This window comes from Agelaius phoeniceus, chromosome 4 (genome assembly GCF_051311805.1).
Source record: "Agelaius phoeniceus isolate bAgePho1 chromosome 4, bAgePho1.hap1, whole genome shotgun sequence".
NCBI classification, from domain to species: domain Eukaryota; kingdom Metazoa; phylum Chordata; class Aves; order Passeriformes; family Icteridae; genus Agelaius; species Agelaius phoeniceus.
Window position 1 is genome coordinate 34827950 of NC_135268.1, and position 144179 is coordinate 34972128.

General features: G+C 36.8%; 1 protein-coding gene and 1 long non-coding RNA gene across 4 annotated transcripts; both read right to left on the minus strand.

The window, feature by feature from the left end:
• Positions 1-753: 753 nt before the first annotated feature.
• On the minus strand, positions 754-62467 carry LOC143693959 (uncharacterized). Its single transcript, XR_013182080.1, has 8 exons — positions 61375-62467; positions 53097-53169; positions 27021-27200; positions 26079-26224; positions 25644-25781; positions 24373-24489; positions 5531-6747; positions 754-3712 (listed from the first exon to the last, which is right to left on the minus strand). It is a non-coding gene; the product is annotated as an uncharacterized LOC143693959 (long non-coding RNA).
• Positions 62468-101832: 39365 nt separating this feature from the next.
• On the minus strand, positions 101833-126932 carry NAF1 (nuclear assembly factor 1 ribonucleoprotein). Of its 3 annotated transcripts, none has more exons than XM_077177261.1 (9): positions 126269-126932; positions 125586-126151; positions 123997-124141; positions 122045-122138; positions 118891-118973; positions 117794-117954; positions 114147-114198; positions 109662-109767; positions 101833-107162 (listed from the first exon to the last, which is right to left on the minus strand). In XM_077177261.1, exons 1-9 carry the CDS (start codon positions 126863-126865, stop codon positions 106738-106740), a joined length of 2229 nt encoding a protein of 742 aa, XP_077033376.1. In that variant the 5' UTR covers positions 126866-126932; the 3' UTR covers positions 101833-106737. The 3 variants fall into 3 exon arrangements, with proteins under 3 accessions (XP_077033376.1, XP_077033374.1, XP_054489428.2); XM_077177259.1 differs by having other exon boundaries at positions 125586-126070; positions 126122-126932; XM_054633453.2 differs by having other exon boundaries at positions 125586-126932.
• Between the last annotated feature and the right edge of the window lie 17247 nt (positions 126933-144179).

A 144179-nucleotide genomic window follows, 5' to 3' on the forward strand; every position in this document is an offset into this window, starting at 1 on the left:
AAAACCAGGATTGTTACAATTATCAGAAAAATGTAGTTTTCTGTTTTCTGCATATTCTCAAGCCCAGAGACTTTCCCAGCATAGCATTCCCATACTTTAGATGATCAGAACACTGTTGAACCTGTAACTGGTATCAATAAACCCACATGAAAAAGTCAGCCAGGATTGAATCCTTTACTGAGACCCATTTGTCTTATTTAATAGCCTTTATTTCCACAACTGCTACTGTATTTTGCTGCTATTTTCCCCTACAACACTAATTTTAAAAAGTGGTACCTAGGGGTGGAAAGATAAGAAAAGCAGATGGCTTTGAAAATGAAAGGGCAGCCTATAAAAAATAGTCAAGGCAAATACCACTGGGAAAAAAATATGACTGAGTTGAAAAGAGGAATCTATAACTGAAAGGAATCGAGAGAAAGGAACAGGGAATGATTACAAATAAGAACATAAGGGAACAGCTGAAATTAATCAGATAAACCTTTCTCATGGTCAGGATAATAATAGGATTTGCTATCAGTTTAGGTGTCTCAGCTGAGAATTTAATTTCATTAAAATTAATTTTTTATAAATTTTTCAGATTGGAAATCTAATAAACATCAATTAGTGCTTTTTTTAGAGCTCTCTTTATCAGTGCTTTTTATATGCACGTGTAAAATCAGAACCTAAGATTAATTCTTTTGGTGTGATTAAAAATTAAGGCATGATACTCAAAGTATCCTTTTTTCCCACCCCTCTACCTCCCCCCAACTCTAATATTTAGCTACCTGTAGGATAAAAATTATCAACAATCACTGCCTAGTATAGATTTTTGTTCTTCAAATGTAGCTGAATACCTCATTCTACCAACTAAATTGTCTGTTTAGCAGGAATAGCAATTTAGAGCTAGAATTTCCTAAGTATTTCCTGAATATCTTGCCTGATAAATCCATGATACATTGAAAACCAAACAATGAGAAGATACATAACTGACAATCATATTAAATCTTTTATTCCACTGCAGGTGTAACATATTGGCGTAGTCATTAAAATAGACTACTGCAGAATTTAACTAACTTTTTTAAAGGCATAAAAGAATCCCTCAACAAAAATACTCTCCCTGGTATGGGGTTTTTTCCTTCTGCAGAAAACAGTGGTTTACTTTTTCCTAGGTAAAGCAAATTAAAGTCTAAGGTTTTCAACAACTCAGATAAGGGTTAAGCTTGTTTTAGAAAAAGAGAGCTCCTAATTGACTTTCTAATGTAATTTACTTCACATTTATTCCAAGAGTACTGGAAGTTTGAGCAGTTTTAGTACAGGAGATAAGAAGGTCTTAAGGAAGGCTATGTATCGTGCAGAAGCAGTAAATGACAAATTATCCCTTCCCTTTTCATAGTACTGTTTTCAAACAATTCTTTTTTAGTGTTCAGTTGATCTGAAGGAAAGTTTTAAAATGCTGTGAGTATTCCTGCTGTCTAATCAGCTGTACTTGTGGCATGACTCACAGTCTGGCTGCTACTGAGGCGTTTGTCCTTCACCCATATCATTCACTAGATGACACTCTTGTATTACAGTACTCTTTGCTATGCAAGACATCAAACTGACTCCTTATAAATGAGAACATACATTTTAATGAAAATAACTGAGGAAAATGTTTTATATGTCCACAAAATGCTTTGTAGAGAACAATTCATATTTACAAGTAAAGATGAAAACCAAATTTTAAAAATATTTTAATACAGTAGGTACTAGTAGTCCTAAAGTACCTGTACTTTTCTCTGAAGCTGAGATTTTGTGCTCAAGACAAAATAAAGAAATGAAAATTTTTCTTCATTTTTTCCCATTATTGCATGTATTTCTTTGTAAATTCAAAGTATAGTAACAGAGTTTGCAAGATTGAGTCACTATTTTTGTATATGACCTGAAGTAAAAAGCAAAGAACAAATTAGAAATAACTTCTTTCAACAATGAACATTTCTTTCACCTAATTACATTGGAAGACTAAATTAATGAATCCTGTTACATTTTTTTTTCTCATTTCTACACTGATAGGTTGGGATTCAAAGGATTTGTCCAGTAACTTACAAGAACATCTTCAACAGAGATGTGCACTAAATGACTTTATCAATTCAGGTTTATTTCTCCAGCCACATTTCCAGTCTCCCTACGTGTTGCTAGATATGAAGATGTAGAACAGATCCATCATATTTCATTTCCTCACATGAAGAAGGATTATGAAATTAGGAACAGCCAGTGCTGTTCATGTTAGAACACACGAGAATATAGTGCCCCTCTAAATTTGCAGCATGTGTACAATCTACAAAAATGTTCCAGGTAAGATGTCTACTGTTCTCGACACAGACAGTGCTAGACAAGTGGTCTCTTGTAGAATCTACTGTGAAGATTAAGTTACCATATCTCAGCAAGGGCCAGCAGCAATTTTGTATCTGTAGGAATAGCATCAGTTGCATTTAGCGCTCTTAATCTTGGAGTTTAACAGAGAGCATTTTACTCCTTCAAATACATCTGCTCTAAAACTTCCTTTCTGCAGAGAAGATCATGCTAAACAAAGCTTAGACCTTTGTTTTCTTTGTACAATATATTTGTGAGTATACATGAGCATAATTTTTTGGTACTATAACTCTTTCTAACATATGTGTGCAATGCCACTGTTTTCTCATTTACTCAAGAGTTAGACCCAATGGTCCTTGTGGGTCCCTTGCAACTCAGAATATTCTGTGAATCTGTGGAGATATTTCAGAAAAGTAATTTACATGTATCCTTCCACAAAGACTAAAGTTCTTTTTTGCACTGCAATATATCCAGTTTTCTAACAGAAAAAATCTACTTGGTTTCCCTGGTTCCAGCGAAGACAGAGTGAGCTTTTTGTGCCAGCCATGAGAGGGCAGAACTGGAGCCATATGGGCATGGTCAGGTTGGTTTTTTTACCACCTCAGGTCATTCCAGGGCTGGGGGTAGGGGACACTTCTGAGAAGGCCATGGTGGGAGGGGGAAGCTGTTTGCTGTTGTTCATTGTCACCTGAGGTCTGCAGTGAGCATTTTTGCGTGTGAATCACCCTCTCTTTTTATATATTTCTGCCATTAATAATGTCACTGTTACTGTTGTAGCTCATTTCTGTTTCCAGTAAATTGTTCTTACCTGAACCCATGACCTCTGCCTTTTGTGCTTTCTGTCACAGGAGGGCAGGGACTCCTGGGTTTTGGGGGCTTTTTAGTGGTAGCACTAATTTGGGGAATACCATTTCTAAACCACAAAATTAGGGTAGAAATATTTTACGTGTTCAAGTTATAGACCAAGTTGCAAGAAGTTCATTTGAAGCATTTCCCAAGCTGTCTACTGAGATGTAAACATTTCCAGCTCACGATGTATCATGAGTTACATGACCTACTTAAAAAAAAGAAAAAAATCTTAATTCAATGATTGGATCCAATGTTTCAAAATATCTGTGATTTTCAAAACACTTATTAATATTTGAATTTTAAAAATTCATATTAGTGATTTTCAGTCAATGAAGCCCCAATTCAAATGCCTAATAAAGTTTGAAGTGATATTTGTCCTTCTAAATATTTCAGGGTTTTTTTTCCACTTCTAAGCACGTCATCCGCTCCATGCACTTCTGCAGATCTGTTGTCAACACCACTCTCAAACTCCTCAATCTATTTTCCTTCTGAAAGCTGGTCCTCTTATCCTTCATTCCTGGTGGACAATTACACACTGTCAAAAAAAAAAAATTGCAGGAAAACCTTCAGCAGAAAGATATTTGACACTTGTATTGGAAAACTGAAAACATTAAAGCCCATAAAAGGAGAGGCACAGATGGCAGGAGAAGCAGCTGGAAGCATGGTTCATTTCTCCTGCTTTGTTAGGTCAATTAGATTATGTGAGTATGTGCCAGGTAATGGCTTTTTCCCTGAGCCAGTGCAGCTTTCAATCAACCATCCTCCTCCAAGCTAGTTAATTATACATGTCAAGGATGTATGATTTTAATGACAGCTCTCAGGTTGACAGTGCAAGCAGCTGTCTTGGTGATTCAGAAACCAGCAAAAATGTCGCTGATAACTAGACATTAGAAATGGCCCGCACTAAATCTGCTATTAAAATTAAAGTCTGCAGCACCAAACTGTGGGAAAGAAAAGCTGATACACATCTACATTTATTCAGAAGAGGAGGACAAAAACAGGAATATTTTTAAGCTATAAAGAAGGAAAAGAAGCAGAGAAGATAACCCGGGTATCTAATCTTTGGATTTCATTGCCTGCAGTAAGAGTCAGCAGTTTGAGACAAAACCACTACTGACAGGTCTCACAATGAGTTTTGGGTTTCTATATTAAATTACTCTGCTCCATGAAGTGTTGATTATTAAGAAATATAGTTTGCTAACTAAGACTTAGTAATTTCCTAATTACACTTCTCCCACACTGGTGCACACTTAAGCAGCTAGAAAGCGAGCAGCCAAAGAGTCAGGAAAAATCATAGACATTTCTACAATTAAAAGATACATCGGTAATTTATTATGTGTACAAACATGAAATGTCACATCTTATAATTAGAGTTGTAGTCAGTGCTGTGAATTTTAAATGCTACATGATGAATACCATAAGAAAGATGGAGAAGGACTTTTCACAAGAGCAAGTAGTGACAGGAAAGGAGGAATGGCTTCAAACAGAAAGAGAGCAGGTTTAGATAAGATTTGAGGAAGAAATTTTTTATTGTAAGGTTGGCACAGGTTGCCCAGAGAAGTTCTGGATGCCCCATCCCTGCAAGTGTTTAAGACCTGGTTGGACAGAACTCTGAGCAACCCGGTCTAGTAAAGTTGTCCCTTGAAACTCGATGGTCTTTAAAGTCCCTTCAAACTCACTCTAATCCATGATCATATGACAATCTTCCTAGCAATATATTTCCTATTGGAATATGCTTTTCTGAGAATTTCCAACAGAAATTATACATAAATCAGTGTTCATTCCTTAGTTATATCATGTCAAAGCTAAAAATTTTCACACAGGTGGCTCCCTGAGTAGCTCTTCAGGCACTGGAAAATTGTCTCAGGAAAAAAACGAGATTATTAAATGAGTTAAAAATTTTATCACAGCTCAGTTTCTGTATTAAAAAAAAAAAAGCTGAATAATGGTATGGAATTCAATCCATAATGCTCAAATTCTACAAGGGCATGGTATAGGTAACTCTGCATGCACTCAGAACCAGCTTAATTTAATTTCTATGTTTGCATAGTCAACTAAGGGATACAAGAAGGAAAAAAAAGTGTACATAGTAATTTTTTGGAATGGTATACTGACCACTAATCTGCCAACCTTGAAGTCAGTAACATTTTATCAATCATAATGATAAATTCACCTCATGTATTCCTAGACCACTCTGAAATAGAAAAAGCTGGGTGGAGCTGCTGGTTGCATCGGGAGTGTTTTCACTTCACCTTTGCCTCCAATGTGTGCAGTTTTCTGCCACTGCCTTGTTCTAGCTCAGGAGGAAACAAGTAGTAGCAGGATGTTACAGAGCAAGATGGAGCTTACTGACCTTACAGGGAGGAGGAGATCACAGCACCAGAGCTGCAGTTCTCTCCCTTTTGCATTCCACTTCACAGCTTCCCAGAGGAGTTCTGCTGAATCCAGAACCAGGCACATAAAGTTGGTCTGGACTTTACCACAGTCTGCATCCAAATGATGTATTCATTTCAATTGCTGTTTAAAACAGAACACCACAACAAAACAACAACAAAAAGAAGAATCACAACATTTTCTTTTAGAAATCCAGTAACAAGTCAGATGCATGACTGGCCATCAGAGATGTTTTTCTGTATTATGTTTGTATAAGGTTTAATGAAAAAGAAAAAAAGTGAACTGCAAATATCAAGCACCAAGGCTCTGGAGAGGCAGGACTACCTGAGCCACCTCACAATTTTTTTCTGGACAGGAAGGTTGTAGAGAACCACTAGTGAATTACATTTTTACTGTCTCCCATGTTATGGCTCTTCCCAAGTTCTATGATGAACTTTTTCTTCTTTCTTCTAAGAACTATATGGTCTGAAAAAATAATGAGGTAGCCATAGGGCTTTTCTGCAGATGTGCTGCTCTTGAAAGGCCATTTGAGACCTTCCTATTGTTATCTGAGATGCCAGCAGGTGTCTGATCCCACTAAAATAGCTCACTTAGGAAAGCCTCTTAGCATAAGATCACTGCCCAGAAGCTCTTGGAATGACCAGCTGCTGTGAAACAACATGGTGAGCTTGGTAAACTTATTTAAACTTATTTAATTAGTCACCATATTGTTGTGACACTAAATTGAAGGTGAAACTTTTCAAAACCACGCAAGTGCACAATCCTATGGAATCAGCAATTACAATGTTAAAGAACTTCCAGTAATTTTGGCACTCTGAACCTGTTACCAGTTATAAACTTGAAAGGAAGATCACAAAACTTTTAGTCAAGTCACATCAGTACCTGGGAAATATTTACAACTCTTCCTTATCCCTAGCACTACCTGTCAGTGTGTACTTTGATGGCATTAATTAATGTTGAAAATTCAAATGAGGCAGAAATCCAGGATAGTATCTAAAACAGCATTAGTATCTTTCATTTCAAAAATACAATTTAATGGTATGTAATCTATCCCAACATCCCCAGCCAAACAATATCAGTAGCTTTTCTTCAGCCTTGAAAAATAGTGACTCTTTCTGCTATCTTCATTCCCAGATGATCAATAACATAATGAAAGCCATTTGAAATCTTGTTTCACTGAAATACAGACATTATAGCAAGTAAATTAATTACCATCTCCAAAAATAAAATCTTTACTGAAAGCAAATTTCAGTAATGTTGGTACAGCAAATCACAAAACCATGCCAATAGGTTCTATTAAAAATTGCAGCTTTTTGCAAAAACAGACGTTTCAGGCTTGAGAATTTTGAATTACAAAAGTCTCTTGATTAGGGAATACAATTTTTTTACAGAGGAACTTGCAGCTATTTAAAAAACAAAATACGAAACTTGTTTATTTGGGATATAAATAAAGAATTAAAATAATTCACCAGCACTTTTTTAAAAAGCATAGGCAAGGAGATCATAACTACGCAACTCACGTCTGAATATTTTCCTCACTTCAGAAAACATGGGTAATCAAGACTTTTCTGGCCCCTGCTCCTTTTGTATCACTCCTGAGTTGCTCAACCCTGAGATGAGCTCAGTTGGCCAGAGCAGAGTGCTAGGGATGCCAAGGTTGTGGTTTTGATCCCTGCATGGGCTGTTAGCTTAAGAGTTGGACTCAATAATCCTTGTGTGTCCCTTCCAACTCAGAATATTCTGTGATTCTGTAAGTCAGAAGAAAATAACATTAAGTGCTGTCTTGAAGACCACTGCTAATGAAAAAGCCTGCAGATGATAAAGGGAATAATTCAATCAAATACGTGGTCAGAGTTTGCTTCTGTCATATATGCATTCAAGAAACACAAGTCTGTTGCTTTGAAACAGGCCCTTACAGCTTACACCTGGCTGGATATAAGAGAGAGCTGAGGTGTAAATAATTATAAACTCATCGTGGGACTTTGTAAATCAACACACTTATGCAGTGGCCATCTTACCTCTTCTGTGTGATGGTGCAGAGCAGCCAGTCTAAATGGGGGCATTAAAATCTTTTCAGGTAACTCCAAATTCTGTCTGGAAAATACCAGAGGATGCCTTTTTCTCATTCCATCTTTCTCATTACTATACACAGCATGGAGAGCCCATCCCACTGTGATATGTACAACACAAACAGCACAGTGAAAGGTGATACTCTAAGAAACCTTCTGAATTATTTATTTGGTGAATGATGTGCATAAACTACTCCTTGGTCTGGGTGCACTCTATATAAGTTAAATATAGGATATCTGCTTTATATAGAGTTGAATATTAACTGACTTTGGACTGAGGTCTTGACATTACAAGGAGTACTCTCTTGTAAAATTAGATCCAAAATTAATACAAAAACTTTTCTTTATAAAAATATATATATTTGCATATGACCAAATATCTGGCTTGTGTTTCAGTGTTACAAAATATTACAAAGAAAGAAACACATCAGTTAAATCATATTTTCTGATTCACAAGGAATAAAAAGGTAGAACTACAGTGTGAAATGCTCCAAACGATTAGCCTGTGAAGTGCTCTGAGGCTTTCAATGCTTTTTCCCCTGAAGTACTAAAAGGTTGTTTTTCTTTTGTGAATGTGATTTCAGAGAGGAACAATGTACATTAATTAACATAAAAACAGGTTTTTCAGTGTTCACGGTTCTCCTAAAATCCGCTCTTTACATCTGGTGCTGAATATACCATTTAATGTAACATACTCTTTAATATTTAAAAGATTTGACATCCACTGGAGGCTTAACATTCATTTCATGAACACTACTTAGGATCTAAGCAGGTCGTATGAGACCTGGCATCCTAACAAGGTCTCATCTTGAAAATACTTATGATGAATGGTACTGAATAATTCTCCTCTGGAAAGGCTCTGATCACAGCATTTGTAAGTATTATCAGGCCTGACCTATCAGCTGGATTTCAAAGTAACTATTTCATTTTGTTTTCTTGATTGTGTTAACTTTAACCAGGATTCTTGGCCTAACTCATTTCCACACACAGCTGCACAAAAGCTTGTGCCAACAAAAGAAAAGTGGTGGCACAGAAGTATGGCTAAACTAAGTGCTTCTTTCAGCTGCAGTACATACTTAGGCTGCTTGAGAGGCTTCCTAGCTGACTTACCAAAATAACACCAACCTTTCTGAAGTGAGAATAGGCTAAAAACCTCTATTTTCTTCAACAGTAGTTCCATTATCTCAAAAAAAAAAAAAAAAAATAAGACAGAGCAGAAGGAGCACTGGGACAGCAAATGGCAGCTGCAGCTTGTTGCCTGCTCTCCAAACTGCTGGTCTGCATAGCAAGCCAGAGAGGGGACAGACAGAAGGCAGCAGAGCAGCTCTGCAGCAGGCACCCCTACCCCAGGGGGAGATGGCACCACTCTTGCAGGAACACACTCCCACGTTTGTAACTGTAGTGGAAGCACTAAGGTAAACTTGGAGTAAACTGTTTGAAACATAAATAAGCTTCAGGCTTTCAATCAGGGTCTGTGCAGTCTGAAGGTAAGGACAGCTGGATGACTACTGGAGTGCAAAAGGAAAGATTTCTTACTGTGTTTGCTACAGTTATTGTGAATATGTATTTGCTATATGCCTATAGCTTTCAAAAGTACTCTAACTGGGATAGTGAGAGAAGTGCTAATGAAGTAAAATAATTTAAGTAAATGTTTTAGATTAGATAAGAATAGCTCTCCAAAGTTGTTAGTAATTTCTAATAAACAAGACTTGATTAAGAAAAAAACACAAAACTGAATGTAGCACAGATCATATGAAGCCATAAATCATAGCTAAGCAGTGTTAGCAAAAGACCCCCACAACTGAACATCTATTTATTTTATATATTTTCATATTTATTTAAATATATTTTCATATATTTATTTTCTATATTAGCAAAAATTTTCCCAAACAGGAAAAGTTAAACATGCTAGCAGAATGACTTTCTATATATGTCCTGTTGTGGAAGTGTTGACGAAAATAAAATCTCAGGTATTTCTTGACATGTAATGTATAGAGCCCAGATGTATAGAGCCCATAAAATTTCACCAGCCCTATGATATAGATTATACTAAAAATTCAATGTACAACATGGTTTAAGATATTCTTCATAAATGAAAACATTGTGGAGTCTTAAGGGCTTCAGTCTCCTCTATAATTCAACTATTAAACTAGAACAATTATTATTGCTACTATGAGACAATCAAAGAGAGTCAGTAATTTTATACTCTTATGTTAGTGTTAGCTTATCTTTGAAAAAAGTGAATGTTCTGTTGGACACTTTTGTTGGAGCCGAAAGCTTAATTGGAAAAAAGACCACTGAGTATCAGTAAAGCAAAATGCCAACACCCGTGACACAGTATTTCCACTGAACTCTGATGACACAAAGTAGGAAGAATTCCTTTTTTTGTGCCATGATGGCTTACCATTTAGCAGGTGGAGAATAAGCTACTTCATCCAAAATAGTCAGCCAAATAGTTATTTGCATGATTACAGAGAATTGTCTCATTAAAGCGTCAGTGCCCAGATTATCAAGTCTCTTTTTCCCTCTTTTTTTATCTTTGGCAGAAAATACATGTGTGACTGGCATCATTAAAAGTCTAAAGAATGCTGTTTGGTACAGCTGATAGAAACTATTTTCTTTGAGACAAGCACAGTTGAAAAATATACTTTATCCAGTTACCCTTTTATTAAGATTTCAGAGTGTAGAGACAAGAGGACTTCCAAAAGAGCTCAGAGCAAAAGGACTGGTGGAGAGAACTCACTTAATAAAAGCCCATATCAAACTCATTCTGTCTATTGTTAGAGTTCAAATGTGAGTCACCAAGACATCCTTTTTGTACGGATTACAAAATATTTCAGACGACATAAATATGCTTTAAGCTAACAATCACCTCAGAAAAACAATGAGAAAAGCAAAAAAATAAACACATGCATCCATATTTCTGGTGCTTCAAGCAATTTTCTAGTCAAATCTATAGTTAGTTTTATCAACACCTTCCACATCTATAATTTCTATCAGAAGAAAGAACATCACTGGTTTTCACTGTAAAATTGCCTTCCATGGCTGTCTTGACTTGAAGATGGAATTATCTCCACTACAATGAATTCCTGGCTGCTCTTTAAATGAAAAAGATTTTTATTGTGCAACAGAGATGTTTATCAATGCAACATGCAATTCAAAAGTAGATTTTCCTAAAGTCAAGTGAAGCTCTCTGTGGATTCCTCCATACTTTGTTATGATGTTAGAGGTTCCCTCTAAAAGAAAATGACATGCCAGCCAAGTTATTTCTCCAGCTTTAATTCAGACAGAAGGAATCAATCACCTTCCTAAAATTTCTGTTCATTGTAAACAGATTCTTTAAAGACCTCAAACAACCTGTTTATGAAAAAATTTTGCTTAGTATTTAAAAATGCTTAAGTTCAATCATCAAGGTCCTAAATAAGAACAAGGTAACTCAAAGTGTAAATTTATGAATAATTGTCATTACCAATTCCAGTTCTTCTATTGACACATTTTCCAAACACTACAAAGGCTAATTAACATAAAGCATACCATTCATTACATATCAACTACCTGAAACAAACAGCTGGATTAAAGCTGTTTCATAAAATGCTTGCAGCTCATCCTAAGCCATTCTTAGGGGGAAAAGTGCAGTAAAGAGAAATGCTTACCTTGACCTTGGAATTCCAATCAAAACCCACTCACTATTTCCCTCCAGAGCTTTTGGAAAAAAAAAAAAAAACTCTGTATGGTTTCCTAGCACAGATCACAGTAATAAACCTCATGCTAAGGATTTTAAAACCACCAAAACTTTAAAACCACGAACTGAAATTCTTCCTAACACATATTTTTCCTTGACCACCATCTGTATAAACCAGCATTGTCCTATGACCTGCATAATACAGTCAAGTGAAATCAATGTTCCATTTTGTCATCCATGAATGCATATTTTTAATATCTTCACAGATCATGCTTAGTAAAGAACACAATAAAAAGATTCAAAATTTTTGTGTTGTTAAAAATAGTAATTTTTATTAAACTTTTTTGTTTCATTGTTTAAAAAGAAAAAAAAACCCAAAACTTATACACCTTCAAAATTAGTGGTTCCATTCTGATTCCACTGAAAACAGAGTTGTTTGGCATTGTGTTACAGGAATAGCCATGAATACTGAATACAAGTATACTGAAAAAACATAATTCCTAGCTTTAAAGTCCAGTTTCACAGATTTTTCTACATAATTTATATCACTTAAAGTCAGCTCATGAATACTTTAAATGTGCAGAATGCACGTGAGGCTCTGATCCTTTTCACATGAGCATCAGAACGATGAGTCATACTGAATTTATGGGATTAGAAGTGAGTCTAGAAAAAGTCCTACTTACACAGCACTCCAAACAGAAGAACTACTCAGCATCAAGATTCTTATTGCAAAGCAAAAGAGCTGTTGAGGAATTAGCGGTGGGAAATGATAACTCTGTAAAATGTATCCTGTAAATTGATATGAGAAATGCAGCATGCCTTTGATATACTCTCAATAGCTATAATCTGGAAACATATTATTTAAAAGAACCTCTCTGCACTATTTGTACAGACTGTTATTTCTTAAGTACTCAAGTTGAATTTCAGTTCTTTCTTTCTTTAAAAAAATGAAAAAAGTGGAAACAAAATACTTGTCAAAGTTGGTGTTATTCATCAAGCTTTTAAAACAGGAAAAGGAGAATACTGTAAAATTCAGTATTTTCCACAGGGTGATCACTCCTAACTTCTAAATAAACTTCAATGTGCCAAAACATTGTTCCACTAAACTTTTAAATATCATGATCTTTCCAAAAAGTAATTATTTTTCATACACCAAAAATCCATTTTCTTTGTATGCTAACTGGTATATTATATTCAGTTATACTGATTTGTTGCCTGCAAAATGTATAGCACTATAGCACTATAGTTTTAGAACTATTTTCCTTACATTACCTATTTAAATAACTTAAAACTTATAAAAAATACATTTAAAAAACATAGAGAACAAAAAAGAGTTTGACCTGTATACTTTTTCCAAGATACAGAAGACTAAGCATAACACAAATTTTTAAAGCAATTCAGTTTAAAATGTCTATCTAGAATATGCATAAATTGCTGTTTCTCCATTTAACCCAGCAAATTTACTTACTTAGTTTTCCAATCAGTCTGAACATTAAATAAATGTAACAGACAATACTTCAATATGTATGCAGAACAAACTTAAATGTCTGAAGAACTTTAAATTGTACATTCTCCTACAATATATGTTCTTCACTGTAAAAAATTATTAGTACAAGTGTGGTTTGTGATAAATTGCTATTTAAATTTTAGATGAGAAACACATGAATATTAATGAAAATTCTTTACTTGTAGATTAATACTCACCGTTTAAAATGGTAATCCAGTTTTACTGCATAATATTTATTATTATATTTAGTCAATTTCTATAATTAGCTAAAAGATGGTTAGAGTTAATTTCACACTGTTGTGTTCAGAAAATATACACATTTTCAGCTTTGATCAGATACAATAGTCTTTACACAATTCGTATTTATCTTTCTAAACTATCAAGTGAATTACTTTCAACTTTTTAGAAAACAATCAAAACAGCTTTTATCTTCTCCATTTTATCATCTGTGAAAATATAAAATGAGTCTCTTCTGAATTAAGAAAAGTACTTCTTAAAAAATCTAATTGCAGATGGAAAGACAAATGTTTGGTAAGGAAAGATTCCAGAAACTTAAAATACTTAGTTCTGTAATGCTTTGGCAGATGGATAAGATGATTGAAAATTTTTGAACAAATTGTTGCTTCTTTGACACGCAAATTGCCTTATTAATTACTGAATGTGCTGTATACAGGAATTCTCCTTTCTTTTTATCTTATATTTATTTGTTGAGTCCCAAAAGATTAAGATTTTTTCATTACTCTCAAAGGATACATTATCAAAGATCAAACCATGTGAGTGGAGAATTATTTGTCTTAGTGCAATGTACTTGCATTTCTTGAAAATAAATCAAAAATTGGCTTTTTTTACATGTGGATAGGTCCCTGATGTGAAGTGAGTGGGCATATAGAAAGGCCTACTTTTTATGAGACCAGATTTTCAATTTTCTTTTTTTTCTGAAAAACAATCTATTATATTATCAGTGATAAGACAAGGCTTTTGCCAAACAAAGATACATCAACATATATATATTTTTTTTATTTATCTAGGATGAGACTTCCAGTCATAATCAAAACAAAGATGTTGTAAGTGTTATTTCCTTAGAAGATTTTCTAAGATTTTTCCTGAGTCAACACTATTTTTGCCACTAATGTAAAGCACAGCACCTTACAAGTAGCTATAAAGAAAGTTAAGCCCATCCTAGGAAATAGTTTTCTTAATTGAATTTTAACATCTTACTCTCACACTTGTGATCTATACAGAGCATAAAAAAAAAAACAAATGTTTTAAAAAAAATTCAGCTCAAGCACTCTTCATCAATCTTTTATGGTGCTAATAATATAAGCATAAGCTCTTTATTTTGTGTTTCTTGCTTTGATCCAGACAAGATCTTTTGTTTTCAAGGAGTGACCCTGATTTTGTAGCTGTGTGTGCAGTCCTTACCCTAGGCAAACAGAGAATCCACTCCTTGAGCGGGTTCTGCCACGGGTGCCCAAAGCCATCATTCTACACAACTTTCAGCAGCACTGAACACATCAGTACATACTGTCCCAAAACTACCAAAAAGTCATGTATTTAAAGTATGCTGAGCCTGCACAGACACTGCTAAGGAAAACTCCCTGTCCGACCATCCAGGATCACTCTGGCATGACCTGAGCTGGGATGGAAGCAGCTTCCCAGCTACACTCACACGCTCGCACCAAGTTTCCCCTAGCAGGCTCTCAAAAGTCTCTATCCCTAAAACAATTTAACTTTGGTGCAATAACAAAGCAACAGCTCAAGCTGGGTGCCTTCAAGTCCCCAAAGAGAGGAGCCCCGGGGATTTTACACCCTCTCAGTGCAAGCACAGGAGGGTCTGGGGGTCCCTGGCTCCTGCTGTCTCTGGGTGTCCGCACACTGGTCACAGGTCCCCGCGCCCTCTGTTGTGCAAAGGGACAGAGCTCCCACCAGCCAGGGCTCAAGCTGCACTGGTGCTGCAGCTGCACACTGAGCTACCTGCACTGCAGGGGTTCCTCAACACTTGCACAAGAGTTTGGGAAGGGCCCTTCTCCAGGTGCAGCCAAAATAATAGGACTTTATGCTGTCCTTCCTCTGAAAGCCAGCTTGAGTTATATGATAACAGATATACTCTGTGTTCCTTCACAGTGACCTTACTCAACCCCTTTCTCCTGCATTTCAGAAAAAAAAGGAAATAAGGATTATCCTTTAAAATTAAAAAAGGATTATCACGCTATTGAACTAAACAAAGAGCTGTTCTTTTAGATATTATGTGGGTGGTTAACCTAGTTATAATTCCTGAAAAGCCTGCATATGTGAATTTGTAACCTAAATTCCCTGAAAATTAGTCCATTTTCTGTGAAATAATTATTTCCATTAAGGAAATGACTGTCTTAAACATGGAAAGAGCCAATACCTCTAATGGGTATTAATTCATGAAAACATTTCTTTTTTGTTAAGGTCTTTTTTAAAAGTCTCTACAGAAAAAAAATATTTCCTGCAACATATCTTCCAGATTTATAGAGCAGGAATATATATCAATCAATACAACAAACACCTCTTTTTCTTCTAAAGTAATGGATTTGTTTAGGGAAAAACCATTTGCCGCCTTCTCATAAGACTGACACCTCAGGAAATTCTACTTGAATTTTTTTTTTTCTATTAAAAGAGGAAATAAATGGGATAATATCAAAAGTATTTATCATAACAATTTTCAGAGTTTAGCAAAGTGAATTCTATTTATTGTGTAAATAATCTGCACACCAGCCCACAGAGACATCACATACTCAGAATGGTGTGTGGTAAACACCCAGCTTAAGCCTAATATACTCATGCTATGACATCAACTAGAAAGACCACTGTATACCGGTGCAAAAAATAAAAGTATTGCTGAAATAGCTGAACAATTTCATTATTTCCTAAAAACGTCTGCTGTATATCAATTCACAGCATTCTTTCCTGACCCACCAACAAAATAAGTGTAAGAGATCAAAGACTGAAAACTGCAAAAACAAATAGTGAAACACTAGAGTTACAGTAAAATGAGGCAAAACTTCAAAGAGTACCAGTAGTAAAAGTTGTCATAAAACCATAAATGGTATTAAACTAATGCAATATATTACAAAGTCTACATTTAAAATATACATAAAAGAATGCAAGGACTATGAAAAGATGTTATGACTGCTGCTCTTCCAGGCTAGTTATACTTTAATATCACTGATAAATTTACTACCTGCAGTTTTGCTTTCAAAAGCACATTTCTTCTGATTTTAATGCATCACTTAAGTTTCATACTTTCAGGAATATTTGCAATAAGACATTACATCTGATTGAAAATAAATACTATCTGGCTTTTATTACATTTGCCTCCAATATTCATTATTTCACCTTAGTTAGGGTTGCTATTGCCCACTTTAATAAAGTTTGCTTGGATACCTCCTTGATATCAATTAGATTGAATATTCTGACACCTCAGATATATTCTATTATCTCAGCACTGGTAAAATACAGTAGCATTTTCCCTAATATTAATAAATTTAACAGAATCTAAAACCTCCAAAACACTCTGAGACAGTTTTGGACTCTGTTCCACTAGCCATTTCCTGCCCACATTCATAAATACTGTTTTATGTGCCTCTTGAATGTGAGGTAATGTTCAAAGTAAGTAATTAGTAGCTCAGTCTGGCCACACACTAACCTCTCTACAGGTATATAATCCTAAATAAAATTAATCGGTGAATCATGAGACCTATTTTGTAGCCAAGATTTTATGCTGTACTTAAGGGTCTATAAAATTAAAAAAAAAATTATTAAGATTTTTGACATCTTTTAGGCTCTAGTATTTGCTAACATTGTTGTTTCTATTGATCTCCCACTGAGGATGAGATAATGAAAAACAGCCCCAGCAGTGACTACCAAGCCCTTTGATGAAGTACATGTTGGACCAGGGCATAATTTGTCTGGATGGCAGCAGAGCTTATCTTGTTGCCAATTTGTAAAATGCACCAGAAGCTTTGGCACCTGTTCAGACCTGTAGTTATGCAAACAGCACAGGGAGTCTGCAGAGTGCTGTGGGACGCCAAGGAAAAGAGCCTGTAAAGAGAATTGTCTGCTTGTCTCCCCACCATTTTGTCAGTAGGAGTTTCTGAGCAGGGCCATATGCTATGGGGGTCTGCCAACAATTTTTCTAACCCAAGGACCAAAGGTTCAACTTGGACGTGCTTGACTCCCACTGGGATAAGGGGGAGTCAAGATAACTGACTGGGGATAGAACTGCTCAGTACAATGGAACTATCTGAGCCAATATCTGCTTTACAGATCTAGCTCCAAAAGTTGACCAAGACCATTTCCATATGATGATATCTTGCTAAAATAAACATTAAAAAGTCCTACAGGAGGTCCTAATTCCCACATGTGAGTTTAACAAACAGCCCTTTTTCTATGAAGACACAAACCCCTCTGGAGACTCTCAGAAACACATCGGTCTTCCAATTATCCAGTAGATCAAGTACTAAATTAATATATTTAACATTCACCAGAATACAAACAGGAAAATCCTATTCTTCTTTTCTAGGTGAATATCCCAATTACTAGGTGTGGGTTTCTTGCTAATTCTTGAATTTACTTGATCTGTGCAGAAAGAAGCAGTTTCCTCATGAAGAACAGAGGAATATCCAGCCTTGTCCCAGAATGTCATTTGTCTGAGTATTAATGTTCATTCCTATAAATAGGAGAAGTGGGTTCAAAGTCCAGGAAAGTAAGGCTGTGTGTTTCAAAAATGGTTAAATAATAAGGCAACACTACAGGGAGTTTTAGGGGGTTTGCTTTTTTAATCAACCAATTGTTTTGATGCTGAACTAGTAATTGTGTTCTGGGGATATAGGTCACAGGACTACTTGGAATTTGGCAATCCATTCCCCATTGAGAATTGGGAACTTTTTGTTCTTAATTATTTTGTGAGGCTTAGCTAGTTTACCAATTTTAAATGTAGCCATGTATTCTCCTCACTTGTAATACCTGTTTCTTTACCTATCCCTTCTTAATCCTTTTCCTTTCCTGTTTCCCTGTTATTAAGACCTTTACCTTTACATATAAGAATTCCTGCTATGAGATTTCAGACTTATTTTGTATTTTTTGAAACAATAGCACCAAATTAGTCTTGGCTTAAAGAGACAGGAGGGACAGGGACTCTATGTGTACCAGAATTCTTTTTCCTCCAAATTCAAGAAATCCCTTTGCATTTAGTTTTTACCTCTTTATAAAGTAGAAAAAGAATTAATTTCTAAAACACAAAAAAAGGTAAAACAGCTTTAAAATGTATCAAAATACAACAAACAAACCCCCCTGCCTTTATTACTTCAGGTCCACCTTGCAGAAAAGGGTGTAAGTATTCAATTTTCATTTAATTTCTTATTTCCATTCAGTACAGCACCATCATCTGTGAAAGCCGTGAGACTGTCAAAAAGATATAAATTAGATCTGAATCTCCTTTTTTTTCAACAGTAAATGCCCTGAATATGTCATTAACCACTGTGCATCATCAACCATACCAGCAATTTGTAACTATTCCCTCATATGAGGTAAGAAGCACGAGGGTACTTTATATCATTGATGTCAATGACTAACACAGTCTCCTCTGTAATTCTGTCAGCTATGTCATGTCAGCTTTTGAATAAAGCCTCAGCTATAATTAACTGGCTTCCTAGGGTGAAATCATAGTTTTAGTCAATATTGCTTAAGTTTAAACAATAGCTCTTGAATTCTGTATAGCACCTGTCACTGTTCCGTCTTTGAAATGCTTAACAGAGGTGCTCAGTCTTTTTCAACAGCCATTAGGAAGAAAAGCCAGCGTAGGTGGCAGCCTGTATTATCATATTCCAGATAATTGCCTTTCTGTATGCAATTTTCCTTCTAGCTGTTTTGCATGCAGTTATTATGAATCCATTGCATTCTGATAGCACCCAGATGCTCAAATTGAAATCACAAGCCCTTTTGTTAAGAGACTGTACAAAATATTCCTAAACTAATTTCTGTCCTCAAGAGTTTGGATTCTAAACACACAAAGCAGAATAACAAACTCATATAAATGGAAAAATATTCTCACACTGAAGAGAAGGATAATTTCAAATGTTGCACTTGCTAATAATCACAATGCTCAGCAGTAACTCATTTCAGTTTTGGCTCCTACTTCCTGACCTTACTAATGGGAATATTTTAATGATAGTTAATGAGAATTTTGCAACTGACTTCAGAGAAATTAGGATTTTAGCTTATGAATCCAGATTCTGTAGAAATCCGATATGTGTGGTGATAACATTTTAACGCTGACTAATGTCCTAAAGCACTGTTTCATAAAATGCTCCCAGTAGGTGGCTATAACCTGCATTCTTCATTTCTTGGTTTTTACTTCACATCTTTTGTTCTGTGGTAGGGCATGAAATGAAATCTAACACTAAGTCATTTAGGAATTATCTGTAAAAGCAGAACAGGTTATTGATTATATCATCATGCCTCACACATACTAAAAAATCTTACCTGATGACTGTAAAAAAGTTATATCTGATGATAGGTTACATTCACTGTCTATAGGAAAAGAACTCTGTATCTTCCAAGACTGATACCAGTTGATGGCTCACCCATGCACAGAAGCAAAGAAAAAAAAAAGGTAGATCTACATTATTAACCACTGAAAATTTGGGGTTAAAAAAAAAGACAATTGTTACTATTTCTTTTCAAAAATGGGACCAGAGTATTTGGAAATTGATACGGAACTATCTCATACTCATTACTGACACCTAATTTACATTAAATATTACACAGTAATAAAGAATATGATTCTTTTCAATTCACTCAGTTAAAAACATATATCAAGTCCAGTAAGCATCTAGGGAAAAAAACCCAACTACCCCAACTGTTTAGTGCATCTGTGCTTTACAACTAATTGAGTGCATTTTACATGACAGATCTTGAACAAGAAATTTCTTAATAGTGGGTATGTTTTATATCTCAAACAAAAAAGAAAAACACTATACCCCAGTGCATCATCATGGAGAGAGACCATAAATTGCTTTTTGCCAGATCTATACAATTATGCTGATTTGTAGCACTAAGTACTCCAGGGACAGTTTCCCAAATATACAAGTCAATGAATGGTATGAAAAACAAATCAACTCTGTGAAACATAAGATTGTTATTTGGAGAACTGAAGAAGATTTTTTTTTTTACAAAGATACTTTTAATAAATTACAGTTGCTGCTTATTTCTCAATCCACTGACTAAAGTTAAAAAAGCTTCTTGTGATTAATCATGCCAAAGTACATCTCCTCAAATAAGTGTTCCTATCCATATTTTTATTTTCATTCACTGGACATTCCTTTTTTTATAGTTTTGCTATGCTATAGAACCTCAGTAAGGATTTAGCATTTGCATAACTGCTTTCCTGAACAGAGACTCATTTGGCATGATTTATTGACAGAGAAGTTTTAATAGAATCCACCATGAATTCATACAGGAGAAATACATGCAAAAGCAATTAAGCACTCATCAAAATGGACCATTTTCATATTTTATGCCCCAAAGGGCTGTGGGAAACAAATGAGAATCTGCTTCCCAAAACTATGCAGGGTGTCTTTTACTTGACAGAACCAAATTACCATAGCTGTTTTTCCATTTCAATGATCTCTCTTTTTATTTTAGTGTGAAATATGTGATAACACCTAGATTTCATATAAATTTATATTACTACTATCTCTTTGTATTTGAGGTAAACTAATAGAAAAACATATAAACTAATACATAAACTTAAACTTCCATTTCATTTCAATAGATCATCAAAGCATTTTATATTAAGAGGTCAAGAAGATTTGTTTAATTTGTCTTTGACATCCTACTTCAAGCACACTTATATAATACCTTATATTTAAAAAAAAATTCTATGTCTCATGACATGACATAAATCATATGCTTCTCACTGAAACAAAATATTTCAAAAGCTTAATTTCAAAATATCCTGTTTGGGATTTCTAAAGCAAGCCTTTTTCTGTCATTATGGAACGTTTTTTTTTAAATTTATCCTGATTTTTAACACACATTATATTTTTATTCATGGTATTGGACATGAGGGAATGTGCATTTATTTTCCATAGGTAGCAAGAAATCAGGTAGCAAGGTATTACAATGCAGAGCTATGATAATTCAAATTGCTGTGTTTATGACAGTTACAAAACCACACATTCTTGTTTGGAATACCACACTAATTTGATCTTTGTAAGTTAGGAATTGTCATCTTTGATTGATGGATTTTGTTTTGGAAGAATACACTGATTGATATGTCATGTAGCTACTCAAGAGCATGGGACATGGGAGATCTTAGATACATAAAACTGCTTTTGTGTGATGTTTACTCATCTTTTTCTATCCTGTATCATTTCACTAAGGCCTGCACACAGAACGAGTGCAGATTTCATGCCTTCTCCAATTCTGGTACTTGGGCTTCACTTTAAACAGATGAAAACCTTTACTGTAATAGTGGGAACGTTTATTTTCTAAAAGTTATATAAACATGACTGGGAATGAACACAGGCAGAGAAAATCAGGCTTGTTCAGCCTGGTGAACAAAAGGCTCCTGGGAGACCTTATAACAGCACTTCAGTACCTACAGGGGCCCTCCAAGGAAGATGGTGACAGATATTTTACCATGGCCAGTTGCAATAAGACAAGGGATAATGGCAATAAACTGAAGGAGGGTTAATTTTGATTATGTATAAGAAAGAAGTTTGATTGTTTGTTTTTTTTTTTTTTAACGAGGCTGGAAACACACTAGAACAAGTTGTCCCAAGAAGTGGTAGATACTCCATCCCTGGAAAAATTCAAGGTTAAGGTCTCTAAGAGTCTAGTTGGCAATGTCCCTGCTCATTGAAGGGGAGTTCAACTTGATGACATTTAAAAGGTCTCTTCCAACACAATCTATTTCACGATTCCATAACAACTACCGAAAACTATATTAAGATCTTATTATGCACCAAAAATTATGACAACCTTCCCACTCACAAATGCAATATGTGGGGGAAAAAATTCAACCCTAACTCAGAAACAGGCAGGTTATGAACAACATCAACTCAAATATTGTTTAAGGCAGGCAATTCACACAAAATGAGGAGGGAAAACAGGCCCACAGTCAGTAGAGTTACATTGCTACTCCAGACTGAAGAACTCTGCATGAAGTCTTCACATTTGCATATCAAAATACAAAAGCTCATTGATTTATTTTGTCGTGCTCCATATCACAGGTCATTAGATCTCAATCATGTATCCCTCTGTTCAACTGCACTAATTGGTGTTTAATTAAGGGAAAATTTTGAGAAAACAATCTAATTTGGCTTTGTCACATTTACTATAAGTAGTATATGAGGGAGACAGTAGCATCCTCCTCCTCCCCAGACCAGCAGGATTTCAGCTGGAAGACATGCAGAATATCCTACATTATTACTCCTTCCAGTCATGCTGAGGACTTTAAAGATGGTTAATTTAGCCCCCCTATAGTAATTTTTTCCATCATTTAATTATCATCATTGTTAAAAAGTGGTCCCAAATTTCTGATCAAGTATCTGTGGCTCAGCTAGCAGGCTCTAATTATGTCTTTCCCCGCTGAATTTAGGTGCTTTTTGTTAACCACTATATACTCATATGTTGCAATCAAGTGACATCCCAATTTTATTAAAGATAAAGTGTACGGATTGAGCTCAGTTCCTCACAGCAAGCTACTTTCTAATCTTAGGAATACGTCAATAGCTTTTTTTCTTCATCTGCCCCAATTTTTCAACATTCTTTAAAAATTATGGATTTCATGAGCAGTATCTCGCTGCTATATATGAAGATCTAAGACTTCTTAATTTTTTTACAGATTCAAAGATTTCATTAGTCCCTTTTTTCCTACTAGACTGAACTGTGGGCAAGAATTTGGAACGAGTTCTGCTCTGTTCCAAAAAAGAATATTCAGTGTAATAATAAGTGAAAAAAAAAATTCTGCAGATTCAGGAAGGTAATAACTAATTAGACAACTCAAGAGTCAGGCAATCTGCAGAATGAGCCAAAGAACCATCATTAAACATCATTCACCATCTTTCAACATCAACTTTTGACTGAAAACCATATCTTCCCAGAGTATATTTAAAAAAAAAAAAGGTGTTACAGAAGGAAGACTACAAGTTATTTCCAATGTTAGCACACAGTGTAACTTATGGAATCACAGAATATCCTGAGTTGGAAGGAAACCAGAGGAATTATCAAGTCCAGCTCTTAGCCCTGCACAGGACAGCCCCAAGAGTCACACCATGTGCCTGAGAGCCTTGTCCAAATGCTTACTGAGCTCTGTCAGCCTTGGTGCTGTGACCACTTCCCTGGGGAGCTGTTCCAGTGCCCAACACTCTCAAAGAACCTTTTTCTGATACCCAGCCTAAACCTCCCCAGACACAACTTCAGGCCATGCCCTTGGGTTCTGTCACTGGCCACCACAGAGAAGAGATCAGGGCATCTCCCTCCACTTCCCCTCCTTAGGAAGAATTTTAAGTCTTTAGACTGTTTTCTGAAGTATTTCTGATATTTTAAATAAAAGATTTTTGTAGCATCCACTTGATATTTTTTTCCATCTACTTTTAATTTTTCTTTACTAATTACTATGAAGTTTCAAATGTCAGTAGGCTGTTACTGTAATTTATAAATCACAAAGTTCAGCATCTGGAAAGGAACACAAGAGATAAACTAGTCAATAAGCCCTTCCAAAGGCAGGATCTATTGAAAACAATCTTTCAAAATCCTAGACAAAATATTTACTTAAGATACTTTATGGACTATCATAAAGATTGAGCAGATTTTCTGAAAAGTCTTACTTTTTCATCATATTAATTTTGACAATGCCTTGGCTCCTTTAGCATCATATACAAAGCACTGAGAGAAGTGTTTCTTCATTTTCTCTTCTCTGTAGCTTTCCTTTTTTACACATTCATTTCCCCTGCTTTTATGACATCCTACAATTTTAGAAGCTTGTTAGAATTATGCTCTGCTTATGCAGATCTGCCTATACCCAAAATGAAAATGCCTAGAACTGAGCTTTTACAACTAAATAGTTAGAGCTGGCAAGAGGCACTTCAGCATCCTTGTGAACTCAGCACTGCTGAGAGTTACAGAGCATTTAGCAGCCTTAATTTACCTGTCCATGAGATTTTCATCTGCATCAACCTTTCACTGACTTTTCCCTGAAGTAGGCTGCCAAAACCCTTTTTTTCCTGAGCAGATATATTATTTAATTTATATGTACCTCATAAAATAAGATTATGACTTAAAGCTTCCAAATGAAACTTATATAAGAAAAAATATCCTGACCAAGCAAAAGATTTTCAAAAGGAAAAATGGCATATACTTCTTGAAGACACAAAAGGTGAGATAATTTCATGGGGTTTGGTTGTCTTTCTGTGGTTTTTTTTTTTTGTTTGTTTTACATTTCCATTGTCAACCCAAACTGAAAAGCTGGTTCAGAAGTCATATGGGATATGAGATCAGTTTTAACTCACCACATGTCAGAGTGATTTGTCTCCCAAAGGCAGACTGCTGATATCATCAATATCAGTTCTAAGGTTTTGTTCCTTTTTCAAGGCAGATGTTTTATTCTGACCTTGCTTTGTCAGGCTCTGTGGGGGATGAATGTAACATGACCTTAGGATTTTAACTGGAAAATCAGATCTTATTAGGTTCTCTATTTTTGAAATTTGAAGACATACATATTCATATGGCTTATATGACCAGAGCATAGAAATACTTTGTAAATGAGTTCCAGTTCTGTATAAACTTGAATGCACAGGCTTAGGAGTCTCTGAACTTGAACAGAAGAGTTTAGCACAAAACCAATAGAGGTATGCATCTGTGTACATCTTGCTTGCAATGCTAACAGCAATAACACAAAATAAATAATATATCTACCCTAAAAAATATCTTCAAAGGCTTTTTCTGTGGTTTAGATGCATGCAAATGTGGAAGGGATCAGTTACCACTACTCGGCAACTGGCTTGGTTGCTGTTGATCACATCAGAATGTTAATTTCTGCACAGTGAAATGTTGTCTGGATTTTCTGCTAGGAAAACTTGAGTAACATAGCTTAGTATTTATGCATATCCACACACAAAACGACACGTAGCAGAAAATCTCTGGTTGTGCTTTCATCCTCAATTACTTTTACTGCAAAAGAGAGAAAAAAAGTAAACTCAAACTATTGTAAAGGAAGGAAGTAGAGAGGGAGCCTATGGAAAATATTGAAGATTATTCTAAATTCTATGAACTAGAAGGAAAAAATGATTGTTTGTATTTGAATTTCTTTACTTTAAAGGTACCTTGATATTCCTTTGGGAGTTTTACAGAATGCCTCACAGGCCAGAACGAATACCAAAATTCAGAGTATCTTGTGAAGACATTTCATTGTGACAATGTGTGTAATTTTCTTCTAACTCATTCTTTATAGTATGCCTTTCCTGGCTTTTGACAAGTACTAGTTTAACTGACATCTTTTTTCTTTGCATGAAAATATATATGATATTATTGCAGAATAGTGGAATAGATGAGTTTTCTCCATGATATTTTCTTCCTTATAGCCTTCTTAACCTAGAATAGCTGCTTCACTTAACAAGTCCCATTAAACGTACATTTCTGCTTTTGGTTTGAAAGCTATTGGCTTAACTAACTATTGCTAATAGTCTTCTTAATAGCAACACAAAAACATGAATAAATTGCCAACAAATGGAATTCTTCTTTGTATGGCAGATGAGACTATCTTTACCCTTCTTAAGCTCACCTGGGTTTGCATCAAAGGCAACTGGGCAGTGGGTGCTGAGTCAGGACCAATGATCCAAAGTGCTCCCCAAATTGGGACAGGATCAGGGTGATTGACAATCAGTCTCACAAGCACTTGTGATTGAATTGCCAGGTGCTCCTGAAATTAAGGTAATACTGTTAGCCACTAGTGAAATTAAGAGTCAGTAACAACAGAAGGAAAGGTCTGAGTAAACAAAATCTATGGCTGACACACATGAGCAAGAGAAACAGAGACATCTCTGAAATTATGGTGACATTCAGAGTAACTCTATGTCTCAGCAAACATACAAAATGAGGTTGCACACTACAGGGGAGTTGACTTTCACCAAGATCTCTGTGAGAACTTTTCTATAATTAACAAAATAAACTACAGCAAGTCAACCTCCAAGTAGCTTTACAAAGTCTTTCAACTTACTGCAGTTAAAAATACCAGCCAATCTTCAGTTAAGTTTGATTCAGTGACACTTTAATTCAAACAAGTTCTTTGAAGAATTTTCTTCTTGTTTTGATGCGTATTTGAAGTATTTCATCAAAAAACTCTCTGGGAGCTTGTCATGTTAGCTGCAAATAACAAGATGTTACTTGACAGTGCCCAATCAGACCATTTTTACTAGATTTTCTCTTAAACACCAGGGCAACAAAAGGAACAGACTAAAGCCAAAATCTAATCTTTAAAAGGTGTACAATTAAAATTGCCACAATATGGTTAATTTCCAGTGTTCCCCAATTTATTTACTGTGTGCTTTAAGTGTGGTGTACTTTCCCTATGTGCTCTGTTACATGTGTGGGAATATACATTATTTGAAACTGTTATTCTATATATATTAACCATATTTTTCTGATTTTCAGTTTTAGGATTTGCTACAGCATTCATCACAGTTGTATTACAGTGATGGATACTTCTCTAACCCAGTGGGGCAGTGAACCCTAAGAAGTGATTCATCTTACTTATTTCACTCATCATGTGTGCTGTGGTGGTGTTAGCGATCCTGAACACATTCAGGACTGAAATCTAGCCAACTAAGATGTCTAAAATTAAAAGTCCTATGATGGTTTACTTTCATAACTTGCTCATGTAAATTCTGCACACACTATAATGCCCTGTTTCACTCTCTGTTTCATCAGTTGATCAATCAGCTAATTGGTAAAGGCTTGTCAAACCCAATGCCTTTAAAGAGGCAATGAGACCTGCTGACCCCTGTAACAACCAGGAGTCTTTGAACATTTCTCTGGGACTCAGATTTAGCGAAGCAGTAACAGTGCATGAGAGGTTGGCACTAGTGTAAGTCACATCAACATTTTCAGCTGGGCTGAGTTGCATAAATGGAAAAAACAGGAAAACATAAAAATTTCTTACCTAGTTCCAGCTTCCCCAGCCCACAGACAAGAGAAACAACTTGACACAATTTCACACACTTTCTATTTGTCAGTCTTAACAGTAGATCAGACTTGGAGTACGTTGCTGAAGATTCCATGTTTCTGTGAGCATCTTCCTCAGCCTCCAGGCTTTGGGAGTGGTCTTTACTGGCATTTGCAGCTGCAAAGGTTTTGAAATGTTAATAAAAACCTCGTCTGATCTCAAAGAGTATCTGGAGTTCAGTAAATTCCCCAATCCCCGCTCCCATGTGGGCCTACAGCAAAGCAAAGCACACCTTTCTCAAAAAGTTACATTACTTGAAGTGTGAGGGAGAATTACCAGAGAGCCCTTAAGATTCAGGAACCAACAGGTGTATATATGAAAGAGAGAACAGAATCTTTAAATATCTCTTTAGTTTGACTAAATTAAGCTAAATGCCTTTTAGTTTACCAGCATGCTCTTCCTGGTAATTGCATTTTGTTTTCTTCTCCTCTAACAGCAATTTCTTCTAGGAAAAAAAAGTAGCCTCTCAGGAGCTGTGCCTGCTCTCATCTTGTCTTTTTCTAACTCCATGCCTATCCTTTTTCTCCAGTCCCTCAACACGCTGAATTTCTTAGAGACCATAAAAAGCAGTTTTACAAATAGGCAGGCATCCCAGCAGTGAAAATAAGCTGTGATTAGAGCATTTTTGACAGCAGGAATATGACAGAGGAGCGGGGCTAGCATACACTCACCCAAAACTCTGCAGGAATTGTATCTGAGGAAAAATGAAAAGTGATCCTGTGCCCCTTTCAATGTGATGATCATGTCAGAAACACCTGGGATATCAAGCTCCCTTAGAGAAATGTAGCTTTCAAGATCCAGCGTGTGGAGGTCACCCATCACTGCTACTAAGCCAGGTACCCCACTTGTTCAAATGTGACTGCAAAACATCTGTGATATCTGATACTGTTAAGACACAAAGAAGGGAGATTCTTCATACAAAGGATTCATACCCAATAAAAAGATTACATCTCTCACACTTCTCATGTTAAGCTAGATGTGTATTTTTACATTTGGGGAGAGTTACAAGATCTCATGGATATCAGAAGAATGCTTGTCCTATACAGGTTTTGTTTCCTTATTAGTGATTTGAATTTAGTGGGCAATTTTCTGCAAATGCCATAGAATATTAAACACCAAGCCTGTAAATTTCCCTATTAAAAAATAAAGAAAACTTTTCTCTAAAAATTTTTAAATGTAGAAATCTTGTCAATCAGTTCCCTTTCCTTTGAATAAATTTATGGTAAATCAAAATAGGATTATAAAATTATACTCTGTAAATCCATTAAGCTCCTAATTTACAAAACTATTTCTAAGCATTTTTTTCCCTGATACAATACCCCAGTTTTCATCTAGGAAAGAACTCATATTCTGCAAAAGCATCAAAGTTGCAAGTATCAGATTTTTCCTTTCCTCCTCTTTTTTTTTGCAAAAACATTTTAGTATTGCCTTTCTTGTCTCTGTTTTCAAACCTAACAAAGGCAACTAGTTTATATTCATTCTTTTGCTTATTATGGATTTGTTAATTTTTTAGCATATTAACACACTTTGTTCATACCATCAGACTCTGTCTGGAAAGGAAGAGACCACTAAAAATAAAGTAAAGCTATCAAGATAATCTTCTGGCAAAAGACAGGAAAGTTTCATCTTTCCTCATCATATAAGATGAACAAAAATATTGCAAACATGATGACGTATATCTTAACGAGTCATATTGAAAATGCTGTTCCTCTTGCAAAATTAATTTTTTTAAGCAGTTGAAGGTATTATTTTTAGTATCTCACAATCTACTCATCTAATTGATCCAACCAATGATAATCACAGCCCATCTGCTTCCTTCAAACTCCCTTTCAAGGGTATCAGCACACTTCAGCTGCACTATGCCACAGTTACTAAGGCAACCAGTGTGTGAAGCAGGCAAAGGCTGTGCTTATTCACATTAAAATATTCTCCTGCCAGAAAAACCCTACAAAAGGATGTATATCAAAAGCTACACATTTACATGCAAGAAATATATATGAAAGAACTTTGGAGGAGGGGGAAATACATGCCCTATTTTTATTTCTTTCTTTTCGTTCTTTTTGAAAATACTTTGTGGAATAAAGAAGTAGAGGTTTCATATGACACAAGATAAATAGGAAGCATTCAGGGCAAGTTATGAAGATTTCCAAGTGTGCAGTAGATATAGAAGTTGCTTCCTCAATGTACCTGCTATGTAAGGGAAGCAATGACACAGATTTATGTTCATACAGTTCCTCACATGCTCACTGGGTGATGCCAGCTTGGACTGCCCTCTGACTGTCAGGCCACTCTATATTGCGTGACCTAAAAGTCCTTTCCCAAATCCCAGGTCTGGATGTTTTTGAGCTTGGCGGGGAAAAAAAGCCCCATCCCTTTCCTTGTGCTCATTTTTTCTCAGAAAAGCATGACAGGTACTTTTTATCTAAATATTTTGCCATTTTTCTTATACTAAATTTATTCAGAAGTGAAATTCTTCTGAGGAGACAACAAATACACAGGTTTTGAAAGGCTTGAGAGGGTACCAGATAGAATCAGAAGATTTGCAGAACATGAAACCAATTCTATGTCTTTCAGCAATATTCGGAAAAAATTTCTGCCCTGATCTCTAATCCATTGCAACATAACAAATATAAAACCTCTCCCTCTCTTACTGCTTTCACCAAATGCAAAACTAATTAGAATCCTGTGGAGGAATAGAGCCTCTGAGGTTATTGCAGGTGAATAATATGTTTTGATGAATTAGCTGAAATATTAATGTAACAGAAATAATCACATTGCACACTGAAGGCTGAGACACTAATTGTGTCTTGCATCTTTATACACAGCTGACACTATTTAAAAAGGCAAATAGCACAGCTTTGAGGAGGCAAAATCCCTTACTGGGAAAATAGAAAACCTCTTCCAGTTTGAAGAAGGGCTGCCAGGAGAGCTCACCTTTGGAATGGTCCCTCCTATAGTGAAATGTTAGCAGTTTTGTTCAGAGCTAGACAGAAATTTTTCTGTGAAACAAAGTGCATCAGAAGTGGTAGATTATTGAGTTCCAGATTATTAGTCTGATTGTCTGTGTTTCTTCATCTGTGTCCCACTTGAAAGATTTATTCTGCTTTAAGCACTGAGGAGAGGATTTGCTTGCCTGGTTCCAAATTATTCATACAAGCATCCTCTTATAGTTGGTAGAGAAGTTGGAATTTATAGAAAACAATTTCTCTGCACAGTTTTATCCCTGTCAGAGAAGTGGAGTTACAGCCTACTCTTCCCTGTTTCTCTCCACTGATTGTAACAGAAGCACAGACACCTGGCTCAAGAGCAGACATCTACATTTCATCAGGCAAATCATCCTCCCCTTAAGATCATGATCTGCTGTCTTTCCTTAGTATATTCCTGTCCTCGGGAAATTATTAGTCTGGGCAATATCAAATTACCTCCTGCGTTATAGGGAACTTGTATAATTGAGTAATATACTTAAGAGAAGTCCTGCAGTGAAGGGCAAAAATACCACCAGTTCTGACCTTGTATCAATGAAGCAGAGAAAGATTCAAGACTGTATTTGCTACACTGAACCTTAGGAACCTGGCATCTGGTTGCAATTCTGATTTGCATCCCAAAATTTAGGAATGCTATGGTCAAATTAACACACCTAGTGTACACAGCCAGTTGTGCCCCAACTCATTTTTTCCTTGCAAAGCCAATCTAATCCAGACTTAAGAACAAGGATCAACATTATACAGGCCATCCAGAATCAGGAATTTTTTTAATGTAAAAGAAAGAGAAAAAATCACATTTTTCCCAATGATAACTAAGGAAACCCATGGATAAACATATTATATTAGGTGTTGTAGCATTTCCTAAGCATAGAGATGCAACGTGGTAAAAGAACAAACAATTTCTAATATCTAGTGTAACTTTTTCTCAATGTGTGATGTCAGATTCACTGAAAAGAAGTGCTTATTCTGTGCCATGTGAAAGATTTGCATGCTCCAAGCTTTCAGTGCCCACTTCTCATGTAAATTCTGCTCAGATCAATCAGATACCTCTGGAAACTCCTTGCATGGTCCACTCCTTAGCATTCCAGGCTTTTTTGAAGTGAGCAAGGATCAGATTACATGATTTTGTAAATGCTTTAAATTACAAAACTTAAGGTATAAATACATTTTTCTTAAATATTTTAGAGTGGCACGCAGTCCTGACTAGCACAGCCATAGGGAAACAAGGATATGGTTTATCTGCACTTTGATTACTCTCTCTGCAAAGACTCTTGGCTCGCCAGATTTCTGCCACCAACCAAACTAACTTTGTCATCCAATTAATGGCATTTAATACAGTTAGGTTAGCTCTGGGGGAGCTGTCCCAGCACTATTGTAGCTCAGGGTAGAGCAGATTAATCCAGACTAGTTGTCTTACCAGTCAAGCTCAGAATGATAGAAAGGCACCAGAAAGTTCTCTTTCTGTGCATCAAGCTGAATTCTGACACAGCAAAGTTTCTAGTCCACAATAATTGCTATATATCTGAGTTTTCACTTACAGAGGCTGAAGAGTTGAAAAGCAATGAACATTTTGTACCTTGCCTGTGTGAAGAAGCAGGATGAAAGCACTTAGAGCTCAAAAATTTAATACAGTGTCACCATACAGCTGCAAATGATAGAACTGGAGAAGCTGTACTGCAGCTACACATCATTTCTATCAATAGGTCTCATGGGCTTCTAGTAGTAGTAGATGGGTACATTGATTAAGATGACTCAGCTACCTCTTGCATCAGTGGTTCCAGTTGAGATGACTGCTTACATAAGCTGGATGAAAAAAGTTAATCTGCTGGGCAATGTGAGAGTACATCAACAGCAATCAAACAAGAGTAAAGAAACTACACTGAAAACAGTGCAAGCAAGAAGTGCATGAGAGCGTTTTTCTTCTAGGAGGGAATAATTTCCCACTGGATACATATTTTGGAGTGTAATTTGTATTTTTGTACAAGCATGATAATTACCATTATAGATTGCCCACAAACTTGGTGGACATCACATAATTATCTCCTTAAAATGTAAACAGATATCTGCTAAACTGCATCCATAGCCCTTTAGGTTTCTATAAATACTGTAATAACTGCAGAAGTTCATTTAAACAAATATAGCTGGCTATCTGCAGTTACTGTTGTTTCAAAGCTTTCACTGTGGAAACACAGTTCAAAACGTTGCACCCACATACACCCACTGAAAACACAGCCATTATATCCACCAACAGATTTGACTTTTGAATATTCTAAAGGAATATTCTCAAGCAAACAAACAAGGATTAAAATTACTTCATAAACCGGACTTTGAGCTTTACATGAGACTAGTTGCTATGTCCATACCCATCAAGAAATGGTTTTGACTCAGATAGCTGCTCATCTTCCACAAATCTCTCTTGTTTCTAGGGTAATACTCTTCCCCAGAGGCAAACCATTTTCCCTTTGACAGTGTAGTTCCACTGTACAGAGTATTGTATACGTGGATCCAAGTCTTTCTATTCCTTAGCGACTCTCTCTATTCCTGTTTTCTAAAACACTGTATCTGATGTTGGAGAGTTGCAAGCTTAAGATGTCATTGCAATAGTTCCCATTATTATTGGTCAGAAAGTGGGCACTGGAAAAGCCGGACTTACATCAGACTCCTTAGTCCAAGCAATTTGTGGGTAATACTGACACATTGTGAAGGGAGCACTATTGCAGTCATCTGAGATGTGCAACAGAAAATAAAATAAAATAAATGTAAGAAATTAGCAATCTTGTGATATTTTCAAAGAAAGAACAAGTTACTTCATATCATCTCAAGCTGATAACCAGTGGCTTTAGCTGCTTAACTAATCTCAGGGTGATTTTGATCCTGTGACTCCTGTGACTTCTGTGCATAGGGTTTGCTACCAGTGTTTCTGTATCTATTCAAATTGAAACATTACCTGCTCTTAATGGGGGGGAAAAAGCCCACAACTCAACAAATCTGTGTACCATCTTCCACACCTCTGTACTTTGTGTATAAATAAAATTAGGTGATGCTATAAAAGAAATTTAAAAGATAGTAAATTTGAACATTTATACATTTTTATGTCTTTTGTTTCTTTTACTGCATGTATGAAAACATGCATGCTTATTTGCTTTTTTGATTTATAGCTGTGAAGAGCTAGTTCAATGACTCACTGCTCCCACGCAGTAAAATCTACGTTCTTTATGTCTCTGTCTTAGCAGACATGCACACACCAGCTAACATGTACAGAGTCAATCATAGCTGCATCAATCTGTTTTCTTGCATATAAAACTGATCTCTGCGTATCAATTGGGTATATAGCCCAAGATGTCCAAGGTTTTATTTTACACCTCAGGAAATCTCAGCCAAATGGCTGCAGTTTTCCTTCCAGTATCAGAAAATATTCCATAGCCTATACTTATTTAAGAGATGCTTCTGTGAAAAATAGGACAGATAAAAAAATATTGCAGTCTTCTTTTGCATGTCTGGAACAATAATCGGAAGGAAATTTTGAAAAGAAAGAAAGAAGTAACAGCTTAGTTCAGAGCTACTATGTAGATTTCCAGATGAAAAAAATTGATATAAAACAGACAAAAAAGAGACCAAATATAAACTTGATGAAAATCAGACTTAGTGGAAAGAAATTGAGCAATAAAACAACCAAAATCAGAGAAAACACATGTTTCTGAAGTTCAACAATTTCCTGTGGGAAACAAGAACCAAAATATTGACACACAACAAATTCACTTAAAATTATTGTTTGGGTGCTTTAAAAGTATAATTTTAACAAATTAAATTCATTAAAGTTACATTTTTGTAAACTTACTATGTCATCATAAAATTACTGATGGAACCCAAAAAAAAAAATCTGTTCATTTTCAATTTGGAGAAAATCTGTATTGAAAATTATATTTCAGAGCAAAGAATAAAATTGAAATGGTATTTCATTTTCACTTAAAGGTTTCTAAAATATAAATTGGGCATGTGGGAAGGCTTTTATCTCTCTTCAGCCAAAACAACATCGCAATATTGATGTGAATTCACAAAATATTTTGCTTGACACCAATGTTTCCATCAACATAAACTGTACTTGTCTATCAAGAGAAAAGCATTTTGACCAAGGAAAAAGGCTTGACCTTCATGAGATGATATGTAACTTGTTGAAAACAAAACCATGACAATCTCCAGTTTTCTGCTAAGATGTCATTCTCATCTAATTCTTAGAAACTGCACATCTCAGACATAAGAGACATATTGACCTCAATACAGCAATCTCTCTCGGAATTGCTAACAACGTGTATTCAGACCTAGAACACATCCTAGAAGGTGCTTCAGGGTTGGCAATCAAGCCTCTTCCATAATCCAGCAATAAAAATGAGCTTCAATATTTTCAATCAAAACAGAATCACAAATTCTTATAAGGCACAATGCTAAAAATAAAAGCAGAGGTTCCATAAGTGAGTTTGGCTTTGGCTTAGCATCCAAAAATACCTAAAACGTGTCTAGGTACTCAAGAATGTTTTCAAAGTTTTCTATGAAAAGCTAGCTATAATTCATATACAAAATCATCAGGAAAATGACCATGCAAGTATAAAATGCAGATAAATGAATTGCAAAATTTATTAAGTTTTTTTAATAATAACTTATCCCCAGTGGAAGAAAGGGTAGATGACAGGAAAAAGAAAATAACTCACAAGATAGAAAGCTCTGAATATCCTAGTCTCAGCTGACAATTACTGCTTTGGTTCAGTAATGACTCTAAAAAATTACCTTTATCTCAAGGGCTAGAGATTTCTTTAACAATTATTTATAACTCTTTATAACAGATGTCTCTGAATAATTCTTTAATTCTTTATAACAGATGCCTCTGAATATTTTTCTGTCATTACTGCATGGCTAGACAATAAATTTGTGAGACTCTGCTGCCTTTTCACAGTTAGGGTCTATTATACTAAGAAATACATTATCTCCATTTGTACTAAACAACACTATCATTGCAAATTTTCAACTATAGCTCAGTACAACATATAATGATGAACAAGAGGCTCAAAGGAACTTTATAGATGTATATATCTCAACTGCTTCTATGATATTTTATGTCCTAGACAAATTGGAACATCATTAGCTTCCTAAGAAATGTATATTATTAGGTCAGAATATACTTCAGGCATGTCAGCAACTCTTCCTTATTAACCTAATTTCTAGTCCTGGAAGCATTGCATCTGACTCCAGGGTTTCTTTCAGAGTGGGAATTGAAAGCAAATTTCCAGACATAGCAAAGGGCAGATGGATTTGAAGATGTTTAAGAGTCATTGCTACAATTAATTTTTTTAATCTATCATTTAAATAAAAAAATATATTAGAAATAAAGTAATTTGATCATGAAATACATGTCCCTAATTCTTTCTGTAGTTCACTGTGTAACCGTGTGTATATATATATATATATGTGTGTGTGTGTGTGTGTATGTGTGTGTGTATCTATATAAAAAAATTATATATATAAAATATATCTAGCTTCCTGAGGAAAAAATAAAGTTTAAAAAGGAATAAGCTATAGCATCTTTTCTCATAACAGCCTGACTTCTATGGTTGATCTTCTTGCAAGTACTCATATCAGGCATAATTTTAAGAACAAATTTTTACGTGAACAGGATCAATTCTTACCTTCAGCTAAGTACAATTCAGAAGTTCATTAGCTTTAGAGATACAGATGATGAAAACATTCATTATCACTTTTGAATACAGGTTGTCATAGCCTAAGATCTTGTCTATACATGAATTAGTAAAAGTGAATGCTCAGTAAAAGGCTATTAAATAATTTTCAGGAATATTTGTCAATTAAAAATACAAGAAACTATTTCCCATTAGGTAGTACATGCATGTTCCAGTAACTGAACTGGAGTAAATGTATGTAAATCCATTCAGAGTAATTTAAACAGGCTGAGGAGGAGGTTCCCTCTTTGGGAAGAGCCTGATCCTCTAATAAGAGTTACTAAGTGAGCATTCAAAAGATTTTTGTGCCCTTCATTGTCCTTCACATCAGTAATGAGGGCCTGCTCTCCACTGCTGAAAGGAGAGCTGGCAGCTCTGTAGCTATTCCTTTTATGTGGGAAACACACCTTTCAAAAACTCTGAAGGAACAGAAAATTCAGTGCACACATGCCCTCAGAGCTCACCAGGCATAGGCTGTTCTCTAGCTCTCCTCTGAACAAGGACTTGGCTCAGTTCAGAGTTTGTTTTACAGTGTCTGTATTGAGTTTCCAAGTCTGCATTTTTGACCTTTCCAAATAACACTGCAAAATTAAACTAAAAATTTTTCTCTGGTACATGTGGTCTACAATTAGAAAAAAATTTGGGAAAGGACTTTAAGAACAAAGATAGTGCAGTAACTATTGTTACAATCAGTCTGAAAACATCCCCTTTCTGGAACAAATGTAAATTGAAAAACAAATCAAAGAGAATCACTTTGCATAAGTGACTTTGGCCATTTCTTTTGCAAGTTAAGGGGTGATAGAGATTTTTACACTGTTTATATTTTAAGTACATGGGATATGAAGAGAAGCAAAGTGTAGAATGACCTAAACAATTAAATACATCTATAGACAAGCAACCATTGCTAACATTTTGCAATGTTTTCATCTGGTTAATCATTTGCTAACTACATGTTCACAAGCCAGTTTGATTAAAATCAGTCAATAAATATGTTTCCATATGTGTTTTTAAAATATTCTGTTGAACTTTCAAGCTCTCAGATGAAAGTGAAGGAAAATGTGAAGAAAAAAGTGCTGGTAAACCTTGTGTAACCCACACTGCCAGTCAGGGAAAATTACCAAAATTGCCAACATTGTTGTCACACCATAAGTGCAGGTGCAGGAGAAGTGTTAATGACAAAAAACAACAGCTTCTCAAGAGAAATTGCACAAACACTATTGCTAGTCCTGCCACCAAGGAAGATGAACCAGTGTCATTTTTGTCATAAATAACCACAGGCTTGTTTAATGGCAACACATTTGTAGCACTGCTTGGAGTCTCTGCAATGACTTTTTGCGTGGCATCTCACACAATATTGCCTGTTGCTGTGTTCCTTAGGCACGCTGGGAATCAATATGGTTAGTAATAGCAATCACAATGAATGTGCATTATGAGTAATATTTTACTGCCAAAAGAATCAGCAATCATAATTTGTGCCTGTGTTAATTATATTTCTACTATGACTGGTACATAACTAGGTCAGAAAAATAGTCTGCAGCCTATATTTAGTAAACAAAATAATTTTAAATCCTTTCATTCAGTACAGAATACAAAGCAGAGATTCTGGTGGGAGTGTCTTTTGACTCACATTTCCCTTTAAAGTTTTATCCCAGACTGGAGAAAAGTTAACAGTGTTCTGAATGAGCCTGAAGATGCTTGGAAGTGCCTCAGACAAGGATGCTTGAAGGGAAGCAGCTCTTTCAAGGACTTCCTGCAAATACACTTTTGAAAAGGCTGTCAAAAATGGTGTACACACTATCACAAAGAAATACAGTCCTACAGCTGCATTTACACTTCCTTACAAATTAGCTATCAACTGTCACTTTGCAACAGTTACTTGTCCAAAAAGAGGTAAAAAACACAAACATACTAGAGGAGAAACTAGGAGAATGATATATTTAGAAAAACCTCAGCTAATTCCCAATTTTTATGTGCAATTTTGCACTGCCTATCTATATAAATCTGTGTGTTTAGATTCATCACACCATTTGCAAATTATCATGAAAATAATAGTGTGTTGTTTCCAGATGTGGTACATGCAGACATCACATGGAAGTTAAACAGTTTTTCCAGAAAAGTCTAGGCCTAAGTGATATTTTTTGGAAAAATATTCAGGCTTGACTGCCTCCCTGTTCTTCAGACAGAATGAATTCTTTTAATGCAGGGATTATCTCAGTTCAACAGGAAGTGCTTGTGCTGTAGCCCTGCCTCTTGAATGACGCCTGGGGAAGACCATTCAGGGAAGACCATTCAGGTGGTCACTCTCAACCATGAGCGACCACCTTTGAACATTTCCATCCCTCCCATCAATTGACTGCTGTAAAACCAGACCTCAATGACTAAAAGGGCACTTCAGCAACAGGAAGCAAACCTTACAGTTCAGTGAAGCAGATGTGCTGAAGGCAACTGCTTCTACAGACAGCCACGCCTGGACAGGGATGATCTAGGCAATCATTTACATGCAACCTCTCACCTCTAATTAGATTTACCATAAGGTTTGTTTTCCTTAAGGAGTGATTATGCTAGCAGCTCCTCTTTATGATCAATAGCTGAAAGCTTTTCTAACTATTCCTGCACAAATTACAAGACATAGATGTTAAAATGCACATAAAGTAACTTTTGCCCACTTCTGCCTCAGCAAATTTTTTTCTATTAGTGATAGATTTATTGAAATAAGAAAAATGAACTTGAACTCCTGTTAAGCCTCTTATAAGAGAGTATATCTCATAAAGGGGAAACAAAAATAAGAAAAACCCCTGAAATCCATTTAAAAGATTCCACAAAAAAAACCAAAAAACACCAAGCAACCACACCAGCAGTGGGGAGAAAATAACAAAAACATCCAGACTTTGCATATTCATAGAGTGGCAATAGCTAATTTATTTTTCACTCAGCAAGTCCTGGAAGCTATGTGGTTTCTTCCTTTGGGAAAAAAAAAAAGGAGTAGAGACACTGGAGTGAGCATCCAGCAAAATAGAACTTCTGCTTCCATTTTTCAATATTAAGCCTTTTACACAAAATATCCATATAATTTATGAGCTAACACCTTTCATCAGAGGAGAAAGAAAGAAAAAAATAATAACTCTTCTAGGCTAGTTGTTGTCACTGACAACTCAATTTATATCTGATGCAATGATGGAAAATGTCATAAGTCATGCCATTAGCCTGTCATTAATAAACAGTTTGTCTCATTATTTTACAGTTTAGTTTCTTGAGGCTAACAACACATTGATGAAATGTGTTTTCCCACTCTGAAAGTAGTATTAAAAATGCATCAGTGGAAAAGCACTTGAGAAAAAAAAAAGGCAATGACAATTTCTATTTTCTATTTCACAGGTTTTTCCAGTTCACCTTGAAATTCATCCACTAAGAAATACATCCTAAAAACTTGCTGAAAAAAATTCATTGCAAACCTAAGGACAGCTTGCATACCTGAACTCAACAACTTTGTTGTGTCTCCTTCCATGCAGCAATTCTCTTTGAGATTCCCGTGCTTGACCAATCCTTATATATTCAATGATATCCATCCCAGTACAGAATATCTCTATGAGCACACTGTTCATGTGCATCTGCTCTATATAAAGCCACACATGGACAAATATTTAGTTTTAATCCTTTTAAATTTTTATGCAAGCTTAAAAGCAAAGAAGCAGTCAGAGAAATTAACCTAATTCCCCTGTAACGTGTAAAAGTAAACAGTTTTCATCTAATCGTCTTATGTTCTGGAATTCTTCCTGCCTTTAAAGTTCCATAGATTATAACTGTAGATTATTCTCTTAGATACACCAGGACATAGGAAAGTTGAGGCTAGACACAAACAACATCAAGCTCCTACCATCTATACTTGGGGATATTCTGTGACACTCTGTGGAAGAATGAAAAGCAAGGCTGAGCCACTCATCACAGAGATTCAAGGAACATTACCAATGCTATGCTTTTCTTTCTCTTCCTAAGTCCCCGCACTGCTACTCAGCCCAAAACACCACTATTAAGGTAATTCATTGGTACAATTTTGTACTTACACTGTATGTTGTCTTTCAATAAACTCAAATGTAAAAGAAATGACAAATTGCACTCAGCAAATAATTTATTTAAATTACTGGCTCCTGATTTCTGTAGCTTTTGAACACAGCTCCTTTGATAGTCTAAGAAGTCAAGGCAGCAATGAATGTTTAATTTAAACACTGAGGGGTCATAACCCCAGGGAAACTTTGGCAGTCTGTACAAGTTCCCAGAGCTCATAAGTAAAGCTGGTAAAAAAATCTATTTTTGTGAGGAAGCTACGATAAACCTAGGGAGTACATCTGCTTTAAAACAATAGAATAGAGAGTAGAAAACAAAAGAAGAAAAAAAAAAGTGAATTCAAGGATTTGGAACTACCTGTAATGAGCATGAAAACTGTTTTAAAACAACAATATCTGCAATAAAGCAGAATATCCAGAAAGTGTAAAGAATATCCAAAAACTGGTCAAATTGCATTCAGCAGCAGTATAAGGAGGTGCTTATAAGATGTACCAGAGGCAGGAAGACACCCAATAACTGTTCCAGTTTTGTGATAAGAGATAGAAGTACCTGGCTTGAATGGAAGTTACATAGGCTTATTGGGTAAGATTAAACTGTGAGCTCAACAAAATTCAAGGAAAGGCCCTTCCTGCTTTAGGAAGACATCTTACTCTCTAATTCTTTTTTACTTTATCCCAAAAGCCAAGAATATTGTTGCTTTGATAATATGTCATGGGCAAGAGAAAATATACATAGACTTATTCCTCCTGTTTTTTAATCACATCTGTGAGAGACATATATCTATTTGGCTGAGGAGGTTAACTTGTTTCTGAAAATGCTCCTGAGCCATGTTATTCAGCTACTAGTTTTTGGCAGAGAAAGCAGCAGAAGAATGTGAATTTATAGTGAATTGTATAATATTAAAAGCTGCCTTTTTTATTTGGGTCGAGGATCTAAAATTTGTACAGAAAAGGGAATAGAACCTGAAAATTCAGGGCAGTAGTAAATTTGTTTAGATTAGTTTTCTTGGACTTTTCTTTATCCTGTGCTTGAGATCTACTTCTTGCCTCTGACAATCCCAGGAGCTCCAACAGCTGGAAAAGGCCAGGTTGTTTGCCACACACAAGTTTTTGAGATCAGGGCTGTTCAGTAGCAGAGGTCCTGGAGCTCACAGGGTCCTCAACATTGCCCCACTCTAAGACAAAAGCATTTATCCAAGGCAATATTCAGAAATTTCTCATCTTCTACTTCAGCAAGAGACAAAAACATGGGAAACATGCCACCAGTAGATCCAATGGAACCTGCAGAGCTGCCTATGAAATTTGCAACAGCAGCCCCACAGAGATACATCATTTATTTACTGCTCAGCAGACACTTCCTTTCCCCTTTCTGCCTTCTGCTCTAGTTTGAATGCATGAGGAGGTATGTCCTCACACTTTTTTGGAACTTTCTCAGACTCATTCCCAAAGTGGCTTATTAAGTATTTCCTTCAATGTGAGAAGAAAACCTAAACAGAGATCTGCATATACACCTTCTTCTGGGAATGACAAAGGAGGTAAAGTCACAAAACAAGTAAACACTTTGGATGCTGTAGGAAAATATATGATTTATGGAAATCATTTTTCTCGAAAATAAAGTGATTTCCCATAACTTAAAAAAGGAAAACTTATATGCTGATAGTCTTCTATACCAAAATAGAAAGAATATGCATGGGGTAGAGGTGAGGGTAAGGACAAAAGGAAAACAAACAAGATGTCTATGTATGCCCAACAATTCTAGGAAAAATATATTTTTACCTGCATTTGACTACCCGTTTTGCTGTCAAATATTTCACCATAAACATACAGTTTTCTTACTTTTATTTTTTTTCCTCTCTAATCAAACAATACTATGTTATTAAAAAGTAATGACTGTGGAAGATGACCATGGCCAGAGACTCCAGACAAATCTCAAAAACATTGTAACCAACAACATTATAGAGAAAAAGAATAAGTTCTTTTTGATCAAAATATCAGGCCTTGAAGGAAAGTTAACCGAAGTCGTCATAAGCATGATTACCTCCAGAGACTGGGAAAGGTCATAAATGTTCCCCAAAGCAGTTTACCATGAAGTAAAATTTGTATTTAATGATGTTATGCGTATAAAGAAATGTAAAAAACTATCTAAAAGAAATATAGAATCCCAGAATGTTTTGATTTGAAAGGAACCTTTCAAGTTCATCTAGTCCCACTCCCCTGCCATGATCTGGAACACCTTTCAGTAAACCAGATTGCTCAGTGCCCCATCCAACCTGAGCTTCAGTGGTGATGCATCTACCACCTCTCTGGGCACCCTGTTCCAGTGGCTCACCCCACCCTTAGTAGAGAATTTCTGATGCTAAAGGAAAAGAGATTTTGACAAGTCTAAGGAGACAGAGAAAACTGAGCAGAAAAGATCCCACGAACCAGCCTCTTTGCCCTGTCACCACCTGCTTCATCCTGGCAGTGAATATTTCTCATATAAGCTGAAAAGAGTTGTTATGTTACCCTGGGATTGCAATCTCAGCCCCTCAGACAAAGGTGCCTAGGGGCAGAAGGAACTGGCACTTTTAAAACCAGGACAGTTTTAAGGCAGATACTTTACAGATCTGTCTAAACAGCAAGAGGTTAAAGGGGCTGAGACCTGGGACATCGTGTTCCCAGAATAAAAATAGGCATTTAGAGCAGCCATCCTGGCATTTCAAGGGAGATCCTCAACCCATCTGGTAGACCTATCCACTCTGGGGTTCTTGTACAGTCCTCAAAGCAGAGAGAAGAAGGGAAGGGCAGCTAAACAAAAGACTTCAAAAGAAAGAAAGGTTGCACTCAGAAGTGACTGTATTTCAAAAACCCTTTGTCAAATTGAAGATTTTGCTGTAAACCATTTCAGCCTCGGTTAACCAGCATTTAAAGATTTTCACTTTTCCTCTAGTGAAGCTTTCACTGGTTTTTGCTAGCCAAAATACCTCAAGCTAATATGCTTAACCTTACCTGGTAGAGAAACAAAAGGTTGTTGAAAGGTATTTTTGCACCTTCAAAAAACCCAGCAAAATGATCTGTCCCATTGGAAGCATCTAAAGGGAGTAAAAGACAGTTCACCTTTAAAGTCTTCACAAAGGTATTAATGTCAACATTTCTTCACTTATGGTACCTCTGCTCTCCCCCAATTCAGCAGATGGGGGAATTCAGCTCAGCTATAATACAGCTTCAAATTCCACTGCCTTCAGTGAAGTTTTACCTAAGTTCCACTGCTGCCAGGAGGAACTGGGTCAATGACATGGGACTGTATGGTCATATTGCAAATATCTAATTTTTGTTGTCCTAATTATTGTTTTGTGTCCTCTCAATTCTGCAGCCACGTCGCAGAGGATGAGGCAGCACATCCTTTTCCACTCAAGTAACCTTGGTTATTTGAGAATTGGGACTGATTTTCCTGATTTTGTACTATGAAGATGCACTGTGTGCCTGCTGTACTACAGTATGAGGCAGCATCAGGCACAAAGGAATTTGGTGTTTTGTAGCAGCAGTTGTGAACTGCAGAGCTGGCAGCTTCAGGAAGAAGTTTACTCTGGCTTACTCTGGCTCTTTCCATTTGCAAGACAGATGGGTCAGAAGGACAGTAAACCCACCATTGAATCAAGAGGATATCAGCAGAACAAGTTATTTTTATTTAGTAGAGAAGTTTATTTTCTCCTATGCTAAGAATAAAAATTAAGTTCTTACTCTGATTCTTTTGGATTTCCTTTATGGATCAGTGAAAATCCTACAAAAAACAGAATACATAATATATTTTATCTTCCTTTCATTAAGGCTGATCTTTACACCAGCTGATATAGAACATTCAGTTAATATTTTCTATCAGTGACTTTTCAGAAAACACTTTCATTTTAAAGATTTTTGGACATTTGATATAGTCACTAGTAAAGGCCATATCTTCTGTTTCCTGACAGGCCTTCCTCAACAAGTTCATAAAAGGTTCCCACTAATGGTGAGAGAGGTAAGAGAAAATATTCTAATTCCTATTTCATTAAGGTATATCTGGAGAAATTTCCTTAGCTTCTCAATAGGAAATTTGGTTAGCTTGTCAGTAACACATCTGCATTAGGCCTTAAACTTTTGTATATAAATCAGTTAGAAGGAACAGTTACATGTAAAGGAAGAGATGGGAAATTCATTTAGTAAACAGGAAAAGGTGCCAGCAGGAATTAGTAAACCACTTGAAAAGTGGAAGTCTGTAGTCTGGTATTTTGAACAAATACAGCAGTTTGAGCAAACTAAGGGAAAGATGTTATGTCTGATGTTTAATGAAAAAAAATGCAGTTGCATTAACTTCCACATTTAGAATGTAACTGTGAACTCTGTTAGCAGTTCCTCAACAAATGCCTACAAATAGTGTACTTCATCTGAATAATGATGAACCAAATCAAGTGGACATCACACTGTGTCTTTATAACTTTTAAATCTACTGATCAGAATTTGATTTTGTAAATTGAAACCTGTTGCAATAAATGTAACAGAAAAAAAAAGTTGTCTTGCACTTTTTTTTTGCTAGGCAGACACTGCTAGGCCGATGCCACTGTTAATTGCCTTTACAGAGCAAGAAAAAGGGGATCTTTTCTAACCTGGTTTTCACTCTTCTTACTTGAAATCCCCACATTCCACATTATCTCATAAATATATGTTGGTTAATGGCATCATTATTTTCAATTTACACACATTTCAGAGCTCAATTTTTCGAAATTATCCGTATACAATTTCGGTGACCATGTTCAGATGATATGCACATATGATTAGTCTATGGCATGATATCAAGTTGAATTATAAGGAAAGAGTGAGACAGTTATTCTACAATGTGGAAATAAAAGAATCAAATAGAAGTATAAAAATCCAATTTTAAAGCAAGCATCAATGGTCATGACCAAATTGCTCATATCATGTTTAAATTCCAAGACTGCTTGAAGAAATAACCCTCTATAGATTTTTCATTGCCGTTAAATGAGCAATATTTGTAATTATCTGAAACATCTATCAACCAGATCTTTCATAATATTTTGGTACCATGAATCATGGGACATCTCTCACAAATCATGAAACTCCTTTACGCTTGGAGAGAAAATTTCTGCCCATTCATTAATTTTAAAGATGCCAGTTAAGGCAGAAGTATTCTTATGTGTGAGATGTAATAAAATCATATTAAAAAATATTAATAACCTCCTGCAAGTATTTGGGGGGGGGGGTTTCAAGTGAAATTTAATATGTTTTTTCTCCTAAAAATTAATATATTAATATTTTAAAAATCAAAATGAAGTCTGAGATGACTCCTCTCACACTGGTATATCATTAGGATTTACGAGGAATTATAGGTTAATCCTACGCATAGCATTTGAATAAAGTATCTTTCCATACAGTTTAGGTCCCATTTTGAAATATTTCAAATCGGTCTGGCATTATTAAGATTAGAATTTTGATTAAAATACATCAACTTATTTTTGTTTACGTAGTTAGTATATAAGTTTGGCCTTTGAGAGATGTATAAACCTCTCTAATCTGATTTCCAAACCTAGGAGCTTTCAGTAGAATTCACCAATTTCATAAATCCCATTTCATAGAAAGTAATCAACACCTGAATTGCTTACCTATAGCAATATAATTGCTAATTCTATAGCAATATAGAATTGCTTACCTATAAAACATTAAATTGCAACAGTTTGCTTATAGCTTAGCATTAATGGGCCCTTCTCAAAGTTGTAGGTGAACCTGAACTCTGTTAGCACAAATGGCTGAGCTGAGGAGTAAACAGAGACAGGTAATCTTCAGACAACGGCTGGGCCAAGGCTGGCCCAGGTGGGAAGATAAGAACAATTAAAGACCTGTCCATGTGGACATGAAGGAAGAATCCAAAGAGGCATTAGAAGACCCCAGACCATAAATTATCATTACTCCAAGAGGCACATGCTGGGCAGATGATGACTGGGTGCATGTACCAAGAGGGTATAAAGACCCAGGTTTCTTTGTTCAGGGAACCTCTCCAGAAGCACCCATCTGGAGCTGGCTTGCAATTAAACATTATCCCACACAATTAATTTCTAATATTCAATAGAAAAATTTGATTCAATCCCAAAAAAAACCTAATTAAAAATGAATGGTCCTTTTATACACTAGCAGTTAGCCTTTAAATGCTTACAAGAGGCATTTGGTCCCCTTAGTGCTTTGAGAGGCAATCAAGAGCTTCTTTTCCTCTTTAATTACTGTCTTTTCATCCTTTCCAGGAACACAAAATTAGCAAAATGTCTACATCCTATTGAAGCAATGAGACAAATTATTTTCTACATACTTAAGTGTTTTGACCTTAGATAGGAAGCCTATAACATCTCCAAGGAAACACTAAGTTGAAATCTAAACTTCAATTAAAATTATATTTGAGGGTAATTATTTTGGCCACAAAATGTAATTTGTTTTATCACTGGTCATTACTCTTTCAAAATTGTAGAGTTACCATGCCCAGTGGCCTCAATCAAAATCTATTTGTGTACCTGCCTTGCTTTGAAGCTCTAGCTGGATGGATAGTCTTCATTACCTGGTAGGTTATAAATGTGTTCAGCTCTTCTGCTGTAGTTTCTGCTGGCAGAGGGCACTGCAGTCCAAAAGTAAATATCTTCCAATGTACTTCTGCTTGCAGACTAAGGTTCTTTGGGAATTCCATGCCCTGAAATGGTTTATGTGAATGTCACACTCTTCCATCATTTTTTGAATAGAGAAAACTAAACATTAGTCACTTATGCTAAAATGCTTACTACCTTTTAAATTTTTTCATGAATACAAAAATACATGCAAGAATACCTGAGAGACACCTGTCAGCGTGTTTGTAAAAGGAAGAGAATTTCACTTTCAAACCTCTAAAAGTTCACCATGTTGCAATTCTGAGTGGTCTTTCAACGGCAAGCAGGTTTCAGTATTTATGAGCTTCATGCTCAGGGACTTGACAGAAGTGTAAAGGTTTCAGATAATAAACTATGAATATAGGGGAGTAGGGAGAGACTGTATGAGGCAGAAAAAAAAAAGTAGCGTATTATCAGGAGTTTATGCTGGTGAAATCTAGCAGAAATACCCTGAAACCAAGGTGGGCAAAAACTATCTATTTGCAAAGCAAGCAAGATTCAGAGTCTGAGTTTAGTCCCTATCTTTTCAATTAATACCACCACCACAAAGTCTTGTCCCTAGGAGTTTAATAGGGTGATGTAAATACTGCAGTAGATAAATACTGTATTTATAGTAGAAATGCATTCTGATGTGAAATCAAGGTGCTCGCACTTGGTAGTAACTCATGAAAAATTTGATAAGTCATTGTTCATTCTGTTTCTCTGTCTAAGCGTTCCAAAAAAAACAAAGAAAGGTATTTAAAGGTATTTAAAACTAAACTTCTTGCTACTGCTTGTTTACCAAAGATGGCAATAAATGGTCCTTTGACTGCTCAGAATTAACCTCCTAGGTTAGTCATTAATGTTGTTCCATAAACAATGGTCTCTTATCTAGCAGTCGACCAGTAGGTAGGAATGTAGAGAGAAGACACGGATCTGTTGGAGCCTGTCCAGAAGAAGGTGCTCAGAAGGCTGGAACACTTCTCCTGTGTAGCTGGGCTGAGAGAACTTCAGTTGGGCAGCCTGGTGAAAAGAAGGTTCATGGCAGCCTTACAGTACAAGGTGGAGTAAAAGAAAGATGGAGACAATATTCAGCAGGGCCAGTTGCAGCAGAGCAAGGAGTAATGGCTTAAAATTAAGAGGATAGATTTGATCAGCTCTAAGGAAGAAGTTTTTTTTAACAATAGCTGCACAGTGAGGTGGTGGATGCTCCATCCCTGGGAATGTTCAAGGTTGAATAGGGTTCTGAGCAATTGGATATAGATGATGATATCCCTGCTCATGGCAGGTGATTTGGACTTGGTAACCTTTAAAGGTCCCTTCCAACTCAAACTATTCTATGATTCTATGACATTCTATAACTCTGTAGAGTGACCGGAGAAAAAAAGAAATTTTAAAAAAATTAAAAAGAAGGGAAAAATAAGAAACCGCTTAGAGAAACATACAAGTTTACACAGTTTACATTCTTAAGAATATTACCAGAAGGCAAAATATTATTATTGGAAATCTCCCTAGTGGTATAGCTAGGATGGTTATTTTAACAGTCTAGTTCCTAAAAAATTCTGGTGCTGTAGTAGAAAAGTTATGAATTTATTGTGCAGCACTATTACTTATTTTTATATGACACCAGTATCCTGGTGAAAATGCTGCACCCTAGAGAAATGCTAAAGCTGAGATCCCATATGAGAACAATATTACCAATAACAGAAAATATTTGCTAGGAAATCCATATTTAGAGGGGAATTTTTTTGTGCTTAACTGCAGAGAATTCTTGAACCTGATTTACTTACAGGGTATGTGGTTCTGTTGGCAACTGTTGACTAGGGAATAGACAGATACACTGAATTTTGTAAGTACTATTTTTTTAGTTTGAAACAAAAAGGCTTTTTTTCCTTCAGGCATTTCTCTTAGGAATCATTCCTCTGCCATTCCTTTTGAAAGATAAGTGGTATATGTATGATCTGTTACTCTGAAGGGTTTTAAAAAGAATACTATTTTTACTGCTTGGGCATGGGGCTGCTGTTTTGGTTTGGGGGGGGTGTTTGGTTTTTGTTTGGTTTTTGTTTTTGTCTTGGGTGGGTGGTGTTATTATTTTGTCTTGGGTGGGTGGGTTTGTTATTATTTTGTTTTTATGTAATTTGAAAGAATAGCTTTATCGGAGCAAACATTTCATCACTATTTCTGGAGGGTCTTAAGATTGCTGACAAACAACACCGTAATAAGCATCTGTAACTACTAGAGGTCACTTTTTAAAAAGAAGCAGACATACCAATAAATGATGTATACCGAGTAGGCTGATAGATAGAAGGCAGTTTCTAACAGTCTCTAGGAATATCCCAGGTAGCAAAGCCAAGATTTTTCAGTACTTTTCCTAAATGTTCACTCTGCTCCAATTTGTATTTGACATATGTCCACCCTGAGGAAGCTGCCCCTTGGTTGTCTATAAACTAATTTTCATTCAAAATTAGTAAAATATTTTAACAAGATGCAAAATACAATAAATCATCATCTAGATCAGAAATATCATAGGAAAAAAATGTCCACATTATCTTATTAAGTATGTCAAAAAAGTTAGCTAAAAATCAGCTGGTTTGGTAAAAATTTGGTTGCATATCCAGTCTCTCACTCCCCCAAGGTGAGGGCTGGGAAGGGCAAGGAAAGGGGTGGAACAATGGAGAAGGGATAGGAAAATACCAACCATCATTTAAAAAAAGCCCAAACAAACCACACGATGAAACCTTTGGAAAAAAATGTGATTGGTAAAAAAAAAAAAAAAGAATTGAAAGGGAGCAGTTGCATTTTACCAATGAGATATTTAGTCATTCATCTTCCTTAAGTCCACTAGAGCTAGACCAAAAAGACATATAAATATTCAATCTCATATTAATTACTTCATTTGCATATATAGGCACTTAAAGAATGTTTTCAACCACCAGACTTTGTCCATCAAGCACATTTTAGCACATTGAAATAAAGGATGATATTAGAATAGCCTTATTCCTTCAAGCAAAGATGATTAAAATTGCACTAATACAGTAACAGATAACGAGCAGGATCTTTATGATTAAAATGAAGTTCTCTACTTCTCTCAAATGTTGGTAAAAGTCATATGAAAAATAAAAAGAAAAACACACAAAACCCACAAACAAATAAACAATGTGCCTCACTTCTGTGCAATCTGGTCTAGCAGAAGGGATCCCATGGTAGGGATAACAGAGCTAGATGACCTTTAAGGTCCCTTCCAACCAAACCAATCTATGACTTATGGTTGATGGGGTGTCCTTTTAAGTAAAAAATGACATGCCCAAACAGAAATCCCATCTAATTTCAGGTGTGTGTGATTTCTGCAGTGACAAGCCTTGCTGGAACTTGTTCGTGTTAGTAGCATGAATTGCCACCACCAAAAGCAAAAGGCTAAAGCTGAAAACATTACTGCACAAGAAAATATTTTATGTGCATCTCTCTCAGACAATCTTCACAACTCCCCTGCAGTTAGGTCACTCTTATTCATTACTACTATGAAGAACTATTAAAAATAGATAGATTTCAAGCAAGACAATCTGCCTCAGTGCCACCTTCGACTCCCAACTTGTCCCCCCTTGCAAAGCAGCCAATGCCTGCTGCTCCCAAACACATTCAATTTCATAAACAGCTCAGGAATTATTTTAGAAACTGCTTATTAAAAAGCAGGATACCATCCTCTTCAACACATGCTTATCTCTCTATTCTTTGCTCTTTGCTCTGGTTCCAGCTTGAGTATGAAGTACCTATTAATACAAATGGACCTTGAAAAGTCCTAACACAGATTGGTACTTGCCTTCTTATGGTGGCAGTGTACAGCAGAATAGCTTGTAGCTATCACTCAGTCACACTGACCTTCAGTTACACAATGACCTATGAGCTTCTTACATTTTTAATAGGAAAAAGAAAAAAGTAATTCCAGTGGCCATTTAGCTGCAAGTTACAAAATCCTTTTAGCATGTGCGAGTTTTATGTTTTTCTCTCCAAGAGGTTAAGAAATGGGAATATGAATCAAACCACCATTTGGATACTGCTCATGCTGCAGAATAGCATTTTATAACGAAAATGAAGTTGCTATGCAATTTGTATTAATATTCAGAAAATAAAGTTGATTGTAGGGGGTGGGATTATGCAGACGAAAAAAATATGACTAGTTTACATATACACAAATATGCATATGTGTGAATGAGTATCAGATGAAAAATACTTGCCTACAAAAAGTGCTACTTCAGTTTCAAAGGCAATTTCGATTTCCCTGAGAAAATTAGTGTGAATTTTCAGCTATAGTCACTTATTATTTTAATAATTTAACACCTAAAACTTTCAAGCAACAGACACCATAGGACTTTAAAAAATCAAGAAACAAATTAAGTAGAAGGTCAGAAGAAAGGATGGGAAAACTAAAATTACAAACACCAGTAATGTTTGACATATAAGGCAAGAATCCATGGAGTTTTTCCTGCCATTTATGCACTGTATGACCTGCTTTATTATCTCACATGATCTCCTGTCCCTTATGAGCTGGATTCCAAAAAACTGCTCTGGTTTAGGCACCATTAATTGGTTTTCTATAGAATTTACCCATAAGTTCATAACTGTACAAGTGGTCTCTAAAATGACTTAAAACAATGTTAAATACAGAAATAGAAGATCCTTCTGCAGTTCCTATCCATTAGCAGGTATTTCTCTTATAAAGTTCTTTTTGCTTTTAAATTTGACAGGTAATGACATAACAGCTTGGAAAGCATTAGCAACCTTTGAATTATGATGTTTCATTTCTATAGTCAGTTGTTTACCTGGGTGGCTGAAAAGTATAAACTTTCTTTTTTTTATTTAGAAGAACAAGTCTCAATAAAAGTGTTGCTTTGCAACAAATGGTGTATTTTGCAGCTGACTTCCTCTGTAGGAAGAGCACCTGTGGTGTGAGCCCCATGTCAAGCTGATAAGTGCAGAGTTGTGAGCCTACAGAGGGTTCTCTCTGGCCAGTTTATACAAGCAAACATAAGGAGTAAATGTCAGTGGGAAAGATTTTCAATTAGGCAGACTTTTAACACAGGCAATTTGTGCGATGACAACACATTGTCTGTGCTGCCCAGAACGTGAGGCCAAGTCCTCCCTGAGGGCAGCAGTGCCACCAGCCCTCCCAACACAGTTCCCAAACCTCTCAGGGGTGCCCCAGGTAGCTCCTTAGCTCTCCATCTGCACTCCTTAGCTAGTTCCAGGGTTCCAGTTGGTGACCCAAACAATCATGCCAAGAAAACTCTGCTGAGGAAGAAAAGTCTGTACACCCACATGCTTAACCTGACAACCTTAACTCTCATGGAAATCCACCAATAGCTACCACCTTCCCTGGTATAGCTCCAGCACATCTTTTCTTACTCTTGTACTAAAGCTTCCCCTGGCACTGTGTCAGCATCCTGAATACTGGCAAAACCTGCTGCAGTGTCTCGGAGCTCGAAAGCCCTCAGCAGAGTGCACTTACCAGCCCCAGACACTAAGGTCACTGCTAACTCACCCCAGGGTGGGCAAGTTTTAGGGCCAGAAGGAAACCAGCTTTCCCACACACACCAGCTCAAAAATGCTTTCTTGTCACAATGTTGTGTTATTAATTAACTCAAAATTGTAATCTGTTTTGGAGATGAATATGAGAACAAGTGCACTAGAATGCATCTGAGATTGAGATTTCTTGTTTTATCAGTAATTTGAAACTTGATGTATTTACTCAAAGATGTATTGATGTATTTACTCAAAGAACTACTGGTAAGTAAGCTCTTAGAGAATCTGTTTCTTATCAGTGACAGAACATAAATGATGCTTCTTAATATAAATATATGTCTATAAGCGCATACATCATTTATATTTATGTAAATTTAAATTACCTGTTCATAAGTTGACATGAAGTTTTCAAAGTGACTAATGTTCTTTGATTCCAGTCCAAAGTCTTTCACGTTAAAATATTATCAATCTTTGATTCAAGGAATGTGCTGTTGGGTTATTAAATTTTGTATATTTGGTATTAGAAGTAGATGAAGGATTTTTGCATCAAGAAATTTAAAATTAATTTGTAAGTGCTGGATATTTTAACTAAGAATAGTTGCACATTATTATTCTGACATTTTCTCTTTTAGAAGTCTGAGTCAAGTCTCAACTAATGCATTTGTGGCATAAATCAACCAAGAAAATATTCCTTAGAGCTCAGCTTAAAAATAAAGCTACTTTGCAATCAGACACATATACTGTAGGTCTGAATCCAGTGTTTCCACCAAATAAAACCTTTTTCTGTCAGTGCAAGAGACAAACTTTGGTCATGGCACAGCTTTAAGAGAAAAGCTGCAACTGCTTTTCCTTCATTTAGAGCATGAACAAATGCAGAGCAGACATGGCTTTGGCTGTAGAAGACTCTAAGTATGTATTGCACATGGTTTAGTCTCAAAGCTTGTTCTTATTCAGTGAATATGAGAAAGAAGTGAGTGTGCAGGGCTGCTGTGGTGTTGCTGCTACCTGCACATTTCTGGTTTTTACACCGTACTCTCATCTGGGTGATAAATTATGGTAGGAGAAAACACAGACCAGACAGGAGACATACCCACTTCTCAGGAGACCTTCTGGGCTGATAGAAGTACAGGAAATCAGAGATGGTCACTTTAATCAAATTTGTCCTTCCTGCCAATTAAAGAGAATGTTATGACTCCCTATACAATAAAAATCTCCTGTTTAACATTGATAAACAATCACAGATGTGAATGCTTGTTTTTGCATTCAGCACATTCACCTGGAAAAGAACTAATCATTGTAAAATATCATGCACCTTCTAAAGCAAATAAGCCTTTTCTAACCACACTGTGGATGCCAGAGAAAATAACTGAGTATAAAATGCTAGGAGAATATTTATCTGTTCTATAAACCCTGGAAAGACTAGAAAATCAATGTATTGGACACACCCATACTCTTCTGAAAACATCTATACTGGAAAAGTAACTGATTAGAACCACAAGACATTTAAGTTCATTTCAGATAAGCGTATTTTTCATTACTGTGGTCAAAATATCTTTCTCTAGGATTATTGTCTCTCCTCATTTCTTGTGAAATTGATAAAACTCATGATGTTTGTTTGATCTCAGGGTGTTCGTATTTATTTTTCCATGCATGAGAAAATTTGAAACCAACAATACCAAGATGAAGACATAATTGATTACTGTCAGATGTTTTTCCCTTCTGATTTGCAATCCTACAATAAAAAATTCTGTTATTGTGAGGGACATAACTTCATAAGTGAAGGAGGAAAATAATTTTCCATTTATTATTTTATGTCTAGAAGGACAAGATTTTAAAAGAAAATTAAAATGTTATCTTTCCAGGGAATGTTATGTTATGTTTCAAGGGAATAAGCATTTGCATTTTCATGCTGGATGCCTTTTTAATGCTGTTACTCAAATCTCCAAGGTTTCATAAGCCAAAATCCAAGCTTTTGCCAATTAGATCTAAAGAAAATAAAGATAAAGTTCTCTTAAAAATAGCTGCACAAATCTTCAGATCTGAATGTTCAACATGTACCTATCGGGTTCTTTAGAAAATTACTTGACAGCAGGAAAAAAATCAAAACCACAGAGAACTGTTCCTATTTAAACCCAAATTAAGCTTGGAAATAAAGCTGTACTCCTTGTAAAAGGTTAAAAAGCTTTTCCAATAAGAAAGGATAACAGCTTTTTTTTGTACATGATTTCTGAATTCAAATAATAGGAAAAAAGTCAAATATGATGAGTTGTCTATGGTATAACACTTGAAATACATAGAATTCTCTCTGTATCTCTACAGTGGGTAAGTCATTGGAGTTTTCTTTCATTTGACTTTTTAAAGTCAAAGATATGCATTTTAAATGTGACAGCATATGTTGAAGACAGACACCAATTAAGTAAAAATGCAAAAGCAAACACAAAAGCTTCAGGCTTACCAACAGGATCTGCTGTAAAAAGAATTAAACAAAGGCAAAAGTAACCAATGCAGTTGTACTAAGAACTAAGGTTAAAAGAAATGCCAGACTGCTAATATTGCACAGCCCCACAGCCTTGAGCCTGACCTGTCATATTTAGTGCATTCTGCTTCTTTATCACCACAACGAGCTGTTATTCATATTTCTCTCAACAGCATGCCTTAAAATCTCACCATGAACCACTGAGACACTTGTCCCATCTTTTCTTTCTTCTTAATCTACTACTGCAATCATTACATTTCCAAAGATGTTAAAATAATACCAAAAAAGCAATCTCTCTAATTATGAATGGACAGTATGTTCTGAAAGAATACAACCTATTCAGCCTATTGCTTGACCTGCAGCAGCATTGCTGGCATGAATGAGAGAAGGGACCCAGCTGGATCCCACTATTTCTAGTATTTTCCTCTTTGGATGGCTCCAAGAGTAGAAAGAACAGTAATTAGGATTGAATCTGACATTTTCAATCAAGAAGTAAGTGGACCATGCATTACAGCACAACTTGAAATAACACTGTAAACACTTTGCAACCTTGACTTGGAAAGAGAACTAATCTTGAGTCCTACCCCAGAACCTCACTGTATGCTCAATCTATTTTTCAAGTTGGATGTACTGGGAATGACCACATCCACTCAATTTGGCCCTTTCTAACAAGGTAAAGGGCTAAATGCCTAGAAAATAAAGATGAAAAAAGCACCAAAGTACAAGTCAAATACCAGAATAGAGTAGAAATCTTAGTTATAAAATAAACATAAGGAAATTACATAATTCAGATCTCTCAACTAACTTTGTAGATGGTCTCAGAGACAGCAATAATAGGTAAGCACAATTTGACCTAGTTTTTGTAGCACTCATAAATTGTGATAACTGTAGCTAAGAAAACCACGGGGGGGGGGGGGGGGGTAGATATTTTTTCTTATCTAAAAGGAGGTTTTTAAAGTTTAACTATTGTTTTTTAAATCATTTCAAACTGCAGCCATCAGGCTTTGGATCCCCATTTTACTACTGTAACATATAACACATGTAATATGGAACATACAACTGGCTTTCATCCATGTTGTAATTTCTTATTTTGTCATCTATCGAGGACAAATAATCAAGAGGGTAATAAAGCCAAAGAGTATCTGTCTTTATCACAGAGTTCTGCAAGATGACAGGCAAGGCTAGGGAATTATTTTAGATATGAAGGTCATAAATATTTAAATTTGGTGGATTTATAATTTAAAAAGAAAAGACCATTAGAAACTATGCTGTTGGAGAAACTAATTTTCTCTTTTTTGCTTTATAGACCTTGATTTCATTCCACAGCCTACTGATTTATTTTACATCTAAATGTATTTCAATAAAACATCTGGAAAATATAACTGTACTTCATTAAAATCTGTAAATATATTTCCCCAGGATTCAGTACTTTAAAAGAAATCTCAAAAAATCTGTCCTGTTTTTTCTGTTGAGCGTGTATTCCAGGTTCTTCTGTATTAGTCTAATAGTTTATGTTAGAACATGGTGAAAAATAATCAGAGAACATAATTTCTAAAACTTTTTTTTCACCCCTCTATCATTGGTTTCTAGGTTCTTTATTTTTAAACAAATTTAGACAATTCTCAATTACTGACATGCATATTTTTTCACTCAAATTTAATTCAAATTGGTATTTAACATGCACCCAGTATTCTTAATTATTTTAGTCATCAGTTTTTAATCTACTGCTAACTAGATCTCATCTATTTAGTCCACAGAGAAAATGCTGCTTACATATAGTGCAATGTAGCACAAAGTTTTGAAATAGGACAATAAGTGACTTGGTCAGCTCTAGAACAGCTCCAAGAAATGCTTTTGCACATTCTCAGGCTTTGATGGTAAACCATGAGACAGATGTACAATTGCAGCACTTAGAGATAGAGGTCTGCCTTTTTTGGTAAGTGTTACTTCAACGGGATGCAGTTTAGTAGAATCTGATAATGAACAAAGAGGCATTTAAAACTCTTAAACACACCATATCCAGTTGTTCTGGACATTTCCATTCCTAACAGTTATTATTGCTAATGATCTGTAGTATTTTTTTCTTTAAGTTGTCTTAAAGCATATTTTCTATTCGACTTTTTACTCAAAATTAGCTGGATTTCCCTTCTGTACCCCATCATAGGAGTGTTTTTTCAGAACCATATACTTTATCACCTTTACAGACCCTTTTTATACTGCAGATGCCAACACTAAAATATCACTTTGAAGCATTTCTCATTCTTAGTCATCGCCTTATGAGAAACAAGTTTTTTTTTTTCCTATTTAAAAAGCCTGTATTACTGTCTACACATGCATAATGAACATGCCTGGATGAATTTCTAAGGAGTTGATATATATAGATACAGCTGACATATACAGTATTGTATTCTTGGTTATGTAACATCAGAGCACCTCACACTGTTTACATGCAACGAGGTCATCTTGGGAGCTCTTGATATAAAGGAAGAATTGGGAAACAAGGGAAAAAAGCTGACTTTGCCACCAATCTAGTTTAGACAGTGGTAATCAAAATATGCTTTACAAGCCAGCATCACATTTTAATTACTGAGCCACTGTACTTTGAAAGATGCTCAATTGATCTATTCTTTGCACATTTTTACTATGTAAAGGCAAAACTAAAAGAAGGAAAAAAACAAACCTACCTATGACCCTGTTTAATCCTTTTCTTTTAAAAAATAAAACAGAATGTTTCAGTGCAAGAGCGCAGACTTTCCCAGTTCTTAAAACAGCTGACAAAAGAGCAAACTTCTGCTGTCAGTAGAAACTATCCCTTGAAGTATGACTAGAGACTGCAGAAGGGTATGAACTTTTCTCGCTACACTGCCATAACCAATGGAGAAACAACTAAACCCGCTGACATCTAAAATAACAAGGCACGAGTCAAGTTGTCCCGACTGTGAAACTTTGTGATGCCTCGAAGCGACACATAAAATTCAGCTCTGCCCCAGTGGTGAACTTTTAGTACTTGTCATATCAGAATGGAACCGGCAGGCTTTTGATTACTTACTTGTCTCCGCACAACCTCTTTTTTTCTTACATTTTCATAGGCCGTGCCTGCTCATCTGCATGCAGCTGCAATTGCCTGAATTATTCCAGCTTTAAGCTTCAATTTTTACACCCCTGCTCACAGCCCATAATCTTGGTGCGAGTCAGTTCCCCCAAAATGGTTGCAGATTACTCAGTAGTACATAAAAGGAGCTGGTGGAAGAAGTGTCAACAACAAAAACAAAAAAAAATTAAACTGCAAAAAGGAGAAAACATGATCCTGTGACTTAGAAAATGTGTCAGCTATAAACACATTGGAATAAAATTGACTTTGAAACCTCAGCAGAAATAAATGTTCACAAATTATCTCAGCAAATAAAAACACACTAACTGTTGATTCGTCTTACCTAGGTGAGCAGATGAGAAGTTGTTTTGTTTTTCTTTTTAAGAAATAATATGCCCTTCAGGCACTGCTTCTGAAATAATGATACAGTTTAAAACCTGACAAAATTACATAAAACTAACATTGCTCCTAATAACTGAGTCTTAAATTAAAAGTCTGATAGCTCAAGAGCCGTTGGGCTGCAAAAGAAGGCTTGTTCCTGTAGAGAATGGTCTTTGAGGGCTCCTTGGTGCCTGATTTCCTGAAGCAGTATGTGCACACAATCTGGTCCCTGTTGGTGCAAACAACTCTTCCTCCGCAGCTTCTGGCACACGAAGCTGTACTTCTCCCTCTCATCCAAGCCATGGATTTACACATCATTTTGAAACTTCATCCTCTCTTTTCTGCTTTCTTTTGAACACTTTTTCAATTGTCTTGCACTCTCTTTCAATTGTGTTATATACAGTTTAAAGTTCTGTTCCCTTAAATGCTGCAGAGCAAGTTTTTTGCTAATGAAGTTTACTACAGGTTACCAAAATCAGTATATAATTCTCTTGGCTTAATGAGTTCTGAATTAGGCTTTCAGTGGTGTAAAAGCCCCAGCACAGTCAGGATCCTTTTGGTACTTCTGCATTTAAGTGGCATGGTTTGGTAAACATGTAATCAGAAGGCCCTCATCAGTTTTCAGCTGTCATGACTTGGATAAAATCCCTGTACCAGCTATTTCAGTTTTATTAGCTTTGAGAGCACAGATTGCAACCCTTTTTTTTGAAAAAACAAAACCAAAAAACAAAACAAAAAAAAACCCACCAAAAACAACAACAACAAAAACACCACAAAACAAAAACCCACTGAAGTTTTTCAATGGTTTTTTGAAGTGAGTTAATAGGGGACATAAAATCATTGAGTTAGGTCACTGGATTCTGCAGTGACTATTACCAACATCAAACCAGACTTGAAATATGAAAAGCTTTTGGTTAACAGCTTTAAAGAAAGTCATTCAAAGGCAACAGGGGTCAAACAATCACTAAGTATATACTGACCCCTGCTTAAATCTTTTACACAAACACACTTTTTCTCTGACTAGTGAACATAGGATAAAAATATCCTGGGTCAAAACACAGCTGCTAATCTGCAAGAAAAGCCAACACCTCCTCTCCAGGACTAAGACTGTTGCTGGGATGATAAAGAAAGCCTGCCCTAGTAACTCTGCAGATGTAGCAAAAGTTTTGCTTATCAGAGCAAAACAAGCCTTACAGCACCAATAAATCAAATTTCCATATATTGTGGCATAACCTCGTCAGGCAGCTAAGCATCACACAGTTCTGTCCATAAGTAGACTTGATATCATGAAATTACCTTTTGAAGTAATACAAATAAAAGATTGAAATAGAACAGATCAAAGCTTGTTAGACAAAGAAATAAATGTTAAAAAATCTTTAATAAATTTTAAAAATTTTGTGGGAGAAAAATATGGTTCCAAAGTTAAAATATAACAGTAGTGAATCAGTTAAGCAGAATCAATGTGACATCACATTCCAGACAAATGTGCAGAGCATTTTCTCTAGGTGTTTGCAAAATGGTCTAACAGGAATTTAAAGAGCTTCAAATTTAGAAAAAGTTATTTGCTTCATACTAAGAAAATGAACAAGAGTCACACAGCAAAATGTGAAAATATCAGGCAATAGACATAAAGCAGCTTCATTGAGCAGGCATTCTATAAATACAGGCATTCTTTTTGCAGAACCCTAAGACAAGATGCACAAAAAGAAACAGGCAGATACAACCCCTTGGGACCTTGAAATTCCTTCTGACAGGGTCCTTGAAAAAAAAGATTTTAAGTATTAATAGCCATATAATAAGAAGTATGATTTCAGATGGCCTGCACTCCAGTCAGGCAAAAATAATGATAAATGGCATAGTAAAAAGAAAAAACAGTATTTTGTACCAGAGATAAAGACTGAGCTAGTTTGGTTCCAGTTTTTTAGGATAGGAACATACAAGAGACTAAATTTAAAGATGGACATTATTAGATGATTAGGTAGAAAAACAACACCTGGTATTTTTAGCCATTCCAAAAAGATTTAATTCAAGAACATGGTTGAAAGTACAATAAATTCAATTTAATTTAACTTATAAAAGAAAAGCCTATAATATATAAAACAAAAATGGGTTTGCAATGACTGTAGATGAAGTATCACACATTGTGAAGGAGAAAATTAAAAGCTAAATGGACGTAGAGCAATATTTTAAAATGGGTTATCAAGTTTGCTCCAGTATCCTGGATACTTCCTATATTTTATCTTTTGTCTGCAAAAATTGTTCGGAAGCTATAGAAGAAACAATTTGAAAATCCACCACTCTGAGAAAACAGCAGCTCAAATTTTAAATTATTAGCCTGAGGAAACCACCTCTTTTTCTCAGTGCTGTGTACTTAGATTCATTGGACATGAATGCTGCTGTGTGTTCTGATGTACTCAATCTTGGAGCACTTGATGTGTGACTGTCGTGAAAGAAGACTGGCATAGATCAAAATAAAAACTGGGATATTCTATTGTTTTCTAAAGACTCAGGAATGTGTCTTTGCTTATTTCTTCCTCTCATCTTTAATATCGCATAAAAACACTGAGGGAAATGTAATCAAATTATGTGAAAACAGAAAGGGGCTACACAGCTGGAAACTACAGCTCTTACTACATCGTAAGTCAAAGTCCTCTGTCCAGATTTGCTTCTGACTGAATGTCCTTTGAACACCAAGGATTTCAGGAGAAAATAATAAACTCAACTAATGGACTTCTTGGCACAGCACATTTGTTTTTTTCAGGGTAGCATAATTTTAAATTTTACATTTTATTAATAAGTTTTAACCTCAAAGTTCAATTTTAATTAATTAAATGTGGGGGAGAAGCCAGGTGTCTTTCATCCTTTCAACTGCAGCTTTAATTTAATCCTTTAAAAGCAAGTATAAACATCAAACCTAACATATAATTGTTCTACCAGTAACAGCTAAACTGAACATAATAACCTGCAGTCCAAATCACCTTGAAAGCACAGAATGCAATTTGAGCCTTAATACAACTATGTGCATGTGTAAGCAGTCTTAACTTTTTCCGCTCTACAAATTATTATTTCTCTTCCCCTTAAGAAGCGTGATAAATCTCCAAGACAGCAAGCTTTGAAGATTCAGTTTTCTCTGGAAATTTTCACCCATGACAAAAGATTTCAAAAAGTACAATAATTTACATTTAAACAGGTGTAGTTCTTTCCATTCTTCAATTTTAAAATACTAATATAAAAGATTTCCACTCCTCAATTCCTATAGTGTATTCTTCTTTGACACAAGAAATGGCAAAGCTACAGTTGTTCCCTTTCATAGGGCTCTGCTCTGTATCTCTGTAGCACCATTAGCAGGCTCTCTTAGGCTATTATAGTAATTATTGATACCAATCATGGACATGTGAAACATTGATTAGAAAGTTGAACTTACCAGAAAACTTCATTCCACAAAAGGCTTTGATGTCAGGCACACTTTTCTTCATAAAGGAGGGTAAAAAAGCAGCTCCAAACAAGACCCCCATCTATTCCAGACACATGCTAGCTAACAATGGTAACGGAAACGTGGGGTGAACATCAGGTTCTGGAGAATTGTTTGGTGAAAATAAACATTAACATAAACATAATAAAACAGTGATATGTCACTTAAATTTGTATTCTATTTCATCACACCATTCTGGCACAGGCCTCTAAAGCACTGCCAAGAAACTTTGTTTCATAAACTGTTGAACTTAGTGCCTGCTTTAACCTCTGCAAGCAAGATGCCTTGGGGATAACAAAATCCTTTGCATTTTAATTCGCTACACCATTACACAGACACCAGCATATGTTAGAAAAGTTCAGCTTCACATTACAAAACTTACTTTTCAGCAATCAGAGAAAATAAAGGTTTTCCACAGTATTTTCATATATCTTATCTTACAAACAGAAATGTTACCTATATAATGTGGTGGGATCCAGCCGACTTCATGCAGTTTCCCATGCATCAAAGCCTACTTAACTCCCCAAAGCACAGTGCAATTTCTGATGTGCTTGGAGGAAGAAGGGTTGTTGTATAAGTCTCCTCATCAGTTTCCAGGGTGTTTCATTAGAGCATTTCATCTTTGAAATGCCACCAAGCTGCTTACTTGTCACCAAAGGAAAATGTACTGTGACTCAGAATCTCTGGTCTCAAAAAATACAGCCAATGAACTTATAATAATAATTTATAATACATTTCTAATAGATTCGCAGCAGGAAAAGGGGCAGGGTTCTGTGAGTTAAAAGGCCTATCCAGTCCTACCCTCTTTGATTCTGCTGTTAAAAGTAAATGATGTAGCAAATATTTTATGGTCTATATATCTCTCAAAAATTACCTGCAGGAATGTTGGCTTTTGCAGCCACATCCCTTTGGCAATTCTGCATAATCCACCTGGGGAAGATTTCTGTTTACACTGAATTTATTTTTTACTATTGTTCAAGGTCAAAATTGCAGAAGATATACCTTAAATCACAGATTGAAATATCTGAATCTGGTAGAAGCAATCTGGGTACCTAATGCTGCTTAAACGCATAGCGTAGTTTGGTAAATAATACTTTATATATTCTTTAAACCTTTATTTTCATTGATATAGCAAATGGAAGGAAAAAAAGCCCCCCATAAATAAAGGTATATAGAAAGAGAAAAATGGAAAATTTTAGGTAGAAAGACTTTTCAGGTTCATATAAAGTATATTAATTTATACATTTGCTGTGAAAATTAAGTTTCTCCTTTTCCTCTTTATTATAAAACCTCCAAATTCCTATAAAAAGAAGTAACTATAACCCCAAATAAAACTACTACTATTTGAAATGGAATTAGATTACACATGTAAGTTGTCTATGATATGACAAGCGCTTAAAGAGCTGAAAATACCTACCAGGACATGCTGCAAAACAAATGTGATTTTATAATTATTTCAGTTGTCTTGTACAGTCACAAATACATATTATCAGTAAGCAACTACCAGGACACTATTAAAGTTAATAATTGTTCAAGACCACCTATATTTGCAGACTACTTTTGGGTTTTTTTACAGTTCCAAATCATGTGGGCACTGTTCATGCAAAATCATAACCTCTCTCTGGAAGCACCTTCCCTGAAATACTGTATCACATTAGAAAATCAGAACATATTAGAGGTGAAACCTGGAGCACCAGACCACATTTCAGCTTTTTTCTATCACCCTAATCCTGTGGGCTGTATCATCCAAAGAGAAGCCTAAACCAGGAAAATCCAAAGGAGCAAGAGGCAATACACGAAATACTGCATTTAGACAACTGCAGAAACTTAACTTTTCTTAGGTCTGGTGTGTAATACCTAAGGACTCCTCAAGCAGCAAGAAATACATATCTGTATTTCATACAGATTGAATGCATTTCTGCAATTACATGGATAGCACCATTCTGCTCCCTTTGACCTTTAGAAGTTAATTAACTGTATGCCTTACTCAAAGTAAATTTACAATGTAAACATATATATGGCAGAATTTGTTCATAAGTATTTCACATGTGTTAGTTACCCATAGTGAGATTCCAAGTTAAGGTAAAAAAGTTCTTTTCACCGTAAAAAAAAAAATTCATTTGGCATGTTTTGTTCTTCATTTCAGAATATTGATGATGTATGTACCAGAAAATATCAGCTAAGGCTTACTTTTTCATAATCCTGAGCAGAAAGAGGAAAACAAATATGCTAAAAATCTTACGAGGGTATGACTAATAACTGCACTCTTCATATATAACAGTACTTTCAAGCAGAAAATATAGAATTTCTCAATTTATCTACTGAAAGGATAGGGCCAAGACAACAGAATGCATTCCCCTATTACGGCTGAGACAGTACAGACCTCATTCCAAGTGCAAGGCTTGCTCCCTTGAATTGCCACCTCACATGCCATGCAGACTATAGATACATAAATCCCATCTGCCAAAGGAAAACAGTAAATAAAAAAGCTCTACCAAAACAAGGCACTTCATTTTATATTCCCTTGGTGACAAAGAAAAAATAATAATAAAAATAAAGGCCTCATGCCAGATGCTGGCACATTACTAAATGACAATTAAAATATACCATATTTTTAATGGAATATGATAATGAGTAAAACAGAAATAAGATTAATAAGAAATAGAAGATGGATGGACACTATCCCTGTGGGTCCAGCCTGGTTTCTAGATGTAAGAGAAATTTTTAAAAATCATTGTTGTTTTCATTGTTTATTTGTGTGGTTCAGCCTTTCAGGAGTAATAAAAATAGAGTCAGCTAGAGATAAGGTTTGTATGGTAATGAACATTCCATAAATATCTGGTGTCCTTTTCTTTTCCAGTGAGCTTCCCTCAAAATCAAGGGAACCTCACTGCCTACACCAAATACACTGCCTAGTGCTTCTAACTGGGACGTGTAAGACTGTACTCCAAAATGAATTCATATAAACAGTGTGCATTGTGGTACATATATATTACAAAAATTTTGTCAGGGTCCCTTTGTTGTTAGTTAAAGCACAGGCTAAAAGACCCCACTCAAACTCCAATGTGAGAAATGACTTTGATTTTTCAAATAAAAAAATCAATATATTGAGTTCACAGTTTTCCCATGAATAGAATAAATATCAAAGAGACCCACTGGGGCAAGACTGGCGTTAAATCATGTCATCTTCTAAGACAAAATTACTTCACAGAATGGGGAACCCTTTGAATAAACCTCCTCAATTTCAGTTCAGGCCTGTAAGAGAAAATTATATTTCTAATATGCTTACTTAAAATAAATAGAATAATTGTACAATAGCAAGGATTATTCTTTTGTTATTTTTAAATGTTAACCGCCTTAAAAAGTGTGATGTGTGAAGGCTTTTTAAAAGGTGTAATATCCTATTTCTATTGACAATTTGAGTTTATTTCTCTAGGTGGGGATTTTGTTATTAATCCATCACATGGCTAAACCTCCATAAGCAAGTTTTGTGTGTAACTACTTAAATTGTTTCTATAACAAAACCAATTGCTATTCTCTTCTCCTTTCATAGGAGTTAAGACTTCTAAAAACGTTAGTTTGCTAAAGGTTTCCCCAAAAGGTCAATGGAAGAAGCAGCTAGAAAAGCCAAGAGATACAGTTTGCTTTCTGCTCGTGCCCTGAGTCCTGTTTTTATTTCTGTCATTCAAGAAGAGAAGCTCGCTGCAGGTTTTCTAAAACCCCCAGAAGAAATTTAGCAGGGTGACTTTATTTGGGCAGCTCCACGTGGAGAGCTGATTGACAGGCACAGTACTGGCTCTGCAGGGCAGGTGGCAAAGGCCATTAGTGCCTGCTTCCCTTCACACTGCCCTTCTGCAGCAGGGACCCTGGCTTCTGCCTCCAATTAGTCCATAAATAAATTATTGATCTGTCACCTCTAAGCTCACACTGCTTTCTGGCCTTGAAACTTCATTGTTCTCAAATATGTCCTAGGGATCACTAAGCTTGTAGAATTACAAAAAAAATATTACTGCATATAAATCCAGACATTTTTAAAATACCTGTGTCAATTTGGCACTCTCCTGTCCAGATTTAAACCAATAAATTATTTATCAGTTTCTGAATGAAACATATTTTCCATCACTTGACCAAGGAGTTACAAATAAGAGAGAAGCAAATCACAGTTGTGCAAATGCACATGATGAATTTTAATTTGCCTATAACAACAACCATTACATGCATTAATATGCAATAACCATTACATACTTGATATCTATAGGAGCATCACAATGTCTATTTGGCTAAGAAAATTCTACTACAATTTAGCCAAATATCAGTTTTATTGTAACTCATTGGGAATGGTGGCCCAGGAAAGGTCCCAGATCAAGGGCAAGAGTGCCAGATTAAGGTAAAATATAAATGATTAAATGACTGCAAATTACAGCCAAAATATCTGTGTATGTAGCATTCATAGAAGAATCATATCTATATACACAATTACATTTAATTTCCATATATAATATTACATTTACATCTTCAAATACAGAGAAATTGTCTATGGAAAAATATATGTGGTCGGTATGTGGAGTATGTATAGAAATATTGTGCATTTAGAAAATAAATTGATATAACAGAATATGCATATAACAGAAATATATATAACATATAACAGAAATACATATATCATATCTAGAAAGATATATATAATCATTTTTATGTATATAAAGAAACCATAAGCAGAAATCAGAAAAAAATTATGAAAGAAAAAATAATGCACAACAGAAATCTGACAAGTAGACATCATCAGATAACAGTGGAGAAGAATAAAAAGTGATACACGACTGCACTGCTTCAGTATCACAAATGAAATTTTATCTGTAAAGCTGGGGAGGTTTCCAGATCAAGGAACAAGGGAAAATTTAGGTTGCCTTGCTATTTCTATTATTTTTTCATTCCAATTTTTTCATTCTCTTCCTTTCATTTTTAACTTTTAATAGAGCAAATAATTTCACTGTCTTTCCTTTCTGCTTTTTCCACATGTTTAGTACATAGTTTGATTTTTAAACCCAGCCATCACACTTCAGGTTTTTTTTTAAATATTTTGTGTTTGGTTCTTTTAGGTATGAAAACCAACATGATTATCCTTTTTATATTTTGTGAAATGTCATTAAAAAAGCAATCATCAGTCTCAACCAATTTAATATTCCTCAGCACTTCTGGGTCATAAAAAAGCCTATAAAAATAATTAGCATTTACCTGACTTCTTTCCCTTCTTTTGTTTAGTACAGCTTAGCTGTTCTCACAATAAATGCAAATATTCAAAATCCCTTGTTTGTTGTTCTAGGTTTTCTTCTTATTCTTACTTACATAGCTATCTTTTTAGAGAATCTACAATTCTGTGCAGAAATGAACTAAACAAACAAAGAATTTCTATAATCTTGATCTGCACAAGCTGTACTTGGCTACTTTTCATTATTATTGCCCTACTTCAGAAAGTTTTGTAAGTATTCAAGCAGCCTGACAGCAGTGTTTATAGTCAGATATCTTTCTCCTGAAAGAATATCATGACTTTTGCATAAATCTTTTTCCATTCAAATATATCAACAAGAAGCTAGTGCTGAAAAAAGACATTGCTTGAAATCTTCCAGTGCTTTGCAATCAAAAGTTCCTGGCCACTTTTTGTGCTTCAGAGACAAAATGTTGAAACATTCATCCTAAGTCGTTAATAGAGGCTGCTGGTATTTGTAGATACAGCTTTTTTACCCCAGTTTTGAAATTTTTTGGAACATATTCAAACTTAATGAAAGCTGTATTTTTTCTCAGTATTCCGATTGTAAACAACTTCAGATGATTCTTTCAACAAAAAGAACCTGGCCATTTCTGAGAGCCAGATAACTCCTTTAGTCCTTCCCCAGGCTGTTCCTTTCACAGTGCCTGCTCTAAAAATGCCATAGGTAACAAGTGCTGAAGAAAGAGAAGCAAAGCAAGACAGGCAATGTCACTCTTGGCAAGGTGAATGCAGGAGGGCACCAGGTAAATGGGGAAAAGAATGAGAAAATGAAGTGGGACTATCACACAAGGTGTAGGTCAGGGGGCTGAAAAGTGAGGAGGATGAAAGCAGCAGGCTGATGCTCTCCTCTGAAAGGAGGGAAGAAAACTTTAAATTGTGCTACATGAAAGGAAAGAAAAGAAAGGCATGTGACTGTTTGTGATGACAAACAACTGACTTGTTCTCAATGGTACTGTTTATTCTTTCCAATGATACCTAAAAAAAAAAAAAATATCAAAACCAAAACCTCATAATGAGGCTTGTGAGTTAGAGCTTATTAATTTTCAGCATTTTACTCACCCTGCCAACATTCTCTCCTGGTCACAAAATACACTGGAAGGCTGTAACGTGATACAGAATCAAATAATTGGGAGCTTTGGACTCAACTGAGTTGTACTCCACTGACAGCACATCTAGATGCTCTTCAGATCATTGAGGGACAAAAGCACAACATTTGTCACATAAAACACAAGACTATCAAGTTCTAAGGAGACAGAAACTGAGATTTTTGGCCAGCACTACTACATGTCATTTTTAAACACAGTTGGAAGTCCTGCCCAGACAGTCTGCAGTGCTTCTGAAGCCAAGGCTTAGTGACATGACTTAAACAGGATCAAAACGAACCTGAATTTACCTCCAATTCTGAAGCATAATTAGAAGTCTGAACCTCAGTAACTACTTGTTCAAATTGAGAAGGCAGAGGACAAAGTATTACTTTTCCTTTTGTTTGGACCATAAGAATATTTTTATACTCAGTCCCTCAAAAATTGTTCCATTTCTTAAACATTTAGAGGACTAAAGACTCGATATTTTTCTCTAGGATGTCATAACTTCAAAATTCAGTGTTGGTTTTTAAGTGCAGAATTACAACAGCCAGGATTGCAGTAAATTGGTCTTTGACAGGGTGCTTTCTGTCTAATTTAATTGTAACTATAGCAACAGAGCTCTGCAATTAACAATTGTGAGTTCTAGCTAAACAAATAAAGATATAATCTGCCTTAAGTCTTTTATTACATCTGCATAATTTAGAGATAATCACAAGAATTTTAAAGGGATCTTTTCATTATTTTCAATCACGTAATGATATTGATATTTAGGTAGATGCTTAAATGCAGTCTGAAAATACCTTACAAGCAGAGATAAGTGTCTCAGTTTGAATAGGCACTGCAAAAGTTTCACCACTGGGAGGAATCTGAACCTATGAAAATTACTGCAGTTTTGGTTAAGAACCTGTATGACAAATATGGGGAAGAAGAGTAAAACAGGTTATATTACTATGCAAAATCAAATACAAGTTTCTAAAGCAGTCAGCTATGAAAGAGCTGTATTAGTTGCAATATTCTTTAATAGGCTACTGGTGATAAACACTGTGACATTTTAAGCTATTGCTAATGACTTAGCTAGTACTTTCAAATTTTATAATGCTCAAGAAACTATTGAATATTGTTGCTATATGTCAAAATTTTACCTTTCAAAATGTATCTATTGCATCCAAACTCTTATGCTTGTTATCTAAAATTTTTTTTCACTTCTGTTTGTGACTGCATAACCTTGCTCATTTATTGTGCTAGAATCTATAAAAGGCTCCATAGGATGAAAAATGCACACTTCTTGCTAAGTTTTCAAAGATGCTTCCTAGCTGTGACATGTAGAAGTATTTTTTTTAATCTCTGTATCTTCTCATTATTTGTAGCCCTGTAAATACATATATACTGAGCAGTATAAGTTTCACCACTGAAAAATATTAGTGCCCTAAGCAAAAAAAAAAAAAAAAAAGGCAGATAAAATTTTAAAGATCATCACCTAACAGGACATTGTTTTACAGAGTTTTAAAAAAAGCATCTGGTTTGAGTATTTTGAATTCTTGACAGTTTCTTGGAGAAAAACAGAACTTCTATGTAGTCTGTTTCTCCCACACTGAAAACTGAATACCAAAAGTTGAAGTTAATATTTGGGTTATGTTCCAAAGATGCAAATCTTTATTACATGCAATTCCAAGCTAACTTTAACCATCCTAGCTTGGATACTAAAAGGAGTACAGATGAGGTACCAGAGCCTTCAAAGTGACTGCCACACACACACACTCAGCTCGAGTCCTCATCACCTAGACCATTGCTGAAATTACAATATGATTTTAAAGTTGATATAATTTTAAATTTGAGTTTCTTTTAAACCAGAGTCTTTTGTTTTATCTATGCTACATTCATATCTGCCCACTCAATTACTTATTGAGGAAGAAAACTGCACTAACAGAGAGAGGCGATATTGAACATTTCAGCTTCAATTGAAAACCACAGCTTTGTTTCCTTCCTCTCTAACATTGTGATAATTGGGGAAACACACACAACAGGATAAGCACAATTTTTAGCAGGTCTTTTCACAGGTCCATACATCCTGTTAGAGAGATAATAGGTCTTTTGAATGATTTGACATTCTCTTGCTGAAGAACTGCCCCAATTGCTGCTAGAAAGTACACACTGTTCAAGGCACAACTGAGAACATTGTTGAGCTGAGCACATGACTTACAGCAGTGGCTGTTGACACAACTCTTCCTTTCAGACAGGTGTATGGCTGTTAAGAAATAAATTCACCTTGCACTTTTATTGATCTTATTACCCTATGCTGCTTGCAACTCAACCTAATAAATGGCTATAAGTGATTGTTAAGGGAACATCAAGGCTTCTGTTTTCAGTCAGGTACATTTAGTTAAACACACAAAACATGAAAGCTTTAGAAAAGGATGGAAGACATCAAGCCAGAAAGCAAATTTAAAATATCTTTGATAAAAAAATCATTCAAGTACTGCTTGTCAAGACACAACAGCACCTATTACTCCTGAACTCATTCAATATCTAGCCCACCAATATAGTTTAACCCAGTTATTGCTGTATTATATATTAATGCTGTCATATTACTAATACTTTCGCTGAAAAATTTCAAGGTAAAGACTTCATCACAATTAAAACACAAGTCTCAGAGCAATTCACCCAAAGAAATAGTGTTTCAAAAGTAATTGGTTGGTCACTGCAATCTTAATACCCTCTACATCTGCAGACCCATTTTAGAGCCCCATGACATTTTCACTGTGTTAAAAATCTTTTAGCTAGTTTTGATTGTAAACTTGATTTTCTAGGAATAAAAGTAGAGAAATATTTAAGATTGTATTCATTATTTCCCACCAGTTTCCAGTTCCTTGAGTTTCTGCTTGATGTTGCAATTAAGCAATGAGCACAGGTCTAGAGAAGAGAGTGAGAGCAAGAAAGAAAACGAAAGAAAAAGAGAGAAAGGGAGAGAGAGGAAAGGGAGAGAGAGAGCCAACATGAACACCTAGAAACTTACTTGCACATTTATTTAATCTTCCTTTGGTGTTTCTCACACCTGTTTTGGAATAGATTTTAATTGACATAAATCTGTGTCTCAAATGCACGTGGTTCAGCTTCAGTAAAATATTGCAATAGTGACAGAGAAATTTGACAGCCTATATATTCTGCTGTTGTATTGAATTAAATTACTTTCAATTTTAGTCTCCTTTACCATTATTTACTTGAATTCAGAAACACAAAATTTAGGGCAAAGGGTCTTCTGTGATCAAGTGTGCAGATTCCTAGGAATTCCAAACCTGAAGCAAGAGTAGAATATGCAGTAGAAACCTGTCAGAAGTCTGCCTTGAAGACATGGTAGAAGCCCCATGATAATACATATATCCATTTCATAGTATTGCATGGAAGTCTCAGAACATCTTCCAGTGAAATTAGATTCCCCATTTCAGTGATGACCTGAGGGGAAAAAAATAAACATTGTGTTGCACACATAAACTGAGGATGGAGGCAGTCCTCAAACAGGCATATTTAAAAGTTGCAGGAAGGGAATACTGATCCTTAATATGTTTTCACTACCTTTAAATTCCAATCCCACTGATTTTTCATAAATTGAGAGCTGGGAGCTTTATTAGATTTGTTTCCAAGTGAAAAGTTCCCATGATTTTTGAATCATTAATATTTCACAATATTTATTCATAATATTATCCTTTTTAGCCATGAGGTGTTCATATTAACATTTTTTCCCTTCTCCCCCCTCCTTATGACATTGAATCTCATTTTAAAATAGCTCTTATACTGCCATAAACATTACTAAGGCAGGCCTTTTGCACATATATTGAAATTTATTTTCTGTGCAGTAGTATGTATTAACCCACATTAAAAAACCATTGCATAATCCCTCTTAAAATGAAGACTTTGAGATAGTCAGAACTAAGCCTCAGTGTATATTTGCAGACTTTGTCTGTTGGATCTGTAACAGCTAAAGCTATGACACTGCTGTAAAGGAAATGTCAAATACTTTTTCAATCATAGTAATGATAGTATCTAGCAGCACTTCTAGCTGAGGTAAATTGAGCAGAACCTTTTCTTGATGCTGTTGATACTTTGATAATCCTTCTGTTTTGATCTGGAAAATATGAATCTTATGGAAAAATCAGTCATGTCTTTAACCACAATGAGAAAAAAAAAACACTTCTAATACTTTCCCCTCACAAACACAGCATATCTTACAAAATGGTTCACCAAAAAGGATCTGGGAAAGAAAAAGCTACAGTCTAAAAAAAATTAGAAAAATGATATTTTGGATATGAGCAGATAAAAGAGAGAAATCAAGGTACAAAGCGATCATTGGTATCTAAAAGCAGACTAGTTCATTTTCACATACTAAAAATTAAGACACCAGTTGATTAAAAAATTCTTAGACCTCTCCAAAGTTTTCTTCTAATTTATTAATTTTACAGAGATTCTTTAGCAAGCTCAATGAAAGGTATTATCTTCTTGCTAATGTCAAGAATTTTTTTTTTCATCTGAAACTGAAATAGGTATGACAGGTATAACATTTGACTCTCAGATATGTTCATGGTCAGGTAAACAGACCTTGGCAATGCTAAGGGGTTTTGGGGTATACCCTGAATTAGGTTGTGCTCATACTAAAACATGAGGCTAAGTATTTAAGTCATGGAAGGTAAGCCAGTATCACAGTACATTGTCATATCATCATATTTAATAAACTGTATAGGTCAGGTTGAATCTGAATGGCAAGATTCCTAAGGGTCCCAGCAAAGCTGAATTTAAGAAATGCTGCATCAAATACCTCCCATAAGCCATACTAAAAGAACAGACTAGAGTTCTTCTGCCTTCAAGACCTTCCATCACAGCATCCCAGACCTCAGCAGGCTTGGTGAATGTTTGTGTCTGCTCCTAGACAAGGCAATTTACTGCTTTGTGCAGGATGGACACACAGACAGTAAATGTGTCTAGGTCAGTGGGCAGCAACACAGGGAAGGGCACCACGAAACCCTACACAATCATTCCCTGGTGGCCAGCTCCCACACAACTCAAAAGGTTTTCCACACTGGAACTGGAACTTTCAAAACCAAAATGCCACCGAAGCCGCTTTGTTCTCAAGGTAAGCTCTCCTCCAGATGGAAGGCAACCTTTCACCAACAAACACAACATTTGAGTCTTAGGATGTCATTTGACTGCATGGATCTGAGGTGTTACCACCCTGAGCTCAACTGTTGTAGGAATAAAGGGAAAGATGCTCCAATATTATGTTATTAAAAAGAAAATGTTTTCCCTTTCTTTTTTTTTTATGATTCTGGTAAGGCTGCAGGATAAGACATCCAAGATTTACAAACGTTTTTATCAATATAAAATTAACATATATCTATTGCATTACTAATAAGAAGTATAATTACAGTTTTTCAATTTTGCCCAAGTAATAGAAATCCATTTAGGAGTGCTGATTTTTATACTGACATCACCTATAGTGACTAAATTCAGAATAAGTGGATAGAGCACATTTTCAGTCCTCTGAGAAAGCATTAATAATTTTCTTCTATTAACAAATCATCATTTAATTAAGCACTAATAACAGCATACATTTTCATGAAGAATTTGCAGTCTTAGTATTCTCCAAGGGTTGTCTAAACCTTACAAATATTGAATCCAATAGCTGGAGAAGTGGGGTAAATAACCCCAGTATTTAAAATGAACAAGTTAGAAAGTTATTTAAATATTTGTCACCTGGAAAATTTTCCTGAACAGCCCTGCTAGATGACAAATTAAGATTATTTTACACTAAGAAAATAAGGCATAACTGACAATATTTTGCAGACCTCATATAGATGGTGACCTGGAAATATTATCTGACAAAAAAATACAAAAACAATATTCATACGATACTTCATATGATTGCACTTTGCTATTTCATCTGAGTGAGTATTCAGGTACTTGTCCATACTTCCATGGATCCACATATCTGTGTTTACAGTTTCATTAATAGCTTATAATAACTGCAACTTCAAAGTAATTTTTTTGAACATCATATTTAATACTAACTCCTTGTGGATACAGACTGCAATGGTAAAAAGATTAAAACAGTTGGCAGAAAAATAAAATAAATTATATATATATACACATATATATATATACATATATATATATATATATATATATTTAAACATTCCTATCAATTCCTTAAAATTCCCTTCTCTGTACAGAATTCCATTGTGTCATGCCACCTGGAAGATAACATCTCATTTTAAAAACATCCCAACCTTCTTTAACAGTCCATATTTTCTGAAATGTTTGAAAATAATTCAGAAGAATTCAAAATAGTTGTGGTATATACATTGCAAAACTATTTCTTGCCTCAGTTACAAAACAAGCAGTGTCACATATTTTTTTAGCTAGAGGGTTCCTTTGCTTGTCATAAAATAAATTTACATTTATTAGCTCTAGTAGTAAATAAACTGATGACTGCTGTGCCTTGCCAAAACAAATTCCTCCACATCTCTGTCAGCAGTCATTTTTAAATACAGGAAAACATGTTTTTAAGCTGGGAAATACATGACACCTGAGTACATGAGGCATTTTGCAGTCCCTTGGCTCTTTGGGAAGCAATCTGTCAGTGTAAATATTATCACACAATTTCCTCAACAAATTGCTTTGCCATCCAGAAAGATCCAATCTCTTATCACTTCTTTGGGTAAGAGAGGTCTCTAAGTTTGTCACAATGCAAATCAGTACTTTTGTTTTGCCCCTGTTACTTGTATTTGTGCAAGTTTTATAGGGCAGCAAAAGTAAACTACTTCAATAAAAATTAAGAGAAGAAAGAAAGTACAAAACCCCCCAGTGAACTATGCTATTTCCTAAGCTGTGGTGCTCAGTACTAAATGTCACTTTTTTAGAGGTGACAGCACAGAAAAAGGGAAAGAAGCACTATGCTGTGACATGTATGAAAGGTGCTATTGCAATTTTTATAATATCATATCAAATCTTAAATTTCCATCCTTCAGCTTCCTTGCTTTACCTCTATGCTATGACACCATTTTTACAACTCTTGCTGAAATTAGAATCTAGGCTTCAACAGATTCTCCCATCAACAGAAATTACTGCTTGGGAATCAGAGGAGACCAACATTAATTGTCAAAAAATTCTGATTGAAAGTAATAAAGTAACACCAAGTCTACTAAAACTATGTATTTCCCAGCAAAAATACTAGATACCACTGGACAAAGAAATAATTCAATAATACATGAAAATATGACTCACCCTGAAATATTTTATAATGCATATATAATATACTACCTTCCAGAAACAACAAAATGTGAGAAGGTACAGGAAGCAGAATGCCAAGATCAAATCCTAAGTCATTACCTTTTTTTTTTTTTTAATCTTCAGGATGAAGGAGAGATTTGACAAGATAAGGCAAGCAAATTCTTGATTTCTATTTTTTTGTTGCAGCCCATTTTGCTGTGATGTCTGAACTATATATTTGTGATTATATTCAGAAAATGTTAGTGAAAAAATAGATCAAATCAATTCATCTTCATTTCTTATCTAAAATTGAATACTATATTTGAAGAAACACCACCTGTTAATGAGGGCTGTGTGCAAGAAAGCACCCTCAGAAGTTTAGCCTTGTTTTTTCACTATTTTCTACATCCCACCTGCACACACACCACCTGCATTCTTCTTTGATTTTAAGATTCAGCAGAGGGCCAACCTGAGTGCTTTCTACAGCTTTAAAGAAAATCATGACTCCCTGCTGAGAAGGAGCATGACACAAGAGTCTTATATCAACTGTGACCCATGCTGCAGACACTTTGGCAAATCTGTGGAAAAACACTGGGGTTCAACTGGCAGTTAATTGAGAGGTTTGCTGGTTCAGTTGCTTTTGCTTGAGGGCAGGGTATATTGAACTGAAAAAGGAATTGATAACACGCACTTGAAAAGTACAGTGAGGGCACCCAGATTTTAAGAAGCATGGTGCTAAAAAAGATGCATTTCTTTCATGTGATCTTACTTGCAAATCAACAGTTGGAAAATTTAACGTGCCTACTTCTTCATGCCACAAAGTAGTCATTCCACTCAGTTATTAGAGGCCTTGAGAAATTTACTCGGTGGAACAGAACATAAAATCTGTCTGTAATTAAATCAATTAAGAACAAAAACAAAACAGATCTGTAAAAACATACTCTTTCCATTAAAAAAGAATCTCCTGAGGAGCATCAGCATTTCATTCCAAAACCACTTTTTTACTGCAATTTAAAAATACTCCATGAAATTCCTTCTTGCAGAGTAAGATTTTCTCCCCAATTTCACACTTCATAAATAATGCAAGAAAATATCTTCTCCTTAATCCTTCAGACTCCCAAACAGTTACCAAACCATCCCTGATTTAAGTCTAACATTTTCTTGATGAGAATTATAGGCACATGAAATGCATTTGCACCCCATTTAATGCCTCCAGTGATTCAAGAGGTAATTTTAAATACCAAGCCACAACTATATTAGACAGTTTTAGATAATTCAGAGCCCTCTTTTGTGTTATTTCAAACCATTTCATCACTCATTGCAAAGCATTAGAGGAAATAATAACAAATGACAAAGACTGTGCCTGAGGGATTTTATGTGGGCTTGATGACTTCATTGTCACTAGTTTCTGTTAGAGAATAAACACAGCACAATAAACTGATGCCTCTTTAAGAATTATAACTACCATAACTGTTTTGTTGTGGAGAATAAAATGGACCAAACATTTATTTTTTCATTAAATATATACCATAACTCAACTTTACATAGAAATGTATTCATAGAATTTAGGGCCAGATATTCATTTCTCCCACATAAATAGAATCAAGCTAAATTAACCAATATACGTGATAAGTGCTTTTGCTTTGTCTCTATTGCTTGGACATGTGCATGTCTGGTCTTCTATCCTGACCAGAAGAAGCGTCAAGAAGTCTTCCCTGAAGACAGACAGCAATGGGAAAAGGGCAGAAGGTTAATTAAAAATTCAGTCATATCACACAGTGAATTCTGGGTATGAGTAGGGAATATGAATGTATGTGAGAGAGGGGGAGAGAGGAATTAACAGATTCAGGACATTGCTGAGAATTCAAAAGAGCTTGCTCAGTGCCCTTCTCAATACCCTATAATCAGCTGTAATCAGCTTGAAATTTGTTTGACTAAGATTCCCTTCCCTTACTCTTCCACTGAGAAAAAGCAATGGAAGATTTTGTGTGTACAGAGAAATTATCCAATTGTACTGAATATAAGAGAGAGTTTTTGCTATCTTCAAATCTTTATCTTGTTAATTTATCATCATGTGTGATTAAACATTACATGTATCAATGTCATTTATTTGCATGGATGGAAACTCAGTGGCCCCATAATTTCAGCTTCATTTGTACTGAGACCTCTTACATTCATTGCCCATTCTGCTACAAACTGACTGGTTCATCTAAATACAGATTATGTTTTAGGAAGCAAATAAATAAAAGCCACCTCATAGATACTTTTATTTCCCCTGTTCAGCTCCAGCAATTTGCTATTGGAAGGTGATAATCCAGAGCAACTTTTAATGATTCATAATCTGAGCCTTTGCTCCAATCAAGTGTGAAATATATAGGAACAGAAGAATACAGTGAAAAAAAATCAAGAAAAGCACTGTCAACAAGTAGCCAAGTCTGTACTGCATGTTAACTTTTGCTATTAAAATGAATAGTGAGGTAAAATTAGTGAAATTTGCTAAGGGTAATTTGGCTATTATAGCAGTCCATTCAAGTACAACAAAAATCATTTGCTATTTCTTTCAGCTTTTAAAATTTTAAGAACTCTTTCCATGGGTTAATGAAAGATCAGTAATAATAAAAAATATCAAGCAGGATTCTTCTTTCAGAAAGTTCTCTTCACTTGACAAAATAATGTTTATGTCAACTCTAAACGCTGTTATTACAGGTGGCTTTCTGCCCTGTTGATTATAGGCTCTCACAATCTGTCACATTATTATTTTTCTGATTCCAGAATACCCCACAAAGAATGGAGGTTCAAGACAAAAATCAAACCTTAAATCTGCTGTGAAAGGGTTTCAGCATCACTTCTTCCCAGAAGACAAATGTGAATGTATTTTCATTGTGCTTTTCAAAATGCATTAGTGCAATTCTTTTTTTGCCTCTCTCATAAAACCAAATATTTTTTTTAAATAAGTCACATTATGAAGGGAGTAGAAAAACAGATAAAACGAAATCATTTAGAGGTATTCACTATACTCATTGCTATAATCTTCCTATAGAAGGGTTGAATTTGTGTGGATATTGTTCTGTAGTTGAAAAATAATCTGCAACATGTAACAGTTTTCTAGCTGAAAAAAGAAGTTTGGGCATAATTTTGAGGTGTTTTTTTGCTTGTCCAGAAGCATATAAAAGCATGAGAAAATATTAGTCTTCTGGGTGCCATAGACTGAGGATAAAAGTTAAAAAGAAATTACATTCTGCAGAAAGTCTCAGGAAGAAGGAACATAAAAAAAATCTAATTTGAAAAATATTGTCCATATCCTCTTTGGTATTTTATATTGGTCCATAACGCTCACAGAATGCTAGAAGAGAACTAGATATTTAAATACCACTGAGAAATGGGCTTAAGTGCCTTCTTCCCTTCCTATTTCTATTAATAACTTTTTTTTAGCCAGCAATATGTTCCTACTGTTCTTAAAATAAGAACAGTAGAGACCTGACCTCATCTCAGGTCTCCACTGTTTATTGTTTTAAGATCTAATTTCAATGATGTTTCATTCAGATCAGTAGAGACCTGACCTCCTTATTCTACCCTTTTTTTTAGAGCAGGATTTCCAGCAATTTTTGGTCCTGCATTATGTAAAGCAGCAAGTCCTATTTCTATACATATTATTAATGAAGCTTGAATGGTGGATGAATGGATTCCTCCCACTGTTAATTACTTGGGGCATGTCTCTGAAGAGGTGATCTAGCTGCTTAGTGACCTCAGGATCTACATGTTAGACCTTGCACATTGCTTGGTATTGAGTGCCATGACTCCTTTTTAATAGTTCCAGCTCTTGAAACAACATGGGACCCCCTGAGAACACTTTTTGGCCTACCTTTAGGCAACTACTCCCCGTTCTCCCAGGACAGCCTGGCTGTTTGTGCCTTATCATCCCAGCCACCTCCAGGACTTTGAGTCAGCCACCATATTCCTGTTTGTTTAACTTGCACATGACTGAAAGCAAGCTGGCAGAACTTAGATCAGGATGTTGAGAATAGAGAGATAGTATTGGAGAATGGCAGGAAAATTATTCTCTCTGACCTGTCTTATTCTAAAGTAGAAGGTTGTCACCTGCCTTAAGGTAAAACAAAGATCTCTATTTAAGTTGAACACAAAGACTGTATCCACAGAGTCTGATAATTTCTGAAGTTTGTTATACTTTCAAAGACCAACACAATTGGAATTAAGGTCAAGCCTTAATTAAACAGGATTACCTTTCACATACTTGAGACACACAGAGTAAAGCTTCATAAATATCTTAAAGCTTTCTTAATAACAAAGAAGTACCTTTCTTCACCACTTTGTAAAATGTGGGCAGTTATTTGGGATATCATTCTTGTTGTAAAATTGCTCACACTGATCATAATTTAAATTATCCTTTTACATTGCAGTCAAGTAAACAGATACTGCTGCACCACATTCCAGTTTTGCACTAACAGCATCAATAAACAACTTATGGAATATATTCTTTAAACTGAGTCTCTAAAAACTGGAAAAAAAGTCATCAGCACTACAAGGAGTCAACTAAGACAGCACTGCTAGAGCATGCGACAGTTTCTGTGTTGAGGTTTGTCCTGTGATGTCCACAGCACACCACCAAAGACTTGGTGTGTCTAAACCAGAACTTATTTATGAGGTCATGTCATTTAGAAAAGAATTGAGCTGTGTGTGCTGGCCATACTATACAGACATTTCTGACAGTTCAGACTTCCTTTTGAAGCATCAAAGGAGCATTACCTGTTAAACATTAATATACCTGAAAATTTAGAAAAATCAATACACCTACAGCAAGAAATATCCTCCTGTGCACCAGAAATTGGAACTTCCTGTTGGAAATATTCAAGATAATTGCATTACTACATAAGCATATCTTCTAATTGGAGCTTAATTTTGCAATCTGGGAGCTCCGACAGAAAATCTGCCTTCTAGGGTCAAAGCAAAGTGAAAGAGCAGATCTGAGTATTTTACAGCCCTGTAAGCATACCCATTTTCTAAATTTCTTGAAGTGGAAAAGGATACTTACTGGTGGTAGTGTTATATTTGCCCCCTAGTGCTGCAGATAGTTAGCATCAAAATTTTAAGACTTTGCTGATAGCAGGATTGAAAAAAAAGGTAATTCAGTGAAGTATAAAGCTAATTGCTCTAAAAATATCCTAGGATGTATCAATAAGTCATCTACAGATGTGTAATGGATATCCTACAGAGATGCAACGAATTGTATTCTGCAGATGAGGAAAAGGACAATAAAGATTTCAGAGAATCATAAAGTATCCTGAGGTGGAAGGGGCCCACAGAGATCATCAAGTCCAACTCCTGATCCTACAAAGGACACTCCAAGAAGTCACACCATGTGCCTGAGAGCATTGTCCAAATACTTTTTGAACTCAGGCAGTCTTGGCCCTGTGACCGCTTCCCTGGGGAGCCTGTTCCAGCACAAAATGCTATTTGCAAAGAAATACTGAAAAGTAAGAATATACAAAAGTTTTGACTTCTGTTTTGTGACAAAAGCTATGCCGGTAAAAGAAGAAAGCCATTATTTCACACCCTCAACAAGGTGGCTTAAAGATTTTTAAAGATATGGGAATCTACTCCATAGAAAAATATAACAAAAACAATTACTTGGAGAGCATATCTGAAACTGACTTTGCTAGACTTAAGCCAAAACATATTCAATTTTAAGGATTTTTTTTCCAAAAAGAATCTACAGCCCTAATCTCAAGTAGTGATCAAAGCTGCAGAGCAAAATTCTCACAATAATAGATTATTTTGGAAGACTTGCATACATCAAATTCAGTGAAACTAAGTGGTTTTGCTACTTTTTCAATATACCGGCATTACAATAGACAAAAAACCCCAACAAAATCACCAATTCTCACCCACTGAAAAAGATGCAATTGATTTTGCCACTATAGATTTCTTAATTTTGGAATGAATCCATGGACTATCCATAACTTTAATTTTTTTGGAAGGTTGTGTGGTATTTTTAACATCCACTTGAAGTTTAGAAGTGACCATTGTTTTTAAGAGCCTGGCCTGAAAGAAAGAAAAGCTATAACATTATTCCCTCAAGTCTTTGGAGAAGTTTGTTTCTCAGCATCTCATAATAAGCAGTAATGAGCTCCAAACCAACCCTAAATCCATTTCCTCATAGCTTTCAGTTCACAGGGTGGCAACCAAAACCAGGTGTGGGTTTACAGGTTGTTATTCAAAGGTACCAGGAGATTCATCACTGATCCATAAACATAAAGGGCATGAGGCCAGTGAGTAGACCCTTAACATAACAGTTAAGCCTTCTTCAAAAACACCCTGGAAACTGAGTTGAAATAGCTGATTAACAAGGATAAAACCCAAAAAATCAACCACTAGCAAGAGAAGTAATTTAGCACTAAACTGAAGAAAAACAAAAAGACTCCATAGCAATAATGTGACAACTTGCAAAACAAATTGAAAATCTTTTATGCAACCGTAAAAAGTCCACCAAAACAAAGACTTTTGAATTTGTAAAAAAATTAAATGAGTCTCTAGTAAACATCTCACAGAGCAATATTTATAACTTTAAAATTAATCTAAAGAGACAGTAAAAAAGATAATTTGGTTACAGACTGCCATCTGAACAGACCTGAGTACAAGAGCTGAAATTAGAAAGTTCATTGCTATGGATGATGACGAGTCAATCATGTCAACATTGTATACATCAACCATTAGGAAAAGCATGGTATAGCATGCATTTTTCTGATTAGGAATATAGGAAACAAGCTAAGCAGATACCCAGCAGCATCTAGAGTAAGTTTACTAGGAAAGAGGCCATTAAAAAAACCCTTATAATTCTCTTGAATTATTGACAGGAATGCTTCCAAAATATATTGCTGCTACTCTCTAATAGATTCAGTTCTGAAGTTCTTGAATTTAATATTATGCCTTAACTTTTAAGAGGTACAGGAAAGGTCTAACACAGTTTTTAATTATTTAAGACTCTAGAGCTTAAAAAAATTTAGTTTTCTACATTTTTCAACATATCATGAGGACAAAAGTTAATTAGCTGACTACATTTTCTGATTATAATGAAAAAGCATATGCTCCAGTCCCCAAACAGTTTCCTCTTAGTACCTAAAGTTTAAATTTAAATTACTTTTATTTATATTGGGTATTTCCTATCTCTCTTTCCTCCTAACCACACAGGACTCCCATTTGCTGTGTTAGTACCAGTTCTGCAATTTTAAGATCTTTTTTTTTCTTAAGCAAAGCATTTATCAATTTGGACTATTTGCACCTCTTTCACTGGGTTTTTTTTTTTTTTACTGCAGCATTTACATGCCATCTCTGTCATGGTAATTTTATATTATATACAGAAACATAACACAGCATGCATAAATTTTTACCTGCTGACATGAATTTTTTGTTTGAATGCTGCAGATGAATTGGGACTTAATGGATAACTGTTCAGATGCATCACTGTTAATATAACTAAATTATATCATTACTATATTAAAATGACATTTTATATGATTGTATATAATTTCTTATATAATAAATATATAATCATTAATAATAAAATTAATAGTAATATTATTTAGTTGTTTCTTTCCTCCTGCAGGTGGCACTGACAGTACCTGGTCCAAGAATGAAGAGTCCAAGTACATTTTATGCATGATGAGGCAGAACACATTTCTCTGTAACAGCCACCATCATTATCCCACTCAAAAGAATTGTGCTCATATGGGGCACGATTCTACCCTGCATCTCTGCACTCTCATAAGACAAAATTAGTACTTTAAATAGAAGAAATGAAAATCAGTTTTGAAATAGGGCAAGAAACAATTACTAACGTTTATTATTAGTCTTGAAAGAATCCCTCAGAAATCATAGAAAGAGGAATGGTGTTCCTTCAGTGCTGCATCCTGCTCAGGCTTCAACAGGCCACACGAGTTAGTGGAAGGGTCCATGGTGATTTACAGAAAAAGAGAAGTTTGTCAACTTTTAGCTAAATCAAAATGTTTGAGTAGCAGATTCTTGTTAAGGGTAATTTTACTACTGCATTCACTGCTCTCAGCCTAGGTTTTTTTTGGGTTTTCTTCTTTTATAATCAGGATTTGAATCCTGGCTCAAACTTTACTACTTCTGGAAGTACATGGGTTTTACACATAGCTGTTCTTCCTCTGATAATGAGTTTTCTATGTTTAATCATCTATGCTACACAAGAATTCATGTATTGAAATTGACAATTTACATCTGGTGCATTTGCCCAAGTCTTCCTTCAGCTCTTGCCACCCTAGTACACATTTTTCTATATAAATTGAAACACGGTAGATATTACAACAGAATTACTTGGTGATCATATGAATACTGTTTGTGAAAATGTGACATTTTTGGGATGTACTGATGATAATTCTGTCCTTACCTAAACCTAGCATGGCAGGTCTTTTCTTAAACTCTATATCAGCACTGGGAAGCAGAATTGTTTCTCCAGCTTCAAATTGTTTGGGTCCAGATTTTATTTTGTAGTATTTCCAACAATAACAATTTTTTCATACTGACTCTGGTAAGTAAGCCTAAGCTAAGACAACCCCCAGGATACTGAAGTGGCTCACCTGCAGTCATTTATTCAGCCTTAAATCCTCCTTTTCCCAGCACCTTCTGATGTGACAAGTTCTCATCGATATCATTCACTTAATGAAATTCAGCAGCTCATTTTCACCTCCTGGATTTTCTTACCACTTGATACAGGTAGCTCAAAGGCTTTACCCAAACTGCCTTTTGGAGAGAGAAACCCAGGCTACAAACATGCTGTCCCCAAGGTTGCTACTCCTCACAACAAGCAGCCTGTGGAGATGACTGATATCAAAACAGTGTACAGCACTTGGCCTGGTCTCCTCAAGGTTTTGCCTAATGTCATTACATCCCCAATACAGGAAGATTTTTTTTTTTCTCAAAAGTATCTGAAATAATATCCAGCCAGTACTGCATTTGCTATCACAGTTTGGAGGTTAATTTTTGTTTTAAAAGATACTATTAAAATGTTAATGCATTATTTATCCTTGTTGTCAAAATTATTAATAAGATTATGCTACAGCTATAGAATTCAAAAAGAGACATTAAGAAAAACTCTGAAAGGCAATCAAAACCACATTATCTCTGAAAAAGAGTAGTCCATGCAGTAATTTGACTGTGGTATTTTTCACTTTGGACCTCGATTATACCTACAGTCACCATCACTAAAATAAGCAACTCCATGAACATTAATGCTGCTAAACCTAGCCTGTATCAACTCTCCAACTGGAAAACTTACCATAAGAAGATAAGAAAAAAATACTCTGCACATGTCCTGTGAGGGTGGTGAGGCATTGGAACAGCTGGCCCAGAGAAGTTATGGATGCCCCAATCCCTGGAAGTGTTTTAGGCCAGGTTGGATGAGGCTCTGAGCAACCTGGTCTAGTGGAAGGTGTCCTTGCCTATGGCAGGGGGGTTGGAGCACGACAATCTTTAAGGTCCCTTCCAATCCAGGCCATTTTATGATTCTATGATTTACCAGTATTCAGACAAACAGAACAGAGACTTATTATTAAGGAAAAGTGAAAGCCTTGAAGTTTGCTAACAGATGGCTGAATTTGTTAGACTATTTCACTTATAATGCAATTTATTATTTGAGGGTATGGCATGCTTTTTGGGGCTTGTTGGATTTTTTTATGTTGGATTTTTTAAAATTCTTCTCTGTAACCCAATTGCTATTTAAAAATGAACAAAACTTCAACCTATCCCTTTAGGTTTAAATGGGCTGACCAATCGATTCATTTTACCATGACCATAAAACTTTGCTATGTTGCTTAATCTGTGTTGCAGAGCAGAAAATCTGCATGCCTATAAAAAGTCTTGGCTAATTTACTACTCCAAGAAGTACAGTAGGAAAAATATTTAGCATGCATGATGTACTTCAGATTCTTAGAGATACTGAACTCTCTGAAGTATCTGATTTATTCTCAAGGTTCTTGAAACACAGATTATCTACACAACAACAAAATTACTTCAAGGACTAAAATGCGGCGCATGCCACACCCTTGTGACAGAGCACTGGACCTGAATACTTGTACTCTGTTCAGTACATCTTCTGAAATGGAAATACATATCCACAGTTAACTGAAATGTTAAACACTCATTTCAGTCTTCATCCAAGACTTAAATAAACAGACATTTATGGTACTAGAAATGTATAGTACACAGAGTCTCCCAAGACTTTTTATGAGGAAAATTCTAATAAAATAGGTCATAGAGAAGTTTAAAAGTAGAAGTATAGAGGCTTAAACAGACTCTAACTACCAGAGCTATCAGATGTTGCCATTCTACAGTATAACAAAGTTCCCATCCTGATATTTTAACAGCAGCTTGAAAGGAAAAAAAACAAATCTAAGATGACAGATCAATTGTACAGCAAAACTAAGTCATATTATATAAAGACATCCAATCTCTTTTTATCACTGAGGTTTTGCTTTGTGATCTTAACATATGGCTTTCCTTGATGCCAAGAAACAGACAATAAAAAGAAGCCTTTGTTCTTGAGCAGCACCTTTGTTCTTCCCAAGCCTTAGCAGCTGTTCATGGATGCAGTAAGGGCAGAATAAGGGGAAGGATTTAGTATGGATGAACTCTGTATTTCTTACCTGGTTCCAGCTTTAGTCTCTTTTCTGACAGTAACTCATAGTGCTAGAACTGTTAAATACTACCCCTAGTGACAAAACATCTAATAGGAAAAAGCACCTTCCCTTTTTGTTCTTTATTTCAGACCACATCCCCTGACCTGAGCACTGCCTGATGTGGTCAGAAAATGGTCACATTTTCTTCAAGCATCAAAGATGTGAATTTTTTAATGAATTTTTTGTGGTGAGCAAGCTCTGTTAAGCAGCTAGATTAAATATAGAATATGAAACTTCCTTGACAGGTTTTACTGAGCAAGGAAAGAGTACTGTTCCATTCAGGAAAAGCAGAATGAGACCAGAACACTATGCTATAGCAGCCACAGCTGAGGAGGGCACCTGATGACATTTCTCAGTTCTCGGGTTCGGGTGTCATTGTTGCCATGTCCGAACAGTGTGTGAGGACAACATATGGAGTAACAAATTCTCCCACTCACAATAGATTTTTCATGTGCAAATCCTGAATCAGAAGTCATGGGATACTTGAGCAGGTCCCCAGGGCAGGGCAATCCCAAGAGGATGGAGAAAGTGGAGGTTTCAACCAAGGGGAAGATCTGCCCCAGAGTTAATCTTTGAGCATCAGAGCATTTTACATTTTTCTCACCATATTTTGGCATGAAATCTTGGGTTTGTGTCTCACAAAAACCCATATTAGTATTTTTACATTAGATTTTTTTTACACAAGCCTACTTTTGACAAAATGTGCTAACCAAAATATCCCACCAAAAATTTCTTGAATTGCAAGGACAAAGCACATGTTAAAATTAAGGTAATTTTACAGAGAAGCAAATGTTGGGGTTGCTAATTCTTCATTACTGGAGATTTTTGCATCAAAACTAGATATTATGGCTGTGTCAAATTTTATAGGCATTGTAAGTGCTATGGAAATTCTTTGAAAAATTGTTCTACTCTGTGTGATGCTATAAATCACAGCAGGATCTAAGAACAGGTACTTCATGTTTCAGAGGACCTTGATTTAATTGTGCAACATAAATTCTTAACTATCTCTTTTTAAGGAAAGGTACTCAATGATTTATATTTCTCACACAAAGAATATGATTTTGTCATTCTAAATATATTTTTTTGGTTTTAAGTGACAAAATTCCAAATTAAGAGTCCTGTAGTCCAAGAAATTGCTTTATTTACTTTTTATAGATAAATTATTTCCATCTGTCTCTCTCACATTTCATGAGAGTATTGTGGTTTTCTTCTATTGCTACAATTCAAGCAATAATGAACTTTTTCTACTTAGGATGAAAACAAATATTAAATTCAAGTTTATCAACAGCACACTTAGCTTGCTATAATAAACTCTGATTACTAGAAACACTAAGGGTGTCTGTTACATTTTCAGTTCATTTACAACAGCTAGCTTAGGATCTCAGATGTCAGTCATGTTGAAGAGATACTAATGCTCTTCTACACATAACAATAAAAATTGGTATTTAAACCAATGTTTCTTCACTTTATGGGTTTTTCTATGACCCCAGCTATGGGATGGTCACTGCCTGAAAGCTTCAGACTCAGTTTTGATATTTCCAATAGAAAGAGTTATTTCAAATTACACCAAGGAGATTAAGAAGACAATTCATAGCCTTCAAAGAGAGAAAAGCTACTTACATTAATCATAAATAGCTTTAGATTAGTCTCATAATTTAGGTATGGGCTGAGGCTCTAAAAATATCACTCTAAAGAGTGTGATATTTTTAAGAAGCTCTACATTTTAGTTCCATGAGAACCACAGGGGTATAACATATACATTTTGAATCAATTCAGCTTCAGGTAATCATCTTTTTATAGAGCTATGTTTTTGCTCTCATGCAGATATAGTTTAAAGATATGGTCATGTCTACTGATGCCAACTGCAAGTAGCAAACAAGTGTTATAACAATCCTGTGCTGCTGAACTTATTTCACTATGATTTTAACTTTAGCGAATAATTGAATTTTTTAATGTGTAGTTATGCTTCTTCCTGAAAGCACCCTATATTTGCAAAAGACAGATTTCTGTTCAGACTCTAGTTCCAAAAAGGCTTGTGAAGAACAAGGTGGTGTCAGCTGAGCACCTTGCAGAGTCTTAAAGGGAACAACAGGAAAGACAGCTGGGGATGGACTCACCCTCAGCAACCCTTTATTTTACTACTGAGACATTTTTCAAGCACAGAAACACATGATAATTCAGCACTGTTCCTGGTTACACTGCCAGTGTAGGTGCTGATATACACTGCAGTGGAGTTTGAAAACATGGATCATGACAGAAGATACTGTCCTCCTATGGCAAGCACCCAGTGTGTCTGTAATCCCATCACTCCTGTTTCAAGGCTCTGAACTAAAAAAGGAAATCATCATTTGCTTGTCTGTGTTTCATAACACCTTCAGCATGCATGTTAGCAGGACATCCACCCACACCATCAATAACTGCAAAGGCTGTACAACCAAACTTCTCCCCAGCACACAGTGCCACTCCCACACCTCACCTGCCCAGCCTACAGCCCTCCATCCCGGGATGCATTCCACCATCAGTGCTGATCATGCCATAGTTCTGGGAACTGACCAAACCTTCCTGTTTCTCATGCTGCATCTTTTGGGGTATAAGCATTTCAGATGTGCTCCTGAACCATTTGAAGGCATTCAGGTCTGATCCGAAAAAAAAAAAAGATCAAAATTAATTTTGGTGGCATTTAACTCTCACAGCGATCTTCTTTAATCTTCCTGCTTGCTTGTAGCCCTCTCAGAACACAAAATGGATCCTTAGGAAACATTATGGAATCACCTACAAAAACAAAGCTTCTCACATCTTTCCTTATGAAAAGCATTTTATTTGTATATTATTTTTCTTTGCTCCTTAATTATAATTGACTTAACTGCTAACTATTTTTAATAGTGTTGAACTGCCCCCTGCAGCTGAATCAGAGGTAAAACGTGCAAAAAAATTTTGTATCATGATTCATGACCTACGTCTAAGGGTTCAGGAAATCAGGCTCACTCTTCTAGATCTCAAACTGTCTGAAATTAGCTGATGGGAAAGGATTTTTCTCTTCTTATGAGAAAAAGGCTTAGAATAGTGAAGTCATGTTTATTGAAAGACTGAGGTTTTTGAAAAATTGTGAGTACTTGTCTTCTTTTCAGGAATAAAAGGGAAACTTTTTGTTAGGAGATCAGAAAAGGTTTGGGTTTCACTATTTACTTTTTGATCCTGTGAGATCACAGGGTTAAGAAAACATTCAGAACAACCTATACAAACATGTTCACCTGAAAAATAAGGACAGTCAAACTGGCACCTTCCTGAAGCAAATTCTTGTCCAAGAATTGAGTGACTGAACCTATTGGGGTGTGAACTTATGCTATAGATAAAAGACCAAGTGTCTCTAACTGAAGCAGTTGCTTTTTCTTCTGGTTCAACATGGATAGTATTTTAGAAGTATTGTTCTTACTCACCTGGATTTAGTGCCATTCACAATATTATGTAAATTGTGATTCACCATTCTCCATTCTGAATAAATACCAAATAAATGCCAGTTTCTGTGAAAAAGATGATAAAATTTACCAGACAAGTAGTGAAAGTTGTCGCAGAATTGATTAGAGTGGGGGCACAATGGTTAAACTGTTCTCAGATACTTTGATCAGTCCTAATGTCTAGTTAAGAAATCACACACATGCCTCCATGAAAAAAGGACAAGGTTAAATAATGTACATTTCAAACTAAACACTGCCTTATTTGCCAGAGATAAAAAGGGATAATGAGTGATGCATCCGCAAAGCTGGAAAATTCCATTTTCTGCCCCTGCAAAAGTGCCTGTAAAACTGTAAGTGAAGTTCAAAAAAATAATCCAAATCATACCCTGATTTTAACATATTGGGCTATATCTTTCAAACAATAATGTCTAACAATGCTGAATCAACACCTGCACAGTAACAGCAAGAGGGGAAATACTGGCACTTACAGTTCCAGTCAGCAAGTATAAAGGAGTCAGGTACCTTGGTAACAGTGGTGAAAGTAATCTTTAAAATTTCATCCATTTAATTCCTCAGGGAGAGAACTCTTAGCGAGCTAAGGTTGCTGATAAAAATGATAGCACAGCACTTACAGTCCCTGTTCAATATAAAAATGTAATAAAAAAAATTTCAGAACTATTAAAATCTATAGAGAACTTCTGAAAAAAGATTGCTTTTCAGTTGTTGTGATGATTAATTAGATTTGAAGGTTAGCACTGAAAACTTGTTACTTAGAAGACCCTGGAAGAGATTATTCCTACAGTACTGTACTGCTGAATTCTAGCCTTAGTTCAGGATAGGTTTCAATTCTTATTTCATTTCCTTGAAACATTGGCTTTTCAGTAGAATTATAAAAATAAAAACCCAAAACAAACAAAAATCACAGTTTGAGAAAACATCTTTGTTTTGATTTATAAAGTTAATTTCCAAGTCAAATAAATGATACACTTAAAGTTTTGATAAAATCTAGGAATAGGATTGTTTATAATGGACTAGATATAGTGCATCAATATTTATAAACACAGTCAACTCTGTCAACCGTTCTTGCCAGGTCTCATTGGAGACATCACCAATGAGACAAGCGATGTCCCTCAGGGCTCCAAACTGGGACCGGTAGCATTTAACATCTTCAATACTGACAAAGATGAAGGGATTAAATGCACTGTCAGAAAATCTGCAGATGACACCGAGCTCTGAGGAGTGCAGATGACACTCCTGAAGGATGTGACACCACCCATGAGGAGAAGCTTGAGAATTGAGCCCATGGCAATCTCATGAGGTTTAGCAGGACAAAGTGTAAGGCACTGCACCTGGGTGAGGGCAGCCCCTGATACCAACACAGGCTTTGGGGTGAACAGATTGAGAGCAGTCCTGCTGAGAAGGACTTGGTGGTGTGGCTGGAGCACTTGCCATTGAAGACTGAGGCACAGAGTCATTAAGGACCTCAGCCTTCTCTTTGTCCAGGTCTCCCATTATCCTTCTGGAGAGGAAGGAAATTATCCCTAGGACGTTATCCCTAGACTTTATTTTACTTGCAACATAACTATAAAAGCCCTTCCAGTTACCATTAAATCCCTGGCCAGACTCAATTCTAACTGAGCCTTGGCTTCTCTAACCTTGTCCCTAGCTTCCCATGTAATTTTACTGTACTCCTACTGGGACACCTGTCTTTGCTTCCACTTCCTGAAAGACATGAACCAGCCATGTGCACTTTCAGCTCAGAAGGCCAGTCAGGTCCTGGGCTGCATCCAAAGCAGTGTGGCCAGCCAGGCAAGGAAGAGCATTCTCCCCTCTGCCCCACTCTGATGAGCCCACATCTGGAGTGCTGCATCCAGCCCTGGGATCCCCAGCAAAGGAAGGACACTGGCCTGTTGGAGCAAGTCCAGAGGAAGGCCCCAAGTTGACTAGAAGGATGGAGCTTGTCTCCTCTGAGAAAAGGCTGAGAGAATTTGGTTTGTTCAGCTTGGAAAAAAAGGCTTAAAGGTGACCTCATTGCAACCTTCCAGTACCTGAAGGGTGCCTGCAAGAAAGATGGAGAGAGAGACTATTTACAAGGGCCTGTAGTGACAGGACAAGAGGGAATGGCTTCAAACTGAAAGAGAGCAGGTTTAGATTAGATATTGGGAAGAAGTTCTTTAGGAGGTGAGGCACTGGAACAGGTGGCCTAAGAGAAGTTATGGATGCCCCAATCCCTTTAAGTGTTCAAGGCCAGGTTTGTTGGAGCTCCGAGCAACCTGGAATAGTGGTGTCCCTGCCCACGGTAGGGGATTGAAATCCTTAAGTATTCTTAATCCTTAAGGTCCCTTCCAACCCAGGAATTCTATGATTCTATGATTTATGTATTTTAGGAAGTGGTTAAGAAAATGCAAATACTCTAGAGATATCACATATGGGAAAAATGTTAATAATAACATTGTGCAATGAATTTTACTGCTGAATTTTGAATGGCGTTAATACTACATTGCAACATGCAATTAGACTTACATGTGCAGAGGTGGTACATTCAAATGTCCATAAATTTAGCCTTATGAGTACCATTTGCACTTGCTTTCATGACACCTTTTAATAACATTTCATTTTAATAGAAATACTTTTTGAGTCTACAGATTCCTAACAGTACAATCTTGGACATTTTTGCTGAGATATAAGTAAAAGTTGTCTGAAGGAACTTTTTTCTGTCCATCTGCTTAAAAGACAGCCCTTTCAAGACCTAGTATCCATGAGAAAGAATGGGAAGAGAGAAAAGCTGAACCCTGAGGGGTAGTGGAGATAAAGGTCAGAATGGTTTCTTTCTTTGCACTCTTCCCCAAATTGCTTAAAATCTCCTCCAGTCCATGAGCCGAAACCTCTAGTTTTTCTCCATGATTCACCTCTCAAGGATAAAGGTGATGAAATGAAGACCTCTTTCTTGCAAAGCAACTGCTATGGCTGACAGACCTAGAGATTCTGGTGTCATGAGAAAGCCGCCAGCTCAAGCTGAAAGAATTCAACTCACAAATACTTTGAAAGCCGTAACTGCAGCTTGCTGGTGTCACTTAAAGAAAGCATCCTTTGGGAATTCAGTGCTTGCGAACAAGCAGAGTATGAATAATGTCATTGCCACTTGTAACAGAGAGCAAATCCAGGTGAATCAGCTATGTGGGAACCAAAATATCACAGTGACAGGCACTTCAGAACTACATCATAATGCCTCTTTTGTAAATATGATGGGTTATATCTTAGCCCTATTGAAATGAAAGCTCACCAAAAATCAAAGAACAGAGTAGTGTAGCTTCTAAGGGAAGTAAATTTTTCAAAGGCTCATCTTCCCAGCGGTGTCAGGATTCTTCTCATACCCTCTGACCTGCTGAGCAACCCTGAATAATTCAGTCACCTCTCAGCCCCCTGCTATGAACCCTCTCTCAGACTGAGGCTGTGCTCTAACAGGAGAAAAGGTTGCTTCTTGCAACATAATGAAAGTCAGCAGCTGCTACAGACCCAAATGCTGTTGCTATATTACATCTAAGTGCAACAGCAAGTGTACTGTATTCTGTCTTCAGAGAGATGGGATTTCCATTGCTGTTGTAGTCCTTTAAACTCCATCATCATTCCATTTAGGATTCCAAGTGCTATAAACAAGAAATTGCCTAAAAAACATAGAAGCCATGAAAGGACTAATAAATCTAATCACCTGGATGGCAGCATGTTGCAAAATTATGCAAAGCATTCTGAATTATAGAAGAAAAGCAGGAAATTAAAGAAAAAAATTCACTAAGGCTTGCAAATAAAAGCTATTTGGAATCATCTCAGCTTCCAAACAAGCAATAAGTTAATTGCTATAAAAACCAGGTCAAGGTAATAAAAAATTCACAGTTTTTTTGCCATGACTTATGGATTCCTGAAATTGTGTTCACAGAATGGATAGGGTTGGAAAAGACTACAGTGCTCAAGCAGGGTCATCTCAGAGTGTGTGGCACAAAAACATTCTATGGAAAAAACAAAACATATTTAAAAAGCAAACCGACCCTCTGACAGTACATCTACATCTTGAGGCCATGCAAGGCTGTGGAAGAATTCAGCCCAAACATCTACAGGAGAGTGACACTCCTGCATTTATCATACTCATGAAGCCACTGTGAGCTCCTGAACAGAAATGACACACTATTATTTCACATATGTTTTTCACAGTCATCTGAGAAACTAATTTTGTAGAAGATCCTTCTTTTGCCAGATCTTCTTCACGATCTACACAGCAGTCATTATGGAATGTTTCTCATGCCTAAATCTGATGTCTTCTATATCATAAACTCACTCAGTAAGGAAAACTGGGCTACATCTTTTGGAAAAAAGCACAACATATTACATGGTAGTTATGGTCCAAAGAAGCAGAAAAGCAGAAGTAAATTTGGTCCACACTAGGTGAATAGTGATTCTCTTGTCATGAGCTATAAAGAGGAAGATTATTTTCAGCAACAGGGAATCAATCTGATAACTGCTGATTTTTTTCACAGGAGTCCACTCAAACACATGGCAATTACCATCAGACCATCACTGAGGCCCTTAGAGGTAGCACAGTAAAACACATATACACACAGTTTCATTTCATAAACTTTTAGATAAACTTGCATAGCAGGGTGTTATTTGCATGGCAAGCATGATTAAAACAAAGACACAAATCACAGATTAAGAAGTTCAAAGAAGAAAAACTCATAACACCTTGGAAAGGGTGGGGCTGGAATTACCTCGGTAGGATTCAAAATTTGTCTCAGAAAAATATATCCATATTATTAACTTTTTTCAAGTCCTTTATGGCTCAAACTTCAAATTAACATAAATTTATTTTTTAAAACATATCATCAGAAATCCGCTTTGTTCTAGCAAAGTCCCAAGACTAGATCACTGTAATGAAAGCCATTTTACAGGTACAATAGTTATGGTTAGTCCTTAAAATTATTTCTTTAATAACTTTTTAAAGTATCACTGTCTTCTGAAATGTAGCTGAGATTACAATGCATAGGATTCTATTCAGTTGTTCTATGCACAGCTTCATCAAATACGTAAATGGTCTACAGCTCCTCTTCTTCAAATGCCCAGGAGCTCTTAGTGTCAGACAGCTTCTTTTTGTCTTTTTAAAATTATTCTAACATCTCTGTGCACCTGTCCAAGGTACAAAATTATTTTTTCTTACCTTTTCATTTTTGTGTATTTAACTAAAGCACATTACAAGGACTCTCTGCATTTCAAATCCCTGTCTTCTCAGGTAAGTATTCTATTTTTTTTCCCTTTCAGAGCGCTTTCTTCAGCCTTCTGCTCTGCTTCATCCTTTTGATCTTGTATTTGTTTTAGATCTACAGGTGCCTTTCAAGGCCAGGAGGATTTTTTGTGTGTGTGTGAGGGATTTTTCTTCAATTCTGGTTTACCTGACAAAGATCTTATCTGAGATTACCAATCCATGCATCTCAGTGCAGTAAATAACACCATTTCCAAACTGAGTAAAGCAAAAATATTCCTCCTTTACTTTCACTTTGTTTACAAAGGTGAGTTAACATAAAATATGCTCATTTTTCAAACAGATTTTACTTTGACTAAAAAAACTGACTTAACTCCTCAAAACCATGAGAGCACTGACCATTCTCAACAAAACCCAAACTGATGTCTCTTGCATCATGCAGAGTTTTGACTGCATTCAGAGGTAATGACCATGTGACTTCACCAAAGAGTAGTAACAGTAGAGAAAATAAAAATGCATATTTTGAATATATGGTTCTGGCTTAGAACACATATTGCAACTACTTAGATCATTATGATAAGATAATGAGGTAACAAGTCTTGAATATTGCATGAAAACTCAAAAGGTATTTAAGCAAACTTAAAATAGTTTCTTTTCTTTGTTTTCCTCATTATACTAGTATTAACCTCCCAGTCTGGTGATTTGGTTCTGCCTCATAGATACTTGCTTTTGGATATAATTACTCAATACAATAAGCACAATAAATTTCAATATATATTTTGGAAAATTTTTCTTCAATCCCGTTTTTCTTCTCTAACACTTGAACTTGAAGCTATGTTGCTCCCAGTCTTTTCTGTATAAAGCAGTAGAGACAATACTTTTTTCTACTTCACCTAGTAGATTTTCATCTATATTACTCCCTATAGTTCAAACACAGAGGTAATATGCAAACCCAGTTCCTTTTCAGAAGAAAGGAAAATTACATGTTGAGTCAGGCATATTGCCCAGTACAATTTTATTTCTAAATAAGATAATAATAAGACCATAATATTTCTTCTTCCATGAGGAATAATAACAGTAATAACAATGCATTCAATCTTATTTCCCAGAAGTCTGTATCTACAATCAAAGATGCAGTTCAGTGTATAGAAATCCCCAGAGCTGCCACTCCAGAGAGCCGTATGTCAAGACAAAAAATCTGGTATGTTTTCATTACTTGTTACAACCTCTCCTGGTCCTCTGTGGTTTCTCTAGCTCTAACCCTACATGCATTAATGCTTTCCTGATTTACTCCTTGCTCTGTGCTAGGCCAGCACACGCATTGATACAGTTATGCGTGAGTTAGACTGGGGCACTAAAGGAAGCCAAAAAAAGACGTCTAGCAGCACAAAATGGTATGCAATACTAGATTGGAATTGCCCCTAAAAAGCCATAGGCCAAATTTCATCATAGAAGAATGCCTGAAAGGTTTCTTTTTGAGGTTTCTTTGGTAGTTTCTGGTTGGTTGGTTTGGTTTTTTGGTAGGTTGTTTTATTTATTTTGTTTTTATGGTTTTCTCTGTTGCTTTGAGGGTTTTTTTATAATTTGTTTTTTTTAACTGAGTCTTGTTTTTGTTTAGACCAAGATCTTGCCTATGGCATTTTCAAGCTTACCTACACTTAGACCATCTTCTTTTTTCACTTTGTTAGCACTTTAATCCTCCTTCTGTAGGTCACTTTGTTCAGCAACTTCTACCAAGTGCCAAGAGACTCCACAAACCAGGATATACAAAGTTCAGAAGAACACAGCAATTATTTACTTACCAATATACACAAGAGATGCCAAGGTGTAACAAGCAGTTTCCAGAAGTTAATTTGCTCTCCATTCTCGTGGCAGTCATCACTCAGTGGAAAACAACTGATATATTCAGAATGGGATAATCCTCAATTTTACCGAGTCATCAAGTTCTAATTCCCTGCTTTTCCTCTCAGGATTTAATAACTCTTGTTCTCAGTGTTCTTCCTCTTTCATTCTGTCAGGATTAAAATAATTCACATTTTAATAATTTTCAGAACAGAGCTAAGACAACATCACATTACTCTGCAGCACCAAACAACTTCAACCAAAACTATCAGGCTCCAGGTTCAGGTGTCTCAAGCCCTGGTAGAAGTGCTTCTTCTCCCTAGGATGAAATGGGGATCTTTAATAAGGTTCATAAAAAAACCTAAAAAAAACTCATGATCATCCAGCTGTACTTAATCACAGTACAAGCAGACAGTGCAGACCATTTCCAAATTAGACTGGCCTTGGTGCTGGTGCTGCCTTTTGCAGTGTGGAAGAGCTCCTCCTTCCACGTAACTGAGTGCCAGCGGAGGAAAGAAACAGGAGAGCAGCCACACACAGAGGGAACCTCACACAAATCCAGCACACACAAAGCCTGCCAAACTAATGTGCAGAACACTACAGAAGATTTTAAAAATTTTTCACAGCTTCCAAGCTCTTTCAGAATATTGTCCCAGGAATTTTTCCAAATGACACTTTTTCAATAGATACATCCATTTTGACAGATTGGTATTTTCAGATACACCACAGCAATCTCCACTTTTAAATACACATGTTAAATATGAGGTTTCATACATATATATATATATATATTACATAGAGATATATTATTATATGTAGATATTTCTTACATATATCTCAAAAAATATATCTAAGACATATATCCATATATTTTTGGTATAGAGAAAACAAATGTTTCCTTTATCTAAAAACAAATTTTGCCATCTTTGCAAATTAAAACTATGTTTATGTGCATATGCACATAGGTATCTGAATATGACTAAGTGCTACCCAAGGTAAATCTAGTCAGAAGTCAGGCCCTTAAACATTCTTGAGGTGATCTTGCTCACCCCTCTGGTTCTGGCCTGTACTCTTGATTTCCCATGTCCACAGACTAAGTCACAAACTGGACTACTGAGCTTATCAATCTAAAACCAAACACCTCTCTAGTACAAACATCTGTCTGCTTATCGAAAACACACCTTAGATATTATTTCTAGTTCATAGTTTGGTCATCACAGGAAAACAGTGGTTCACAGTAAGTTACTACAATATTTAAAATGGATTGCAGTATTTTTTCAACACCTTGCATAACTCTGGTGAGACTATGCAGGCTTTTCCCTTTTGAAAGGGTTATTTCTTCTGATTCTGAACCAAAAGGCGCCTCATAGATAATTATTCAGCCCACTAAAATGCAGAGATGGGCAAAGATAAATGAAAAGGTTTACAAGCAATACAAACCCTGTAATAAATGAAAAATGGACAAGTATTTTCTTAGAATAGTAAACCATGTGACCAATTTTCTATGCATCATTTTTCAGTTCAGGTGTATTCTGAAGCATTTATTCATAATGCTCATATAATGATGATGCTTCCAATTTTCTCCTTTGAGAGGTGAAGGTGATCTGTAGCCATTGTATTTAAAGGCTATCAAAGACAGTAGTCTCTCATTATGCTCTAACAAATCTCATTGCTTTCTGTTTTTGCCACATCAAGCCTGCTCAGCATTAAGCCTTAAGAGCTAGATGCTATTAGTATTTGGACAATTTGTGAGTGCAAACAGAAATTTAAAACCTCAGTGTTGGTTATTGTGCTTACAGCTGGCTAACAAGCTCCTTAATGCACTCCATTCAAGGTCCATTTCCACTTTCTTGTCTTCTGCACAAGACATAAGACATTTGCATACAAAACATTTGTAGTGCATTCTGTAATTTGTATTTATTAGCCTACACAAATTAGAATTCAAGAGGTACTAGCAAATAAAGATTACTCACAGGTATGTATTGTCAGTTGCTTTTAATTTTATGCAAAATAGTACAAGTCTCTGATCTCTCAGTAATATTCAACTTCCTTAGGCCTTGTTCAGAAAACCTATATAGACAACCTGTTAATTCTTTTGGACTGGATTTAAGTAGAGATCCCTTTCTTTTGTGTTTTTATCTCATACACTATTGTTTCAGAAAATTATTTCCATACCAGGGGAGGGAGGAAGGACTTCTTGAAAGAATAAAACCACTGAAGTTTGATTCTGATTCTGTCGCATACAAAGAAAATTCTAATAAACATTAAGGGATGCAAAATTTCATGCTAAGTAATGAGCAACATCAGGAACAGGTTTTTGTAGCTCTTTCCTTGCTGAAATTTTGAAGTGTTTTACTTACATGTCAAAGTATGTGTTTAACTTACTGTCTTTGGCTTCTGCATGATATTGTAAGTGAAGATAAGAAAATACTTGACAACTGGTGTTTTTAAAAATTAAGATTACTTGATCATCAAGAGATACTGTAGTTACACTTCAAAGTTATCAAATTGCTTCTTGAGTTTTAAAAAACAACTATTTTAATCACAATTTTAATGGAATTTGAAATGCACTAATACATGGCAAAGGAATTGAATACAGGAAGCAAGTTATGATAGAGAAATTAAACTAATCACTTTAAAGGTGCAGCAGTAAAGTTAAAGCTCCAGATTATTATTTTTTAATCACTGACATTTGACAGTGGTAATAATCTGAAAAAAAAAATATTCTAGTAAAATGAAATTGTAGTTTCATTATAAAGATGTGTGAACTTTGAAAATTTCCAAAACAATAACATCGTCCACTTTCACAGAATCATAAAATGGTTTGGATTGGAAGGGACCTTTAAAGGTCACCTAGTCCAACTCCCCCTGCCATGGGCAGGGACATCTTGACAGAGATAAGGAGCCCTTCAATGAGATTCTCAGAACCCTATCCAAACTGGCCTTGAATGTTTCCAAGCATTGGGCATCCACTGTTTGTCTGGGCAACCCATTCCAGTGTTTCAGCAACCCCATCATAAAACATTCCACCTTTACATTTAGTCTGAATCTACATTCTTTTAGTTTAAAACCCTTAGCCCTTGTCCCATTGCTACAGGCCCTACTAAAGAGCCTCTGATCATCTTTCTTTTAAGACCCCTTTAGGTGCTGAAAGGTGCTGCAATAAGGTCACCCTGGAACCTTGTCTTCTCCAGGCTGAATGACTCCAAGTGTCTCACCCTGTCTTCATAGGAGAGGTGCTCCAGCCCTCTGAACATCTTAGCATCTCTCCTCTGGACCCACTCCCAACAGGTCCTTGCCTTCCAACATAGTATGAGAAGCTGCATCATCATCCAGATCCCCTCAAGACCTTTCGTCTTACAAATAGGTTTGCTTTTCAGCTGGCTTAGAAAACTGATCCTATTGAAACATGACCACTTACTTTTAAAAGAAATAAAGTAACATAGTGGAGAAGTGACAACCACCTTTTGAGTACATTTTTACATCCACTTAACCATTCATTAAACACAACTTGAAAACTAAAAAAAAAGAAAATTAAAATGCAGTCAGGCAGAGCTCCTGTATGACAGTAAATCCTTTATGTGACAACATATCACAGGGAGCAGACAATGAATTACCTCAGAAAGTGACTTGATAGGAGTGTGGATCCCTCCATCTGTCATTTGCACATGGAAAACACAGGGCACAGCCATCCTAGCATCACAGGTAAAGCAAGGAAAAATAACAGATTCTCACAAAAAATAAGTGTTTTCTCTGTCTCAAGAGATAATTTAAATTAGCATTTGACTTAACACAATGCAATGGAATAAGAGCATTAACATGCTCAATTTTTTGATTTAGCAGCCTTCATGTAATTACCTAGGCAGCACTAACTCAACAATTTTTTGTCTGCTGCCAAGCTAGCATGAAGGAGGTAAAATTACAGTAGTTTTGAATAACTAACAAATACTTATACATATATACTCATATATATAATTATTAATTATAATTTAATATTTAACAAGCACATGTACTATAAATTTTTATATTAGATATACACACACACTTTCTTTATATTGATCCAATTGTTGCCTGGAAATAAAACATTAGATGATAATTAAGACACTATGAAAAAAATTTCCTTGATTAAAAGATTTGCCTCAAAAGATTACTTCTTAAAATTAGAATGTAAACAAGACATAAAACATAGTTTCAAAGATTTTCTCTGTCTCCTTTTATATTACATTATAAGCTAGCTCAAGAGTCACTCATGATTACTATTTACTCTTGTCCTCTATTCTGAGACTGAAGAACATCACAACCTAACTGGATTAGCTATTGACCACCTGTAAGAAGGCAGCCACTTGTGTAGGATTTTGGCTCAAAAGAAAAAAATATTAAAAAAATAAAACCACAAGAAAAAAAATCACTAAGTAAAAGCATTTTATGATCATTTCTATGATATCCTTGCACTGCACAGAAGCATAAAGTTTCTTAACTGGTTTAGACTCATGAGCCAGGGGCAGGAGAATCCTACTGTCTGACCCCGAGTTCTCTCTGAAATGCAAACTGAACTCCTCTCAGGATCCGAAGTTCAATGTTTTCCAGACATCCATACTAGACAAATTGATTTTGTCTGAAATTCCCTTTTTAAAAGAAAATGCCAACCCAGTCACAGAGCAGAGGAGACACTGACCTAACTTGTACCTAACTAGAATCACCTCTTCTCTAAAACAACAATCCCTTTATGGTTTATCTACCAAAATGACTTCAAACTAAATAAAAAATACTTTGCTTAGAAATTAGTATATTTATAAATGCTATACCTTTTTTACCACTGCTTCTCCAGTCCAAGAAATATATGAGTTTCTTGGGATTCATGGTGGCAATTAGATAATCTGAATGTTCTACACTGTCACATCCATACATGCCTCAATTTTGGAAGGTATGATAATCCTCTTCCTGCTAAGGTCAATAAGTCTTTCTTCTTCCACTGCATTGGAATTGCAAAATGAAAAAGTAAACAGGATTCTCTGCTCCCAGACAAAGGAGCATCATGACCTACATAACTTACCCAAGGCTGTATTTTTCTCTAGGGAACAGTTACTGTTTCCATCTCAAACTCTGATATCATCACTTCATCATCTTATGCTGGAAGGATGGAAATTGTTAATGTCCAAGTAATTTCAGGGTCAGAATGGTACTGAGAGCAAAAATGGGATACACCATAAAGAGAGTATAATGTGTATATATGGGATACGTTGCAACGAGAACACCAAACATGCACTAACCAAAAACAGAGTTATCAATGCACGTGGTACTGTACCTCTTTTGGATATAATAGTGGCAGAGATGAGTGTTGCAGTGTCAAAAAGTAGGAAAAAATATGCCCCTCTGTTCTCATCACTGCAGAAAGCATTTACCAAGACCAAAGATCAAGTGCATCACTATGTGGCAAAGCCAAGCTGTGGAGACTGTAGGGTATCATAAATAAATGTAAAACTATGAATTAAACACATCACAGTGAAGAGTATAACCAAGAAACTAAACACAGAAAAGTGCTTGCAAAAATGTCATTTAATAAATATTTGCTTCTATATAAAGGGGTGTGCTGTAACACAGGACAGCCCAGGAAAGGAGTAATTGAGAGTGTGATGATCCAGTGGACAGGTTTAACAACTCTTTACAGTCTAGGTATAATTTTCAATTGCAAATTGAAAGCCTCCATGAGGTTAAACATTCACATAAAGGAGTCAATTGGAATGTCACAAAACATACTCTTTTCCTGGGTCTACACTGAAGAAAATACTTTGGTTTTTTTGCAGATTTCATATGCATGCAAGTCTCACAAAACAGATTTGAGACCACTTAATGTACATACTAAAAACTAATAAATAGCAATAAACAGATATAGCATTCTTCTTCTCTTGAAAGAAAATATTAGCTGTACCACTTCTTCCAAAAGACAGACCTTCATAACAACTAATTCTGATATCAAGCAGCAGTTTCATTCTAATGATTAACAAGTTTCTAGATTTTTGTTTCCTACTTCCCACAGCAGGAAACTCAGAGTGAAATCTTCCTGCTTAGAATGGAAACAATAGTCTTTGAGACTTAATATTAGCAAACTTAAAACAGTTCATAACTACAATTGATCCCATAGCAGTTTCAGCCTTTTGCAGGGCAAGTTATTTTCTGCCCATGTACTTGGAACTACTCGGGTGGGCACAGAAGAGTCAGAGAGAAGATTCTGTGTCCAAGTTCAAAGCTGGAATGTGGGACAGTTGCTCACTCCTTTCCCTCTGTGTAACTGGCTTTCTGCTAATAAATAGCAAGCACTGTGCACTAAGCAAGGTCAGACTGGACAGGGCTGTTGTCTATTGGAAGGTGTCCCTGCCCACTGCAGAAGGGTTGGACCCAGATGGTCTTCAGTGACCCTTCCAATCCAAACCATTCTGTGATTCACAATCTCCATCCAATTCAAACCTCAGCAGCCAAACAGCAAATCCTAACAAAGCATTTTCACAAAACACTGCCAAAAAAATGCAGAGCATCAGATTCACAGGAAAATCAACAATATTATTCTTCCATAGTTTCAAAAGATTTCATCTATGGCAAGTGAAGGCTACCCCACATTCAATAACTCTGAATAAGCCATACAGTGATTGAGATAAAGAAAGATCATTACTCATGCTTTCCAGATTATGGATTTGCCTTGACAGGTAAACTGTTCTGTAAAAGCCTTGTCATCATTGCCAGTGTTTTCCATTTTTTCACCTGTCACCATAACAAATTTATTACCAACTGTTTTGTGCAGATTCATCAATCCTCTAAATCAGGTTATGTGCATCACTAAATTCACCAGGCAAGAATAAGCGACTATACCTTTGAGTTGCAAAGAAATAGAAAATGGAACCTGGAAACATCTAAACATAACCTACAAAAAAACCTGCTTATTTCTTATTTTCATTTGCATGTCATTAATATGCATCCTGGCATGAGTGCTTTGCATTATAAAAAAGGTCTTACCTAAGGCAAAAATCCCAACTTTAGAGAACATTTGTTAAAAATAATTCTCAGGGGTTTTTCTGTTGTTGCATTTAAAAAAAATATGATTGGGTAGGTATTCCTCGATAACATTCTCAAAATAAATTGTACAATACAAAATGCTTTACTTTACCCCCTAAGGGAAAATGACAGCAACTAAGACTCTCATTAGCATTAGTTTCCAAACAACTAATAAAGGAACAAATCTTCAATTCATCTTACATCTAGTGAAATGGAAGCACCCATTATTTTCTGCAGCAAGTCCAACTTTTAGAACAGTATGATGATTTTGTTTATAAAAATCTGAGGTACAATGAAAGAATACAATAGCATAAATGAAAAGCCAGGCTTCCCAAAAACCAGTAATTCAGGCTAGGCTATTCATGTCTCTTAGCATCTAGAGTCAAAAAAAAATCTCTGGTGAGAAAACAGAACTCCAGAACAATGACAGTAATGAAAAGATTAGTTTGGGCTGGGATGGATTTCACACACCACCTGGCCCACCTCTCCACTCAAAGAAAGACTTTGGACATTACATCCCACAGGCCACTGCCCAAAATCAAATTCTGAATCCCTCAAAGACTGGAGAGTCCACCGTCTCTCCAAGCAACCTGTGGCAGCATGGGCTTCACTGCTTCCCACACCACTTGTCAGTTTAAGAAACCTGTTTGTCCTTTTGCTGCTCACCTTCAAGATGAGCCCATCCCCTTCCTGCTGCTGACACTTGTCTAAATTTAAGACCAGCAAAAGTACCACTTTTGTTTATAGACTTAAGAGGAATGCCGTCAAATGTGCGATTACAATTCCATTTCCCATGTTATCAGTCACAGAAATTTATGCAGTCCAATAGTTTACTGCATCCATACTTCTATTTGTAAACCTCAACCCTTTGAAAAATCATGGCTAATCTTCCCCTAAGCCTCCCTTTTCCTCGAGTCCCTCCCCTCCATCCCATGCCTTAAGCTTTCGCTGGAAAGCAGGCCATAAAGAAATTCCTCTAAAAGGGGAAGAACTAAAAATATTACAGAAGTGACAGAGCTCTATTGTAGCATTCCAGGCCCAATGTGAGGACAACAGGAGTCAGAAATAGAGAGATTTTTCAACTCCTAGAAAATATTCTTATTTCCTCTGCTTTCTCCACTAGAAAATACTTACATTTGACCAATCACAGCCCAAAGCCTAGCAAACGGGCAAGTGCACACAAAACCAGCATTGCAGTTAACAACCAAGAATTAGTAAAGTGCCTTCAATTGCAGCATATTTGTCAAACTACATTCTGTAAACCAGCTTTATACTGGGTTTGTCACATGGAAAAATAGTTATGAGGAAGGAGAACACATCTTCATTTAAGAGAAATCTTAACAGCCTAATTCAAACTATTATTAGTATAGAGCTAATTATTGCAGAAAAAGGTGAACATTACTATACATAAAAAAAACCAGTTGCAATAGTAGTAATAATTAAGACTGTTGTACCTGCACCTCCTAGTACCTCACTCCTGTTCTTGGTGTTAACTCTTTAACTGCCACTTTGGCTGATGATGTCTATGCCAGGGACATACAGCAAGCCATTAGCATCCCAAGTCCAAGTGTGATGTTGACAATTTCTTTCCCTTTACTACATAATTGACTTGAAAATGCTTTTATATTTGATACTTCACTTGTAACATCTCTATCATTGTACCATCCCTTATCAGTGAGAATGGTCATATCCAGGTTACTGCTGAAATAGCCAGAAATGCAGCCCCTTCTCTGTTCCCCTGAAACATTTACAATGAACTAGAACTGGGCATTCTTTTTACTACAAAAAATTTATCTGCAGGAACCAAGTTAAACATGAATGTCTGGAACGCTGCTCTTCTGAAACTATTTGTTGCCGTTGTAGACTACCTTAACCTTAGCTTGCCATAAACTGACATCTATATAACCTTCTCAGTGGCAAACCCATGAAACAGTAGTTCTAGATATATCAAAGAATATTGTTACTTAAATATATTATAGCAAACTTTCAAGTCTGAAATTAAATTCTAGTTCTGAGTTGCACCATCTTAGACAAGGTGGTCCTTTCCTTTTTCATACTTAAAGCAATTAGGAATTAAAGTCTAAACAACACCTGCACAGCTTACTTAAGACTTTACATATTTAAAGCAATCAGGTCAAACCAAATCTGAGAATAGAAATACATACTGCACACTTTTATCAGGTCCAGGTGACTGTACTGGTAAACATTCAAAAATCACCGCAGCTAGTAATGACTTCAGTTGAAAAATAATCCTTAAGATGACTGTCCCACAAGTACTTTTTCCTCCTGTTTAAAAAAATATTGATGCATTGTAAGGTCTTCCAAACTAGTCAGGCAGAGTCACTTCCATAGAAACTAGGGAAGTGCAATTGGGGGACTCTTTGGACAGGTGGAGGTTCTTCCAAGTGATCCTTGGTTGATAACTTCACCTCCAAACCAGAAACAAGCTGGGAGAATTGATGAACCTCATAATTCCAGAAGAGACTGCTTTGACTGTAAACAAACAGCAATTTAGTGCCATCTGCACTTACAAATTTAAACAAGGGAGTTCTGAAATGGCTTTCTCTCCAACAGACCTGATGACTTCTTCCTAGAAAGGCTGACTGCACACTCTAGTAGGTATTTATGAGCACTCTGCATTAGGAGCTAGAGAAGTTAGAGCCAAGGTAGAGAAATCATGCTGATTTTAGATTCTAAATTTAATCCAAAACATCCCATGAATAGGTTGATCTTCTACAACCATTGGAGAACACCGAATGTGACACAGCAAGTCAGCAACTGGTCCCGATTCAGATCTAGGTGCTACAGATATTTTTTAAAAAGAACCATCCAGACACAGTCTTTTAGTTAACATGAAATTAGTTAAGTATTGAAAGCTGGGTAGTGGTTTATGCCTTGTATATAGGAAAAAAACCTACCTCAAAATTTAGATATCAGATTTTCAGTTCCCATGTAAGTTTCAAATTTGCAGAAATTGAGAAAAATGTTTTAGCACAGCAATACACCATCATCCTAAAAATATAATATTGTCTATGTGAGATACCCTCATCACTACTTAACAGTAGTTATATAAACTCTTACATTTATTACAAAATAGATTTCCATCGCTACATACCAACTTCCAAAAGGCTTTTATTTATCATCTTAAAGTAGCAGATATAAAAATAAACTATTATTCAATATTCAGTTATTTTTATCATATAAATTTCTTTTTGGAAACAGAAAACATACACAGAAAAAAATAATTTCCTACAGATGTCCCACAAAGCACAAAACTCCGCATTTGTTCTACCACTGCAGTAAAAGAAAGCATCTCCAGAATAAGGGAATGCAGTCCTGGCAGGCTGTTCTTTCTCCCTGTAAACTGCAGTGCTGTACATGAACCCATATGGAATCTCAGTAAGGCCTGAACTGAGGAGGATGGCTGTCTGGAGGAGGAGGTGGCGGCGGCGGTGGCGGCGGTGGTGGCAGAAATGAGCAGGATGAATTGTACGTGTTTGGGCCTGTCCACATCACATTCATATTTGAAGGTGGAGGGGGGAATTGATGCCAATCACTGACATAACCAAAATCTGGAGGAGGAAAGCCATACTGTTGCATCATTGGGTTTTCTCTTCTGTGAGGTGGTGGGAACACTGGTGGTTCCTGGTTCATCCTCCAGTCTGAAAAGTACAGTGGTGGTGGTCTTACTTGTGATCTGAAAAACCCTCGAGGGCCTGATGGAGGAGGAAACAGATCCCTGGAGAACCCTCTGCCACGGTATCCCCTTGAGTAACTTGAAGCAGGCTGTTGCACTGAGTGATGAAGTTCTTTATTCTCACCTAAAGAATAAACAAATAGAAGAACCCCCCACACACAGCTGTAATATTATTTTGGAAAGATCAGGCTTAGTCTTCACAAATCTTTCAAGCTGAAGTCAATGAAATTTGTAAAGCAATCTTATCAACAAGTAATACTGGCAACTAATACATGAAGAATAAAATAACAGCAGCAATTCTACTGTTTAGTAACTAATCTTGATTGATAGAAGCAATATCAAAAGGATGATCCTGAGAGTTGCAAACTCAGTCTTTAAAAAAGAAATTTCATCTTCTTTCCCTCCAGACTTTTCATTTGTATAAATGGAACATGCAAATTTTGAGTATTTTGGAAGCTTTTAAAACAAGATTTTAGAACAACACATTTTAAAACTAAAGATAAATCAACACTGCATTACACTGAAGGGGTATCCAGCCTTCAGTCCCAATTTGGTATTACAGCATAGACACAAGACACAAGAAATTATTCCAACTCACATTAATAAAATTAACTTATTTTCTTATCAGAAAGAAAAGACTTATAACTTATCAGAAAAACCAGAGTCTCTGCTCTCTAGCCAATTAGCTTTCAGCATTCATCTTTTTAAGACAAATTCTTCTTTGCACAACTCACTCTAAATATATATTTAATGTTCATAACAAATATATTGCCCCTTTATATAAATATCATAGAAATTTTAATGGGATTACAACGATAAAATGCAAAGCACGGAAATACGAAAAATGCTCCAAAGAGCTGTTAAGATATTCAAAAAGCTGCAGAACTTAAACCCTCAGAAGGATTTTATGTCTGGGAGCAACAAGGTATTCAGGAATATAACACCACATAAAATCACTGAAATTTAAAAGCCTGTGTGAACCTCATCCTTGGCACCTGACTACATAGATTTTCAAAGGTGAAAATGTTTTTTAGTCTGGAAAGGTAGTTGGATACCAGAACTTCTACACATCATGGGAGATTAGGAGTTAAGATTCCTTTTGTACAAGCAGACCTCTTGGAAGCACTGAAGTACTTGAATAAGTATTTTTGTTCTTTCATCAAATACTCTAACAAGAGACAATACACTCATGTAAGTCTTTATCTGAGACCAACTTTATGCCTCAATTTGTGACATATCATTGCTGTTGAATTCTACAGCCAAAACAAATTGCACACAACTTCAATCTGTGCCATATTATTTACAAAAAACCCACAGCAAATCAAAACCTGTCTTCCTTGACAAGAGTGCTGCAGTTCCTCCTGCTGTGTTCTCAGTTATGGAACAGCCATAGGAACAGTAACATCCAGCAACAGACTCAAGATGCCCACTGGCAGACCAAGGATGTGGTGGAAAACACACATATGCTGGATTAACAGAAAAAATAACCTTCAGTAATGAAGAGAGTGCAGCACAATTCAGATCCATCTCTTAAAGGAAAAAAAAAACTGTCAAAACCATAGGGCAAAAGCCAGTCCAAGAAAGATTGTGGCTTTATTTGATTGATACAAGGGAGGATTGTACTGCACAAAAAGTATTAAAGGACACCTACTGATCTCCCAGATCAAGAGAAAAGGGTTTCAGCAGGGCACAATGCATATTAGCTTTACAAAGGAAGAGCAGAAAAGTCACAGGAGCCTGAGAAATTCAATGGGGGAAGCACCATGCTGCAGATAGCTGAAGCAATCTGGTAAGTAAGCAGTAGAAGAGGGTAAGGGGTGAGAGTCATATTTAAAGGGAGAGGTATAAAAAGCATGCACCCAAAGCAGACCAGTGAGAACAGAAAAAGAGGAATGCAATATGAATTATTCAACCAAAATGGCAATCAAAAAATCACAGTTTTTTCAGGAGAGGCATGAGAGACGAGAAAATTTGATTATGGTAAACAGAGCACAGCTGCAAGCATGCACCAGGAACAGATACAAAAGCAGCAGGAGAATGGAGAGTAAAGAAGGCTATTCAAATTATGAAAATCTATACAGCTTTGGTCATCGAATGACTGCATTAGGTAAACAGAAAGGTTCTCAGCAGGTTACAAAAGTAAGAGTTATTTAGAAGAGTATCTGTATGTCATGGGTGAGGAAGAGCTTCATTTTAGACAGAGGAGTAAATTCTCCATCCAAGACCTGTATCTCTTCCCTTGATAGCAAAGAAGTGGATTTCCAAAAACTGCACACAGCCTTCCTCTGTCTTCTCCCAGCACTCAAAGGCTTTAGCTGAACCCCAACCAAATGGTGGCATCTGTTCAGAATCCTCACTGTGCGTCAACCAGCACTGTTCTAAGAGCCTTTCACTTTCCCCTGACAATGGCTCTGCTGCTATACCACCTCCCTTGCACAGGGCTTCCACTTCAACAGAATAAAACTTAATTTTAGTTATAAAATAATAAACATGGAATGTAGCCACAAACTCAAATGTAAGTTAAAAAAGTACAGAAAGTGTTAACTATAGAAAAACTCAATCACTAAGACAGTTATAAATGGGCATTCCAAACTTAGATTAACAGACAAAAGCATTCACTCACTTGGTGGAAGGGCTTCTGATCGGATTTTCTTCCTTCCTTGACTTTGAGATTTTCTTTTCTTCTGTTTTGCCTCTCTTTCTTCTTCATCATCACTGAAATCCAAAACCTAGTAAAAAAAAAAAAAATCAGCTAGCTTCTCAGCACAAGAAAAAAGTTAACACTCAAAAAATTAGTCATAACACAATTGATGCATGACTCAGTTATCCTTTCTAATTTTCCTGAAAAGAGCAACATTCCAGAGCTGAACACAAATGTTTGATTGCCTAGACGTTAGTAAGAAAAGAAAAGGAGCTGCCAGGAAAAAGCTTTCAAAGATTAACTGCAGATAAAATGAATTAAAAAATGAATTGTTAAAATAAATAAAAATTACTTTGGCAAGTAATACATAATTCAGCATTAAAACTACATTATCAAATCTCTACTCTAAAACTGACACTACACTGGAATTTTCTGCAGTATACTTAATAACATTTCCTGTTGAATTTCAAATAGCAATGTTATTGAAAAGAAATTTTCAGCTTTGAGGAATGTTGTCATTTACAACAGATTCAACGTCCCTGCAACGTTTTCTTCTTGTTACACAAGGTTTTGCTACCTTTTGAATCCTAACTTACATGATTGAGGGTAAGTTATCAGGGACAGGGAAGAAATCTGTCAGCATTAATTAGTTCCCTGAAAAACAGCTCACTCATACAACTTAAAAGGGGTAGGACTTGTTCCTAACCCCCCCTTCCCAATTCTAAAAGTAGGGGCTATGCTGCTTACTTCTATCATATACACAGAGCACGGATCTCAAAAACACTGCACCAAAACAGTGCTTAAAAAGTCTCATAAAGTTAATTTTGAATACAACTATTTCTTCTACTACATAACTAGATGACATTCAAAAAAGCTGTAAGAACTACAGCAAGATGATGTATATCATGAAGTAAAATCTTTCACTAACTCCTGTTTTTTCTAAGAACTCCAGTACACTATGCTCCAGTAGTGCAGAAATAATGAACAGCAATTTGAACATATTATGCTCAAATTATTTGAGCAAATAATGGACACCTTTTACTGCTCTTTAATTTCCATGTAACATCCCAAAGAAGTCACCCCACAGAAAAACTATGGTTATCTGCTGCTGATAACTATGGTTATCTTGCAGCATACAGACCACATTTAGTCATCCTCTGAGCCCGAAGACAAAGCTAGGAGAGATTGTATAAGTGACTCCACAAATAAGCTGGGCTAGTTAAGAGCCTGCCAAAAAGGAATGATTACCATATAACTAAAAGTAGCAAGTAAGAAAAGCCTACCATGGATTAATTTAACATTCATACAAAAACAAAGTTTCACACTATCACAAAAAGAAGTGACTACAAAAATTGCACACAGCTTACTACAGGGGCTGGCAAGAAATCAGATTGCTGGCTGCAATCTGCGGTCTCTAAAAGGGTCTGCCCCTAAGAGACAATTTCAAGCATCAGTAGCATAAAATTTGATCTGCACCCCTATCAGCAGCTATTACCTTCACAGCAAAAGCTACTTTCTATCAGCTAATCAACTGTCACAGCTTGGGATAGCGTGGCATAAACTGTAACTGCTAGAACTAACCAAAGATTATTTTAATTGAGGATTACAAGATGTTAGATGTGGGTTTTTTCCCAAACAGCACACGGTCAGAAGAATGCCCACCCTTCTCATCACTGACTTTTTTTTCAAGCTTCCTTTGTTTGTTCCTATAGTGAGGTACAACAAATTTAAATTAAGAAAAATCTTTAAGGAAAAAAAAACCAAACTTTGGAAAAGGCAATGAATCTGTATCTGCAGATTTGACTAACTGTACTTTGGCCAATAAAATTTCATTGGTTCCTACAAACTCAAATGACATACCTACAAGCTTATCTCCTGAACAGCTTTTAAAGCATGAAAAACAGAAGAGCTCAAAATTAGCCAATAAGCCCATCTGATATCATCACCACAAGAAAACTGCTGAATGAAAGCAAGACAGATGTCCCTAAGTATTGTCTTTCAAAGCTCTATGGAGAACAAACCTACAGTCCAATTCTTATACAACACTTGTAATTCTCAGATCCTCTGTGAGATTATGTCTCTACAAGAAAGGAAGGCAATTTACAGTCAGAACTGACAGACACACATTCTTTGAGAGAAGTTAGCACTACACAGCTCTGTTTCATTTACAGGAAACAAAAAACTGTATTTCAAAATGCATCATCCTTATTCACTACTGTGGAAAAAGCAACATTCCAAGTTGACAGACTGATACATCCTTACAGGACCCATCTTTGAGCCCAAAAAAGATCATGTCACAACATCTCTCCTTCAAGCCAGAACAACCATCCTGGGAGATAAGGACTGTGAATGAAAAATTTAATACAGTCCCTAACAGCATCCTTCTGGACAAACAGTTCAGTGCTGGATAAACAGGGGCATGGTGCAATGGGTGAAGAAGTGCCTGAAGGGCAGAGTTCCTCAGGGCTCAGTTCCAGGGCCAGTTTTGTTTAACATATTGATCTATGATCTGGACACAGCATTTAGAAGCTGCATGATCAAGTCTGCTGATACCAAACTGCCATTGACTCTCTTGAGGAACAGGAAGCCTTGCAGAAGGATCTAGGTGGATTGAGGCCCTGGGCAATGATTAATGGAATGAAATCTAATCAGTCCAAATACTGCCCACCTACAATGAGGTAACACCAGGCTCAAGTGTAAATTGGGAGAGGAATGGCTGGAGAGCAGCCCTGCCAAGAGGGGTCTGGGGGTGCTGGTCAGCAGCAGCTCAGTGTGGGTCAGCAGGGTGTGCCATGGAACCCAGAGGGCAAAACCCCATCCTGGGGTGCATCAAGCACAGCAAGAGCAGACAACCAACAGAGCTGACTGTCCCACTGCATTCAGCCTTGGGGAGCCTCATCCTGAGTGGTGTGTGCAGTTCTGGGCCCCACATGTCAAGAATGTCAAAGTCCTTGGTTGCATCCAGAGGAAGGAAACCAAGCTGGTGACAGCACTGGAAGGCATGTCCTGCAGAGAGCAGCTAAGAACCCTGGACTTGCCTCATTTGGTGGTAAGGAGGCTCAGAGGCAACCTCATTGCTCTCTACAGCTTCCTGAGGAAGGGGAGAGAGAGGTGCTGATCTCTTCTACCTGGTACGCAGTAATAGGATGAGTAGGAAGGTCCAAAGCTGTACCAAGGAGGTTCAGACTGGAAATAACAAAGAAATTTTTTACTGAGAGGGTCGTCAAACACTGCAAGTCGTCAAGAGACTTGTTAAAGAGGTGGCTGACACCCTAAGCCTGTCAGTATTTAAGAGGCATTTGGACAATGCTTTGCACAACACACTTCAGCTTATGCTTCAGCCCTTGTCAGCCCTGACTGCTGTAGGTTCCTTCCAACTGAAATAGTCTATTCCATTCCATCCTAAAAATCAGTTAGAACACTGGAGAAACAAAACCAAACAAATACCATTACACTCTACCAAAAAAAAAAAAAAAAAAAAAAAACCCAAATCCCACAAAACACACCTTTCCTACCAAATTATAGAGTGAGAAGCATGTATTACATAGTACAGAATTATGCTAAAAAGGCAAGCATTTGGAAGATTCAAAACAAGCAGACAGATCTCTTTAGAATACTATGGTAGACACAAGGCTTCTAAGAATTTCAGTTACTTTGTATTGTTTAAAGTAAAAATTGCAAGGAAAAGTGACTCAACTGTTGTGATGTAAAACAACTCAGTAAAACTATCAGCCTTGTGATTCTTATTGAATTTTCACAGAACATATAGCTAGAGTGGAGTTAAGGACCACAAACAGAAAGTCACTGAAGAACTATTTACAGATCCTATAGCAAATGATGTCAATGGTCACAAGGAGCTCCTAATTCTGCATGACCCTGTATGACAGCCATTTTATTTAAGAAGCCCATCTTCTCTCATGGAACTTTATTTTATAACAGCCAACTGTAGGGTAAGCTTACTATGAAGCATTTAAAGAATGCCAACAGAGATGTCAAATTAATTTTGAAGACCAGACAGCTCAAATGTACAAGTAGTAAGTTTGCAGAGTACTAGTAAGCCTTTAAAGACAAGCAATTGCTTATGGCCAATTGAAGACAAAGATGCAGTGAAAGAATAGCAGAGAAAAAAATTCCCAAGCAGAAGCAAAATTATTAGGGAAAGTAAAAGCACTGCTACCCAAAGCTAAACATTCAGGTTGTCAAATATGTTCTTGCAGGACTAGAGGAACTGAAGATACACATTTTTGCCAACTGCAATAAGCAAGCAGAGAGACAGGTAGTACTCTCTACACTCACTATGAGACCTTTTTAAGTTCTATGACCCTTAGTTTCAATGAAGAGGTACATTCAAGTTTTGCCTCCATAAAAAGATAACCTTGCTAATTACTTGTTCTGCACAGAGTATTTTTGACATATGACTTGTGTAAAAACAATAAACAAAAAAACCCCAAAACCCTCTATAGTTACTTCAGGTGGTGGTTCTTGGTCATTCTTCCAAGATGCATCTGAACCTTTTTCCCTGAAAGAAGAAAAAAAAAAACAACACAAAACACAAATTAGACAATCCAGACAGATGAAGGCTAGCACCTTCTATAAGGTATCAGGTCTCCCAGAACAGGAGCTTCCTCTTTCCAAAGAGTCACTTAGTTTTTAATATTGTTTGTAAGCAAACAGTAGTATCTAGGTCAACTCAGGGCTTCACTACTCTTGAAAAATCTTCCTACTTCAAGTGATGACTAAACATTTCAAACATCCTAATACTAAATTTTAGACCATATTCTCTAAACAAATCCTTTTGAACCTTAATTGCTTTAAACCTGAACTGAGGTAGTTCACTGCAAATTTCTTATGCTGTTGACTACAATCACAAGCATTCTTATTCTTCTAGTTTCAGAAAATGTACCTTTAGTTAAAAAGAACCTACTCATTCAGTAGGTCACATGAACTCATTCAGTGGGACACAGGCTTTCAGTATAACTACAGCAAAGTAAATTCAGAACCAAAAGACCCTCAGTGCTTGGCTTACAATCTTATTAAGACAGTGTTAGCTAGACAACTAGGTTTCACCTTTTATTTTTTTGTAAACATAAAATTAAATTGCAAGGCAAAAGACATTTAAAGACACAAAAACTCAATTGTCTTGCCTGATAAACACCAAATAAATTTGGATTAGTCTAATTTATTTAACCCACTGCAAAGTCCTTCACTAAAGATCAAGTACTTTCTTGGATTAGCAAAGAATTTGTGAAACATATTTAAATTACATTCTCTGTAGTCAAGGTTTTTTCCATGCTGCTCTTAAATTTTATGTGTTTTGGTCTGAAATATCAAGGTACAATCCCTATCTTTGCAGAAAAACTGTATAAAACAGTGTAATACTGAAAATTTTTACTTGAAAAATAGAACCACACAGCTAAAACCATCTAAGTGTTCAGTGTAAAATGCCTTCAGTCATTGCTCTAATGCAAAGAGGTTTTTTTGTATCCATCAAGTCAGCAACAATCAAGTAGCAGTAACTACAAAAAACTACATAGCCGTTGGCATCAACAGCCTGTACTTCAGAGGTGCTTAGTCCCACCCATGAGAGCACTGGCAAGTCATCTGGAGGTACCTTGTGCCTCAATCCCTAACTATAAAACTGAAGTTCAACCTCTACATGTCCTTTTGAGATTATGAGTAAAAAGGAAGGCAAGGAAGATATTTTAAACTTCAATTAGAAGACGACATTACAGGGAGCAACATAAGGACTCTATACTAAAGTTATTTCTCAGCTGCAGAAAAGTTATTTTATTAATATGAACTGAACTGCTTCTTCCTTTCATCTTGTTATTTTTGAGCAACACATGCCTGCCAGAAGTAGCAAAGCTCACAGGAATTGCCAAGACCTACGGTCATTCAGCAATATGTAACATCACTGACTGCAAACTTTAAATCATTCAAGGTCAGGCAGCTTATCTCACTGTCCCAAAGCAGCCTTCCTCATTTCAGAAAACAAAAACTGCTTTTCATGCTCCGAGGTATTTAATATCTTCTGCAAAGGACAATATAGTAATTCTTTTGACTTGTGAAGTTATATACTGTAAGACCTTGAAGTCTAACAAAAGGTAATTCAGAGGAATCATGAAAATACATGAGCTTTTTTAGAACTGGGTTTCAGGCAATACAACACAAGCCTATCTTTAGCAACAAATTATTTTGCATTCAGAAAGTTTTACACTACACTTTTACTTTTTTGCTATGAAGTGTAAGGCTTATTCATAGCACTGCAACTTTGTACAATGCAAGCAGATTGCATTTCAGATTTCAGAAAAAGCTTCAAACTCAGTGTTTCTTTCAGATCTTAATCTTGATTCCTTTCCTTTTCAAAGAACCATCAGAGTTTTGAAACTTTAAGCCTGTAATACTCCAAATCTGGTCTGCACACAGTCAAACTAAGAAAAAGCAGAAAATAAAAATTATTGGTTATCAAACACCATCTACTAAGGTGCAAAAGTCTTCTAGTGGATCACTGACCAATGCTTGACTTTTCTACTATTAATGTCACATTCTTATAGCATTGAAGTGTCTTCATACAGCATTACAGCACAATTCAGAAATCAGTTTTCATTAAAAATGGATGAAGAATTTCTATTTCATGAAAAGGCAGCTTCAGTCAATAGAACCAAATGCTTCACACAAGCTTAAGTAATTGGACTGACAAAACCCAGAAATAAATTATTGTTTTAGTGTACTGTAGTTTAAGTCACACTACTCATGCTAATCAAGACAAGAAACAATGTCTGAAGCACTGTTCAGCTGTGCTGGTAAGCCATGGAAGTCTCAAGTATCTTACCCAGGTTTCAGGTTTTTATCACCTATGACAATGAAGTACTACCAAATGAAAAATGGTTTCCCAAACTATTTCCAAAGCATGAAACAAAGTAAAACACAAGTCTCCCATCTCAGATGCTGAGTACAGCACACGGTTATTGATGCAGCAAGCAGATGATTAGAGTCTGTGCACTTTACTGTGCTAAGCAGCAAAGTTTAATAGCGCAAATCAAAGACCAGCTGGCATCAAAATGCTGCAGAAAAACAAACAAGCATCAGAGCAAGAAAGTGATCTATTTTGGTCCTCACCGAAGGGAAGAAAATATGCTTGTTGCTTGCACAGAAATGAGGAAGTTAAAAAAAAAAGACTCCTGCAGGTCTGACTAAAGAAAAGAACTATTCAGTATGAATACTGGCGCAGCTGTAATGAATGCAAACAATTAATCAACCCCTGAGAACTAATCCTATGAAAACAGAAACTAAGTCACTTGTATGACAAAAGATAGCTAACCTACAGTTATTTCAGATGATTGCTCATCAATAATTAGAACATTAATATCCAGCTGTCATTTATTATGTTTTATTTTTTAGTCTGTATCTTTGAATACACGTTCCTCTAAATGGCATCAAGTCCTATTTAAGCATGCTACTTTCCTCAGTCAGACTGGGATACACAAACACTGCTGAGAAGTTTCTGAACATCATACTACATTGTCACTCAAATCCCTCCTCTCTTGCAAATTTAGAGGGTAATTTTTATCTAGAATTGTTATCCTCTAATTGTGAAATAGATTTATTGATAATTACATTTCAATTCCAGCCTTATAATATGAAATAAAAATAGTAAATTAATACAAACTTGTTCAGAATGCAAACAAATTATCAGTTCTGAAACTATACAGGAATCTAAAGAACAAGAAAATCTGGAAAGTTCATCTTGAAAAACTCTTTTATATTTATGAATATGTGTGTCAGGGGGTATGGAGGAAGTATCAATGTCTTTTCTGGTTGTGTTATTTCAGTTAACAGCAGCAGAAAAAGAAAGCAAGCTTAGTATTTTAAGTAGAATAAGCTAAACTTTAGTAATTACAGCACTTTAAAGGCTTGCAGTTTACAGCTACTCTTCATTGCTCTCAACGGCAAAATAGTAGGGTCTTGTTATTACAACATAGTTGAGAATACCTCAAGGAAACAAAGTTAAAAGTGTTAAGCTTAGAGTTTCTTACTGAAGTCTCAACTTTAATGCAACATTTTTAGCTATATAAAAAAAATTATAACCAGATTAGAAAATAAATCAGACTCACTGTTTTAGTTTTTCTGCAAATATATACTGGGTGAAGTCCTCTACTGATGGAGCAAAATACATGCTATCTTGCACATTAATACCTTTCTCTTTGATATGCTCAGAGCTGTTAAATCTTATCACATAAAAAGGATGTGAAACAGGACCAAATACCTCAAATATCTGAAAGAAATAAAATTAAAAGGTTTAAGTAAACTACAAGTAGATTAGTAGTAACTAATTTCATTGTAGACTGATATTTAAGAAGTCCAATATATTTTCAAAATGCAGCATCAAACAGAAGTTCCTTTCACACTTTGTTTTTATTACCGAATTTTGTTTGACAGTGTTATTTCCCCAACTACTGTTTTTTATGATGTGGAACAGTAAGTTCTCATATCCTCAGTAATCCTTCCTTTCGTCAAATCTCTGGTTTTTTGTGTCTGTTATGCTTTCAAGTCTCATAACCCTTGGAACAATCTCCTGATCATTTTTTCCTCCAAGTTCATCTTAACAAGATGCCTTTACAACAGTTACTGCTTGTTCCCCAATTCCATAGAGAGCTGAGAATTCTGCCATGTTTTACAGAACATCTGCACTGTTTGCTCCACTCATATCTAGCATTTAGAGATATTTCAGTAGTAACCATTGTGGATAATGGCTTTCCTTCTACAGAAAACACAAGATTCAGTACAACAATCCTCTCAGCAAACATTCTTCACTGGCCTTAAATCAGAACAGCACAGCATAGAAGAAAACATTCCCCATTTTTCGTAAAACTTCACTCTAACCACTGCTTCTATCTGGCAGTAAAAGAGCACATACCCAGTTATTCCAAGATATCATACATCTGAAAACTATCTCTTCCTCTCCACAAGCCCTCTGAAACACTGGAAACTCACCAGATACTGTAATTCTGCAAGGATGCAATTAATTCCAGGTTAGGAATTCTTGAGATTAAAAAAACAGATCAATATAGCAAGAGTCAAAAGCACAGAGAGAAACTATATATCAAGGAAGCATTCTCTTTCACTTAGTAGACTTCAACTCTACCTTTTGGAGCACTAAAGCACACTTCCAATTTTATATTAGAATAACAAGTTCTTATTTTACACCCACCTTTCCTACTGCTTGCCGATCTTCTTTAAAAATTATGCTTTCCTCATTTACTGGAGGCAGGCCTTTCAGTGATTCGATTATTACTAAAACAGAAATAAAAAAATAAATTAGAACTTTATGTTTCAACAGCATGTAGTTAACTGCAGTAAAACTTAACAAACCACACCACTACTTGTCTACTTCAGTTTGTAGAGCTGCAACCAAATATTCTTTCACATGTGTTAAAGTACTTAGAATCACACACCCCTTTCTCCAATGCTTATATTGCTTACAGAATTATTGTTCTCTGGGGTAAAGAGAGTCCTAGGAATCACACCAGACCACAAAAGCTTTCTGGCAGTTCAGTTACAGCAGCAACTGATGGTGTTTATAAATGCATATACCCAATCTGTTAGCTATTCTGCAGTTTAATGCCTAGACAACTCATACAATATTTGTGCCTAATGATGATTGAACTTCTCTACCTGTAAAACAACAGAAAGTTCAGTTAAGCTTTCTCAATGACTGTCCATCAGCAAATAGTCACTCAAGTACACAGTGTCACTCCAAAAAAAGCTCAAGATCATCACTCCTAAACTTACATAAAAGGACTTTCAGCAATCAACATATCACCGAACTAAAAGATACTGCTACTACCGCAATCTGCAAAAAACTTAACCTGCCAAACAAGGAAATGACAATTCACCAGCTTAATAATTCACTGAATTTCAAAAGAATTTGCAAAATCAATTTCTTTGGTACCTACCTTTAAGATGAAATATACAGTGAAAGTACCTAATGTGTTGTTTAAGCCTCATGAGAAATACACCTTAGCAAAAAAAAAACCAAAACGAAACAAAAACAAAAAAACAAACAAAAACAAACAAACAAACAAACAAAAAATCCCCAAACATTCACACCAAAAAAAATCCTACACAAAATACACAAAAACAACACATCAAAACCTCTCAGATAATGTTCTCAACTTGATTCACCACACATAGCTCCCAGCCTGCAGTAGGCTGAGGAAAATATACTCTGAAAATGTACAGTGCACTAGTCCCATGAAACAGGAGAAACATTACCACCTCCAGCCTATTTGACTTACAGCTTCCCCTACCCCAACCCATCCTAAATTATCAGCTTCTACTCTTGCAGGGCCCAAAGTACAGCCCCAGGGAAAGTTCCTCATGTACACCAAAGCTGTTTACTTTCCAGGTCCCAACCCACACAGGGATTTTTTCTCTTCTCTTTAAGTACCTTGAAGCAAAACACAGCACAAGTTTTGTTAAATTCTGATACACTGCACAGAAGTTCAGAGAAAGTACTGTCATTTTGCTTTTAGCTACTGCACAGCAAGCATGAACCTACACTGTTCTAGCCTCAGATGTACCTCACAGGATGAAACATCCACGTAAAAGTATCACTCACTCACTGCACACTGATGAACTTGGAAGCTTGCTACAGAGAACAGCAGAGATTCTAAGGGACATCAAAGGGACAGAAAAAGAATACTGACTGTTGTGTCAGAATAATATTAGTGGCTTGCAAATGAGAAATAACTCCCCTCAGACTAGACACAAACCTGGTATACCAGAGGTATCAATTTAGTTCAAAAATCAAAAAAAAAAAAAATATCCCCAATTAGCTGACATCCCTAATATAGCCACAAATCAACTGAAATTGATGCCTGTTTTCAGAAGAACTGAAAAGAAACTAAAATGTAAAGAGAAAGAAAATTCATAAAGCAAGGTAGTAAAAGCAAGAAAATAATCACAGCTGTCCTGGAGGCTTACACTATTCATATGGTTTTATTTCATTATGACTATTACCTTGTTTTCTAACTTTCACCAACAAATGTAATTCAACACTTTATACATGTACCTTACATAAAGTAGGATGCAACCTCAAGAATTCACTTTCCAGTAAACTGGTATTTGAAAACATTATACTCACCAGTGAGGGTTAGAATTAAGGATGGTTTTCAAAACTGCAGTCTTTAAAACAGTTTTGTTTATACCTTCACATTTTAAACCAAAAGTAAGAATAATAGCAAGTATGATTCAACTTGTTTTTAAAACTTGTTTTCAAACTACCATTTTAGCTGAAGAGAGCCTTCTTGAAATTCCATTATTATCAATAAGCAAAAAAGGGCAAATTGGAAAAGAAACAGATTACTATCTTCCACACCCTCCTCCCAGCTTCCTGCAAATTAATGAAATTAAATCTCACTACAATAAAATAATGTAGAGGAATTGCCTGCATTACCTGAAGTCTTTTAAAAGAAAAATTAATATCAAAAGTTGCATACTTTCTTTTGTATTACATTCAGCCTAAATACTTTAACCTCAAAATTGAACTTAATTTCTAATTTTCATAAGCAAACTGCTTGGAATGCAGTTCAAGCAGAATGAACACTTGAAATAGCTTATATACAAACATACTGTGGATGTTTTAGTAATATGAGCTTCAGCAAAACTTTGATTTCATTTATCAAATACTGAGGTCCCACACAGATCCAAAAAGATCCCTAAATCTCTATGCCTGCAGTTAAACCTACATCCATTCTGTATCTCAATCCCATTAAGCTTACCCTCCATCCATAAATCATGTTAGTCACACCATCCTCTGACTGCTGACAATGGGCAGCTTTCATTTGCTCAAGGTGCCAGAAGTGGAATGAATAAAGACATAAATAAATCAACAAACGAACTTGCACTCTTGAAGAAACAAGTCTTTTTCCTGTCCTCATCTATTAACAAGCAAGCACTTGGGACTGCACCGTACTGCATCTGTGCTTTCAGTTATACAGCTGCTATATATTCAGGGGTTATTCAAAAATAGCACCTACAACTGGAAGATTTTCTTAAAACACTTAAATACACTAACTGTGGGCAGTAGCAATATAAAAACCATAATACACAGTAGAAAAAAATGGGTTTGAATTAAAAAAATTAAACAGGGAAGTCACATAGAAACACATGTATATAAGCCAAATAAAAGGTAATTCAACACAAACATCACTGTTAGTTCAAATTCCAATTCAGCAACCTGCTACCCCCAGAAATAGGACACTGCAGGGCTGACACTTTGAAGGAACAGCTAAGAACATAAGTCATGCAGAGATATACAGAAATTATAATAATTAAAAACAAAGCAAACATATCTTGCCTACCTAGCTGCTCAATGACACTGGAAACTGTCCCAAAGAGCTTCAGTTCAACATTATCTGGAAGAATTATTGATAAGTCTTCAACAGGAGGCAATTTCTGCAAACATCAAGTCAATGTTTAGCATATAACATCACACAAAGGCACTTACTACTTTATCACTGCAGAAATTTTGACAGTTTGAAAAAATTCCCTGGCATTGTGAAGATTTATTTTTTAAAAATGTAGTTTGATTTGTCTCTTTCAGAATCATTCTAAATGAACTCATCTTGGGGGACTACCACTTTTGAGGCAATCTCTCCTACAGAGACACTACTCTACATATTTCCATCACAACTACAGCAGAAGCCAGTTTTATTAAAATGGAGAAAGGCCAACAATTGACAGGCATTTCATCCAAGCTGGATGTACAACACAATAATTAAACAATGAGAAATCAAAAAATTATTATAATCAAAATACACCAGATGTGTATCATCTGATTTAACAAAATGGAGTCTGTCCATTTATATCATGACTTGGATCCTTATAGAAGATGTAAACATCACAACAACCTATACAAAGAGAATTATTTTTAGCTGAAAGTGGCATTTGGTACTAGATATCAGAGAGAACACAAAAAGCCAAACTTCAGATACAAAAATGAGTACTGCCCCATATTCAAATTAGTCTTTTGCCCATATAAGGATCAAAATCTACTATCAAAGACTAATTAACACCAAGTTCATCATCTACCTCCAATTTACCCATGAACTAAGACTTCTATGTATATACCATGCTGCTATGAATTCAGCAAAGACTTTATGAAATACAAGACAACTAGAGTAAGCTTATCTTCAAATTATCTGCAACTTATCTTCAAATTCAACACCCTGATCCTAGCACTGAACTGCACTTTTAAAGACCACAACTAGAAATAAAATCCCACACAAACAGAAGAATCTTATCCTGGTTTATCAACACCTCACCTGATAATCTTCACTCTAACTAAAGTGTTTGGCAAAGACTTAGAGAGCAATGCGAAGATCAAATAGGCAAAGACTCTCCCAAACGTTATACCATTAAACGCAAACATGAATTCAGATAAAAACATCACACCCTTCTACCAGCCAGTGACTTTTCCAACATTAAACCAAGTTCACTGCTAAGACTTAACTGAGTCACTTCTGTAAGAGAATTCAAAGGCCAACAACAAGCAGGAAAGTAAAATTCTGATCCTGTATCTCAAAATGGTGCCTTCTGCCGCATTATATACACTATCTGCCAATCCTTGTTTCAAAGCAAGAGATTTCTGAAACAGTTCCACTAACACTCCTTAATACATATACCCAAAAAACATGACTTTCTATGCTATTAACTGTGGTGGGTTCTACTGCACAAAACTCAATTTTCTTCACAGTGGCTGCTACGGGGTTGTGTTTCAGATCTGTGCTGGAAATATTGTTAACAATATAGAGATGTTTTTATTATTGCTGAGCAGGCCTTACACAGAGGCCAGGCCTTTTCTGCCTCTCATGCCACCCCATCAGTGAGGAGGTGCAAAAGGAGTTGGGAGGGGCACAGCCAGCACAGGTGACTTGCATAGACAGAACAAAGGAACATTCCATATCACGTAACATCATGCTCAGCATACAAAGCTGGGTGGAAAAGGAGAATGAGGGACATTGCCAGTGACGGTGTTTGTGTGCCCAAGCAACAGTCACACATAGAGCCCAGCTTTGCTGGGGATGGCAGAACACCTGCTTGTCCATGGAAAGTGGTAAATTAATTTCTAGGTTTGCTTTGCTTGTGTGGGTAGCTTTTGCTTTACCTACTAAACTGTGTCTAGCTCAGCCTTGGAGTTTCTCTTTTATTATTCTGATTCTATCCCCACCCTAACACAGGAGAACTGACTTAAAATATAAATTTTTAGTTGGGTTAGTAGGAAAGGGTTTAAAAAATACTGCATTGTACTTACATCAATAGGCAACTCATCCTTTGTCCTAAGACAGTATGATCTGTTATCCTTCTCATTTGGATGATCATCTTCATCAGATACTGCTGAAGACGAAGATGAAGATGAAGAGAAGAGTGTGCTTGATGAACTATCTGAATCTGAATCACTGAATAAAAAAAGAAACATAGGAGTTACAATACTGCCTTCTCACAGTCACTGCTCTTGTAAAATCCCAACATTAGCATAACGCTGAGTGAAAGTTAAGAAAATATTTATTTCAAGCAATGCATCTTGCACAATGAAGGGGGGAAAAAATTGAATTTTTGCAAATAAAATGGATTCGTTTTCTAATTCATGTCCTGCCCAAATCCCCTGGTAAATATTCACAGAGTAATTCAGTATTTCTCACTGCCACGTGTGTAAGAGATGTTTATTGTCCTAGACTCTTAATATTTCAAGTAAAGAGTAAGAAACCAGTCCTTATTCATATGAACATGTTCATTTAGCAAAAGTTTAAGTTCTTCAAGGGCTGGTGGAAGAAAAAAATGTGAAGCAATTGATCCTATTAATGACAATAAGAGCACCTCTCCAAATAAACCTTTTGAAAAGGTTCAATACAGACCCATACAGACAGGAACATCAATATAGCAGAAAGAAAAAAAAATCAGACTAAAAGACTGTTCCATGGAGGGAGTTAAAGAAAAAACAAAACAAAACAAAACAAAGATACACGCGAGACAGGTAAGTTATGAAAATTTCATCTTTAGGGTTCATCAGCACAACAGATTTTGGAAGTAAAAAACACTAGACACAGGTGAAGCCCCTGAAAGTCAGGAATTTCACTCTCCATCACTTCATGATATTCGAGGAAAACTTTGAACCAACAAGAGCACTTCTGAAGTCAAACTTGAATCAATCAACTGTTAATGAAGCCTTGCACCTTTAAGAGGAGATTCTTAGACTTCATTTTAGCCTCCTCTAGTCAAAAGAAGCACGTGGCCATCCTGCTGCACCGGCCAAATAAGAAAAGACAAGACTTACTGCAACAACCAAAGTGTGCAGACTTCTAACGCTGCAACAGAGCCCACATTTAACCAGTTACCTTTCACCAACTACACTGAACATCAAAGCACAGATGCAGCAAGTACAAGATGGAACCATTAAAAAAGAAAAAAAAAACTTGAGAATGAGCTTTTCCACTGAGATGCCAACATCAGAGGACCTAGTACAGTGTGCAGACTCTGCACCCTGAGTCCTACAATGAGGTTTTTCAGCAGTAATACCGCGCGTGTCCTGTCCCAAGAGCCGCAGGTGCATTCTGTGGGGCGGCCCACGCTCTCCAGGCCACAACCACCAAACTCATGCTTTCGTTAAATCCTACATCTTTACAGCGCTGCTGCGGAGACCTAATTTAACAGATTCCTGGCAAAAATGTAACTGAAAAATTACACCTTTGATGGGAGGGAGCAAGCTCCAGAGCGTGAAACACCGGGGCGGGGGGAGGCGGCGGGCAGGCACACCGGGCTCCCGGGCGCTCAGCCACAGCAACAGCCGCCCGAGGCCTCGGTGAGCAAGGGGCGACCCGGGGCGAGCGCCGGGGCTGAACCCACCTGTCTGAGTCCGACGAGAGCTCGGCGGCAACGGGAGAGCGGGGCCAGGCGGGCGGCGGCGAGCGGCGCGGTCCCGCGGCTGGGGGCAGAGGGGCCTGGGCTTCCCCGCCGCCCTCCGCAGGGCTCTGCACCATCTCCTGCTCGGCCGCCCGCTGCCCGCTCGGCTCCACGGCCGGGCTCTCCAGCTGCTCCATCACTTCCCTCTGCCCGCCGGGCTCCACGGCCGGGTTCTCTAGCTGCTCCATCACTTCCCTCTGCCCGCCCGGCTCCACGGCCGGGTTCTTCAGCTGCTCCACCACCTCTTGCTGCCCTCCCGGCCCCACGGCCAGGCTCTCCATCTCCTCCACCAGTTCCTGCTGCCCGCCCGGCCCCAAAGCCGGGTTCTCCAGCTGCTCCCCCATTTCCCGCTGCCCTCCCGGCCCCAAAGTCGGATTCCTCAGCTGCCCTCCCAGCTCCACGGCCAGGTCCTCCAGCTGCTCCACCACCTCTCGCTGCCCGCCAGGCCCCACGGCCAGGCACTCGGTCTCCTCCACCACTTCCCGCTGCCCGCCCGGCCCCAAAGCTGGGTTCTCCATCTGCTCCACCACTACCCGCTGCCCGCCCGGCTCCTCGGCCAGGTTCTCCCGCTGCCCGCCCGGCTCCTCGGCCAGATTCTCCCGCTGCCCGCCCGGCTCCACGACCAGGCTCTCCATCTGCTCCACCACTTCCCGCTGCCCGGCAGGCCCCAAAGCCGGGTCCTCCAGCTGCTCCACCACCTCTCGCTGCCCTCCCGACTCCACAGCCAGGCACTCCGTCTCCTCCACCACTTCCCGCTGCCCGCCCGGCCCCAAAGCTGGGTTCTCCATCTGCTCCACCACTACCCGCTGCCCGCCCGGCTCCTCGGCCAGGTTCTCCCGCTGCCTGTCCGGCACCACGACCAGGCTCTCCAGGTGCTCCACCAATTCCCGCTGCCCGCCCGGCCCCAAAGCCGGATTCCCTAGCTGCCCGCCCGGTCCCACGGCCGGGTTCTCCAGCTGCTCCACCACTTCCCGCTGCCCGGCAGGCCCCAAAGCCGGATCCTCCAGCTGCTCCACTACCTCTCGCTGCCCTCCCGACTCCACAGCCAGGCACTCCGTCTCCTCCACCACTTCCCGCTGCCCACCCGGCCCCAAAGCCGGGTTCTCCACCTGCTCCACCACTTCCCGCTGCCCTCCCGGCCCCAAAGCCGGGTTCTCCATCTGCTCCGCCACTTCCCGCTGCCCGCCGGGCTCCACGGCCGGGGTGCCCAGCCGCCCCTCCATTCCCGCGCCACGCGGGCCGCAGGACCGCCCCCGGCACGCGCCACTTCCGGCGGCCGGGAGCCGCCCCCGGGCGCGTGCGCCGAAGCGAGGCGGGACCGGGAGAGGAGCGGGAGCGGCCCTGGAGGATCAGGGCACCGCTGTGGGGGATCGGGGCTCGGGCATCCGGGACACCTTCGGGTGGGGTAAATCCCAGACCCGGCCTTGGTGTCTGTAGGGCCTGCTTGAAACACAAAGCTGAAGCTTATGGCTGCTCTTGCTGAGGACCTGCTGCGAGGGATCAGTTTTTCCATTTTATAAATGTGCTGACAACACACAGAATCATGTAACTAAAACGAAAAATAATTTTAAAAAATAATATCAAAGTACTGTACTAATAGTAATTTGTAGTATTCTGACGTAGTGACTGCATAATTATATTGATTGTATAATAATGCCAAGGTCTTCAAGACATAAATGTCTGTTTGTGTTCTGAGTTCACCATAAATACTTTACAGTTTTGGAGCTTGAGGTTTTTTGTGGTGCCTGTCTCACACAACTCTGTGGGGATGGGGAAGGACTCTGCATCCCAGGATGTTCCAAATGTGGTGTCCCTGACCCATAGGAGAGAACAAACTCGAGTGTGTGTCTGTGTGACTACTCTGTGTGCTTGGTGTCACACAGATAAAGCTTTTCCTCACGAGGGTAACGTAGCAGACAAAGCACCATGTTCTCTCTTTAGCACAATTTATCTGTGGGAAATGCCAGAAGATGTTCTAAAGATGCACAGCATCAGGAGGTCATTGTTATGGTGACAAGTCCCTTTAACCCAGCCTCCAAAGTGTGGTTTGACAACTCTACTCCTGGGCAAACGCTGTGTGTCCCTGATCACATCACACTGTCCCTTGGACGGGATTCCAAATGGTCTTCATTGCCAAGCAACAGAGTACAGCATAGGCCTGAGGAGAAGTAGATAAAAATAGATAAATACTTGAAAAAGTTGCATGTGATAATGCTGGAAGTGCCAGAGAGAACTGGGACTTAAATATCTGATGAGAGCAGAGAACGATGTTTTCCAGCTAATAACCTTCCCCTCCATCTCTGAGAAAACTGTATGGCCCACAGCTCAAATGGCACCAAAACCATTTTATTCTTGTCCAGAATGTCAAGGCTACATTGAGCCCACTGTCACAAGAGTGCTTCACTAGTACCCCCACAGGCTGAAGGGAGCATCTGATGGCAGAAGATTCATTCTCTGGTTGTTCCACTCTCCATTACGACACAGCAGATGCAACCAGCAGAATTTCATTTAGTAGGCAAGTCATCCAAATTTGTATATAATCCAAATTTATTTCATCAGTACTTTTTTTCAGTTGTCTACAATTACGTATAGGTCAAGCAGAACGGATGTATTATGGGCATTTGACGGTTTTGCACTGTCATAAGCAAGGAGCCTTTATGGCTGTACATGTAAAGAACAGCAGTAAACTCTCACTGCACAATTGCCCAGAACACCTAGGGTAGGAATCATCTTCACTTTCAGAGACAGCATTGGGATCCTGAGAAGAGTGTGAGTGGGAAGCATGTTCTGAATATTACTGACCTGTACTGCGAGCTCTTTAACAAAAGAGATCTTTAGAAAATCATGCAATTAGTTGTCAACAACAATTAGTTGTCAATTGCTTGGAGATTAAATATTGAACAATTATAAAATTGGTTTCTATTGAATCTCACTGGCAAATGTATTTTAATCCCTAAGTGACAGAAATGAAATATGTATCCAATTAAACAATGAATAGATGCAGAATCCCACTAAAATCCAATTCTGCAAAACCAGGTTTCATTTTAAAACTAAGCAAGGACAGTTTATTATTAGTCTGGGATTTTTTTTTTTAAATTTATTCATTTGTTTTGTCAGATGTATCTGAAATAGACTATAAAACAAGATGTGTGAGCTCGTGTGAAAAAGTTGATCAGTGTGACTGGGAAGGGAATAATTTCCCCAAAGCAGACAAAGCCCTTGCATCAGCCAAAACCTTTCCTAATAAAAGGTAAAATAATTAATGCCATTATGTAGGATGGAATTAGTTGAATGAAAATTAATTTTATTTGCTAAACACACATCACTTATAAGTGTAAAATATATTCAGGTCTCTATGTTGCATTTATGCAAGTAAAATTCTTCAACTGTCTTATGAACTATGTCTTTCCTGCATTTTAAGGTATTTTAGTAAGTGTTTTATAGCTTTACTCTGGCACATAGATTGTGTTATGACAGTTTTCTCTGTGTTTGTGCAGAACTGGCATCATCTTTCAAACAAGGAAGGAAGACACTTTATTTCACCTGAATGATGCTGCTTAGCCCTTAATATATAAAATAGCATTGCTCTTAGAACAAGGATATTGAAAGGCTTGATGCAGAGTAAACGTTGTCATCCACTCAGCAAAGGCGTGCAGTAAATAACCTGCAGTGTAACAGCATGAGCAAAGAGATGTTCTAGGAAAAGAAACATTTCAGAGATGAACACTTGAATCACAGTAGTTCCAACGCACATTTTCAAGGTCTGAGCAGTGAGGAAATGTCACTGCTGGGACTGGAATCTGACGTCATCTGTCAAGGCTGGGATGAAAGGTACTGCAAGCCCTGTTTTCTGCCTCCAGTCTTTGATGAAGCTCTCTGGAGCTGTTGTTTCCTACATTTATTTCTTCATCCTTGCTGCTAAGACCAGTGTACATAATTGCTCCCATTGCACTTTTAAAGCTAAAGGGATGGCACTCAAACTATTATTGCAATGTTTTATTGCATTTCTTTGGATGCAATAAGGGAGTCTGTTAAAAAAAAATAGTTTCATCATGGTATCTCTTCTGGACTTGAATGCAGAAAATAAGTTGGGGATTTCAGTGTGCTGCCTATTATGTCTTGGGAGGAAAAGGTACAAATAAGAAAGGAAGTCATGTTTCTTTATATATTTTAAATATGAAAACAAATGCTATTCACTGTGATCTTTATCATTTATATATTTTATGCTTCCATATGCTAACGACTATACACAGTGATATCACTATATCACTGTACTGTAGGCAGTATAAGCAGCTGGTAAGCCAATTGATATAATATTTTTTGATATCCATAAAGCTTTCAATGCTGTCTCTCATAGGATCCCTCTGGACAAGATGTCCAGCACACAGCTGGATAAACATACCCTACAAAGGGTGAGCAACTGGCTCATGGGTTGGGTGGAAAGGTTCATAGTGAATGCGGTGACATCTGGTTGGTGACCTGTCACTGAAGGGGTTCTTCAGGGTGCCATTGTACGGTCAGTGCTCTTCAGTGTCTGCACAGACAATTAGGCACAGGACTCTAAGGAGTCTTAAGTTTGCCCATGATATTAAAATGGAAGAAACTATTGACTCCCTCAAAGTCAGAGAGGTCCTGCAGAGATACAGACAAATTAGAGGGCTGGGCAATCACCAACTGTATGAAGTTTAAGGAACACAAGTTCTGGATTCTCCACCTGGGATAGGAAAACCCTGTATGTATGTACAAACTAGGGAACAAGAGGCTGCAGAGCAGCACCATGGAAAGGGATCTGGCAGTCTGGATCAATGGCAATTTGAACATGAGTCAGCAGTGCCCACTGTGTCCTGTGGGGCATCAGGCACAGTATCCCCAGCCAGGCAAGGAAGGGGATTGTCCCTCTCTGCTCTGAGCTCTGCTCAAGCTGGCCTCACCTTGAGTCCTGTGTGGAGTTTTGGGCACCACAAAATAAGAAGGATATAAAGCAGCTTATGGAGAGTGTCCAAAGGAGGGCAGCAAAGATGGTGGAGAGTCTGGAGGTGAAGCTGTATGAGGAGCAGCTGAGGTCACTTGGTCTGTTCAGCCTAGTGGAGAGTGTAAGGAGACCTCATCATGGTCTACAGCTTCCTCACAAGCAGAAGGCAGAGGGGCAGGTACAGATCTTTTCTCTGTAGTGACCAGTGACAGGAGCCAAGGGAATGGCCTGAAGCTGTGTCAGGAGAGTTTTTAGTTTGGCTATTAGGAAGAGGTTCCTCTCCCTGAAGGTGGTTGGGCACTGGAGCAGGCTCCCCAGGGCAGTGGTCACAGCACCAGCCTGGCAGAGATTTAGACAATGGTCTCCAGCACATATGTGACTCTTGGAGGGTCCTGTGCAGGGCCAGAAGTTGGATTCAATGATCCTTGTGGGTTCCTTCCAACTCAAGTTGTTTTGTGATTCTGTGAGATTCTGGAGTAGCATAGAGGAAAAAAGGGAGTTGTACCACCACAACAGGGAAACCATGGGTTTAAATTTGTAACAGCTTTGAAGCTACTGCTCTGATCCCAGAGCCTTTTTTTTCCACTCTTCAGCTGAACTATTAGAAGCTAAAGTATTCACGGTCAGGAACAGTGGCAGGGAAAAGAAATCAGATCAACAGAATTTTCTGTATCCCTCTTGCTAGTCATATTTCATTCCACCCAGATGAATCAATATTGTAGCTTGCACAGCTGAGATATCTAGTACAGAAATGAGATTAAAATAGCTACAGTACAAAATGTTTTACTCATTTCAAAGCTTAAAATTATTGTACAGAGTTAAATTACACAAATTTCTTAGTTCTTTCTTCATATAAAGAGTTGGGCAGTTTATAACTAGAGGAAAAGAAAAGAAATCTATTTCCTTTTTCTTAGAAATTTTTTTCCCAAAACCACATTTTTAAATACGGAAAAAAATGTACAAATGTATTTACCATATTCTTATCTTAGTTTATTTTTCCAAATATAGCCAGTAATCTTTCCATGACTGAGCTGCCCACAACCAATTTCAACAGTAGCATTCCAAATCCCTTCACAGAACAATGGACAAGTTCACCTCCAATTATTCTAAGAGTTTGTACAGCTCATTTATCAATGACATCTATTTATCATTGGAGTCTAGTGCATTCTTTTTCTAGTTTATTTCACTCAATATTTTGACTTATACCAATATAACCATATTTTGATTAGTTACAAAACCAACTGGATTCCAAGCTGCATCTATAAATGTGATTTATTCTGGTATGTATAAATAGCTCAGAAATTTCAACTGTCTGCATAGTCAGTGTATTTTTTGTATTTTGGAGTTTGTAGGGACTCACATTTGGAGAGAGTAACTCCAGTAAATTTGAGTGTGGCTTCCCTGTAATGACCTCTATATAAGAAATAGAAGAAGTTTTAGTGAACTGGATTTTTATCTGATTATCATGGTTCAGGCATTTCTTCCACAACCCTGGGTGAAGTTTTTATAGCTCTCAGACTTCTTTACCAACTGTCCAGAGCTAGGAAGGCCTCTCTTTCTGTCCTGAAATACGCTCTCAACCAATCCATCTCATCTTATCTGCACAGCCTAACATTCTTCCCATGCTTGCAATAATGTTTTGGGTAGACAGGCACTCATTAAAGTGTCAATACACGACAGACATTAAACACAAAATCAGTGAACAAATTAAAGATTGCAATTTTTAATCCACTCATGTCATAATTGTCACCTTATTCAGATGTTTTGCTGTAGATTTCTGCACACTTCACATCTCAGACTGTATTTCTTATATCGTATTTGGATAACTTCAATCCAGCATAAACTGTCACTGCCAGTAAAAGAGGTGTTTTTACCTTTTCTCCAGTTCTCATTTTCTGAGTGTTCATTGTGCCAGCCTTTCTGTCCTTGCAGACATGAATGAAACAAAGTTTTACCTCCTCGTACTCATGAGGAACATTAGTTGGTTTGTATTGGATTTATTTTTTCCAAAAGATAAGCATTAAGAAACAGGATATCAGAAGAAGTATGAAAAATTCTAAGTCCCTTTGAAACAAAAACTGGTTTGAGTGGAAAACCATAAGCAGACACTTCTTTGGAGTTTGAAGAAAGCACTAGCATAGGGTAAGAAGAAGACCTAGGAGATCAGCAGGTGAGAAAGTTGCATATCTAGACCATTGAATAGCTTTTGGGAAATCATTATGTCCTCAAAAATTTTATCCATGCTCATTTGGCCTACATATTTCATTTGGTACTCAGGGAGTTCCTTCCACAAAATACATTGGTTTAATCTTTCCATTGCCTTCAGATTGAACCACAGGGAATCAATTAAGCTTTTGGATTAATTATAATTCTCTGTACTCTTAAAAAATCAAATTAACAAAAAAGTTTCCAACACCTGAAACTTACAAAAAATAAAAATATTTCAGGAAATGCAAGCATGCCTGCCTAGCAAAAATGGCTACTGAAAGCACATTGCCTTGGTGCTGCACTCTCGTTACTGATTCCTCACTGATAGGTAAGATGTGCGTCACACTGTCCCTTGTGAGATCTGCAAGTCAGCTCCAAACCTCAAAAATAAAACTGTGTCTGTAGAAAACAGTAATTCTGAAAACCTGTCTGATGAAATATGATCTTATTCTTGGGAGAAATTACAGTGCCTGTGAGCTGGAAAATCTTGTAGATGATATCTTCTCATAACATCACCAATAAAGCATAAACACAGTTGAGATCACTTACTCAGTGATTATTCTGAAAGCAGTCATCAGAAAAAGCAAGAACATTCACATCACATACATAAGTTGTACCCAAAATGCTGAAATGATCTAAAGTGGTAAGATAAACTAAAATGAATATATATTGCACAGGGCTTTCCTAAATTCTTTGCCTCTGACTTTCCTCCTACATTCCAGTTTCCCATTCAGGGAAGTAGTGTTTTGTGCTGCCCCTCCATCTGTCCCAGGGCTTCTCTTATGCCACGTATCCTTTCCTTTTTCCTTTCCTTTCTTAATCCTTCTCTTTTGTAGCAATTTGTTGTTGTTGATAGGCTCTTTGAGAACCAAGGAACACAACTGTGTTCTCCTGCAATCTCAGGCAATCATGTGAATCATGGTTGGTCCAGAAGGACTAGAAAAAAGTCCACTCTCCACATCGCAAAATGGAAAAATATTTCTTTTTGTTTGATGAACTGTACAATAAGATGAAAAGCAATGCTACTACAGTGCCTCAGAAAGTAAAACAGACCTTATGAAATGATCAAAACCTTTCTCCCTGTCCACTGAGTGGCCATTTGTTACAGAAATTACCTCAGTTCTGACCAGGCAACAGGAGAGGCACTGTGCAAATGGGATCAGCAGTGCCAGTATTCAGTCCCCACTTATTTAGCTGGTAAAAGTAATCCATATTGTTATTATTATTTTCATCCTGAACCATGAGTCCATAAACTCTATGGGAGCTTCTGAATTCAGATCTCTGGTCTATTTGCAGATTTATTTTTTAAATTAATTTGGAATATGTAGAAGAGCTGACATACTTAATCTGTCTGTAATACTTCTTTGCTCAAATGAGGATGGACATATATGGACATGGACAAACTTTATATGAAAACTTTGTTTTATCTATTGTCACAAGAAGTCTGGAAAGCAATGAGGTGGCAAAATGTGCTAACCTTTACACAAATAACAGTAGGAAACATATGGGTGATTGAATAATCGTAGATGAACACAAAGATTGAGTGCTTGGGTGATAGAAGGCAGGAAAATGTCAGAAACAAAATCTACAAAATCAAACATGTGAGACAAAGCAGTTCTAGCTTTACAGATACTAAAATAGATCCTTAGGTGTTTACTACAAATTTTGAAAAACACCTTGTGATTATAATAGCTTTATGAAACCAGTAGCTGCTGCTCTGTACTAATCCAAAAAAAAAAAAAAAGGGAAAAAGAGAAAGACAAAGACAGAAGGAGAAAGAAAAGGAGAAAAAAAATAAATAGAGAACATAACAAAAAATATTGTGCTGCAGAATAAATTGACTATGCTTCTGTATCTTGAATACCGTATGCATTCCTTATGTCAGAACTGATACAGCAGAACTGGAAGAAATGTAGGGAAGATTCTGTACTAAACAGACAGCCTTCTTCAGTCTGCAAAAAGACAATCCAGATGTACTGTCACAGAGATTTAGGAGGAATATGAATAAGAACAACACTTGGCAATGACAAGAGGCTTAAAACATTAAAACACTAAAACCTTCAAGTGGCAGGTCAAAATGAAAAAAAGAGAAAGATATTCCTTCACACAGCATAGAAGACTGAGCTATGGCACTTCTACCCACAGAATGTTTTGGATACCCAAAGTCTTTAATAATTATAAAGATAACATTGCTGCCTGCAGAAAATTCCTGGCCAACAGATTGCTGCAGACTAGGAGCACCTATGCTAGCTTTGTTAATTACACTTTGCTTTCAGATCAGCATTGTCATCTTTTGTTGCAGACAGGATATGCATCTTTTGTCTAAACAGAGATGGTTTTGTGTTCACTCAGAGCAGTAGTTCCTGATTCTCCTGAGACATCCTAACACACAGGACTCATGAGGCATTGGCTAGGGCACAGGAGTTCTCTTAGTGAATTGCCTGTGTTCACTAAGTGAGATACAGAAGGGATGCTCTGAGGTGTTGCACACACTTAGAGACTTCTCAATTAGCTTATTAGTATGTACACAATTGTCTTGAAGATTGCCCAAGAGACAGATGTAATACATGTGGCTGCATGCTGTATTTACTCTTTTTTATGTGCAGAATTTTCCCAAGAGACCTACAGGAATAAATATCCAACAATATAAAACCCCACAATAAAAAATCCTTTTAAGAAATTAATTTAATCCTTTTAATAAATGCTTTACTTTTTCTAGTCAAAAGGCTAATTTCAATGACAGTATGGCACTTAAAACACTAAATATTTTTATTGAAAAAAGGTATATAGCATGTGCATTCCCTGTTGCATTTTTTATGACGATAATTAGTGGATGATTATCACAAAAAAAAGCGTGCTACAAGATCATCCTGTACATTCAGATTGAATTTAAGTTTATTTCAGGAATTATTGTATGTCCTTTAATAATAGTTTTTTATTATGATTGCTTAGATTAAATTATCTCAAAATTCCACTTGTTAGTTGGCATCTGAGGTAAGCTTTCTGAATTTTGGAGATATGGCATAGAAAAATTGATTTTCTTTTTAAAAATGAATTCTGAGAAAACTGTAGTATTGGTTGCTTTATTGATTAAACTAAGAAAAAAGGTCATGTGCTGCAAATGTTGCAACTGAACAGATTTATCCTCATCCACTATGCAATGAGTCTAAAGCTGGAAGGTTAGGCCATCAATTTTTATTTCAGATTCTGTTTTCTATCAAGCTGCTGTTGAGAATGTAGAGGTTTTAAGACTCTGTCTTCCACATGGATGTCAGTACTATCATTACCTTATTTTATGGATAAGGCCTTCTGTATGAACCGGCATACTTCCATCAGAAATAGTAATTCTGGGAGAGTGTGGAAAAGGAATCAAAACTTCACTAGACATTCAGTCCCTCCCACTCAAAAGCAATGTGTTCACTGCAAACCAATGTGTGCTGCTCCTATCCAAGATCATCCTTTGACAGATGTTAGGAACTAGACCACTTTGCCTTGTTTTCTTTGGGGGCAAGAAGAAAAAAGAAGTGAGGAAAAAGGTGATCCCAAACCAGACTGTTATAAGAAAAAAAGAAGTTGGAGTAGAGGAAGAAAATATAAACAAAACATTAGAGAGACAGGACGTATGATTCCAAACCCTGTGATTAACTCCTTGGTAAATAATAAGAGTTGAATTGCATCAGGGAGAAAGACTTTCTTCAGCCTGTGGCCAGAAAGTGATGCTCTAGAACTTTCAACCATCATGGCTGTTTCTGGTAGAAGAGAAGACTGGATTTGCCTACTGGATACTCAATTAATATAAATATCACCTATATATCATATGTATAGATTAAAAATATACCATATTATATGCATGACATATAGTCATAAATATAACATCAATAAGGAAAACACATCCTACAGGTGCTCAGTTGTTTTCCAGTCATCTGGATCTGCCTCTTTATTGTGAGAGATTTAGCTCCTTATTCCCACAAAGCTGAATACACCAAATATATAGACATACACAAAGGAAAGGCAGCTGTGTGCCCCTGATCTTTAGCCTTCTTAGGTAATTATCCTCTTTGCTCAGTGTCAGAGTAGAGGAAGGAAATTCAGTTGCATTTAAAAAGGAAGAGAAAATTCAGAATGTGAAGTTTATAAGTGAAGCCATTTCCTCACTTGCTTCCTTGTATCTTCTGCCTAAAATGATTGAGATAAAGGAAAGCAGGAAAGGGCAATTACTTCCATAGAAAAAACCTTTGGACTTGGGATGCTAGAACATCAAACAGCAGAACAAGACAGTGCCCATGGTAACAAGGGGAAAGTCTTGCTACTGGTAAAGGCAGAAAGAGAAGCAGTAATTGTGAAAGAGAAGGCAATTTAGACTATGACATTATGATGTATGTCACAATGACACACAAAACCCCAGTTTGTGGACAAACTAAGCTACCTAAAAAATTATTTGGAAAAAATAATATACAACAGCAGAATGGAGAAATATTAGAGTATTTAGGGAGATAATGATCCAGTAGTAGAATATTTGTTAGTGGCCCACATAGCCATAGTAGTGACAATTTTTAATAATCAAAGCTACTCCCAAGACTGAGTAAATTTGAACAGAGAAGAAAAAGCAGCAATTTTGCAACTAGACTATTTGAGTGCTTATCTCTTTTTTATCTAAATAAAATCTATTTCTATATGTCATATATAATATATATTTTTATTTTACTCCTAGCAGCTTATACATAAACAAGAAACTCAAACACAAAGGTGCTTGGAAGGACAATTTCTAAACCAGAAACATGCCTTTTCTTTGCTTTACTACTTCATTTTTACATTCATGTAATCTTCACTCAATTCCTTCTTTGTCACCTGTTGTTACACAGCACAGTAAAATTACTCTGTGATTTGTCTTTGTATATTTGAATTGTGTATTTAATAAACCATATTTCTCAGAGCTGGTATCATTTGTGATGCTGGCCAGGACCATTAACAATATTAACAAAAATACCATGTTGCAAAAGAGCTTGTTTAGATAATGCAGCGACTTCTCTGCTTGATATTCCTAGATGCTTCATAATTATAAGATAGGAATACCAAAAATAGAAATAGCTAGGTGGTTTTGTTAGGCAGTTTTTGTTCTGCAAAAAGCACATTGTGATGTTAGTCATGAATCCAAAATAAAGAATATATCAAAGAGATTACAGTAGTAACAGCAAATTCAAAACTAGAAATTTGGCATTTCATCAAATTGCTGGTAACTCCAGATGGTACAGTCCTATCTGAAGCATGTTCAGAAGACAATTCCACCAATTACAGTTATTTGTTCTCATTAAAGTATTTTCACAGATAAAGTGCTTAATTTTGTGATCTCCATTTAGTTTAAATGCATCCTAGATAAATTTTTACTAGCTATTCACCTTTTGAAGATTTATCTATTAATACACTTTTCAGATTTTTCTAATACTTTGCTTCCTGCTTGAGAGATACAAAAGCTTGCTGAGAAATCTTCTCAGCATCCATCAAATCAAAAGATATACTTCAGTCACATATTCACTGGCATTCAGCTGAAAATAAAAGGCCAAGTAATAAGGAATTAGCAAGTAACAAGGAAGTTAGCAAGCAATTCTTAGCCTGCTCACAGCCCAGCATGGAGTTTTCAATCAGTGGTGGACTGGAAATTCAGTTGTCTCCTGACGACTTATATGAACAGGAGATCCAAATCCTTCTAAATGTTCTACAATGGAATGGGGGGATTCATTGTTCCTAATGGTTGATCTGGTTTCCAACAGAAAACTCATACTTAGACTAAACATAAATACGAGGAATTTCCACAAAAACAGATCGGTAAAATGTTACATTCACTGACATCTGTACCAGTATTTTCTATTGTTACAGTAAGAAAGCTCAACTTTTTTCTTTCTGTCTGTGTAAATTCAGTATTCCTCAGTGTCACAGAAAATGGGTTAGACCAAGAACATTAATATCTACTTCTAATATTTTACATTCTGAGCCCTCAAAGAATGCAATCAGCTTCTGACCTCCATAAATAAGATTTTTTATCTATTTGCCATCAGAAGTGTTGATATGATCAGAGGCACTTGCTTAACCCCATATCTCTCTTATCTTTCAGGAGTGTGAAAGACTGAAATGGTTAATGGCTCAAACATTGTTAAAATCATGGAAGGGCTTTGCCCACTGCAGGAAACTGTGCAAAGAAAGAACTGCTCTTCTGTGACCACCAAAGCCACCTCCCTCCCCCAGAATATGCTTCCTGATACCAGAACTTGAGATAAGATATTGTCCAATTATCTCAGTTCTAAAGAGGAGTATATAAAGCTGGGGGAGAAGAGAATAGCCATAAGGAAAGCCAAACCTTGCAGCTGTGCTGAAAATCATCTCTGGCTGAGTCCAGCTGGGGCTGGCCATAGCCCAGAGACTCATATTTGCTGAGGCTAGGTTTGCATGCTCTTCTCCCCAAAAGAGGAGGAGAGGTTTTGGGTGTGTGGTGGTGAAACCTCTGGTTTGCATAAGACAGAGGGGGTGAACATCCATCACTGGAGGCTACAGGCCAGATAAGGAGCAGACCCTGGCAAGAATCCTCCCTTACACAACAAACTCAGCTGTAAAACTCCCTGCCTCTGGAGGGTGGCATCTACAGAGGACAGTCATATAAGAGGCAGCTTTCATGTCTTACAAAGGGTCATAAACTATCAAACACCCCCCAAGTTCCCCTCAGGGTCATAAACTATCAAAACCGCTGTCATCTTATTGCAAAGCTCCCATACCTTCTCAGTGATTTCTCATGTGGAGCTCCTCACAGCACTGACTCCTTCTTCTTCACAGCACAGCCAACAAACTCCAACTCTCTTCTCCGCCAGCTAACCCACTCTTTTGCAGCACTCATCTTCTTATTGGACACAGCTGTGGCCTATTAAAGGCAGGCCTGTTCCTAATCTTTGGTGATTGGTACAGCTGCAACTCCTCAGGGGTCAGACTGCCTTCTGCACTATTCTCTTACATTCTATCCCTCCACACACCCCCAAGTTCCCCTCAGACTCATTTCTGAGGCCTTCCAGAAGAGGACTGCACGTGATCCCCAAGTGTTGCAGCAGATCCAGAGTCTGTTGCAAAAGACAGAGTAAAATTCTCTCCACAGGGTTCCCACATATACCTGAGCCTATATTAATACATTGAACCCTATGGTTTGTTTGAGGGACACCCCACCCCACCAAGAGTACCAGAAGAAGAGGACTGATAGGACATCACTGCATGGGATGACATCACTGCACAGGGATGATGACTCTCACTCTCTTTATCTTCACCCCTCTTTCTTTTCTATTTCTTTTTATGTCTCTACCTCACATTTACTGTTGACTTTGGCATACGGAGTAATTTGCACCTTAATCCTGGTGAAGCCATCTCTCTAACAATCATAATAATCAGATCATAACAAGCAGTTTGCTATTTCATAATAGAAGATGGGGTTTTTGTTCTGGGTTTTTGCAAATCTACAGGCCTATTTTCCTGCAGAGTGATTTATGGGTAAAGTTTCTTCAGTGGAACATTTTCCTCCAGCACTTCTCAGAATTTGTTACAGTTCTCCACGTGTAATTGACTTCACAGGTTAGCCATGACCCCTCAGTGGGCGAGCTGGCAATTTGGAACAACCATCCTGAGGCTTTTTTACGGAGGATGCAGACAAGTTTTAGAGTTAATCTTACAGGCCACTGTAGACTCTTGGCTGTATTTTATACAGATGTTCCAATATGCCTCTGAAGTATACAACAGGGCAGGGTGTGTGTAGGTACCTCGACAGGCATTCATTTTGCAGTGCCACAGGCAGAATTGCTTAATATTCTAGCATTCAAAATTCAGTAAGTCCACAAGACCCTTTTGTGTGAGTTTTCCAAGGGGAACAAAGGAGGTATTTGGGTAAAATGTGCTGGATTGTAGGACAAAATGCTGAGTCACCTCAGAGGCAGAGAGCGCTCAGATACCTTGGGAGCACTGAGATTCTTCAGGTGGGTGGGATGGGCTGCACTGTCTCTGGGGAGAGTGGGGGCTGTTCTATGGGAAGCACTGAGGCCCTTAAGAGGGCCTGGGAGAGAGGTGTGAGACTCCAGGGAATAATTTAGGTGGGAAAGGCAAGCAGTGGTGATGAAAGCTTTGAGTGAGGTTTGTCGCAAGTTTCCTGCAGAAGAGCGGTGCATGGAGGGGACACGACACAACCAAGCACAAAACAAGCTGGGTGCTGGAGATTTTTGGGACAAAACACTGAGGTACATCAAGGTAACCGACCATTTTTTAGGAGAAAAATAGGTATCTTAGAGGGAACACTGGAGGTTCTTGAGGGTAGAGGGCACCCAGATATTTTAAGAGAACACAGGTAGGAAATGCTGAGATACCTCAAGATAGTGAAATTTAGGAGTGTGCTAAGCATCCACAAATACCTGAAGAAACAGTATAGGATTTGGTTAGAAGTGATAACATGACTCAGAAAGAAGAATAAATAGTTTTGGTTAGTAAAATAGGAGCTAATTCATGGGAGAGGTTATGAAGTCTCAAATTGGATGCATCAAAGTTCATCTGAGGGACAACAGAATGTTCTATTTGGAAATGCTGAGGTATCCCAGATATGAACTTTTGAAGATTTCAGAAGCAAAAAGAGGTTTACCCTCATATGGGCATTTCAGTTAGGTGGGTACAAGTACTTCAGAAGTAGTAACAGTGTGTTTTGGTGGAAAACGACAGAGTTGCTAAACAGCAGTAGACTTGAAGAGGGAAAGACTAAGGGAAACTAGCTTTGATTTTGTGGAAAAGCATTGAATTACCTGAGATTACATATACAGTAGCACCCAGCAAGAAAGAAATCTGATTTGGGAACCAGTAAACTAGCTCAAAAAAAAAAAAAAAAAAAAGAAAAAAAAAAAGGAAAAAAAAAGTAGACTAACACCTGAGATGATGGCTACTGTGGTGGCCAAGGAGATTGAGAATTTATTGGGAAATTGTAAGTGTTCTGAAAAGAAAAACAACTGAAAGTGCCTTCAAAAGACTCATTTCATCCTCAGGGGTCCCATAGGGAAAGCAGACTGACTCACTGCAAGAGGACCAGAGAAAGGTACAAGTGAGAATGAGTTAGAGATTAGGTGGGAAAAGCTGAGATAAGAATGAGCTAGAGAGTGGAGCGAGTCTTTCCATACAATAGTAAGTGAGGAAACAATCTTGTGCAACAATATCCTGAAGTAGAAGCAAAAATTTACTATTTTAGCAGGAAATACTTGAAAACCCTCTTTGCTTTAGGAATTATTTTTGCTCTACATGAAAAGCTGCCATACAAGTCAATGGAGAGTCATGAATGCAGGTTTGGACCAGGTTATAAAAAGAAAAGTCAATGACAGTCACACAGTCCTTGGGACATGGATTTTTACATTTTTAAACAATATTTTAAACAGGAAAGGTTGTTGGAATAAGACATATAATGTATGTGATAACTAAATAATCTATATATTAATGGAACCATGAAAAAAAAAAAAACAACTTACAATCCTTGAGTGGGGAAAAGAATTACATGGTAAAACACCCTGAGAGCAAAGTTCTGCACAGAGGTGCCTGTCCCTGTTTACAGGGCTTCCCCTTTCATGCCCTAAAACCTATGTCTAGAGTCTCAGCCAAGTTACAAGACTGCTAACCTGTGCTGGATCTCTTGCCTCAGCAGCAAGAGCCACTGCCAAGGAAGGAAGTACAGGAAGCAAGGGAGGAAAGGCACAAGCTGTGGAGAAGCAAAAAGAAGCAAGAATGACTGGGAAGAGTGCGGGAAGAGAGTGAGGGAAGAAGGGTGGATTAGAAACAGTGGGGACGGGCAGAAGAAGAGAGGTGCTCTGGGCACAGGGTTCAATCCCATATGAGCATCCCCGTGGAGGGGCCTGTTGTTCCTCTTTTTTGCTCAGACCTGGGGGATCTCCCTGTAAACAAGGTGAGGTTGGAGGTTTAGGGACCATTTGCCTTGTTGCTCCTTTGGCTATGTGGGGAGAGTGATGGCTCTGTAAGGAGTGACAGTCCCTCTCCTGTCACTTGAGGGGGAATCTGAGCTCACCCCAAGCCCTTGTTCCTGTAGAGGAGGACACTGTTCACCTGTCAGCCTTCTGCCAGCTGGTCCCGTACCCTGTACAACAGGCCCATAATCAGGATTTACCCCAGCAGTGGCCTCTTGAGACAATATGTTGAGAACTCTGGCCTCCATCAGCCTGTCTGGGAGGCCTGGACCAATGTCTCTGGCTGTCCAGGTTGGTCTCTCTCTTCTGGAATTCCCTTTCTTGTTTGTACTTGTGAGTGCAGTCTGCCTGTGGTTTTTTTGTTTGATTTTTTTTAATAAAATCACTGCAGTATAGATTAATTTGGCTTCCCAGGCCTGAAATACAAACCTCACGCATGCCTGCAGGTCAACCTTGCCTTCTGTCCAGCGTCAAGAAGCATTCAGACTTCTTCCTGATCAGTTGGTAGGAAGGCTGGTAGTGCCAGCCTGGCTGTCTGTCCTTGTGAGAGTCCATTGAGCATGACAGAAATTGAAACTGAAATTCCTTGTTCGTATTGTCTCATTCTTTCCGTATTGGAAGCTAAAAGAACCAACAGATAGTTCCCATTCAATGCATGTACCAGAGATTGCCATTACTGTTAAAAACAGGAAAAAAATGGCCTTGTGCCTACCTTTTCCAAGAAGAATATTCATTCCTCAGCAAATGGCAAAGCAATTTTCAAGTCTCCTTTAACTCATGCCATCAAAACTGCACTTCACATTTGCATTTAATTTGTCCCCACTATTATATTTTTTTGATTGCTCTAGGTTTTAGGTTTCTTTGCCTTCTCAGGATTCTTTTGGAAGTCACCAGTTAGTAGTTTGTTTCAAGCACAAGTTTGAATTTTTTATTTTTTTTTGTTCAGGAATTTTCTGTCAGGGGAGCTTTTTTTGTAAGAGTGGTGGTTTTTATCAGATTTTTTAATAGCTCATCTTTCAGTTGCAGTATGGAAAGCCTATAGTGTGGATGGGTTAAAATCAAACAGTTTTGTAGAGGACACCTAAGAGCAGCACAGAAGCAAAGCTGAGATGTACGGTGCAACCTGACTGATACGGAAAGTTAATAGGGGTGAATTTTGCAAGTTGCTGAGACAGTTAACATCTTACTGGCAAGTTCAGCCCTTTTTCCTCTGACTACATGGTGGGGCTGAGAAGGGCCACGTGTAACTGAAAGTACTACAGTGGACCTAAGCAAGCTTCAATTTACATGAATTCATAAAGGCGCAACAATTGTAGAAAAATCCAGCTGTGAGCTGTAACTTCTGTTTAAAAAATGCAAATTCTCCCTTGACTAGAGCTCACTGGA

Coding starts and splice junctions, on each gene's coding strand:
- NAF1 (XM_054633453.2), bottom strand. CDS start 126,865: ATGGAGGGGCGGCTGGGCACCCCGGCCGTGGAGCCCGGCGGGCAGCGG. Junction 122,139..123,996: donor AGGATGAGTTGCCTATTGAT/GTAAGTACAATG, acceptor TGATGTTTGCAG/AAATTGCCTCCTGTTGAAGA. Junction 117,955..118,890: donor ATCGGCAAGCAGTAGGAAAG/GTGGGTGTAAAA, acceptor TATTTCTTTCAG/ATATTTGAGGTATTTGGTCC.